At 40.6% G+C, this 144,179-nt stretch overlaps 2 protein-coding genes, 1 long non-coding RNA gene and 1 pseudogene across 6 annotated transcripts in view; 1 reads left to right on the top strand and 3 right to left on the bottom strand.

The window, feature by feature from the left end:
• The window catches only part of LOC138437849 (antigen WC1.1-like), a 56,218-nt gene extending 936 nt beyond the window's left edge, over positions 1-55,282 (bottom strand). The window contains exons 1-14 of the mRNA XM_069585820.1: positions 55,136-55,282; positions 42,035-42,349; positions 35,260-35,568; positions 34,863-35,171; positions 21,440-21,532; positions 21,049-21,363; positions 19,643-19,957; positions 4,863-4,904; positions 4,460-4,774; positions 4,174-4,206; positions 3,474-3,611; positions 2,992-3,084; positions 2,640-2,723; positions 1,985-2,119 (exon numbers count right to left, since the gene is read on the bottom strand). Of these exons, the coding sequence (XP_069441921.1) occupies positions 1,985-2,119; positions 2,640-2,723; positions 2,992-3,084; positions 3,474-3,611; positions 4,174-4,206; positions 4,460-4,774; positions 4,863-4,904; positions 19,643-19,957; positions 21,049-21,363; positions 21,440-21,532; positions 34,863-35,171; positions 35,260-35,568; positions 42,035-42,349; positions 55,136-55,202 (2,563 nt within the window). The 5' untranslated portion in view covers positions 55,203-55,282. The remainder of the gene's footprint in view (positions 1-1,984; positions 2,120-2,639; positions 2,724-2,991; positions 3,085-3,473; positions 3,612-4,173; positions 4,207-4,459; positions 4,775-4,862; positions 4,905-19,642; positions 19,958-21,048; positions 21,364-21,439; positions 21,533-34,862; positions 35,172-35,259; positions 35,569-42,034; positions 42,350-55,135) is intronic.
• A 19,578-nt stretch (positions 55,283-74,860) lies between these two features.
• On the top strand, positions 74,861-88,941 carry LOC138437853 (uncharacterized). The gene is made up of 3 exons (XR_011256185.1): positions 74,861-75,226; positions 77,614-77,703; positions 87,395-88,941. It is a non-coding gene; the product is annotated as an uncharacterized lncRNA (long non-coding RNA).
• On the bottom strand, positions 84,274-86,139 carry LOC138435237 (rho guanine nucleotide exchange factor 3-like; annotated as a pseudogene).
• A 2,312-nt stretch (positions 88,942-91,253) lies between the features above and the next one.
• Positions 91,254-129,710, bottom strand: LOC138437847 (scavenger receptor cysteine-rich type 1 protein M130). Of its 4 annotated transcripts, none has more exons than XM_069585813.1 (17): positions 129,456-129,710; positions 128,014-128,100; positions 126,439-126,756; positions 123,882-124,202; positions 120,921-121,241; positions 120,180-120,500; positions 107,495-107,809; positions 107,083-107,397; positions 105,549-105,641; positions 105,153-105,467; positions 101,671-101,991; positions 100,455-100,763; positions 99,930-99,965; positions 99,622-99,729; positions 98,118-98,213; positions 96,964-97,016; positions 91,254-93,019 (listed from the first exon to the last, which is right to left on the bottom strand). In XM_069585813.1, exons 1-16 carry the CDS (start codon positions 129,499-129,501, stop codon positions 96,994-96,996), a joined length of 3,345 nt encoding a protein of 1,114 aa, XP_069441914.1. In that variant the 5' UTR covers positions 129,502-129,710; the 3' UTR covers positions 91,254-93,019; positions 96,964-96,993. The 4 variants fall into 4 exon arrangements, with proteins under 4 accessions (XP_069441914.1, XP_069441917.1, XP_069441916.1 ...); XM_069585816.1 differs by having other exon boundaries at positions 96,964-97,013; positions 129,456-129,676; XM_069585815.1 differs by lacking the exon at positions 91,254-93,019 and adding an exon at positions 94,630-96,223 and having other exon boundaries at positions 129,456-129,659.
• Between the last annotated feature and the right edge of the window lie 14,469 nt (positions 129,711-144,179).

Below are 144,179 nucleotides of genomic sequence, written 5' to 3'. Positions count from 1 at the left end.
TGTGACCCCATGAATAGCAGCACGCCAGGCCTCCCTGTCCATCATCAACTCGCGGAGTTCACTCAAACTCATGTGCATTGAGTCAGTGATGCCATCCAGCCATCTCACCCTCTGTCATCCCCTTCTCCTCCTGCCCCCAATCCCTCCCAGCATCAGGGTCTTTTCCAATGAGTCAACTCTTCGCATGAGGCGGCCAAAGTATTGGAATTTCAGCCTCAGCATCAGTCCTTCCAATGAACACCCAGGACTGGTCTCCTTTAGGATGGACTGATTGGATCTCCTTGAAGTCCAAGGGACTCTCAAGAGTCTTCTCCAACACCATAGTTCAAAAGCATCAATTCTTCGGCGCTCAGCCTTCTTCACAATCCAACTCTCACATCCATACATGACTACTGGAAAAACCATAGCCTTAACTAGACGGACCTTTGTTGGCAAAGTACTGTCTCTGCTTTTTAATGTGTTATCTAGGTCGGTCATAAGTTTCCTTCCAAGGAGTAAAGAAAGAAAGGAAAGAAAGTGAAGTCGCTCAGTCGTGTCCCACTCTTTGCGACCTCATGGACTGTAGCCTATCAGGCTCCTCCATCCATGGGATTTTCCAGGCAAGAGTTCTGGAGTGGATTGCCATTTCCTTCTCCAGGGGATCTTCCTGACCCAGGAATCAAACCCAGGTCTCCCGCATTGCAGGCAGATGCTTTACCATCTGAGCCAAAGGAGTAAGGGTCTTTTAATTTCATGGCTGCAATCACCATCTGCGGTGATTTCTGGAGCCCAAAAAAATAAAGTCTGATACTGTTTCCACTGTTTCCTCATCTATTTCCCATGAAGTGATGGGACTGGATGCCATGATCTTAGTTTTCTGAATGTTAAGCTTTAAGCTAACTTTTTCACTCTCCTGTTTCACTTTCATCAAAAGGCTCTTTAGTTCTTCTTCACTTTCTACCATAAGGGTGGTGTCATCTGCATATCTGAGGTTATCGATATTCCCCCCAGCAATCTTGATTTCAGCTTGTGCTTCTTCCAGCCCAGTGAACTGATCACAAATGCGGAGTCTATGACCCACCACCATGGCTTAATGTTAAGGTCACCATGTATCATAGACTTTGTACTTGTTAATATTAACATATGAACAGAGCTCATCTTAGATTATAAAAATGTTTCACCCAATTCAATACTGCAATATATATTTTTAAATCTCTACCTTTCATGTATCAGTTCAGTTCAGCCACTCACTTGTGGCTGACTTTTTACCACTGAATGGACCGCAGCACTCCAGGCTTTCCTGTCCATCACCAACTCCCGGAGCTTACTTAAACTCAGCTCCATCGAGTTGGTGATGTCATCCAACCATCTCATCCTCTGTCATCCATCTCTTCCTGCCTTCAATCTTTTCCAGCGTCAGGTTCTTTTCCAATGAGTCAGTTCTTCACATCAGATGGCCAAAGTATTGAAGCTTCAGCTTCAACATCAGTCATTCCAATGAATATTCAGAACTGATTTCCATTAGGATTGACTGGTTTGATATCCTTGCAGTCCACACCACAGTTCCAAAGCATCAATTCTTTGGCACTTAGTTTTCTTTATAAATATGCTCAATTAATCAATAAATTTCTCTTTTGGCCATGACACAATGCTTGTGGGATCTTAGTTCCTTGACCAGAGTTGAACCTAAGCCCTAGCAGTAAAAGCACAGAGTCCTAACCACTGGACTACCAGGAAATTCCATAACCTATAAATCTTAATGCAAGCATATCACATATAAAATGATAAGTTTATGTCACATTATGGAGACATAAATGCCAAAAGTAGTGTGATTCCTCACTCCTTACAAGGAATCTAATGGCATTAAATATGGCATATGGTCAAGATGATGCTATCAAATGTATGAGATTACCTATATTTTGAATCTCTAAGAAGGCTGGGCATTGAGGAGCACAAATTCACCCTTTCCAGATTGAAAAATAGTAGATCAGCTGACCCCACTCACCTTTCTGGGGGGATCTCACCCCATTCTCCTCTGGGAACACTTTTTCCTCACTCCTCTGAGAGGCAGGAGGAGCCCCAGGCACTAACACCTCTTCAGCATCATCGTAATTTTCAGCAGAGACATCAGTCCTCTGATCTGGGGGTTCCAAGAGAGACAAGGGGATCTGATGAAACCACAGTAAGTGGGTTGGTCTGGGAAATATCTAAGATCCCTTATGATCAAGAGTTTCTGAATTGCTAAATAGAGGCACCAGTGACTTCTTGATTTAAAAGACTTCTTCTCTAAGACCATGTTTCATTTTGATGTACCCATAAACCAAAACATGATTCTATATATCTTAAGATTTCCTGAAGGAAACTACATATCACAAAGCTACTCTTATGCCACTGAACATTACTAAAGTACTTCAACAAATTGTGCTTTACAGATGTTATTTTTTAAAACATTGTGTGCCTGTTGTGATTCTGGACACAGAGAGACCAGCCCCAATGTGAGACACCACAGAACAGCCAGAGAAGGAGAAGGATGAATCCCATCTGGACACAAGGGATGCCTCTGGTCCATCAAAGGAAGACTGTCCCCCTTGCATCTCGTCACTATGAGGAGGGAAACTGTCCTCCCCAAAGCCCAGCCGAGGTGGGTTCACCTTCTTTACCTGGTGCAGATCTGTAGTCACTGTACTCCTCACCGTCCCTGGTGTAATACGGCAGTTTAATCACTGAGTCATCTGACAGGAGGCCTAATGTGGAGACAAACATCACAGAACACACAGAACGACCCTCCCCACACCCACGGGACCTGTGTTAAGACTGGGAAGGGACAAGCCTGGCTCCTGCCATGTAAATGGAGGCTGGGGGCTCACAGGGCTCGAGAGGCCATCCTGCCACTTTGGAGAGCCACCTCTGTGAGCCTGGGGCACATGCAGGGTCTGTGGATGCTGAGAAGACCCGCACACCCAGTAAGTGGTGACAACCAGAGGTCCCAGGAAGGCAGAGAGAGACATCTACCTGGACTACCAAGAAGACTCTCTTTCCGAGTCACAAAGTCATCGAGCTCCTCATACACGGCTTCAGCAAGAGCATCTTCATGGCTGGATAAGGCTGAGAGGTCCCCCAGCAGGTCAGAGAAGCCGCCCCAGACACCCCGATCCAGCCAGCCCACCTTCATCTCCCCAGTGCTCACACGGGGGCTGCCAAGGCCTCAGCTTAACCTCCCACCCTGTGCACCGTGTCGGCACCTTCTCCCCTCATCTGACCTGAATCCACAGCTCAGCCCCAACTTGTCTGGTCTCAAAGGAGAGTACATGACTTATGAGAGTTCACGCCCTAGTCCTAAGAACTTCTGTCTACTCAGCCCTTAGAGCTCAGCATGGAGCACATGGAGTCTTCAGACTAAGAACAGAGACCTGGCCCAGGTTCCCCTCCTAACATCTGCCCCATCTCCTGCCTCCACACACTCTCCCTGGTCCCCAGTTCCCCCTGCCGCCCACCTCTGCGCTCTGCTCTCCATCTGAGCAGCTGAGTCACCAGGATGACAAGGACCAGGAAGAGAAGTGCCCCCAGGATGAGGCAGAGGACCCCAGGCAGGGAGAAGACACCAGGGAGAGGATTTGAGGTTGTTCTTGTCCCTAAGGAAAACAAGGGAAGAAGGTTGGAGAAGGTCACACAGAGGCACAGAGAAACCCCTGCCAGCATTTCCAGGGAGCTCCAGATGATGGCGTCCCAGCCTCAGACACAAGTACACTAACAGACTGGCCTCCTCTGGGTCTCCTCCTGAGACAAGTCAACTCCACTCTGGCCAATGTGGCCCTGAGGCAGAGCCAGGGATTGCCAGGGAGCTGCCCTGCCGAGACAGCCTCTGAGGACCCAGCTCATCCCCTCTCCTTGGGCTTCAGGAGACAGAGCATCAAACAGTCCTGGGATCCGCACCTCACTGATGATGAACAACACACAGGGGCAAGTGGGAGTTCCTTAGATTCTACAACATGGGAACCAGACTTCCTTGGACCCCCAGGCATGAGAACATTTGACCTTGGGAACCAAGGCAGGGGATTTCCCCAAAGTAATGCCCTGGCTCCTCCCCAACAGCCACGGCTCCTCACTCTTTCCTCTTCTGAGCTGTCAGAGAGCCCACAGAACAGGTCCCCAGTATTTGAGTATTCTCCCCTGCCCGTGGATGGATCACAGTACCTGCTGTAGTCGCGGGCAATGCTGTCCTTGCACCTAAAGAGAAAAACAGCAGCTTGGAGCAGAGTGATATGCCAGAACACAGGGCAGCTCATTTTACCCTCCTGAGCCTGAAATCACCCCTCAGTCTCTGCAACATCAGTGTCCAGTCCTCCCAGCTCCCTGATCCTAGATCAGAGCCCCAGCACCAAGATGCTGTCAGGATACAAACTCCCAACCATACCCGGCTCAGCCTGCTACCCCATGCTGCCCCAGCTCACCCAGGGTGGACCCCAAGCCCCTCGCTCACCAGAGCACCTCACACCAGCATCCTCCTCATGCTTGCAGTCGCTCTGCCCCCAGGGCTCCGCAGCACAGTCCCACAGGGAGGACTCCCGGCCCCCACACCGCACCTCGTCCAGCCAGATGCTCCCATTTCCAGGGCCAAACGTCGCAGCCTGCAGGGCTTCCAGGGCCTGGCCACAGCCCAGCTGCTGACACACCACCTCGGCCTCTGCCAGGCTCCAGGAGTCATCGCACACGGTGCCCCAGGAGCCGCTGTGCCAGACCTCCACCCGCCCTGAGCACTCGCTGTCTCCTCCCCTGAGCCGGAGCTTCTCTCTGTCTGAAAAGGCAGCAGCCCCTCCTGTGACTCCCATGGTGGGAGGAAGGAGCCCCTGGGAGCCACAGGGGAGTGGGTGGAGCTGACGTACCTGTGCAGGGGGCAGCAGCTGGACAGCTCTTGGGTCTTCTTCCTACAAACAATGAACAAAAGACTGAAAATATGTATATAAAAGAATTGAAGCTGATAGAAATAAATACAAATTCAAAACAACACACACACACACACACACACAAAATAAGGATAAATAGTACCTGTCATAAAGTATCAAAATTTGAATATTCTTTCCAGATCATCCTATCAAACCTCCTACCCCCTCTATGCAGAGAACCTCTGTGAAAATGATGGCAGGACCTCTGTGAGGGGTTGCTCATTTTCATGGTCAAAGACTTTACCACCTCTCAGTTCACAGGGTTTAACTGTAGGGAAAACATCATCAATAAAAGGTCTAACAGTTTAATGCCTCTTTGGCCTTCAAATGGAAAAGACAAAGAGATGAAAAAAGAGAGGCAAGGAAGAGAGTGAGCCTCTGCTTTTGAAATATCTCTCATCACATTCTTAGCTGTGGGTTTGTGTATGTGGAGGGGGAAGGAAGGAAAAAGAGAAACAGAGAGAGAAATGTAGAAGGAATAAGGTGCTATGGTTTGACTATTTGTCGCCCTCCCCAACATTTATTTATTTCATTCAACATTTACTGTCAACATCTCAATTCCCAATGTAACAGTATTTATTGGTAGAGCTTTCTCAAACTCTTCCAAAAACAGAAGAAAGGAACACTTCCAAATTCACTTTATGAGGCCAACATTATTCTGATACCAAAGCCAGATAAGGACACCATGAGAAAAGAAAATTATGGGCTAATACTCTGATAAATATAAGTGCAAAAATCCTCAACAAAATATTAGAAAACTGAATTAACTTGACAATAACATTAAAAGAATCATACACCATGATCTAGTGATATTTGTTCTACAGATGCAAGGATAGTTCAACATTCACAATTAATCAATGTGATACACCAAATAAACAAAATGAAGATAAAAATTGTATCCTCAAAGGATGCAGAAAAAGTGACATATTTGACATCCATTTATGGTAAAAATTCTTTTACAAAGTAGGTATAGAAGGATTGCATCTCAACATAATTAAGGCCATGTGAGAAATTCACAGCTAACATCATACTTGACTATAAAAAAAAAAAAAGCTTTTCCTTTGAAATCAGACACAAGACAAAAATGTCTACTCTCACCACTTTTATTCAACTTAGCTTTGCTAGTCCTATCCAGGTCCATCAGGCAATAAAAAGAAAATCAAGGTATCCAAATCTGAAAGGAAGAGGAAAAATTGACACGTTTTCCAGATTGGAAAATGAAAGTATTAGTCGCTCCCTCATGTTTTGTCTCTTTGTGACCCCAAGGAATATAGCCCACCAGGATCCTCTGTCCATGGGTTTCTCCAGACAAGAATACTGGAGTGCGTTGCCATTTCCTCCTCCAGGGGATCTTCCCAACCCAGGAGTTGAACCCAGGTCTCTTGCATTGCAGACAGATTCTTTACCATCCAAATCATGAGGAAAGAAACTCCCTTACTTGATATTATATGTAGAAAACACTAAAGACTTCACCAAAAATATGAGAACTAATACAATCAGTAAAGTTGTAGAATGAAAAATCTATATACAAAAATCAGTTGCATTTCTATACACTAACAAGAAACTGCCGTAAGGAGAAAACAATTCTATTTACATTTGCAAGAAAAATGGATTAAAAACCTAGGAATAAATTTAACCAAGGAGGTGAAAGACCTGTACACTGAAAACTATAAGAGACTGATGAAAGATACTGAAGATGACTCGAATAAATGAAAAGATATTCTCTTCTCATGGACTGGAAGATCTAATATTATTAACATGCCCATACTATCCAAAGCAATCTACAGATTCACTGCAATCCATATCAAAATTCCAATAGAAATTTTCACAGATACAGAAGAAATAATCCTAAAATTTGCATGGAACCACAAAAGATGCTGAACATCAAAGCAATCTTGAGAGCGAATAACAAAGCTAGAGGTGTTGTGCTTCCTGATTTCACACTATATTACAAAGCTATACTAATCAAAACAGTATGTTGTTGGTATGAAAATGAACACAGAGATCAATGGAACAGAATAGAGAGCTCATAAGTAAACCCACATTTCTATGGTAAATTAACTTTTGACAAGGAAGCCAAGAATATACAGTGGGGAAAGGACAGCGTTTTCAGTAAATGGCATTGGGAATACTGGACAGTCACATGCAAAAAATGAAACTGGACCACTATCTTACACCATTCACAATAATTAACTCAAAATAAATTAAAGACTTGATCACAAGTCCTGAAGCCATAAAATTTCTACAGGAAAAAACAGAAAATAAAATCCTTGATGTCATTCTTTGTGATGATTTTTTTTGGATTTGACACCAAAAGCAAAGGGAACAAGAGTAAAAACAAGCGATTGTGATGACATAAGGCTAAAAAGCTTCTGCCCAGTTAAGGGAACCATCAACAAAATGAAAAAGCAACCTATGGAAGTAGAGAAAATATTTGCATATTATATTTCTGGTAAGGATTATTATGCAAAGTACACAAGGAGCTCAAACAACTCAGTAGCAAAAAGGAAATCTGATTTTTTTAAAATGGGCAGAGAACCTGAACAGACATTTTTTTAAAGAATACATACAACTTGCCAATAGGTACATGAAAGCGTGCTTAACACTACTAATCATCAGAAGATACAAATCAAAACCACAATGAGATATCACCTCATATCCTCTAGAAAGGCTTTTATCCAAAAGAAGAAATAACAGGAGTTGAGGAGAATGTGAAGAGACAGGAAAGCTTTTGCACAGTTAGAGGGAATGTAAATTGATGTAGCCCCTATGGAAACAGTTGAGGTGCATCAAAAATTAAAAATAGAACTGCTGAAAAAGATGGCGGAGGAATAGGACGGGAAGACCACTTTCTCCCTCACAAATTCCTCAAAAGAACATTTCAATGCTGAGCAAACTCCACAAAACAACTTCTGTAGGCTGGCAGAGGACATCAGGCAACCAGAAAAGCAGACCACTGTCTTCAAAAACAGGTAGGAAAAAATATAAAAGATGAGAAAGGAGACAAAGGAGGTGGGGAGGGAGCTCCGTCCCGGGAAGGGAAGCCCGTCCTGGGAAGGGAATTTTAAGAAGAGAGGTTTCCAAACACCAGGAAACACTCTCCCTGCCGAGTCTGTGGCGAGCCTTGGAAACACAGAGGGCAACATAACAGGAAGGAAAAATAGATAAATAATTAAAACCAACAGATTACAAGCCCACCAGTAACTCCCCCAGCAGAAAAGCAGCACAGACGCCTGCATCCGCCATTGGGAAGTGGGGGCAGGGCAGGGACGCGCAGGAGGGGCGGGCTGCAGTGCTTTGTAAGAATCGGGCAGGAACGCCCCACGCGCAACCAGAACGATCTAACTTGGGCTAGCAAACCAGACTGTGGGATAGCTACCACGCGAAAAGCTCGAACATAAGACACCGCCAGGACTGAGCACAGAACAAAGGATGGAACGGAAAAAGCCGGCTGCAGACCATCCCCCCCCGGGGACAGGCAGCCAGAGCTGTAAGGACTGGAAAGGGGCAATTGCAGACCTGGAGAGACTTCACTTACCTAACTGCAAGCAGGCTCCTTTGCTAAGACTTCTGGGGGTGCTGGACAGTCACAATCTGCCTCACGGGGGGCGCCAGCGGTCCACCCAGAAAGCTGAGCAGCAGCAGCAGAAAAGGAGACAAGCCTTGGCGATCGCGCTTGCCAAACTCCTGAGCTACTCGGACCTGGGAAGGGCACAAAGCGCAGTCCCAGCCAAATCTGTGCCTCTGAGGGCTGCCTGAGCGCCGAACCTGAGCGGCTTGGTCCGGGAAAGTGCACGCAGCCTAGGGCCGGCCCCAGACGGTTCCCGGCTGAGCATCGTAGAGCTGGAGCGGTTTGTGCGCCGCGAGAAGGGACAGGTCAAGCGGGGCTGAGACACTGTGTGCACACGACAGTGCTATTTGTTTGCAGCATCCCCCCTCCCCACAGCGCGACTGAACTAGTGAGCCTAAAAAACCAGCAAACAGAAGAAGTTAAACAGAGGGAACCACCTTGGAAGTGATCCCACACGGCCCATAACATCAGAGAAGGGCCAGATATGTTTTTAATATTTTTAAAATCATTTCTTTTTTGTTTGTTTTTTTGTTTTTTGTTTTTTTTCTTTTTTCTTTTTTTTCTAACTTTTTTTTAATTGTTAAGTCTTCTATTTCTCCTCTAATTTTTATTTCTATAACCTACTATTACTATTAAAAAAAAAAGACTTTTTTTTTTTAAGGCAAACACCATATATAGTCTTTGGATGGTTGTTGGTGGGGTTTTTTTTTGTTTGTTTGTTTGTTTGTTTTTTGTTTCTTTTTTTAAATAATTTTTTTTTCTTTCTTCCTTTTTCCTTCTGCTTTGCTTTAATATTGTATCTTTAAAAATCCAACCTCTACTCTAGATTTTTAATCTTTGCTCCTAGGTTTTTGTTGTCAATTTTGTACATTTAAAAACGCAAACTTCACTACCCAAGTTTACCTGAGAGCGAGATTACTGGCTTGACCACTCTCTCCTCCTTTGGACTCTCCTTTTTCTCCACCAGGTGGCCTCTGTCTCCCCTATCTCTTCTCTATCCAACTCTGTGAATCTCTGTGTGTTCCAGACGGTGGAGAACACCTAAGGAACTGGTTACTGGCAGGATTTGTCTCTCTCCTTCTCATTCCTCTCTCTTATCCTCCTGGTCACCTCTGTCTACTTCCTCCCTCTCCTCTTCCCCGTATAACTCTGTAAATACCTCTGAGTGGTCCAGACTATAGAGCGCACATAAGGAAGTGACTACTGGCTAGCTTGCTCTCTCCTCTTTTGATCTCACCACATCTCATTCCAGTTACCTCTAACTACCCCCTCCATCTTCTCTTCTCCTTGTAACTCAGTGAACCTCTCTGAGTGTCCCTCAATGTGGAGAAACTTTTCATCTTTAACCTAGATGTTTTATCATCGGTGCAGTATAGATGGAGAAGTCTAGAGGCTACTGTAAAAATAAAACTGAAAACCAGAAGCAGGAGGCTTAAATCCAAAGCCTGAAAACATTAGAGAACTCTTGAATTCAGGGAACATTAAGCAATAGGAGCTCATCAAATGCTTTCATACCTACACCGAAACCAAGCTCCACCCAAGGGCCAACAAGTTCCAAAACAAGACATACCACGCAAATTCTCCAGCCACACAGGAACACTCCCCTGAGCTTCAATATACAGGCAGCTCAAAATTATCCCAAAACCTTTGATGTCTCATAACCCATTACAGGTCACTCCACTGCACTCCAGAGAGAAGAAACCCAGCTCCACCCACCAGAACTCCAACACAAGCCTCCCTAACCAGGAAAACTTGACAAGCCACTGATAGAACCCCACCCACAGTGAGGAAGCTCCATAATAAAGAGAACTCCACAAATTACCAGAATATAAAAAAGCCACCCCAAACGCAGCAATATAACCAAGATGAAGAGACAGAGGAATACTCAGCAGGTAAAGGAACAGGAGCGTTGCCCACCAAACCAAACAAAAGAGGAAGAAGTAGGGAATCTACCTGAGAAGGAATTCCGAATATTGATAGTGAAAATGATCCAAAAACTTGAAATCAAAATGGAATCACAGATAAATAGCCTAGAGACAAGGATTGAGACGATGCAAGAAAGGTTTAACAAGGACCTAGAAGAAATAAAAAAGAGTCAATATATAATGAATAACACAATAAATGAGATCAGAAACACTCTGGAGGCAACAAATAGTAGAATAACAGAGGCAGAAGATAGGATTAGTGAAATAGAAGATAGAATGGTAGAAATAAATGAATCAGAGAGGAAACAAGAAAAACAAATTAAAAGAAATGAGGACAATCTCAGAGACCTCCAGGACAATATGAAACGCTCCAACATTCGAATTATAGGAGTCCCAGAAGAAGAAGACAGAAAGAAAGATCATGAGAAAATCCTTGAGGAGATAATAGCTGAAAACTTCCCTAAAATGGGGAAGGAAATAATCACCCAAGTCCAAGAAACACAGAGAGTTCCAAATAGGATAAACCCAAGGCGAAACACCCCAAGACACATATTAATCAAATTAACAAAGATCAAACACAAAGAGCAAATATTAAAAGCACCAAGGGAAAAACAACAAATAACACACAAGGGGATTCCCATAAGGATAACAGCTGATCTTTCAATAGAAACTCTTCAGGCCAGGAGGGAATGGCAAGACATACTTAAAGTGATGAAAGACAATAACCTACAGCCCAGATTACTGTACCCAGCAAGGATCTCATTCACATACGAAGGAGAAATCAAAAGCTTTACAGACAAGCAAAAGCTGAGAGAATTCAGCACCACCAAACCAGCTCGCCAACAAATTCTAAAGGATATTCTCTAGACAGGAAACACGAAAAGGGTGTATAAACCCGAACCCAAAACAATAAAGTAAATGGTAACGGGATCATACTTATCAATAATTACCTTAAACGTAAATGGGTTGAACGCCCCAACCAAAAGACAAAGACTGGCCGAATGGATACAAAAACAAGACCCCTCTATGTGCTGCTTACAAGAGACCCACCTCAAAACAAGGGACCCAGACTGAAAGTGAGGGGCTGGAAAAAGATATACCACGCAAATAGAGACCAAAAGAAAGCAGGAGTGGCAATACTCATATCCGATAAAATAGACTTTAAAACAAAGGCTGTGAAAAGAGACAAAGAAGGCCACTACATAATGATCAAAGGAACAATCCAAGAAGAAGATATAACAATTATAAATATATATGCACCCAATATAGGAGCACCGCAATATGTAAGACAAATGCTAACAAGTATGAAAGGGGAAATCAACAATAACACAATAATAGTGGGAGACTTCAATACCCCACTCACACCTATGGACAGATCAACTAAACAGAAAATTAACAAAGAAATGCAAACTTTAAATGATACATTAGATCAGTTAGACCTAATTGATATCTATAGGACATTTCACCCCAAAACAATGAATTTCACCTTTTTTTCAAGTGCTCATGGAACCTTCTCCAGGATAGATCACATCCTGGGCCATAAATCTAAACTTGATAAATTCAAAAAAAATCTAAATCATTCCAAGCATCTTTTCTGACCATAATGCATTAAGATTAGATCTCAATTACAGGAGAAAAACTATTAAAAATTCCAACATATGGAGGTTGAACAACACACTTCTGAATAACCAACAAATCACAGAAGAAATCAAAAAAGAAATCAAAATATGCATAGAAACTAATGAAAATGAAAACATAACAACCCAAAACCTGTGGGACACTATAAAAGCAGTGCTAGGAGGAAAGTTCATAGCAATACAGGCATACCTCAAGAAACAAAAAAAAAGTCAAATAAACAACCTAACTCTACAACTAAAGCAACTAGAAAAGGAAGAACTGGAGAACCCCAGAGTTAGTAGAAGGAAAGAAATCTTAAAAATTAGGGCAGAAATAAATGCAAAAGAAACAAAAGAGACCATAGCAAAAATCAACAAAGCCAAAAGCTGGTTCTTTGAAAGGATAAAAAAAATTGACAAACCATTAGCCAGACTCATCAAGAAGCAAAGAGAGAAAAATCAAATCAATAAAATTAGAAATGAAAATGGAGAGATCACAACAGACAACATAGACATACAAAGGATCATAAGAGACTACTATCAGCAGTTGTATGCCAATAAAATGGACAACGTGGAAGAAATGGACAAATTCTTAGAAAAGTACAATTTTCCAAAACTGAACCAGGAAGAAATAGAAAATCTTAACAGACCCATCACAAGCACGGAAATTGAAACTGTAATCAGAAATCTTCCAGCAAACAAAAGCCCAGGTCCAGACGGCTTCACAGTTGAATTCTACCAAAAATTTAGAGAAGAGCTAACACCTATCCTACTCAAACTCTTCCAGAAAATTGCAGAGGAAGGTAAACTTCCAAACTCATTCTATGAGGCCACCATCACCCTAATACCAAAACCTGACAAAGATGTCACAAAAAAAGAAAACTACAGGCCAATATCACTGATGAACATAGATGCAAAAATCCTCAACAAAATTCTAGCAATCAGAATGCAACAACACATTAAAAAGATCATACACCATGACCAAGTGGGCTTTATCCCAGGGATGCAAGGATTCTTCAATATCCACAAATCAATCAATGTAATTCACCACATTAACAAATTGAAAAATAAAAACCATATGATTATCTCAATAGATGCAGAGAAGGCCTTTGACAAAATTCAACATCCATTTATGATAAAAACTCTCCAGAAAGCAGGAATAGAAGGAACATACCTCAACATAATAAAAGCTATATATGACAAACCCACAGCAAACATTATCCTCAATGGTGAAAAATTGAAAGCATTTCCCCTAAAGTCAGGAACAAGACAAGGGTGTCCACTTTCACCGCTACTATTCAACATAGTTCTGGAAGTTTTGGCCACAGCAATCAGAGCAGAAAAAGAAATAAAAGGAATCCAAATTAGAAAAGAAGAAGTAAAACTCTCACTGTTTGCAGATGACATGATCCTCTACATGGAAAACACTAAAGACTCCACCAGAAAATTACTAGAGCTAATCAATGAATATAGTAAAGTTGCAGGATACAAAATCAACACACAGAAATCCCTTGCATTCCTATACACGAATAATGAGAAAGTAGAAAAAGAAATTAAGGAAACAATTCCATTCACCATTGCAATGAAAAGAATAAAATATTTAGGAATATATCTACCCAAAGAAACTAAAAACCTACATATAGAAAACTATAAAACACTGATGAAAGAAATCAAAGAGGACACTAATACATGGAGAAATATACCATGTTCACGGATCGGAAGAATCAATATAGTGAAAATGAGTACACTACCCAAAGCAATTTACAAATTCAATGCAATCCCTATCAAGCTACCAGCCACATTTTTCACAGAACTAGAACAAATAATTTCAAGATTTGTATGGAAATACAAAAAACCTCGAATAGCCAAAGCAATCTTGAGAAAGAAGAATGGAACTGGAGGAATCAACTTGCCTGACTTCAGGCTCTACTACAAAGCCACAGTCATCAAGACAGTGTGGTACTGGTACAAAGACAGACATATAGATCAATGGAACAAAATAGAAAGCCCAGAGATAAATCCACACACCTATGGACACCTTATCTTTGACAAAGGAGGCAAGAATATACAATGGAGTAAAGACAATCTCTTTAACAAGTGGTGCTGGGAAAACTGGTCAACCACTTGTAAAAGAATGAAACTAGATCACTTTCTAACACCGCACACAAAAATAAACTCAAAATGGATTAAAGATCTAAATGTAAGACCAGAAACTATAAAACTCCTAGAGGAGAACATAGGCAAAACACTCTCAGACATAAATCACAGCAGGATCCTCTATGATCCACCTCCAAGAATTCTGGAAATAAAAGCAAAAATAAACAAATGGGATCTAATTAAAATTAAAAGCTTCTGCACAACAAAGGAAAATATAAGCAAGGTGAAAAGACAGCCTTCTGAATGGGAGAAAATAATAGCAAATGAAGCAACTGACAAACAACTCATCTCAAAAATATACAAGCAACTTCTGCAGCTCAATTCCAGAAAAATAAACAACCCAATCAAAAAATGGGCCAAAGAACTAAATAGACATTTCTCCAAAGAAGACATACGGATGGCTAACAAACACATGAAAAGATGCTCAACATCACTCATTATTAGAGAAATGCAAATCAAAACCACAATGAGGTACCACTTCACACCAGTCAGAATGGCTGCGATCCAAAAATCTGCAAGCAATAAATGCTGGAGAGGGTGTGGAGAAAAGGGAACCCTCCTACGCTGTTGGTGGGAATGCAAACTAGTACAGCCACTATGGAGAACAGTGTGGAGATTCCTTAAAAAATTGCAAATAGAACTGCCTTATGACCCAGCAATCCCACTGCTGGGCATACACACCGAGGAAACCAGAATTGAAAGAGACACATGTACCCCAATGTTCATCACAGCACTGTTTATAATAGCCAGGACATGGAAACAACCTAGATGTCCATCAGCAGATGAATGGATAAGAAAGCTGTGGTACATATACACAATGGAGTATTACTCAGCCGTTAAAAAGAATTCATTTGAATCAGTTCTGATGAGATGGATGAAACTGGAGCCGATTATACAGAGTGAAGTAAGCCAGAAAGAAAAACACCAATACAGTATACTAACACATATATATGGAATTTAGAAAGATGGCAATGATGACCCTGTATGCAAGACAGCAAAAAAGACACAGATGTGTATAACGGACTTTTGGACTCAGAGGGAGAGGGAGAGGGTGGGATGATTTGGGAGAATGGCATTCTAACATGTATACTATCATGTAAGAATTGAATCGCCAGTCTATGTCTGACGCAGGATACAGCATGCTTGGGGCTGGTGCATGGGGATAACCCAGAGAGATGTTATGGGGAGTGAGGTGGGAGGGGGGGTTCATGTTTGGGAACGCATGTAAGAATTAAAGATTTTAAAATTTAAAAAATAAAAAACTAAAAAAAAAAAAGAAAAAAATAGAACTGCCATATGATTTAGGAATTTCACTTTGGAGTACTTATCTGAAGGAAACAAAAACACTAACTTGAAAACCCAATGTTCACTGCAGCAACATGTGTTCAGTTGCTAGAATGTGTCTGACTCTTTGCAACCCCATGGACTGCAGCATGCCAGGCTCCTCTGTCCTTCACTAACTCCCAAAGTTTGCTCAAATTCATGTCCACTGAACTGGTGATGCTATCTAACTATCCCATCCGCTGTGGCCCCCTTCTTCTTTTGCCTTCAATATTTTCCAGCATCAGGGTCTTTTCCAATGAGTCAGCTCTTCTCACCAAGTGGCGAAAGTACTGGAGCTTCAGCTTCAGCATCAGTCCTTCCAAAGAATATTCAAGGTTGATTTCCTTTAGGGTTGGTTGGTTTGATCTCCTTTCTGCCCAAAGGACTTTCAATTCAATTGTGGTGTTCAAGCATCACAATTCAAAATCATCAACTCTTTAGCATTCAGCTTCTTTATAATCCAACTCTCACATCCATACATGACTAATGGAAAAACCATAACTTTGACTATATGGACCTTTGTCAGCAGATTGATGTCTCTGCTTTTTAATACTCTGTCTAGGTTTGTCATAGCTTTCCTTCCAAGGAGCAAGCCTCTTTTAATCTCATGGCTGAAAACAGCATCGGCAGAGATTTTGGAGCCCACGAAAAGAAAATCTGTCACTGTTTCCACTTTTCCCTCTTTTATTTGCCATGAAGTGATGGGGCCAGATGCCATGATCTTAGTTTTTAGAATGTTGAGCTTTAAGCCAGCTTTTTCACTCTCCTCTTTCACCCTCAACAAGAGGCTCTTCAATTCGTCTTCACTTTCTGCCATTAGCTATGGTATCATCTGCCTATCTGAGGTTGTTGATATTTCTCACAGCAATCTTGATTTCAGCTTGTGATTCTTCCAGCCAGGCATTTCCCATGATGTACACTGCATATAAGTTAAATAAACAGAGTGACAATATACAGCCTTGACGAACTCTTTTCCCAATGTAGAACCAGTCGGTTGTTTCATGTCCAGTTCTAACTGCTGCTTTTTGACCTGCATACAGGTTTCTCAGGAGGTAGGTAAGGTGCTCTGCTATTCTCATCTCTTTAAGAATTTCCCATAGTTTGTTGAGATCCACATGGTCAAAGACTTTAGTGCAGTCAGTGAAGCAGATGTTTTTCTGGAATTCTCTGGCTTACTCTATGATCCAGCAAATGTTGGCAATTTGATCTCTGGTTCCTCTGCCTGTTCGAAACCCAGTTGTACATCTTGGAAGTTCCCAGTTCACTTCCTGCTGAAGCCTGGCTTGAAAGACTTTGAGCATAACCTTGCTAGCATGTGAAATGAGCACAATTGTGGGGTAGTTTGAACATGCTTTGATATTGCCTTTCTTTGAGATTGGGATGAAAACTGACCTTCTCTCGTCCTGTGGCCACGGCTGAATTTTCCAAATTTGCTGACATATTGGTCACAGCACTTTAACAACATCATCTTTTAGTATTTTATAGCAGTATTTACAAGAGCCAAACAATGTAAGTCTTCACTGATGGATGAATGAATAAAGAAAATGTAATGCAGATATATATCCACCAATAAAAAAGAAGAAAATCTTGCCAGTTTCAACAACATGGATGGACCTTGAGGGCATTATGCTAAGTGAAACAAATCAGAGAAAGAAAACAACATATGATCTCATTTATATATGTAATCTTAAAGCAAAAGGCAAGTTCAGAGATTCTGAGTAGTTCGTGGCTACCAGAGGTGGTGGATTTGGTGTGGGCAAAGGTAGTCAAAAGGTATAACCGCAAGTTATAAAATTAATAAGTGAAGAGAGCATGGTGACCATAATGATTACCATATTGTCTATTTGAAAGATGGTGAGAAAATACATCTTAAACATTCTTATCATATAGGAAAAATATTTAGCTACATATATGGTGATGGATATAACTAGACTTATTGTAGTGATCATTTATCAATATACAAAAATTCATAACTATTATGTTGCAATGGCAAACAATAGAGAGTTATGTCAATTATATAAAAAAATTTTAATAAAGCAAGTTTGAAACAGTGGATAAAATTAGCTCCATCCAAAATTCATTTTATATTAAGGAAACAATTCCATTCACCATTGCAACAAAAAGAATAAAATACTTAGGAATATATCTACCTAAAGAAACTAAAGACCTATATATAGAAAACTATAAAACACTGATGAAAGAAATCAAAGAGGACACTAATAGATGGAGAAATATACCATGTTCATGGATTGGAAGAATCAATATAGTGAAAATGAGTATACTACCCAAAGCAATTTACAAATTCAATGCAATCCCTATCAAGCTACCAGCCACATTTTTCACAGAACTAGAACAAATAATTTCAAGATTTGTATGGAAATACAAAAAACCTCGAATAGCCAAAGCAATCTTGAGAAAGAAGAATGGAACTGGAGGAATCAACTTGCCTGACTTCAGGCTCTACTACAAAGCCACAGTCATCAAGACAGTATGGTACTGGCACAAAGACAGACATATAGATCAATGGAACAAAATAGAAAGCCCAGAGATAAATCCACACACATATGGACACCTTATCTTTGACAAAGGAGGCAAGAATATACAATGGAGTAAAGACAATCTCTTTAACAAGTGGTGCTGGGAAAACTGGTCAACCACTTGTAAAAGAATGAAACTAGATCACTTTCTAACACCGCACACAAAAATAAACTCAAAATGGATTAAAGATCTAAATGTAAGATCAGAAACTATAAAACTCCTAGAGGAGAACATAGGCAAAACACTCTCAGACATAAATCACAGCAGGATCCTCTATGATCCACCTCCCAGAATTCTGGAAATAAAAGCAAAAATAAACAAATGGGATCTAATTAAAATTAAAAGCTTCTGCACAACAAAGGAAAATATAAGCAAGGTGAAAAGACAGCCTTCTGAATGGGAGAAAATAATAGCAAATGAAGCAACTGACAAACAACTCATCTCAAAAATATACAAGCAACTTCTGCAGCTCAACTCCAGAAAAATAAACGACCCAATCAAAAAATGGGCCAAAGAACTAAATAGACATTTCTCCAAAGAAGACATACGGATGGCTAACAAACACATGAAAAGATGCTCAACATCACTCATTATTAGAGAAATGCAAATCAAGACCACAATGAGGTACCACTTCACACCAGTCAGAATGGCTGCGATCCAAAAATCTGCAAGCAATAAATGCTGGAGAGGGTGTGGAGAAAAGGGAACCCTTCTACACTGTTGGTGGGAATGCAAACTAGTACAGCCACTATGGAGAACAGTGTGGAGATTCCTTAAAAAATTGCAAATAGAACTGCCTTATGACCCAGCAATCCCACTGCTGGGCATACACACCGAGGAAACCAGAATTGAAAGAGACACATGTACCCCAATGTTCATCGCAGCACTGTTTATAATAGCCAGGACATGGAAACAACCTAGATGTCCATCAGCAGATGAATGGATAAGAAAGCTGTGGTACATATACACAATGGAGTATTACTCAGCTGTTAAAAAGAATTCATTTGAATCAGTTCTGATGAGATGGATGAAACTGGAGCCGATTATACAGAGTGAAGTAAGCCAGAAAGAAAAACACCAATACAGTATACTAACACATATATATGGAATTTAGGAAGATGGCAATGACGACCCTGTATGCAAGACAGGGAAAGAGACACAGATGTGTATAACGGACTTTTGGACTCAGAGGGAGAGGGAGAGGGTGGGATGATTCGGGAGAATGACATTCTAACATGTATACTATCATGTGAATTGAATCGCCAGTCTATGTCTGACGCAGGATGCAGCATGCTTGGGGCTGGTGCATGGGGATGACCCAGAAAGATGTTATGGGGAGGGAGGTGGGAGGGGGGTTCATGTTTGGGAATGCATGTAAGAATTAAAGATTTTAAAATTTAAAAAAATTAAAAAAAAAAGATGAAATAATAAAATAAAATAAAATTTAAAAAAAATAAAAGGTTAACTTACTTAAAAAAAAAATTCATTTTATAAACTCAACTTAAACCCATCATTTAGATTTTAAAATATCAAATCTCACTAATAACTTCCTACAGGGTTGGGACAGACACAGAAACAGACATAAGTCACCTGCACATGAGATGTAGGCTTCCTCCTTTGGAGAGCATGAACTGTATTTCCATGGGTCAGAAGGACACTGCCAGAGAGAGGTGTCTGTTTTCCGACATTGGATTAAATCTACCCACCGGGGTCTAGAACCTTCCCTAAGAGCAACAGAAGAGCTGAGGGTTCCACTGTCCCCACAGCCAAGCTGACTGCAGATGATGGACACGGTGACATCGTCCATGGGGCTGCGGCAGATACTCCCCCAGGTCCCGTTGTAGAAAACTTCCAGCCACCCAGCACACTGCTGGTCCTCGCTGACCATCCTGAGGGCCAGGAACTCTAAGATTGAAAGGGAGGAGACAGGACACAGTGAGCACCCCACTCAGTGCTCTGGGTTTTCCTGTCTCCCCAAAATTGTGAACATTCGTCTGTGATCAGGCTGAGGAAGCAAATCCATTAGACGACCAGAGTGAAACTTGTCTCCTTTTCACCTGACTTTGTCCATTTGTGTCTGTCTTTCTAAATATTTCTACCACCATGATGTAGCGGATATGAACTGAGAGGAAGACCAACCTGGACACCTGCAGGGAGAGGGAGCTGACTCCTGCTTCCTGACAAAACATCCAAGAGAGGGTATGAAAGGGATGTGATGTGGACAGTGTGGAGGCAGATAGAATAATGGACCTGTGACTGTTTCCTTATCTGGCAAAAGGGACTTTTGATTAAGGTAAGGACCTTGGGAAGGTGAGATTAACCTAAAATATGGTGGATTAACCACCTGAGCACAGTCTAATCACATTCTTAGACTCACTATCCTTTAAAGGGGAATCCTTTTCCTCATTCTGGCTACAGGGAGATGTGAATATGTATAACGGTCAGAGAGGTGGAACGTTGCTGGTCTGATGATGAACAGAAGGGGGTTATGAGTGAAGGAAGGCAGGCGGCTTCTAGAAGCTTGAAAAGACAGGAAACAGATTCTTTCCCAGAGGCTCAGAAGTGTTGTGGCCCTGTTCATACCTTGATCCCAGTCCAGTGAGATCCCTGCTGGACATCTAAGCTAGAGACGTGTAAGGAAATAAATATGTTGTTTTAAACTATTGACTATGTGGCAATTTGTTACAGAACAAACAAAAACTAGCACAGTGGCTTTAAGACTTCTCTACCGTATGTACCAGAAGGGTGAGCCCTGATTTCAAGAAAAACTGTGAGAAAAGGCTCTGCCAGGGAGCACTATTGAGAAGAAAGCACCAGATTGTCAGCTGCTGCAGGAGGAAGTAAAAGCACCTCATCTTCTTGTCTGCTGGAAAGACAGGATCCATGGGAGGAAGCCTCCTTCTCTGGTCCTTTCAGCATCTCTCCCTTGGGGCTCAGACCCCCGTCCTCCAGGGCCCCACCCCTCCCCCAGCCTGTGGACAGTGTGGAGTGCTGACCTGAGCAGATGACCCCCGCGTCCTCCTTGTGTCTGCAGTCGTGCCGCCCCCAGCGCCGGGAAGGGCACCTCCACACATGGGACTCATTTCCAGCGCAGTTCAGGTCGTCCAGCCAGATGGGCCCTGATCCTGCCCCAAAGTGAGCAGACCCCGTGGCATTGAGGGCTTCTCCACAGCCCAGCTGCCTGCACACCACGCGGGCATCGTCCAGGTCCCAGCCGTCATCACAGATGGTGCCCCAGGAGCCCTGGTCAAGGATCTCCACTCTCCCGGCGCAGGGACCGCCCCCGTCCACCAGGCGGAGCTGTCTGCTGTCTGAGGAGAGAGAAATGGGGCAATGGGGAGTGGACTTGGGGAATGAGAAGGGTCTTCTTTCCTGTGGGACCCTCACCTGAGCAGTAGGGGGCGCTCTCCTCTGAGGTTGCAAACCCTGCTGGTTCAGACACGGAATCGTTGCACTGGGGCAGCGCCTGGGTCTGATTTCCTGAAGAAACAGCAATGATAAAAGGGTTGGGAGGGTTTAACAGGAAACTCAGTTAAACTAAGTAATTTTTAGGAGGCGAGGGGAATTTGGGGGGAAACGGATACATGTATATGTGTGGCCGAGTCCCTGGCTGTTCACCTGAGGCTATAGTAACACTGTTAATCGGCTATACCCTAATATAAAGTAAAAATTTCAAAAGAAAGAAAAAATGACCCTGTGATGGAGCTGAGATGAAAGCTGCAACATACCAGTAAAGTTATCATAATTTTAGTGCTTCCTTTCTCTATGAAGAGCCCTGATACTGCTGCTGCTGCTGCTAAGTCACTTCAGTCGTGTCCAACTCTGTGCGACCCCATAGACAGCAGCCCACCAGGCTCCACCATCCCTGGGATTCTCCAGGCAAGAACATTGGAGTGGGTTGTCATTTCCTTCTCCAAGGCATGGAAGGGAAAAGTGAAAGTGAAGTCGCTCAGTCGTGTCCGAGTCTCCGCGACCCCATGGACTGCAGCCTACCGGGCTCCTCCGTCCATGGGATTTTCCAGGCCTGGTACTGACAAGGCCACAAATCCTGTTTTAAGCCAAGCTTTGCATTAAGAATGGATTTAAATAAGTTGGTCTGTCCTTAAATCTATCCCTTAAATAGAAGAAGCAAAACAAGATCCTTTCTGAAGGATTTGTACAATTTTTTATCTACAATGTTTGTGTTTTAAAAAATACATACATAAAAGAGATCTCATGGAAAACTGAGAGGAAAAAGAAACATTAAAAAATTTCCCACGGTATTTGGCTCTTAGAGTTACCTAACAGGGAATTTATTTTATTTATTTTCATTAATTTTTATTTGAGTATAATTGCTTTACAATATTGTGGTAGCTTCTGCTGTACAGCAAATTTAGTAAGTTATACATATGGCCTCCCTAGGTGACTCAATGGTAAAGAATCGGCTTGCCAAACAGGAGACTGGAGTTCCATCCCTGGGTTGGGAAGATCCCCTGGAGAAAGAAATGGCAAGCCACTCCAGTATTCTTGCCTGGGAAATACTATGGACAAAGGAGCATGGCAGGCTGCAGTCCAAGAGGTCACAAAAGAGTTGGACACAACTCAGCAGCTAAACAATAACAATAACATACACACACACATATATACATACGTACATATATATATATGTATATGTATATCCCCTCTTTCTTGGATTTACTTCCTATTTAGGTCACCACAGAACCCTGAGTAGCATTCCCTGTGCTATACAATAGGTTATTATGTGTGAGTGCATGCTAAGTCACTTCAATTGTGTCTGACTCTGTGACACTATGGATTGTAGCCCATCAGGCTCCATGTCTATGAGATTCTCCAGGTGATATCTATTTTAGACTTAGTATCAATAGTGTAGGGCTTTTGAGTCTGGTGGCTCATATGGTAAAGAATCTGCCTGCAACGCAGGAGACCTGGGTTTGATCCTTCGGTTGGGAAGATCTCCTGGAGAAGGGCATGGCAACCCACTCCACTGTTCTATCCCAGAGAATCCCCATGGACAGAGGAGCCTGGTGGGCTACAGTCCATGGGGTCACAAAGAGTTGGACACGACTGAGGGACTAAGGACAAAGCACAGCACATCAACAGTATGTAAATGCCAATCTCCAATCCATCCCGCTCTTCATTTTCCCTCTTAGTATCCATATTTTTGTTATCTATGTGGTGTTTCTATTTCTGCTTTGCAGTAAGTTCATCTCTACCATTTTTCTAGATTCCACATGTAAGTGATGTTATACAATATTTGTTTTTCTCTTTCTGATTTACTTTACATGACAATCTCTAAGTCTATCCGTGTCTCTGCAAATGACACAACTTTTTTCCTCTTTATGGCTGAGTAATATTCCATTTTATATATGTATCACGTCTTCTCTACCCATTCCTCCTGTGAGGGACATTTAGGTTGCTTCTGTGTCCTGACTGTTGCAAATAGTGCTGCAGAGAACATCAGGAAGAATGCATCTTTTTTTAAAATAAATTTATTTATTTTAATTGCAGGTTAATTACTTTATAATATTGTATTGGTTTTCTCGTACATCACCATGTATCCGCCACAAGTATACACGTGTTCCCCATCCTGAACCCCCCTCCCTCCTCCCTCCCCATACCATCCCTCTGGGTCGTCCCAGTGCACCAGCCCCAAGCATCCAGTATCATGCATTGAACCTGGTCTGGCGACTCATTTCATATATGATATTATACATGTTTCAATGCAATTCTCCCAAATCATCCCACCCTCTCCCTCTCCCGCAGAGTCCAAAAGACTGTTCTATACATCTGTGTCCCATTTGAATGATGATTTTCTCCAGGTAAGTGCCCAGGAGTGGGATTGCTGAGTCCTACAATAGTTCTATTTTTAGTTTTTTGAGGAACCTCCATACTGCTCTCCATAGTAATTGTACCAATTTACATACCCATATGTAGGAGGATTCCCTTTTCTGTGCATTCTCTCCAGCATTTATTGTTTGTAGATTTTTTTAATGATAGACATTCTAACTGATGTGAAGTAATACCTGACTGTAGTTTTGATTTGCATTTCTCTAATAATTAGTGATGTTGAACATCTTTTCATGTATTTTTTAGCCATCTGTATATCTGGAAAAATGTCTATTTAGGTCTTTTTCCCATTTTTTCATTGAGTTGTTTGGTTTCTGATATTGAGTTGTTTGTGTATTTTGAAGATTAATCCCTTGTCAGTTGCTTCATTTGAAAATATTTTCTCCTATTCTGAGAGTTGTCTTTTTGTTCTGTTTATGGTTACCTTTGCTATGCAAAAGCTTTTAAGTTTAATTATCCCCTACTTGTTTATTTTTGTTTTTATTTTCCTTACTCTAGGACGTTAATCAAAAAAGATCTTGTTGCAATTAATGTCAAACAGTGTTCTACCTATGTTTCCCTCTAGGAGTTTTATAGTCTGACAGAGAATTTAAATAGCCATGATTAAAGTTCTCAAAGAATTAATTAACACAATGTGTATCTTGGCAGAGAAATGACAACAAAAACAAATGAAAATTCTACAGCTGTAAAAGTTAATAACTGAATTAAGAACTCGTGTATCAGCACATTAGATCAACATAAAATAGAAATAGTAAAATGCAAGATCAGAAGATAAATATTCCTCTATTTAGAAATGCTGGTCATATGGTAAGTGCCTGTTTAATAATACTGTATAACAAAATTTCCCCCAAACTTAGCAGTTGAAGAAATTTTTTTTTTCATTTTACTCACGATTTCCTGGGTCAGTAATTTGGGAACGATTCAACTTGGCAGTTCTATCTCTGGGGTTTCTTATGTGGTTACACTTACATGTCATCTGGAGCTGACATCTCTAAAGCTTTGACTGAACTGTGGTTATGTAAGGAAATTCCCTGAAGTATTTTGTTGTTGTTGTTGTTGTTGTTGGGAGGGAGAGATAAAGGAACATCATGTCTGCAACTTAATACCAAAAGATTTTACATACTCAGGGGAAAATGGGGCAAGAGGGGGACAAAGAAGGAGAGAGAGGGAAAGCTAGAGCGAGAGAGAAAGAGAGAGAAAACTACAGTGAGAGACAGAGAGGGAAGTAAGAAAGAAGGATTAAAGGAAAATATTCACCTAACATTTGGGGAATCCAGGTACAGTTCATAGAGAACTTATTCCTAGAAATCCTTCACCAAAGGAAACACGAATAACATCAATGACACACTAATACTAACTAAACTAATACTAACACTAATAACATACTCCCCAGGTCTGTAGGTGCCCAATAGGCTACTAGAGATCAATGGAGAAATAACTCCAGAAAGAATAAAGAGACGAAGCCAAAGTAAAAACAATACCCAGTAGTGGATGTGACTGGTGACGGAAGCAAGGTCTGATGCTGTGAATAACAATATTGCATAGGAACCTGGAATGTTAGGTCCATGAATCAGGCAAATTGGAAGTGGTCAAACAGGAGATGGCAAGAGTGAACGTCAACAGTTTAGGAATCAGTGAACTAAAATGGACTGGAATGGGTGAATGTAACTCTGATGATCATTATCTACTACTGTGGGCAAGAATCCCTCACAAGAAATGGAGGAGCCATCATAGGCAACAAAAAGAGTCTGAAATGTGGTACTTACTTGGATGCAATCTCAAAAACGACAGAATGATCTCTGTTCATTACAAGGCAAACCATTCAATATCACGGTAATCCCAGTCTATGCCCCAACCAGTAATGCTGAAGAAGCTGAAGTTGAATGGTTCTCTACAAGACCCTCTGGAACCAACATCCAAAAATGACATTCTTTTCATTATAGGAGACTGGAATGCAAAAGTAGGAGGTCAAGAAGCACCTGGAGTAACAGGCAAATTAGCCCTTGGAGTACAGAATGAAGCAGGACAAAGGCTAACACAGTTTTGCCAAGAGAATGCACTGGTCATAGCAAACACCCTCTTCCAACAACACAAGAGAAAACTCTACAAGGGGACATCACAAGATAGTCAATACTGAAATCAGATTTATTACATTCTTTGCAGCCAAAGATGGAGAAGCTCTATACAGTCAGCAAAAAAAAAAAAAAAAAAAAAAGACTGGGAGCTGACTGTGGCTCAGATCATGAACTCCTTATTGGCAATTCAGACACAGATTTAAATTGAAGAAAGTAGGAAAAAGCACTAGACCATTCAAGTATGACCTAGATAAAATCCCTTTTGATTACACAGTGGAAGTGAGAAATGGCTTTACGGGACTAAATCTGATAGACAGAGTGCCTGATGAACTATGGGTGGAGGTTTGTGACATTGTACAGAAGGCAGTGAGAAAGATGATTCCCAAAAAAAAAGAAATGCCAAAAAGCAAAATGGCTGTCTCAGGAGGCCTTACAAGTAGCTGTGAAAAGAAGAAAAGAAAAAGAAATAGGAAACATATACCCATTTGAATGCAGAGTTCCAAAGAATAGCAAGAAGAGATAAGAAAGCCTTCCTCAGTGATCAGTGCAAAGAAACAGAGGAAAACAATAGAATGAGAAAGACTAGAGATCTCTTCAAGAAAATGAGAGATCCCAAGGGAATATTTCATGCAATGATTGGCTCAATAAAGGACACAAATGGTAGGGACCTAACAGAAGCAGAAAATATTAAGAAGAGGTGGCACAAATACACAGAAGAATGGTACAAAAAAGATCTTCATGACCAAGATAATCACAATGGTGTGATCACTCACCTAGAGCCAGACATCCTGGAATGTGAAGTCAAGTGGACCTAAGAAGCATCACTATGAACAAAGATAGTGGAGGTGATGGAATTCCAGTTGAGTTCTTTCAAATCCTAAAAGATGATGCTGTGAAAGTGCTACACTCAATATGCCAGCAAATTTGGAAAACTCAGCAGTGCCCATAGCACAGGAAAAGGTCAGTTTTCATTCCAATCCCAAAGAAAGGCAATGCCAAAGAATGCTCATACTATTGCACAATTGCACTCATCTCAATGCTAGTAAAGTAATGCTCAAAATTCTCCAAACTGGGCTTCAACAAAACATGAACCATGAACTTTCAGATGTTCAAGCTGCATTTAGAAAAGGCAGAGGAACCAGAGATCAAATTGCCAACATCCACTGGGTCATCGAAAAAGCAAGAGAGTTCCAGAAACACATTTATTTCTGCTTTATTGACTATGCCAAAGCCTTTGACTGTGTGGATCACAACAAACTGTAGAAAATTCTTTAAGAGATGGGAATGCCAGATCACCTGACCTGCCTCTTGAGAAATCTGTCTGCAGGTCAGGAAGCAACAGTTAGAACTGGATGTGGAACAACAGACTGGTTCCAAATAGGAAAAGGAGTACGTCAAGGCTGTATAGTCACACCATGCTTATTTAACTTATATGCAGAGTACATCATGCAAAATGCTGGGTTGGGTGAAGCACAAGCTGGAATCAAGATTGCCATGAGAAATATTAATAACCTCAGATATGCAGATGACACCACCCTTATGGCAGAAAGTGAAGAAGAACTGAACAGCCTCTTGATGAAAGTGAAAAAGGAGAGTGAAAAGGTTGGCTTAAAGCTCAACATCTAGAAAACTAAGATCATGGAGTCTGGTCTCATCACTTCATGGCAAATAGATGGGGAAACACTGGAAACAGTGGCTGATTTTATTTTGGGGGCTCCAAAATCACTTAGATGGTGACTGCAGCCATGAAATTAAAAGACACTTATCCCTTGGATGGAAAGTTATGACCAACCTAGACAGCATATTAAAAAGCAGAGACATTATTTTGCCAACAAAAGTCCATCTGGTCAAGGCTATGATTTTTCCAGGGGTCATGTATGGATGTGAGAGTTGGACTATAAAGAAAGCTGAGCACCGAAGAATTGATGTTTTTGAACTGTGGTGTTGGGGAAGACTCTTGAAATTCCCTTGGACTGCAAGGAGATCCAACCAGTCCATCCTAGAGAAGATCAGTCCTGGGTGTTCATTGGAAGGACTGATGTTGATGCTGAAACTCCAATACTTTGGCCCCCTGATGTGACGAGCTGACTCATTTGAAAAGACCTTGATGCTGGGAAAGATTGAGGGCAGGAGGAGAAGGAGATGACATAGGATAGGATGGTTGTGTGGCATCACTGACTCGATGGACATGAGTTTGAGAGGAATCCAGGAATTGGTGATGGACAAGGAGGCCTGGTGTGCTGCAGTCCACGGGGTCGCAGAGAGTCAGACACGACTGAGTGACTGAAGTGACTGACTGAATAACATCAAACCCGTAAAATGCCTAGGAGAAAACCTAGTTAAAGATGTGCAAAACATTTGAGAGAAATTCAAGACCTAACAGAATGAAGGAATATATTTTTCCAATGAATTTGGAAACTCAGTGCTGTCAAAGTCAATAATTCTCAAATTTATATACAGATTAAATCTAACTGCAATCAAATTCCCTTATGCTTTTGCGTGTTTGAAACATGACAAGCTGATTCAAAATTTATGTTATTGTTCAGTCACTCAGTCATGTGCAACTCTGCAGCCCCATGGACTGCAACATATCAGGCCTCCCTGTCCATCACCAACTCCCAGAGTTCACTCAAACTCACGTCCATTGAGTCAGTGATGCGATCCAACCATCTCATCCTCTGTCATCTTCTCCTTCCAATTTCAATCTTTCCCAGCAACAAGGTCTTTTCAAATGAGTCAGCTCTTCACCCCAGGTGGCCAAAGTACTGGAGCTTCAGCTCAAAAATGTATACAAAATACATAACCCAAGAATGACCTAAACAGCTGGCAAGAGAAACAACAACATAACTTCTTTAAATTAAAGTTACTTAGGAATCAAGATTGCTGGGAGAAATATCAGTAACCTCAGAAATGCAGATGACACCACCCTTATGGCAGAAAGTGAAGAAGAACTAAAGAGACTCTTGATGAAAGTGAAAGAGGAGAGCGGAAAAAGTTGGCTTAAAACTCAACATTCAGAAAACTAAGATCATGGCATCCAGTCCCATCACTTCATGGCAAATAGATGGGGAAACAATGGAAACACTGAGAGACTTTACTTTTGGGGGCTCCAAAATCATTGCAGATGGTGACTGCAGCCATGCAATTAAAAGATTCTTACTCCTTGGAAGAAAAGTTATGACCAATTTAGACAGCATATTAAAAAGCAGAGACATTGCTTTGCCAACAAAAGTCTGTCTGGTCAAAGCAATGGTTTTTCCAGCCTATGTGGATGTGAGAGTTGGGCCAAGCTGAGCACTGAAAAATTGATGCTTTTGAACTGTAGTATTGGAGAAGACTCTTGAGAGTTCCTTGGACTGCAAGGAGATCCAACCAGTCAATCCTAAATGAAATCAGTCCTGAATATTCATTGGAAGGACTGATAATGAAGCTGAAACTTCCATACTTTGGCCACCTGATGCAAAGAACTGACTTATTGGGAAAGACTCTGATACTGGGAAAGATTGAAGGCAGGAGAAGGAGGGAACGACAGAGGATAAGGTAGTTGGATGCCATCATCGACTCGATGTACAGGAGTTTGAGTAAACACCGGGAGTTGGTGATGGACAGGGAGGCCTGGCATGCTGCAGTCCATGGGGTCGCAAAAGGTCAAACATGACTGAGTGACTGAACTGAACTCAGACTTGCTATGTGTGCTTAGTCACTCAGTCATGTCAAACTCTTTGTGACCAAACAGACTGAACCCCACCAGGCTCCTTTGTCCATGACGGTTCTCCAGGCAAGAATACTGAAGTGGGTTGCCATGGCCTTCTCGAGGGGATCTTCCCAACCTAGGGATCAAATCCAGGTCTCCCACATTGCAGGCAGATTCTTTACCATCTGAGTCACCAGAGAAGGTTCAAGACTTATTGAAGTTACAATAATTGAGAAAGTGTAGAACAGGTGCAAGGATAGACAAATGATATAGTGGGACAGAACAGACTCTAAAAGAAGTACCCAGACATATGTGCTCTTTCACTTATCACAAAGCTGACACTGCAGTGGGGAATAGTCTTTTCAGAAAAAAGATTCAGATTCAACTGGATGCCCATATGAAAACAGGACACTTGACCCTTATCCTACAGAGATATCAATCCTAGAAGCAATGTACAATTATATGCAAAGGAAAAATAATTACACTTCTGTGAGATATTCTCAGAGAACATTTTTGTGATTTTGGAGTAGACAAAGTTCTTTTCAGAAGAATAAAAGGAGCTCTGTGGACTGGAAAAATGGACTGGTTCAAAATTGAGAAAGGAGTACTTCAAGGCTGTATATTGTTACTCTACTTATTTAACTTATATGCAGAGTACATCATGCGAAATGCCAGGCTGGATGAAGTACAACCTGGAATCAAGATTGCTGACAGAAATATCAATAATCTCAGATATGCAGATGATGCCACCCTTATGGCAGAAACTGAAGAGGAATTAAAGGACTTCTTGATGTAAGTGAAAGAGGTGACTGAAAATGTTGGCTTAAAACGCAACATTCAAAAAACGAAGATCATGGCATTTGTTCCCATCACTTCATGCAAATATATGGGGAAACAGTGGTAACAGTGAGAGACGTTCTTTTCTTGGGCTCCAAAATCACTGCAGATTGTGACTGCAGCCATGAAATTAAAAGACTCTTGCTCCTTGTAAGAAAAGCTATGACCAACCTACATAGCATATTAAAAAGTAGAGACATTACTTTGCCAACGAAGGTCCAACAAAGCTTTGGTTTCTCCAGTAGTCATGTATGCATGTGAGAGTTGGACCATAAAGAAAGCTGAGCGCCGAAGAATTGATGCTTTTGAACTGTGGTGTTGGAGAAATGCTTGAGAGTCCCTTTGACCGCAAAGAGATCAGTCAATCCTAAAGGAAATCAATCCTGAATATTCATTGGAAAGACTGATACTGAAGCTGAAGCCCAATTCTTTGGCCACATGATAAGAAGAACTGACCCATTGGTAAAGACTCTGATGCTGAGAAAGATTGAAGGCAGGGGGAGAAGGGGATGACAAAGGATGAGATGATTGGATGTTATCAGTGACTCAATAGATATGAGATTGAGCAAGCTCCAGGAGATGGTGAAGGACAGGAAAGCTTGGCATGCTGCAGTCCATGGGGTTGCAAAGAGTCAGACATGGCTGAGCGATTGAACTGAACTGACTGACTGAGGACCACTACATGGACAGAAAAAAAGTTGATAAGTCAAACCTAAGATGAGTAACTTGGCTCATTGAAGTACAGCATACCATTAAGAAAATAAAAATATAAGACCAAGGATTAAACACACAAAAATCATAATAAATACTTTTGCTGAAAGTCAGCATCATGGTAATTTGCACCATTGCATTTGTAATAGTCAAGAACTGGAAATAAATTCAAATCTCTGCCATTACTTGAATGGATCATGTGGTTATTCAAAGGAATACTATATAATAATAAAAGTGAATAAAAATGTTGCCATAAACAACATCATGAGTGAATCTCAAACACAGTTTGGAGTCAAAGAAATTAGACTCAAAAGAAAACATACTGTATGGTTTTACATAAAGTTCACACACTGAGAAAATATTCTATGGCAGTACAAGTCTTAGGTAAGCAGTCTTCCCTGGAGAGGAGGAGGACACGGCTATTGGGAGGCAATAGTGATTCTGTGGTGCTGTGAATGTTCTCTTTGTAGATCTGGGTTGGGGAACATGACCTAGGTATACACTTATTGTTTGTACTTTGTTCTCTATTATTATCCTTAAATAATAATGTTTCATAAAAAAATAGTATTCATCTAGGCATTTCTTTCCCTGACATAGCACTTCTTAGCATTTCTTAACACTTTTTTCCCCTGAAAAAATGAGTGAACAATGAGAATGTTATGGAGCAGGACCTTACAGAGCCTTCTCAGGACAGACCACCCCCATGTCCTCCACCTGTCTCCGTTTGTAGAAAAACCTAATTAAAGAATAAATTTAATCACAGAAATGAACAAAAATCAGAAACAAAGGAAAACAGTCAAATAGGAAAAAATAAGAATAGTTTGAAAGTGAAAGTGACATCGCTCAGTCATGTCCGACTCTTGGCAACCCCACGGGCTGTAGCCTATCAGGCTCCTCCGTTCATGGGATTTTCCAGGCAAGAGTACTGGAGTGGGCTGTCATTTCCTTCTCCAGGGGATCTTCCTGACTCAGGGATGGAACCCAGGTCTCCTGCATTGCAGACAGATGCTTTACCATCTCAGCCACCAGAATTCCAGCTTGTGCTTGATTCAACCCTACGTTTAGCTTGACGTACTCTGTGTATAAGTTAAATAAGCAGGGTGACAATATACAGCCTTGACATACTCCTTTCCCTATTTGGAATCCATCTGTTGTTCCATGTCCAGCTCTAACTGTTGCTTCCTGACCTGCATACAGATTTCTCAAGAGGCAGATAAGGTGGTCCGGTATTCCTATCTCTTGAAGAATTTTCTACAGTTTGTTGTGATCCACGCAGTCAAAGGCTTTAGCATATTCAATAAAGCAGAAGTAGATGTTTTTCTGGAACTCTCTTGCTTTCTTGATGATCCAGTGAATGTAGCAATTTGATCTCTGTTTCCTCTGCCATTTCTAAATCCAGCTTGAACATCTGAAATTTCATGGTCCATGTACTGTTGAAGCCTGACTTGGAGAATTTTGAGCATTACTTTACTAGTGTGTGAGATGAGTACAACTGTGCTTTAATTTGAGTGTTCTTTGTCATTGCCTTTCTTTGGGACTGGAATGAAAAATGACATTTTCCAGTCCTGTGGCCACTGCTGAATTTTACAAATTTGCTGGCATATTGAGTGTAGCACTTTCACAGCATCACCTTTTAGAATTTGAAAGAGCTCAACCGGAATCCATCACCTCCACTAGCTTTATTCATAGTGATGCTTCTTAAGGCCCATTTGACTTCGCATTCCAGGATGTCTGGCTCTAGGTGAGTGAACACACCATATTGGTTATCTGGGTCATGAAGATCTTTTTGTATAGTTCTTCTGTGTATTCTTGCCACCTCTTCTTAATATCTTCTGCTTCTGGTAGACCCATAACATTTCTGTCATTTGTCGTGCCCATCTTTGAAAATTTTGCCTTGGTATCTCTAATTTCCTTGAAGAGATCTCTAGTCTTTCCCATTCTATTGCTTTCCTCTGTTTCTTTGCACTGATCACTGAGGAAGGCTTTCTTATCTCTCCTTGCTATTCTTTGGAACTCTGCATTCAGATCCTTATATCTTTCCTTTTCTCCTTTGCTTTTTGCTTCTCTGCTTTTCTCAGCTATTTGCAAGGCCTCCTGAGACAGCCATTTTGCTTTTTGGCATTTTTTTTCCCTTGGGGATGGTCTTTCTCACTGCCTCCTGTACAATGTCATGAACCTCCATCCATAGTTCATCAGGTACTCTATCAGATCTAGTCCCTTAAAGCTATTTCTCACTTCCGCTGTATAATCATAAGGGATTTGATTTAGGTCATACCTGAATGGTCTAGTGGTTTTGCCTACTTTCTTCACTTTAAGTCTAAATTTTCCAATAAGGAGTTCATGATCTGAGCCACAGTCGGCTCTCAGTCTTGTTTTTGCTGGCTATATAGAGCTTTTCCATCTTTGGATGCAAAGAATATAATCAATATGATTTCGGTGTTGACCATCTGGTGATGTCCATGTGTAGAGTCTTCTCTTGTGATGTTGGAAGAGGGTGTTTGCTATGACCAGTGTGTTCTCTTGGCAAAACTCTGTTAGCCTTTGTCCTGCTTCATTTTGCACTCCATTTTGTACTCCAAATTTACCTGCTATTCCACATGTCTCTTGACTTCCTACTTTTGCATTCCAGTCTCCTATAATGAAAAGGACATCTTTTTTGTTGTTGTTAGTTATAGAGGGTCTCATAGGTGCTTCATAGAACCTTTCAACGTCAGATTCTTCAGTGTTCCTGATTGGGGCATAGACTTGGATGACCGTGATATTAAATGGTTTGCCTTGGAAATGAACTGAGATCATTCTGTCATTTTTGAGATTGCATCCAAGTACTGTGTTTAGGACTCTTTTGTTGACCATGATGGCTACTCCATTTCTTCTGAGGGATTCCTGCCCACAGTAGTAGATACAATGGTCATCTGAGTTAAATTCACCCATTCCAGGCCATCTTAGTTCACTGATTCCTAGAATGTCGACGTTCACTCTTGCCATCTCCTGTTTGACTACTTCCAATTTGCCTTGATTCATGGACCTAACATTCCAGGTTCCTATGCAGTATTGCTCTTTACAGCATCAGACCTTGCTTCCATCACCAGTCACATCCACTACTGTGTGTTGTTTCTGCTTTGGCTCCATCTCTTCATTCTTTCTGGAGTTATTTCTCCACTGATCCCCAGTAGCATATTGGGCACCTGCCGACCTGGGGAGTTCATCTTTCAGTCTCCTATCTTTTTGCCTTTTCATACTGTTCATGGGGCTTTCAAGGCAAGAATACTGAAGTGGTTTGTGATTCCCTTCTGTAGTGGACCACATTTTGTCAGACCTGACAAAACCTCCACCTGTGCACTTGTGAAATTCCCATTTAAAAACTCCTGGCCCTGATCTGCAAGTAAGAGCTGGTTCTTGGTACATTAGCCTTCTGTCTCCCCAGAACTGCTGCTTTACTTAATAAAGCTGTCTTTAATTTTACCCCACACTTTTCTCTCAGTATTGGATTCTTGAGTAATGACCAGCTGAAACCTGAGTTCAGTAACAAGAATAAACATTTCACTACAGAATATCTTCCTTTTTAAGCCTGTTTTCCCTTACTCTCTGCTCTGGGGACATTTCACTCCAGGAGCATCCTAAGTATAGTAGCCCTTCCCTCTCTTACCTGAGCAGATCACAGACGCCGTGTTGCCACGGGAACAGTCAGGAACACCCAGGGCAGTCACAGGGCATTTCCACAGGAAGGACTCAGTCCCTGAGCAGTGAAATCGGGCTTTCCAGAGTTGATCACTTCCTTCTGCTCTGTTTGGGGTGGAGATGGCGACTCCACAGCCGAGCTGACGACAGACAGCATTGGCATTGGCCAGACTCCAGTGGGAGGCACAGAGCGCTCTCCATCGTCCAGAAATGTTCATCTCCACCTGCCCCTCACACTGAGAGGAGCCATTTTTCATAAGCCGGATGTCTGTGTACACTAATAGAAAAAGACAGGATTTCAGCAAAGTCTTTTTTTTTAGCTGAACTGATTGTACGTGGATGTTAAGTCTTGCCATGCATCTCACCTGAACAGGCAACCTGAACAGCTCCACTGTGGTGACAAGTGCCCCCTGGACAGGGCACTCTGGGGCAGACCCGGAGCTCAGGCTCCTCCCCCTCACACCTGAACTCTTCAGCCCAGACCCGGCCATTGGACTCTCTGAAGGGTAATTGTCCCAGGACAGACACAGCCTTGCCACACCCCAGCTCTGCACAGATGACTTGGGCAGTGGGGAGTGTGAAGTTTCCATCAGACACTGGGGTCCAGGCTTCTCCAGAATGCACTTCTACTCGCCCTGAGCAGGGTCCACCCCCTCCAGCCAGACGCACAAATCCTATGAGAAACAAAGAACAAACCCAGTGAGTGTTCATGAAACTGGCTTGACAATTGGAAACAACACCTCACAGGCAATGCTGGGAAAGCTTTTCTTTCCAGCAGCGGAATAACAGGGGATAAGAAGAGAGAATTTGACTGTCATTGTCAAATTGCATTTTCATGAGCAAGTTTCTGAAGAGATATCCAGAAGGATTGCAGGGTCAGTTCGAAATGGCTGAATCCTGAGAATATATATTGGTTAGGAATGTTAATTCCTATCTGGGGGGCTGGAAACTACAGTGCCCAAAGAAACTGCACAGTGGTAGTCATTCAAACATGGGTGCAGAGCTGAAGTGAGAGTGAAAAAGGTCCATGGGATTCAAGAGGTTAGAGGCCTAAGAGTCAGAGAAGTTTGGAAGGTCATCCTGATATTTCTGGGGCTAGAATTCTGGCCAGTTTTCTCTCGGAGCCAATATTCAAGTCACTGAGGACAGGGAACATCATGCAGGCTGGATCTGATACAGGCATTAGGTCACAATTAGGTAATTTAATTGTGAAAGAAATTGCTCACAGAAATGTATGGAAATGATGAAAGCTCAGAGAGTCATAGGAGAAGGAGGGAATGGTCCTAGCCATCTTTCTTAAAGACCTAGGATTTATGAACACAGCTGAAAGTGAAGTCTCAGTGGGATTATGCCAGACAACTGAGTTAGTTGATTATTTCATACTAGACATGAGATACTTAGCAAATGTAAAGAGTGATAAGAATTTGATGTATTCTTACCCTATCTATATGCCAACTGAACATGCCTTTCTTATTTGGATTTCTGAGATAAGAAGCCAGCAAGCTATAAAAACGTATAGTGAAAGGAAGAGAGCAGAGAGCAAACAAGCCATATATTTTTTAGTGATTTCTAAATTGCAAAAGACTCAATAGGGGTGAAACATAGGTTTGGAAATCAAATACCTGTTCAGCAAGATTTTAACACCTATTATCACCTGTGCTCCTCCCATTTTCCACCTAACAGTGCTACCCTTTCCCATTTCCCCCAATGCACAAAAGAAGAAACAATCTTAAGAGCTACAAATAGATGGAAAGGAGACTCTTGAAGGGAAGAACTTCTGTAGGGAGTGAGGTGGGATGAGTTAAACAGGGAGTGGATGGAGTATGAGAGAGACCAAATAAAAGACTCATGATCATGATTTCATCCTTCAGGGACCATATTTGGATACAGAAAAGGTAATCCAATGGGAAACAATCCCTGCACATCATAAAGAACTATTTTTTAAAATAATTCGCATGGTTTCTGGGTGTGCTCATGGTTATTTATGTCCATGGTGCAATTTGTCCTGGTCAAAGACTCTGATTGCATAAGTATATGAACTTTGAATTCTCAAAAAGAATGATGTAACAAAATAAAAATCTACTACAGAGAGCAGGAAAACACAGAAAAGACACAACATATATTAAAGAATTGAAGTATTAGCTTGACCACTGATATAAGAATGAATGATAAGAGAGAGGATGATCTGCTTGCCTTTTGTTATTTATCCATTTCCATCTCCCCAAAGAGGACCACAGTTTATTGTGATCCACACAGTCAAAGGCTTTGGCATAGTCAATAAAGCAGAAGTAGATGTTTTTCTGGAACTCTCTTGCTTTTTCCATGATCCAGCGGATGTTGGCAATTTGATCTCTGGTTCCTCTGCCTTTTCTAAAACCAGCTTGAACATCTGCAAGTTCACAGTTCATGTATTGCTGAAGCCTGGCTTGGAGAATTGTAAGCATTACTTTACTAGCGTGTGAGATGAGTGCAATTGTGCGGTAGTTTGAGCATTCTTTGGCATTGCCTTTCTTTGGGATTGGAATGAAAATTGACCTTTTCCAGTCCTGTGGCCACTGCTGAATTTTACAAATTTGCTGACATATTGAGTGCAGCACTTTCACAGCATCATCTTCCAGGATTTCAAATAGCTCAACTGGAATTCCATCACCTCTACTATCTTTGTTTGTAATGATACTTTCTAAGGCCCACTTGACTTCACATTCCAGGATGTCTGGCTCTAGGTGAATGATCACACCATCGTGATTATCTTGGTTGTGAAGATCTTTTTTGTAGAGTCCTTCTGTGTATTCTTGACACCTCTTCTTAATATCTTCTGCTTCTGTTAGGCCCCTACCATTTCTGTCCTTTATTGAGCCCATATTTGCATGAAATGTTCCCTTGATATCTCTAATTTTCTTGAAGAGATCTCTAGTCTTTCCCATGCTGTTGTTTTCTTCTATTTCTTTGCATTGATCGCTGACGTAGGCTTTCTTATCTCTCTTTGCTATTCTTTGGAACTCTGCATTCAGATGCTTATATCTTTCCTTTTCTCCTTTGCTTTTTACTTCTCTTCTTTTCACAGCTATTTGTAAGGCTTCCCCAAACAGCCATTTTGCTGTTTTGCATTTCTTTTCCATGGGGATGATCTTGATCCCTGTCTCCTGTACAATGTCACAAACCTCCGTTCGTAGTTCATCAGGCACTCTATCTATCAGATCTAGTCCCTTAAATCTATTTCTCACTTCCACTGTATAATCATAAGGAATTTGATTTAGGTCATACCTGAATGGTCTAGTGGTTTTCCCTACTTTCTTCACTTTAAGTCTGAATTTGGCAATAAAGAGCTCATGGTCTGAGCCACAGTCAGCTTCTGGTCTTGTTTTTGCTGACTGTATAGAGCTTCTCCATCTTTGGCTGCAAAGAATATAATCAGTCTGATTTTGGTGTTGACCATCTGGTGATGTCCATGTGTAGAGTCTTCTCTTGTGTTTTTAGAAGAGGGTGTTTGCTATAACTAGTGTGTTCTCTTGGCAAAACTCTATTAGCCTTTGCCCTGCTTCATTCCATATTCCAAAGCCAAATTTGCCTGTTCACCTAAGTGTTTCTTGACTTCCTACTTTTGCATTCCAGTCCCCTATAATGAAAAGGATATCCTTTTTGGCTATTAGTTCTAAAAGGTCTTGTAGGTCTTCATAGAACCGTTCAGCTTCAGCTTCTTCAGTGTTACTGGTTGGGGCATAGACATGAATTACCATGATATTGAATGGTTTGCCTTGGAAACGAACAGAGATCATTCTGTCATTTTTGAGATTGCATCCAAGTACTGCTTTTGAACTATGGTGTTGGAGAAGACTCTTGAGAGTCCCTTGGACTGCAAGGAGATCCAACCAGTCCATTCTGAAGGAGATCAGCCCTGGGATTTCTTTGGAAGGAATGATGCTAAAGCTGAAAGTCCAGTACTTTGGCCACCTCAGGCGAAGAGTTGACTCATTGGAAAAGACTCTGATGCTGGGAAGGATTGGGGGCAGGAGGAGAAGGGGATGACAGAGGATGAGATGGCTGGATGGCATCATGGACTCAATGGACATGAGTCTGAGTGAACTCCAGGATTTGGTGATGGACAGGGAGGCCTGGCTTTCTGCGATTCATGGGGTCACAAAGAGTTGGACACGACTGAGCGACTGAGCTGAACTGACTGCATTTCGGACTCTTATTGACCATGATGGCTATTCCAATTCTTCTAAGGGATTCCTGCCCACAGTAGTAGATATAATGGTCATCTGAGTTAAATTCACCCATTCCAGGCCATTTTAGTTCACTCATTCTTAGAATGTTGACGTTCACTCTTGCCATCTCCTGTTTGACCACTTCCAATTTGCCTTGATTCATGGACCTAACATTCCAGGTTCCTATGCAATATTGCTCTTTACAGCATGGGACCTTGCTTCCATCACCAGTCACATTCACAACTGGGTGTTGTTTTTGCTTTGGCTCCATCTCGTCATTCTTTCTGGAGTTATTTCTCCACTGATCTCCAGTAGCATATTGGGCACCTACCAACCTGGGGAGTTCCTCTTTCAGTATTCTATCATTTTGGCTTTTCATACTGTTCATGGGGTTCTCAAGGCAAGAATACTGAAGTGGTTTGCCATTCCCTTCTCCAGTGGACCACATTCTGTCAGGCCTCTCCACCGTGACCCGCCCGTCATGGGTAGCATGCCTTAGTTTCATTGAGTTAGACAAAGCTGTTGTGGTCCATGTGATTAGATTGACTAGTTTTCTGTGATTATGCTTAGTGTGTCTGCCCTCTGATGCCTCTCGCAACACCTACCGTCTTACTTGGGCTTCTCTTACCTTGGACACGGGGTATGGACATTGGTGATGGACAGGGAGGCCTGGCATGCTGCAATTCATGGGTTCACAAAGAGTCAGACACAACTTAGTGACTGAACTGAACAGAGAGGCCCAGGTTAGGACCCCTAGACTCCTCTGGCTGGGAGTTTGGTCACAGGCTACACATTCTAATTAAAGCATTTTTATTTAACTGGTTGTTTTTGTTGCTCAGTCACTCAGTTGTGTCTGACTCTTTGTGACCCCATGGACTGCAGCACACCAGGCTTCCCTGTTCTTCACTATCTCCCTGAGTTTACTCAAACTCATATCCATTGAGTCAGTGATGCCATCCAACCATCTCATCCTCTGTTGTCCCCCTCCATCTCCAACCTTTCCCACCCTCAGGGTCTTTTCCAATGGGTCAGTTCTTCTTGCAGAGGAACTTCTTGTGGCCAAAGTATTGGAGTTTCAGCTTTAGCATCCATTGCTCCAATGAATTATTCATGGTTGCTTTCCTTTAGGATTGATTGATTTGATCTCTTGCTGTCCATGGGACTCTCAAGAGTCTTCTCCAACACCACTATTCAAAAGCATCAATTCTTCAGCTCTCAGCCTTCTTTATGATCCAACTCTCATGTCCATACATAACTACTGGGAAAAAAAAACATAGCTTTGACTATATGGACCTTTGTCACAAATTAATGTCTCTGCTTTTAATATGCTATCTAGGTTTGTCATAACTTTCCTCCCAAGGAGCAAGCATCTTTTAATTTCATGACTGCAGTCATAATCTGCAGAGATTTTGGAGCCCAAGAAAATAAAGTCTATCTCTGTTTTCATTTTTTCCTCATCTCTTTGTCATGAAGTGATGGGACTGGATGCCATGATATTAGATTTTTGAATGTGGAGTTTCAAGCCAGCTTTTTCACTCTTCTCTTCCGCTGTCATCAAGAGGCTCTCCTCTGTTCCTCTTTACTTTCTTCCATTAGGGTGGTGTCATCAGCATATCTGAGGTTATTGATATTGTTATATTAATTCTATGAGATTAAAAATTTAGAAAGAACAAGAAAGAAGTATTTCTTGTATTCTGTTTTATATACCCTGATACATGTGAAATATTCAAATATATGCTGAATAATCAATAGTTTTGTACATATCAAGATAGAGACTTCTGAGATATAGTGCATCATTTTTATTTTCTACTTGATTTTAAAATTTACATGGAAGAATAAGTGTGGGAAAATTCCAAGAAAACTATTAAATAGAAATCTGATGTGAGTAAAGATACTAAATACAATAAAGATATATCCTTGTCTAGTCTCTTGCTGTGTACACATCCTGTGTCCTTAGGCACATGTAGCATCCTTCACACCAACACCTGGCCCCTCAGTGCTACTCAGAGAACCTCACAGTTACCTTCATCAGCTCCCATTGCCATTTGCCTTCCTCCCAGCTACTTTAAAACCTTTTCCACCTTCTTCAAAAATTATATTTGTCCACGTACTCCAAATAAGCCCCCAAATGCAATTCTCTTATATCACTGAAGTCATCAAGTATAAACTGTATAATCTGTTATCATAAAACACAGAAATTCAAGTTTTCTTACCTCCACCTTGACTTGTCAGTACATGGCTAAGTGTTCCTCCAAAGTTTCATTTATACAGATACTTTAAAGGAAAAATTTGAGCGAGAGACTTTTCTAGTAACAATGGAGGAATATATGAGTCAGAGCATTTCATCAACCGTTCTCTACCATCAAAGAACTATGAACATTTATGTCTAAACTTGCAAAGGAAACTTGAAATCTGGCACAAATCTATAAGAATCTCTGATCTGTTAAATGATATCCTCTGTAGGGATACCCTCTATATATAGTAGGAGTAGCTTCCACTCATACTAACTTAGTGCAAAATAATGTCTCACATTGTTTGTACAGAAAAAACATCACCCAGGAAAGTACATCCTCATTTTTATCCCTGCCTCTCATAGCCTTCGTGTGCAAAGGGAGTGTGTATGTGGCTGCTAGCAAATGTTTCACTCTTACAAAAAGTGAATTATAAAAAAAATTATGAAGATTTATTTTAACTGGGAGAATCAACAAAGCTATTTTAGTGTCAGGTAAGACCACTGGAGAAGAACAGAATAGCAGAGACTTGTAAGAGAAAAGTATATGAAGCTCATTGCTCACAGCTACACGGCACTCGGGGAGGATGGGTAGTTGTCTCAGTCCTCTCTAGCCCACCAGTCCCCTATTGTCCCTCCGATCAGACACCAGCTTTCTTGGAACTTCCATTCTCCCCGCTTCTGGGCAGGAACTGACCATACCTGAGCAGATGACTCCTGCATCCTCCCTATGATCGCAGTTGTGCTTCCCCCAGCCCCAGGAAGGGCACCTCCACACGTAGGACTCCTTTCCTGTGCACCTCACGTTGCCCAGCCAAATGGGCCCTGATCCCGCCCCAAAGGAAGAAGAGCGAGTGGCTTCGAGGGCTTTTCCACAGCCCAGCTGTCTGCATACCACGCGGGCATCGTCCAGGTCCCAGCCGTCATCACAGATGGTGCCCCAGGAGCCCTGGTCAAGGATCTCCACTCTCCCGGCGCAGGGACTGTCCCCGTCCACCAGGCGGAGCTGTCTGCTGCCTGAGGAGAGAGAAATGGGACAATAGGGCGTTGACCTGCGGAATGAGAAGGGTCTTCTGTCCTGTGGGACCTTCACCTGAGCAGTAAGGGGCGCTATCCTCTGAGGCTGCAGACTCTACTGATTCTGAACTGGAGTCATTGCACTGGGGCAGCAGCTGGGTCTGGTTTCTTATAGCAGTGGCAAGAGAATTAATAAGGTTGAAAAATAGGAGGAAAATAAAACAGGAAATATAAAGTTGAAAACACTCTACAGAGTAGTCTGAGACAGAAGGTGTTACAAGGTCATATCAGAGTTAACATTCTGATCTGTAGAGTTCTGCACAGCATCTGAGAAAGATTTACAGGAAATGTTGGTCTCTTTTCTCAGAGCAGTTAAATGAGATCAGAGTCACAGGAACAAGTTGGCAGCTGGATGGATTCCTTACAAACCACACACAGTTTGATGCCATTGACCTAAGAGATAAAGGGGTTGATTAAAGGGAGTGGAGTTAGGAACAGGCCTTATCAGATGCCTCAGATAGCAATCATGAATCATCTACCATTAGAATCCTTCTCCTTGGTACAGTCATTCAGAACTGAAAAACAAATGGGTTCTGAGATGTCTTGGTTTACTCCCAGAATATTTCACTTTCAGTTCTAAGCTTCAGACTTCAGATCTGGATACTTAGCTTTAAAAAATTGTGATCTTTTTGAGTGGATTGAACAATTTGCATGAGAGATGATGTCAGGTAACATTGATTGACATTGGCCAGATTCCATTGGGAATCAGAGAATGTTCTTCTGCTCCCCCAAACATACAACCCTTCCTTGGACTTTGTGTCAAGAATATCTGTTATTCAAATTTTGGAGTTATGTGATCTTGAGGGGGGAAATAGTGTGTATGTGTGCTTAGTCGCTTTAGTCATGTCCGACTCTTTAAGACCTTATGAACTGTAGCCCGCCAGGCTCCTCTGCCCATTGGATTCTCCAGGCAAGAATACCAGAGTGGGTTGCCATGCCCTCCTCCAGGGGATCATCCTGACCCAGCGACCTAACCAGTGTCTTTCATCCTAACCACTGAGCCACCGGTGAACCCTTCTAGTTCTATTACTGAGCAGAAATAAGTTATATTCCTGCTCTGAAAGCCCTTAAACAAATAATATTAACAGACTCAATGTATTCTTCTCTCCTTTTATACATAAAAGTGACATAAAGAAAGGTTAAATAGTGTCTATCAGTGCTGCACTTTAAGTAAATAATGAAGTAGAGAATTAAACCTAAAATTTTCCACTTCCAGGGAGAATGGAGGAGTTCACAGAAAGCCCATGTGTCTTTCTGGGTCTTGCTGGATACAACTTTAAAAGCTGGAAAATGTTTTTTAAGAAACAGTAAATGTATTCGACATTTGTTAACACAACATGGACTAAATATGCTGAAATTCTAAAGAGTGGCGATTATTTCAATGTTAGTCCAGGATCTATAGCTTCTTTTTCTCTGTGAGAATTTGCCAATTCATTGCATAATTTAATGATTCAGAATCTGGGCTTGGGCAAGCAGAGGACTACTGTTGTGACAGGAAGCCAGAATAATTTGGCGGTTACCTGGTGCTGGAGTGACAAAACTAGAGTCTTGAGAGCCTCTCACACAGCAGGTTTTCTCCTCAAATATCTGCCCAGTATATAAGCTGAGGAGGGCAGGAAGCTAAAGAACTACATAAAAAGACTTGGAAAGCAGAGTCTTTCTTATTCTTTTGGGTACTGAGCTACCAAAGAATCCAGGCTCTGAACTGAAATCTCTGAAAGTCCATGTCACAGGGACAGAAAAATCAGAGGTGGACTGAGTGCTACCAAAATGGAAACCCACACTTGTTATAGCTCAGTTTTAGGTTATATTTAGATGTTTGAGTGACATATACCCCTTCTCCCTACCTGTCTAGCAAAACAAAGGGTAAATCTTTATAAGTGTTAGAAAACGTATCAGGAATAGCTTACTTTTTCATATATAATTTATAGCACTCAATAAAAAATAACATGATATTTGACGAGATAGGATAACACGACAAATGGTCAAAGTGAAAAACAGAAGATAAGAGAATGCAAAGACACACATGATAGAAATGTTGGACTTGGCAGATAAGGATTTTAACTATGATCAATGTATTTAGGGGGGAAAAGAGAGAATAAAAAGATGAAAAAATACCAAATAATCATTAATAAATAAAAATATCAAAGAAACCATTGCCAACCTTAAAAAGTGAATGAATAAGTTAAAAGAATTTTAGATAGGACCCAGAATATAGTGACTTAGAAGAATCCTAATGTGTTCCCTGGCGGCTCAGATGGTAAAAGTGTCTGCCTGCAATGCAGGAGACCTGGGCCCGATTCTTGGGTCAGGAAGATCCCCTGGAGAAGGGAATGGCACCCCACTCCAGTACTCTTGCCTAGAAAATCCCATGGATGGAGAAGCCTGGTAGGCTACAATCCATGGGGTTGCAAAGAGTCAGATACGACTGAGTGACTTCACTTTCACCTCTTTCAGAGGAGTACTAAAGATGAGAGATGAGAAGCAGAAGAAAAAGGAGGAGGAGAGGGAGAAGAGATCTAGAGACAGAGAGACAGAACTACAGAAGTCATATTTGAAGATATAATGATAGATAATTTTTCAAAAAGATAAATAGAAGAGTATGAAAACCCCCACTCCTAGTAAAGCTGCTGAAAATCAAAGGAAAAAGGAAAATCTGAAATAATAACAGATTTTATTTAATACTAAAGGAAGAAAGAAAAGGCGAGAAAAGGGAACATAAAGCAGGTGGATCAATTAAGAAAACAGAAAGAGAAATTAAGGAAAAAATTCCATTCACTGTTGCAATGAAAAAAATAAAATACTTAGGAATAAATCTACCTAAAGAAACAAAAGACCTATATATAGAAAACTATAAAATACTGCTGAAAGAAATCAAAGATGACACAAATAGTTGGAGAAATATACCATGTTCATTAATCAGAAGAATCAATATAGTGAAAATGAGTATACTACCCAAAGCAATCTATATATTCAATGCAATCCCTATAAGGCTACCAATGGTATTGGTAGAACAAATAATTTCACAATTTATATGGAAATACAAAAAACCTTGAATAGGCAAAGCAATCTTGAGAAAGAAGAATGGAACTGGAGGAATCAACCTGCCTGACTTTAGACTATACCACAAAGCTACAGACAGAGGTTCGTGACACCATACAAGAGACAGGGATCAAGACCATCCCCAAGAAAAAGAAATGCAAAAAACCAAAATGGCTGTCTGAGAAGGCCTTACAAATAGCTGTGAAAAGAAGAGAAGCAAAAAGCAAAGGAGAAAAGGAATATATACCCATTTGAATGCAGAGTTCCAAAGAATAGTAAGGAGAGCTAAGAAAGCCTTCCTCAGTGATCAATGCAAAGAAATAGAGGAAACAATAGAATGGAAAAGACTAGAGATCTCTTCAAGAAAATTAGATGTAGCAAGGGAACATTTCATGCAAAGATGGGCTCGATAAAGGACAGAAATGGTAGGGACCTAAGAGAAGCAGAGGATATTAAGAAGAGGTGGCAAGAATACTCAGAAGAATGGTACAAAAAGATTTTCATGGCCCAAATAATCATGACAGCGTGATCACTCACCTACAGCCAGACATCCTGGAATGTGAAGTCAAGTGGGCCTTAGGAAGCATCACCTCCACTACAAACATAGCTAGTGGAGGTGATGGAATTCCACTCAGTATGTCAACAAATTTGGAAAACTCAGCAGTGGCCACAGGACTGGAAAGAGTCCATTTTCATTCCAATCCCAAAGAAAGGTAATGCCAAAGAATGCTCAAACTACCACACAACGGACTCATCTCACACACTAGTAAATTAATGCCCAAAATTCTCCAAGCCAGGCTTCAGCAATACGTGAATCGTTAACTTCCAGATGTTCAACCTGGATTTAGAAAAGGCAGAGGAACCAGAGATCAAATTGCCAGCATATATTGCATCATCAAAAAAGCAAGAGAGTTCCAGAAACATATCTATTTCTTCTTTATTGACTATGCCAAAGCCTTTGATTGTGTGGATCACAATAAACTGTGGAAAATTCTTCAAGAAATGGGAATACCAGACCACCTGACCTGCCTCTTGAGAAATCTGTATGCAGGTCAGGAAGCAATAGTCAGAACTGGACATGGAACAACAGACTGGTTCCAAATAGGAAAAGGAGTACGTCAGGGCTGTATATTCTCCTCCTGCTTATTTAACTTCTATGCAGAGTACATCATGAGGAACACTGGGCTGGAAGAAGCACAAGCTGGAATCAAGATTGCTCGGAGAAATATCAATAACCTCAGATATGCAGATGACACCATCCTTATGGCAGAAAGTGAAGAAGAACTAAAAAGCCTCTTGGTGAAAGTGAAAGAGGAGAGTGAAAAAGTTGGCTTAAAATTTAACATTCAGAAAACTAAGATCATGTTATCTGGTCCCATCACTTCATGGCAAATAGATAGGTAAACAGTGGAAACAGTGTCAGACTTTATTGGGGGAGGGCTCCAAAATCACTGCAGATGATGATTGCAGCCATGAAAAATTAAAGACACTTACTCCTTGGAAGGAAAGTTATGACCAACCTAGACAGCATACTAAAAAGCAGAGACATTACTTTGTCAACAAAGGTCTGTCTGGTCAAAGCTGTGGTTTTTCCAGTAGTCATGTATGGATGTGAGAGTTGGACTATAAAGAAAGCTGAGCGCTGAAGAATTGATGCTTTTGAACTAGTGGCATTGGCGAAGACTCTTGAGAGTCCCTTGGACTGCAAGGAGACCCAACCAGTCCATCCTAAAGGAGATCAGTCCTAGGTGTTCATTGGAAGGACTGATGTTGAAGCTGAAACTCCAATATCTAGCTACCTGATTCAAAGAACTGATTCATTTGAAAAGATCCTGATGCTGAGAAACATTGAGGGCAGGTGGAGAAGGAGATGACAGAGGATGAGATGGTTGGGTGGTATCACTGACTCAATGGACATGCGTTTGAGTAAAATCTGGGAGTTGGTGATGGACAGGGAGGCCTGGCGTGCTGTGGTTCATGGGGTCACAAAGTGTTGGACACGACTGAGTGACTGAACTGAACTGAATAAAGGTACAGTCATCAAGACAGTATGGTACTGGCACAAAGACAGAAATATAAATCAATGGAACAAAATAGAAAGCCCAGAGATAAATCCATGCACCTATGGACAACTTATCTTTGACAAAGGAGGCAAGAATATACAATGGATAAAAGACAATCTCTTCAACAAGTGGTGCTGGGAAAACTCATCAACCAACTCTAAAAAAATGAAACTAGAACACTTTCTAACACCATACACAAAAATAAACTCATGATGGATTAAAGATCTAAATGTAAGACCAGAAACTGTAAAACTCCTAGAGGAAAACATAGTCAAAACACTCTCCAACATAAATCACAGCAGGTTCCTCTATGACCCAGCTCCCTGAGTAATGGAAATAAAAGGAAAAGTAAACAAATGGGATATAATTAAACTTAAAAACTTTTGCACAACAAAGGAAATGATAAGCAAGGTGAAAAGACAGCCTTCAGAATGGGAGAAAATAATAGCAAATGAAGCAACTAACAAAGAATTAATCTCAAAAATATACAAGCAGCTCTTGCAGCTCAGTACCAGAAAAATAAACAACCCAATCAAAAAATGGACCAAAGAACTAAACAGACATTTCTCCAAAGAAGAGATATAGATGGCTAACAAACACATGAAAAGATGTTCAACATCACTCATTATCAGAGAAATGCAAATCAAATCCACAATAAGGTACCATCTCACACCAGTCAGAATGGCTGCTATCCAAAACTCTACAAACAATAAATGCTGGAGGTGTGGAGAAAAGGGAACCCTCTTACCCTGTTGATGGGAATGCAAATTTGTACAGCCACTATGGAGAACAGTGTGGAGATTCCTTAAAAAACTGGAAATAGAACTGCCATACGACCCAGCAATCCCACTGCTGGGCATACACACTGAGGAAACCAGAACTGAAAGAGACACATGTACCCCAGTGTTCATCATAGCACTGTTTACAATACCCAGGACATGGAAGTAACCTAGATGTCCACCGGCAGATGAATGGATAAGAAAGCTGTGGTACACATACACAATGGAATATTACTCAGCCATTAAAAAGAATACATTTGAATCAGTTCTAACTAGGTGGATGAAACTGGAGCCTATTATACAGAGTGAAGTAAGTCAGACAGAAAAACACCAATGCAGAAAGATGGTAATGATGACCCTATATGCAAGAAAGCAAAAGAGACACAGATATAAAGAACAGACTTTTGGACCCCTTGGGAGAAGGTGAGGGTTGGAGATTTAAGAGAATAGCAATGAAACATGTATATTATTGAATGTGAAATAGATCACCAGTTCAAGTATGATGCATGAAACAGGGCGTTCAAAGCTGGTGCACTGGGACAACCCTGAGGGAGGGGTTGGGGAGGGAGGTGGGAGGGGGGTTCAGGATGGGGACACATGTACACCCATGGATGATTCATGTCAATGTATGGCAAAATCGCTACAATATTATAAAGTAATTAGCCTCCAATTAAAATAAATAAATAATTTTTTAAAGCAAATGGTAGATATGAACACATCAATATCAGTAATTGTATTTACAGTAAATAGATTAAGATAAAACAAAGTTGACGCACATGTTACTTGCATAATGCTCACCTTATATTATGAAAGCAAAGAAAGGTTGAAAGTAAAATGATGGAAAAAATGTACTAACTGTAAGAAAACTGGAGTAGCTATATCAATGTCCCAGAAAGTAGACTCAAGTCAAGATATACTAATTGAATTAAAGAGGGAATTTTCATGATTATAATGAGATGCACCCTTAAAAAGGATATTATAGACAACAAAATTCAAGAAAGGTAACAGAACATAGCTTTGAAATATACTTGACAGATTGAAAAGAAGAAATAGACAAAATCACAATCAAAATTCGGGATTATTACTGTATCTTTTTCAGTAGCATACAGACCAGACATACAAAAAACAAAGAATACAGCAGATGTACAACAACATAATCAGCACATTTAACTAAGTAACACATAGAGCAATGCACCCAACAATGCAGGAGTTCACATTACTGTAAATGCACTAGGAACTTTTACCAAAATGACCATATAATAGGACAAAATCTTTCACTCTTTGAGTTCATACAGAGTATTTACTCTGACCTCAGTGGAATAGAATTAAAATGGGGAAATTCAGCAACACCCTTCCAAAAAAAAACCCTGAATCTGGGAATAAATTTAAAACTTACAAAATATTGTGAAATAATGATAATAAAGATTGATAATAATGATAATAAACACAAAATAATGATATGATAATAAATTCTTCTAATGAAATCCAGGTAGTGCCTAAGGGAAATTTATACCCCAGATTTAGAGAAGAGGAAAGACTGAAAGTGAAAAAAATGTAAGCTCCCAATTAAGAAACTAGGAGATGAGAAAGTCTAAAGGATGTAGAATGTTGGGGTTAATTTAAAAAGGAATAAAAATTAATGGAAAAGAAAGTAAGCATAAGGTAGAAAACATAGAAGAAAGCCCTTTAAACATGGTTCATTGAAAATTGATGAACACTGAGCAATGCTTACGAAAAGCAGAGAGAAAATAAAGTTAACAATTCCAAGAATGAAAAGGGACATCACTATGAATCATACAGATTTTCTGGTCATAGTTTTTGTGCTGTTGCTTGTTTGATTTTTGGCTGTGCTGTGGCTCGTAGTTCCCAGGTCAGGGCTGAATCTGGACTCATGACAGTGAAAACCCAGAGATTTAATCCCAGGATTGCATAGTTTTATTAATACAACTTATACATTTAGCATGGATAAGTACATAGAAAGTGTCAATTTCTCCACAATCTTGCCAACACTTAAGTGTCTTTAAAAAAAAAAAAAACAGTCATTCTGACACGCAGCTGCTGCTGCTAAGTCACTTCGGTCATGTCCGACTCTGTGCGACCCCATAGGTGGCAGCCCACCAGGCTCCTCCATCCCTGGAATTCTCCAGGCAAGAGTACTGGAGTGGGTTGCCATTTCCTTCCCCACATTCTGACATGTGTGAGATGATATCTCTTTGTGGTTTTGATTTACATTTCTCTGATGATTGACAATGTCAAGCATTTTTTCATATACCCATTGGCCATCTGTATATCTTTAGAGAAATGTCTAAATCAATGTAATTCACCACATTAACAAATTGAAAAATAAAAACCATATGATTATCTCAATAGATGCAGAGAAGGCCTTGGTCAATTTTTTAATTGAGTTATCAGGTTTGGGGTTTTTTTTCCCTTGAGTTGCAAGAGTTTCTTCATTTTTTGGAAATTAAAACCTTATATCATTTGTGCTAGCTTGCTTGTTCACTCTGTTGATGTTTCCTTTGGTTTGCGGAAGTTCTCAGTTTGATATATCCTCACTTGTCTATTTTTGCTTTGTTGCCTGTACTTTTGATATCATATCCATGAAATCATGAAACAATGCATTTTTATTTTGTGATGGGGCTAAGATATCATATATCTAAAATGTAATTCCTATCTGTATATTCACCATCATACATAGTAATACAAATTCAGATAAATAAATAAATTCAAAATAAGGTTTTGAATATTCTTTAGTGAAACTGCAAAATTATTTGCAGGAAATAAAACTTAATTCAATGTTGCTTTGAGATGAAGAATGGCATTTGAAACACTGCATTAGAGGCAGAAGTGAAAAAAGTAAAACATTATAGATTTGACCACATAACCCCCCATAAACATATGCAACCTTAAAAATATATGCAAAAACTGGGGAAAATATTTACAAAAATAAGTAAGAAAAATAAGAAGTGTTGTTTGTTTACAGAGAGTTCCTATAAATAAATAAGAAGTTTTAAAACATTCTAGAGAAAAAATATTGATATATAAGATATCTTAAAACAGTAATATAGGAAAGAAGATATCTTTTTGTATATAGTGTTTATGTGGATTAAAAAAATGATCAATGCTCTTATGTCAAGACTATGAAGAAAATAATACTCTTTTTTAAAATTAATTATTTATTTGATTGTGCTGAGTCTCAGTTGCAGCATGCAAATTCTTACTTGTGGGATCTAGTTGTCTGACCAGGATTGGAACCCAGGTCCCCTGCATTGGGAGCACAAAGTCTTAGCCACTGGACCACAAAGGAAGTCCCCAAAATAATACTCTTTTAATTCCATTAATATTGCTGAGAATATTGAAAACTACTGTGCTGGACAATTAGGCAATACATATAGAGGGAGGCCTTTAAATTGGCTATCTTGAGGAAAAACTAATGGCTTCTCTATTAAGTCAATGTAGATGTTCATAACAGCATTGTATTTGAAAATATTAATGTACAATAAATAGGATTAGATAAATAAGTTATGATTCATGGGATGACTGAAATATTGGCAACCATGTAAATGGCATAGAAGATATTTTCGTGAACAAAAAGAAATTTAAAATATATTATTTTGAAAGTGGATATAAAATGATACTGGAAGAAAAGCTATAACCAACCTAGAGAGCATATTAAAAAGCAGAGATGTTACTTTGCCAACAAAGGTCCGTCTAGTCAAGGCTATGGTTTTTCCAGTAGTCATGTATGGATGTGAGAGTTGGACTGTGAAGAAAGCTGAGTGCTGAAGAATTGATGCTTTTGAACTGTGGTGTTGGAGAAAACTCTTGAGAGTCCCTTGGACTGCAAGGAGATCCAATCAGTCCACCCTAAAGGAAATCAGTCCTGAATATTCACTGGAAGGACTAATGCTGATGCTGAAGCTGGAGCTCCAATACTTTGGCCACATGATAAGAAAACCTGACTCATCGGAAAAGACCCTGATGCTGGGAAAGATTGAAGGTGGGAGGAAAAGCGGATGACAGAGGATGAGATGGTTGGATAGCTTCACTGACGCTATGGACATGAGTTTGAGTAAGCTCCGGGAGCTGGTGATGGACAGGGAAGCTTGGCGTGCTGCAGTCCATGGGGTTGCAAAGATTCAGACATGACTGAGCGACTGAATTGAACTGATGATCCAGTCAAGTGTGTGTGTGTGTGTGTGTGTGTGTGTGTGTGTGTGTGTGTGTGTAGGGACTGAGATTTAATGCAGACATTGTGTTCAGAAAGAATATAAAGGGAGCTGGTATATCCTGCCTTGTACTTTAGAGACAAGTACAAGCTCAGAAAATATTTAATGCTCTTTGGAACGATCATACCAAAGCTGAAATTAACAAGTATATGAGGACAAACTCATGTGGACTGAGTTCCTTAGTGTGTGAATATGTGCTTTAATAATATGATGCTACAGAGCATTCTGAGGAAACCTGCTTGTTTGAGTGAACTGTGATTTCTCCTTAGCCTAATGAGAAATTCCTTCATTGTTCTTGTATCTGGAGAGGCCAAAGGGGAATCAGAGAGCCAATTTTATATTTCATTCAGAGAGTCTACCTCTATTCTTAACAGCCTGCAAAGCCTGAAAAAATGACAACCACCATTATAATATGTCCCAAACCCAAGGAACTGGAAGTTTCATTTTGTGGGTTTTTTAAGATTTTTTTTGATGTGGATCTATTACAATATTCCTGTTGTTATGTTCTGTGTTTTTGTTTGTTTGTTTGTTTTTATTTGGCTGTGAGGTATGTGAGATCTTAACTCCCCAACTGGGGATCGAACCTGCACCCCTTGCATTAGAAGATGAAATCTTAATCCCTGGGAAGATGAAATATTAATGCCAGGGAAGTCCCCAACTAGAAGTTGAAAGAAATATAACAAGGGAGTGAAGAGCAGAACTTCTTGCTTCTTTGGGGTGGAGTGGAGTTTCCCAAAGAAGAGAGACAGAGACTTCTGACGGGGTGGGGGGTGGGGGCTTGAAATAAGGAAGGAATATGGGATCAGAAAGGGATGGAGAGATGAGCTTTGCTAAAGCAGACAGGACCAAGGGCTAACCTGGAAAAGCTGACTTTCCAGGCATGTGACTAGCTCATTCTAATTTCAGGAACTCAAAGCAGGTATCTTGGACTCTCCTGATTTAATGGCACAGTGAAGACCAACTTTCATACAGCATCTGTGGGAATGACAAGTGAGAATATTCACCACAGGGACATTCACAAACACAGAGTTCTTGCTAAATATCTGACCCATTAATTAAGATGTCACAGAAAAAGCTTGTGCTCTCCACTGAGACAGGGGAAAACTGACCTGCCTCAGTGGGGAACATCATCAAGTCTCTAAGACTAAATCCCTCTTCTGCCTTCAATGCATCAGGCCATTGATGGCACCTGCATTTGGTGTTATTTTTTTTTCCTTTGCACAGTGGAGTTGGAGAACCACTGATCCAAGAGGTAGGAAGGGAAAATATTACAGGCAGGAAGACAGAGTCCTGGCAAATCCTATGCGAGGGAAAGACTACAGAAAAGCAGAAAAACATCTGAGCTGTGGGTTGTTGTGGGGAAGGAAAAGAAACTCAGAGTTCGAATGCAAATGCAGGGTTATCCAAAGGTGTGATTACAGTTTCTACTGAGAGGGCTTTCCTCATAGAAAGGAAGATTTCCATATTTGCCCTCACCATACATACATACACACATATCATCACCACCATTACCATTGCTACCACCAAATCCAGCAGCCTGGCTTAGAGAGTGTGAGTTCTATGGAAAGTGAAGTGAAAGTGTTAGTCATTTAATCATGTCCAACTCTTTGCAACCCCATGGACTGTAGCCCACCAGGTTCCTCTGTCCATGGAATTCTCCAGGCAAGAATATTGGAGCAGGTTGCCATTTCCTACTCCAGGGGATCTTCCCATCACAGGGATCAAACCCAGGTTTCCTGCACTGCGGGCAGAATGTTTACCATCTGTGCCACCAGGGAAGTTCTATGGACTCCTATCTAAAAAATCAACTTCCACTGGGCAGATTTATTTCTGTTCACACATTTAGCCTATAGATACTCTTTCAATTCACCTTATCCCACATTCCCTTATCTCACATATAAAGACAGACACACATGCACACACACATGTATGTTGTTGTTTAGTCATTAAGTCGTGTCTGACTCTTTGTTACCCCATGAACACCCACCAGGCTCCTCTATCCATGGCATTTCCTAGGCAAGAACACTAGAGTGAGTAGCCATCCCCTTCATTAGAGGATCTTACCTACCCAAGGATCAAACCTGCATCTCCTGCATTGGCAGGCAGATTCTTTATCACTGAGCCACCAGGAGGTCTGCACATATGTATGCATACACTTAAAGCATACATACATAAACACACATGTGCACACACACACACACATGTCCACAGTCTAAAAGATCCTAAATACTGAACTGGTGGGGAGAGATGTAATATAAATTATGAGAAGGACAGATCAGAGACCCAGACAGAGGCAGTCTCTCAGCCATAATCCATTAGAGGAAAAATGAGAAGTGGTCAGACATTTTCTGAGCTGTTAGGTGTACTTGGAGAGGGCTAAAAACGCAGAGTTAGATCTGTGAATAGAATTTATATCTCTGCAGCATATTACTGCTTAACTTGAATAACTGAGCCCCGAGGGAGAAAAATCAGCACTCACTGTCACTAAGGATCACATTTGGTCAAAACGAAATGGTCAACAAATAGAAAGGTATTGTCCTTACAGCTCCACAGATCATTCCCCTAGAATCTTATGGCTAATCCAGTGTGTCTGCTGAATTTGAGAACACTTACCTTGAGCACGCGATAGGACGCTAAAGAGCAGACAGACAAGTCCCTGGAGAAAGCAGTGTCCGTTCATGGTTCTCTGATCCTCTTGTCTTTGGGTAACAGCTTCAGTTTCCCCAAACTACATGAGGAGTTCTCTGGGCCCTTAATGGAGGCTCTTACAGCAGGAAGGGGTTCATATAATCCCATCCCCTGACACTGCCATCTTCCGAGCCAATAGAAACGCTTTTTAACATCTTCTCTGCCATCAGACGCTATATAAAAGGAAACTTTCTGAAGTTCAAACACCAATTAGATGCTGAATCTTGAATATCTCCTTATATGAGATGCAAGGTTATCTGACGTCAGGTGTCATTCTGTCCGTTAAGCTGATGCAGAAAAGCTATGTTAAAGAATATATATATATATATATATATATATATATATATATATATATATGGCTTTCTTTTTCTCCATGCCAGGCGTCCGGTTCAAGGGCTGGTTCAGCTCAGCTGGTGGGATCAGCCAGAAACACTTTCTGGGTCAGTTCTACCTCCTCTGCCTCCTCACAACCCTGGGAAAGATGAGTTTTGTTTCATTGGGCGGAGGGCTGCAGTGTCATGTGACTGACATATTGTGGCTGCAAAGAAACTAAGTAATTAATGGAGAGAACAAAAGGTCATGTGAGCACAAAATCAGGATAAGAAAGGTGAAAAATTCTTAAGTAAATGGAAAAAAAATGGTGAGATGAACCTCAAGGGGACCAGCTTACTGGCTTCATCGGGTGAGTCTTCCCTCGCTTCCATTTCTCCTTGGTGAGTGGAAGCCTTGTAAAGATCCAGGGCTCCAGAGACTCCTGAGCAGGCCTGCCCTTTTCCTGAAAACCAGTATGCCTTTCCTATTCTCCATCTAAAGCACAGTCTTCTCTTCTCTGCATTGAATCAGTTGTGACCTCATTTCATCCTAAAGAATCTTCAGCCCCGATTTTTCCCAAAAGGCCTGCTTATAACTATCTTCTTAGAGCCTGACAAAGCTTGCCCTGCTCCTAAGACAAAATTTCTTCAATAAATGTAGGGCTGTTTTTCTTCTTGATTTTGTTTTGATATTGTGTTTTTTTTTTAAGAAACTTATCCACTTTATCTAAACTGTTAAGTTTATTAGCATATAATTGTTCATAGTATATGAACAATTCATTGTAGTTATAAGGTCTGTTGTATCTGAACGATTACTTTTACTTTTGATATTGATCTTTTGTTTCCTTTTTAAAAGTTATTTTTCCTATGATTTGGTCAATTTTACTAATTTTTGAAAACCCAACTTTTACTTTGCTAATGTTTGCTTTTATTTTTCTAGACATTTACCTTATTTTTTTTATTTCTTTCTACTTGTTTTGGTTTCAGTTTGCTTAACCATGGTGCTGGAGAGGACTCCTAACAGTTCCTTGGACTGCAAAATCAAACTAGTCAATCCTAAAGGAAATGAACCCTGAATATCCATTGGAAGGACTGATGCTGAAGCTGAAACTCCAGTACTTTGACCACCTGATGCAAAGAGCTGATCATTGGAAAAGACCCTGATGCTGGGAAAGATCGAAGGCAGAAGGAGAAGGGTGCAACAGAGGATGAGATGGTTGGATGGCATCACCAACTCGATGGACATGAGTTTGAACAAGCTCCGGGAGATGGTGATGGACAGGGAAGCCTGGTGTGCTGCAGTCCATAGGTTCGTAAAAAGTCGGACACGACTGAGTGACTGAAGAACAACAGCTTCCTGAGGTTAACCGTTAATATTTTAATCTTTTCTTATTTCTTTTTTTGGGCAGTGCCATGCAGCATACAGGGTTTTGGTTCCCTTACCAGGGATCAAATTCATGTCCTCTGCAGTGAAAGCATGGGGTCTTAACCACTGGACAGCCATGGAAGTCATTCTTTTCTTATTTTCAATATAGGTATTTAAAACTAGGCAATTTCCTCTAAGCAAAGCTTTAGCAGGCTATCACAATTTTTAATATATTTTCTTTTCGCCATCACTTAATTCAAGATATTTCCTAAAAATGCTTGTGATATATTCTCTACTTTTGGATAATTTTTAAAGTATTTTAAAATTTCCTACTATTTATGGAATTTATAAGTATATAATTTTTTAAACTTGTTTTTTATTGATCAAAAATGCAAGAAGTAGCAAGCATTGGTGAGGATGTGGAGAAAACACAATCCTCATACATTGTTGGAGGGATTGTAAATTGGTGCAGCCACTTTGGAAAACAGAATGAAGATTCTTCAGAATTTGCTATACTGTCAGAGTGATGGAGAAACCAGCTTGGACATGATACTCTGCAAAGATGAGACTTCCCTTCCATGGCAAAATACATATACCCTAAATCAATCACACAAATCAATTATCATTGTATGGTTACCCATGATATACTCAACAGTAAGAATACACAGATCCAAGAATCAGTGGAAATTAGAATGATTATGCTTTTATTCTCAAGGTCCACTTGAGGAATTTGGGCTTCCCATATTCCAAGTCTAGGCTTTATGGATTTAGCTCTGGTTCACAGAAGGAAAAGTGATTTCACCAGGGGACACACACAGTAAGTGTCACCTTAAACTTTAAGCCATGACTGCTTCCCAGTTATCCTAGGATCTTCATGGCAAATTATCAACAAGCAAGTAAACAATAAGCTTTTTTCAATGCTAGAATACCCTAAGCATCAGAAAGAGAATTGCTGCATAACAGGTGTAGGCAAAAACCCATCTAAAACCCAGGCAATCTATTTGGGATCTCTTGGCACTCCCTTGCTCCATTTTGATAATAAATATAAAAGTGCACCAGCCACAGCCTGAGAAGTGTATAGTGGCCAGGGTTTCAGATCTCCCAGGGTGAGGGTGTAGACCACTCCACCAAGTAAGCTGCCTAGACCAGCAGAGGTGCTAATAGATAGTGAAGGAAATCTAGAATGTGGTAAATGAGGGAAATGATGATTTATAGCTGTGGACGCAACACCCAACTGCAGTGGTGGGGTCTGTATCTTGTCTTAACTAAACTTCCTCTTGCAAGTTACCCTGGAAAAAGAAGAAACATATAAAACTCCAACAAGAATAAACTCTCAAAATTTACTGTAAAATATATACTTAACTTGGGCTTCCCCGGTGGTGCAGTGGTAAAGAATCCACCTGCCGATGCAGGAGATGCAGATTGGATCGCTGGGTTGGGAAGATCCCCCGGAGGAAATGACAACCCACTCCAGTATTCTTGCTTGGGAAATTCCATGGACAGAGGAACCTGGAGGCTACAGTCCAGGGGGTTGCAGAGAGTCGGATTCTACTGAGTACACCCACACAACGTACTTAAGTTAAACAATGAAGTAAATGAATTATAGATACAAAAATGAATGAGCAATAGGAAAGGATGGATGCCATGGTATGACCCTCTGTCTGGCTGAAGTGTTTGCTTCCCAGGAGCTATGGGTGATGATGGCTGTTCCTTTCTTGGAGAGCATCTTCATCCAGTGGCTCTTTAGTACACAAATACATAAATTCAATCCCTTTCCCTCCACTTAGGACAAATATAAAGGACCACTCCAGCTCACCATGGGGTTAACTGAGCCTTTGTGTGACTGCAGGATAGTTCAACCTCTCCCTCTGTCCAGTCTGCCTCATTTGGTTTCTGTGCCAGGGCAGAGAATCCTCCTCAGAGGCCAGCACTTGTTACTGTAAGAATATAACAAAGGAGAAAAGGATGCTGAAGTGAAGTGGGGTGGAGAGGCCTGAGCTCTGGCTTGAAGCTCTGCACAGGAGAATTCGTTTTGAAAGCTTGGAGGATGAGGTATGTACTGGGTTGAATAGTGCTCCCCCATCCCCATTCATGTCCAATCAGAACTTTTGAATGTGACCTTATTTAGAAATAGTGTCTTTGTAGATATAATCACAAAGGAGATCAAGCCAGTCAATCCTAAAGGAAATCAACCCTGAACATTCATTGGAAGGTCTGATGCTGAAGCTCTAGTACTTTGACCACCTGATTTGAAGAGCCAGCTCATTGGAAAAGACCCTGATGCTGGGAAAGATTGAGGGTAGGAAGAGAAGGGAGTGACAGAGGATGAGATGGTTGGATGGCATCATCGACTCAATGGACATGCATTTGAGCAAACTCCAGGAGATGGTGAAGGACAGGGAAGCCTGGTATGCTGTAGCCCAAGGGGTCACAAAGAGTCGGACACAACTTAGAGACTGAACAACAAGATGAAATCAAGTTCAGATGAGGTTTTACTGGATTAGTGTGGGTCTTAACCCAATGGCTAATGTCCTTACAATAAAAGGGACATTTAGACACAGACATAGAGAGAAGACACCATGTGAAAACAAGAGACACAGGAGAACATTCCATGTGATGGTGGAGGCAGAGATTGAAGTGGAGCATCTGTAAATGAAGGAATGTCAAGGATTGTTGATAAAAGGATTGTTGTCAAGGATTGTTGACCAAGACTAGAAGAGGCAAGGAAGGACCCTCCCCTAAAAGCTCCAGAAGTAGCACAACCCTGTTTACATCCTGACTTTGGTTTTCTAGCCTCCAAATCTGTGAGAAAATAAGTTTCTTTTAAAAATTAATTTCTCATAGTAGCTTTAAGAAACAGGGTAGCAATGTAAGAAGTGTTTCGTTTTTTGTTTTGTTTTTTTCAAGAACTGTTTCAGGGGCTTCCCTGGTGTCGCAGTGGTAAAAGAAATTCACCTTCCAATGCAGGAGACATGGGTTCAGTCCCTGGTCTGGGAAGATCCCACCTGCAATGGAGCAACTAAGCCCATGTACCACGACTGCTGAGCCTGCACTCTAGAGTCTGGGAGCTGAAACTACTGAAGCCTGAGCACCCTAGAGCCTGTGCTCGGCAACAAGAGAAGCCACCTCAAAGAGAAGCCCGCACACCGCAACAAAGAATAGACACCGAACTCCACAACTAGAGAAATGCCCAAGCAGCAATGTAGACCCAAGACAGCCAAAATTTTTTTTAAAAAACTTAACTAAGAAGTATTTCTGTGGACTGTAAATGTTCTTACACTAGGTGGGACTATGGCCTGAACTGCTGGGATTCTCCAGCCACTTTTGGAGGGGCACCTAGAGTCTCCGAGGAATACTGAGTGAGGGAGTCAGGGTGCATATCCTGGTGATGTCTGGACATTCTGAGGTTCTTTGATGTCCAGACCATAGGAAAAATTTGCCTGGTGGTATTTTAACAGATACAGTGTTCCATTTCTTCTGTCTTATGTGACAGGAGAGTTAGTTATGATTTTTCTGGTGCACACATTTCAGAGGAGACTGAATATGCCCTGAGGGGACATTCAGAAAGGGATCAAGAGTCTCTGCTTAGGGAAATTTTCCCTCCTTTGGTTTCACTTGGGGCAGAAAAGTTGGGGAAACAGATCCCTCGTCAGATACATGGATGCCTCTCCCTTTAGGATGTCCTTATCCTGAAGAGGAGTGCCCTGAACTTTCTCTCTCTCTCTGCTCTGATATAGGCAAGCTGTCTCCCTGGAAAGGAACTGGATGTGATGCTTCTGAACTATGAGTCTGTGGCTGTCACAAAGCATCCTGATATTTCTTAGCACTCTCTCATTTTAAAAATCTTTTATTGGATATAGTTGCTTTACTCTGCTGTACAGCAAAGTGAACCAGCCATCAGTTCAGTTCAGTAACTCAGTTGTGTCTGACTCTTTGCGACCCCATTAATTGCAGCACACCAGGCCTCCCTGTCCATCACCAACTCCCGGAGTTCACCCAAACTCATGTCCATCGAGTCGGTGATGCCATCCAGCCATCTTATCCTCTGTTGTCCCCTTCTCCGCCTGTCCCCAATCCCTCCCAGCATCAGAGTCTTTTCCAATGAGTCAACTCTTTGCATGAGGTGGCCAAAGTATTGGAGTTTCAGCTTTAGCATCAGTCCTTCCAATGAACACCCAGGACTGATCTCCTTTAGAGTGAACTGGTTGGATCTCCTTGCAGTCCAAGGGACTCTCAAGAGTCTTCTCCAATACCACAGCTCAAAAACATCAATTCTTCAGTGCTCAGCTTTCTTCACAGTCCAACTCTCACATCCATACATGACCACAGGAAAAACCATAGCCTTGACTAGACGGACCTTTGTTGGCAAAGTAATGTCTCTGCTTTTTAATATGCTATCTAGGTTGGTCATAACTCTCCTTCAAAGGAGTAAGCGCCTTTTAATTTCATGGCTGAAATCACCATCTACAGTGATCTTGGAGCCCAAAAGAATAAAGTCTGACAGTGTTTCCACTGTTTCCCCATCTATTTCCCATGAAGTGATGGGACCAGATGCCATGATCTTCATTTTCTGAATGTTGAGCTTTAAGCCAATTTTTTCACTCTCCTCTTTCACTTTCATCAAGAGGCTTTTTAGTTCCTCTTCACTTTCTGCCATAAGGGTGGTGTTATCTGCATATCTGAGGTTATTGATATTTCTCCCAGCAATCTTGATTCCAGCTGTGCTTCTTCCAGCCCAGCATTGGCATATACATATATCCCCTCTATTTTGGATTTCCTTCCCATTTAGGTCACCACAGAGAGCTGAATACTATCTGCTGTGCTACCCAGTAGGTTCTCATTAGTTATCTGTTTGCCACACTGTTTACAACATCCAGGACATGGAAGAAACCTAAATGTTCATCAGCAGAGAAACAGATAGAGAAGATGTGGCACATATACACGATGGAATATTACTCAGCCATGAAAAGGGATGAAACTGTGCCATTTGCAGAGACACGGATGGACAGAGTGTCACACAGAGTGAAGTAAATTGGAAAGAGAAAAACGGATATCATATATTAATACACATACATTGAATCTAGAAAAATGGTGCAGATAAACCTATTTGCAAAGCAGAAATAGAGACCGATATAGAGAACAAATATGAACACCAAGGAGGAAAAGGGGGTGGGATGAATTGGCTGGGTTGGAACTGACGTCCTCAGTATTCTCTTGTGTAACTCCTCAGAATAGTATAGGATGGGGCTGAGATCCCCAGAGGACAGAGCCTGGGTCAGTCTCTACCAGGCTCTCACAATCTCCCATTGTGTCTGAAGCTGTGACTTCATCACCCTGAGCACTCAGCAGGCACCAGTGAGGGGCAGGATTCTCCCATATCCCTTCCCACCCTGAGAACATGTTTTTTTTAGGGAACCACTCAAGCTCCCACCCTGGCCCTGGGATCTTCTTCGTGACAGGCATCCTTGGTTGCGTCTTGGGACCCTGCATGTTCCTTTTTATTGTTTTCCTGGTGGTTCAAAAGTGCATACAGAAAGTAAAGTGCGAAGGTAGGCTCTAAAATGGAGACGATGATGAGGAGAGCTTGTGGGCGGTGGGTGAGAAGGGAAACACTGTGATGCGGGACACTGAATCTGCATCTTGTTCTCATTACGTTTTCTTGGAAATGATATTTGTGTTTCTCTGGACTCAGCCTCAGTGAACTTCAACTAGGCATGCCAAGGAAGCATGATGTTGTACATCACAGCAGTAAGTTTAGTATCAAGTACAGGGACAGAGGTTGGGACTGGGCCAGGAATTCTGGGTATGCCCTGAAGACTTGAGGTTAATGGTTCTGATGAGCTGAGTGCAGTCTCAGAGATGTCAAAGGTAGGTGTTTCGAGATGTGAATTTCTGACTCAGAATCTTTGTATCAATCTTGTCCTCATGTAAATATTATCTATGGGAGGCTGCCTGTGAGCACACCAGTGAGCCTGAGCCTGGGGAGGAAAGACAGATGGAGTCAGGTAGAGAAGGCCCTCGTGTATTCTTCTAGGCATAAACTATCATCTGAGGTGATTCATAGCATCACCTGTGGTCACGGCATCCACATACAAGATTCCTGTGTCCCAGTTTGGACCTATAGCTCTCTCCATGCTCTGAAGATACCACCAGTTATCTCCCATCCCCAGTGAATAGTATCGTCTCTCTGGGATGAAAATAAGTCAAGCCTGAGGGTCTATTCTGACCCCTTATCTAGTTTTTACACTCGTGGATTTTTCTTTTCATGTCTATTCATTCTTGGATTACTTCTTACCTGTTCGATGATTCTGTGGCAGAGCTGCTGAGGAATGAAAGCAAAGTTGATTCTGGACTTGTCCTACACAAGGCAGGGCTTTCTGCTCTTGAAAATGGGGATTAGGTTAGGAAAGTCTTGTGTGGAAGAGATGCTGAAAAGAGTTTTGGGAGATGGCAACCTCAGTCCTCTAGAGGGAGGGTCTGTCTTCCTGAGGACCATGCTCTGAGGAAAGGAATGACCGTTTCTCCAGCAGGTTTAAACTCTTCTCTCTTTTTTTTTTTTTGACACCTCAGTTACTGTTTCATGACCTCAGAGAGGAAGAAATAGACTGAGTTCTCTGTCTGTATAGCTGCTTTAAGAGTTTCCAATATGTTGGGACTTCCCTGAAGATCCAGTGCTTAAGATTTCGCTTTTCAATGCAGGGAGTGTGGTCTTGATTCCTGATTGGGTAGCTAAGATCCCACGTGCCTTGCAGCCAAAAAGCCAAACCGTGAAACAGAAGCCATATTGTAACAAATTCATTAAAGGTTTTAAAAATGGTCCACGTAAAAAAAAATCTTTAAAAAAATAATTTCTGATGTGTGGACATGTATGGATAATGTGAATGCATTTCCCAAACCAAGATGTCTGGTTTGATAAAACATCATAAAAGTTCAGAGCAAGAGAGAATTGAAAAACATTATTGAAAGATATCGCATTTGGTGAACATTTTGATGTTTTATGGGGAAAATGCTAACAGGGTTTTGAAGCTGATATATCCACCAGTTATCCAGAATGCTTTTAATTGTAGATTCTGGGATTATCAATTCTTGAAGAGATCATAAGGATTGTATAGTCAAACACTACTCCACAGATAAACTAACAAAGTAGATAATGTGTGACTTCTCAAGGTTACATAAGGAGTCAGATCCAGGATGACACTATCCTGATTCCTAGGGATGGGTTCACTCCACCTACATTTGTTGTTCAGTCACTAAGTCATGTCTGACTCCTTGTGACCCCATGGACTATAGCCTGCCAGGCTCCTCTGTCCTCCAGTGTCTCCTGGAGTTTTCTCAAACTCATCTCCATCAAGTTGGTGATACTATCTAACCATCACATCTTCTGCTGCATGTGTGAGTGCTTAGTTGCTTCAGTCATGTCTGACTCTTTGAACCCCATAGACTGTAGCCCACCAAGCTTCTCTGTCCATGAGGATTATCCCAGGCAAGAATACTGGAATGGGTTGCCATGCCCTGCTCCAGGGGATCTTCCCAACCCAGGGATCGAACCCAGATCTCCCGCATTGCAGGCAGATTCTTTACCATCTGAGTCACCAAGGAAGCCCCATCATCTGCTCCGCCCTTCTCCTTTGCCTTCAGTATTTCCCAGCATCAGAATCTTTTCCAATGAGTGAGCTCTACACATCAGGTGGCAAAAGTGGGGCTTCAGTTTCAGCATCAGTCCTTCCAATGAATATTCAGGGTTGATTTCCTTTAGAATTAACCAGTTTGACCTCCTGGCAGTCCCAGGGACTCTCAAGACTCCACTTGCATGCTTTCCACCAAAGATTCTTGACTGCTATTCAAGGACAGAGAGAAGTGGTCTAAAATTCAATGACAAAAGTAAAGGGCTTCTGTGCCTGAAATTCTTCCTGAGATCTATTTATGTGAAATGAATGAGATGACCATCCCAGTGTCCACCTTCATGTGATCTCTGCAATGGCACAGGCTGCCACATTAGGAATGACCTTGTACTTGGTTTATCACTTTCCTGTGGCCATCTTGAAATGTTTAATAGTTTTTGTATAAGGAGGTCTGCATTTTGGATAATAAGGTCCCCAAAATTCTATTTCCCAGAAAATATTCCCTGAGAAACAAGTAAAAGAGAAGTCTGATCTCTTATAGTTATAGTCTTATTTCCTGGGAAGGTGCGCTTGAATCCTTAAAAGCCAATCCTTCCTAGAAAGACAAAATTTGAGTGAGCCCATATTCAGTTATTTCTGTGTATTGCTAGGAAGGATGGAATTAAATCAGGTTTCACAGTGGGTACCTTCCTGCAGTTACAACTAGGCATGTATTTTTTGATGCTATGACCTTATTTTCTTAATCACAACAATCTCATGAATTATCAAAAGATTTAGGTGGTTAATCCAAGATGTGACAAAGTGAGAAATACAGTTAAAATGGCAAAACGTTGATGTTAAGATATATTTTGATACTCTATAGCTGCTAAAATGTCAAGATTACTCTGATAACTGTGTTTCATGGGGGCGGTTTTGGATGAAAAGTGAGAATCCCTTCATCTTTCTTTAAGACTCATGGTAGGATTAATTTCACAATTTTCAGATTCCAACACAAAATGAAAGTGTGGATTTCCATGTTCAAAAATTATTAAGACATTGAAGCTAGTGACAGTAGAGCTTTAAACCAAGCCCAGGGCCCTTCTGAGCATAGGTTGCAAGATTGTGAGTTTGCCCAGATTCACAGAATTTCAGAGCTGGAAGGCCGAATAAACCATCTTTACCATAGCAGTGTGAGGGCGGTGGGGTTCCTTGGGAGAAGAAAAACTGTGGAAGCTGAAGCAGCTTTAGCCATTGAAGACTTTCAGAAAAGGCTGGGGTTATCCTTGTAGACCATTGGGAAGTTGGGATCTGGTCCCTAAGTGTCCTCATGGGATAGATAATAATAGAGTTGTACCTTCTTCTTACCAGTTTCTCAGATTTAGTTCTGAGAAAAGTCGAATGCTCAAAATTCCTTTCAGGTCCCTACCATCTGTATAGACTGAAAATTAGAGTTCACAGAAGTTTTTAAGTCTCTGTTACAGATACTTCTTGGACATGGTCTGAGATCAACAGTCTGTATCTAAAACGCTTTTCCTGATGTGTTTTATATCATGCAGAAATGATCTCAGTCTGAGTCACTAGGAATGCTGTGTGTTCACTTTGTCCTCCATTCTGATCCCTCTAGAGGGCTCTGTTTCATCTGGTTACGTAAACATAACCAGGCCCTAAATTTGCTATTGCAGGCTGGTTTTCACGTTCCTCAAAGAAACAAGATCTGGGAGAGGAGAAACTCCTGACCGAAGAGTGTGAGTTTGGAAATGAGGATGCTGCACTTGGAAGCAGTGGAATTCCGTTTGAAGAACAGATATGTGTCTATTGAAACTCCTCTTACGTTTTGATCCAAACTAGAGGTACAGAAAATATCACTTCATATGTCAAAAAAAGGGTAACACTGACTTGTGTCCCATTTTTACATACATTCTCCAATAATAAATACTTTGGTCCTTTCATATCAGTTCCATTATTGAGAAATTTTTGTGAACATCTAGAGACTTTAACACTAACAGCTTTTACAATATTCACCCCCTCGCCATTTTCATCCAAATATATATTTTCTTTTCTAGAGTTAAGCCCTAGGTGAGTGATCCATGGTCAGACTGCGAGAGATGCTGAATCCAGATCCAGAGTCAGGGTTCTTCTTCTCCTGAGATGACCTCATAGTAACAGCACTTGAATATTCCGGAAATGCTCTATCCTAATTACATCATTTCTTCTTACATAAGTTGGGTCCCCTCCCCACATAGACTCTGGAAAATTGATTTCATGGAGGTAGATGTAGGTTTGGCAGAATCTTCTTGGTAAAACTAAATCTAAAAACTTCTCAGAAACGTAATTGAAATAGGAAAGTACAGAAGTCATTTAGAAGTAGAATGTTTTTATGTTAACTTCATAATTTTGGTTGTGAAGATTCTTAGGCTTCAGCTTTATTTTTCAAACACAATTTTGTCTTTTTATGATTGAGTTACTAGGTATAGGACATAATGTGTGCTACCTGGTTAATTTAAATGAAGAGTATTTCTTTTTTGGCATTTTTAAAATTTATTTTTAGTTGGTTAATTGCCATACAAGACAGCATATTAAAAACCAGAGACATTACTTTGTCCACAAAGGTCCGTCTAGTCAAGGCTATGGTTTTTCCAGTGGTCATGTATGGATGTGAGAGTTGGACTATAAAGAAAGCTGAGCTCAGAAGAATTGATGCGTTTGAACTGTGGTGTTAGAAAAGACTCTAGAGAGTCCCTTGGACTGTAAGGAGATCCATTCTAAAGGAGATCAGTCCTGGGTGTCCATTGGCAGGACTAATGTTGAAGCTGAAACTCCAATACTTCGGCCAACTGATGTGAAGAGCTGACTCATTTGAAAAGACCCTGATGCTGGGAAAGATTGAGGGCAGGAGGAGAGGGGGACAACAGAGGATGACAGGATTGGATGGCATCACTGACTCAATGGACATGGGTTTGGGTGATGGACAGGGAGGCCTGGTGTGCTGTGGTTCATGGGGTCACAAAGAGTAGGACATGACTGAGAGACTGAACTGAACTGAACTGAACTGAACTGTACAATGCTGTGCTGGTTTCTGTGGTTTGACAGCGTGAATCAGCTATATGTATACATATATCCCCTCCCGGTCAAGTCTTCCTCCCACCCCCTCCTCCCATCCCTCCAGGTCATCACAGAGCTGAGCTCCCTGTACTATACACAGCTTCCCACTGTCTATCTGTTTTACACATGTAGTGTATTTATGTCAATTACACTCTCTCAGTGCATCCCACCCTCCCCATCCCTGCTGTGTTCACAAGTCCGTCCTGTACAGCTGCACTTCTATTCCTGCCCTGAATAGAGGTGCATCTGCACCATGTTTTTTAGATTCCATATGTATGTATCAATAAATGATTTAAATGAAGATTATTTTCTCATGTCCTCAAGTATAGTGACCCTTTACAATGTAAATCAATTCAAGTTACCCCAGAGTACGGTTAGATTTTAGCTGGGAAAACAACTTTCAGTTCCTTGTTCTCACTTCCTCTAGCTAAAGAAAAAGATCAGAAATGACGAGTCTCTTGGTGGATAAGAAGAGAGCTGGGAGCTGGATTACCATCAGATTTAGTGATGATTCATTAGGAAAGGGACCATTCTTGTTCCCTCAGAATGTTATGGTCATAGTGAACATGGATAGTCTTTTCAGCTCTCAGCTCACATCCTAGAAGATACTGGTACATGATACTTTGGGAAATAGTCTTGTTATAAGTAGCTGTACTCTCTCTATGGGCTTCCCAGGTGGCGCTAGTGGTAAAGAACCCATCTGCCAGTGCAGGAGACATAAGATAAGGGTTCAATCCCTGGGTCAGGAAGATTCCCTGGAGGAGGGCATGGCAACCCACTCCAGTATTCTTGCCTGGAGAATCCCAAGGACAGAGGAGACTGGTGGGCTACACAGTCCATGGGGTCACAAAGAGTCAGACACAACTGAGTGACTAATATTTTAGATTCAAGCTGTTGTTCAGTCACTCAGTTGTGCCTGACTCTTTGCGACTCCATGGACTACAGCATGCCAGACTTCCCTCTCCTTCACTAACTCACAGAGCTTGCTCAAACTCATGTCCATCAAGTCAGTGATGCCATCCAACCATCTCATCCTCTGTTACCCCTTCTCCTCCTGCTTTCAATCTTTCCCAGCATCAGGGTCAGCTCTTCTCATCAAGAGGCCTAAGTATTGCATCTTCAGCCTTAGCATCAGTCCCTCAAGCTAGGAGTACAGAAGTCAAAAGATAAGCTCTTACAAGAAAAAAGTACCTGCTTTCATCCCCAAATTCCATTCTAATGTGTACTTATCAGTGGAAAGTGGAGAGAATAAGGTCCTTAATTTCTCACTTGCTGTAGAATATGTAGTCCTATACAGAATAGGGTCAGACTTGCTCATCTTCTGAGTTTCCTGGAAAAATCATTAGAGTTCACACATCTGCTGAGGACAAATATACCATCTACATAAAATGCGTTCAAGTTCTCAAGTCCTTTCACTAATAAGAAATAAAGTGGTTTGAATCATTAACTTTGTATACCATACATAATACTTCTTAAAAAAAAAAAAAAGAAAGAAAACCTTTTTGTACTGGGATATAGCCAATTAATAAACAATGCTGTGATAGTTTCAAGTGAACAGTGAAGGGACACAGCCATACATATATGTGTATCCATTCTCCCCAAAACTTTCCTCCCACTCAGGCTGCCGCATAACATTGAGCAGAATTCCCCATGCTGTACAGCAAGCAGATCCTTGTTGATTATCCATTTTTTAAAAAGCAGTGTTGTACTAGTATTTTCAATAGCACTTGAGTGTCTTTGGGCTATCATACTTCTAACCATGACTTCCTGAAAGTGTTTCTGTTAAAATATAAATCTTTTTTTTTCTTCTTCTTCTTTTTTTCCTTCTATGCCTCCAATCTTCTCTCTTCCCCATTTCACATAATGTGTAGACATTTTGCTTCTTCTTTCTCATCCAAAACATTGGTATGAAAAGCTTATTTTAGAGTTCCCTGGTTGCCTAGTGGTTAGGATTCTGGACTTTCACCACTGTGGCCCGGGTTCTATCTCTGGTGGAAAACTGAGATCCTGCAAGTCATAAGGTGTGGCCAAAAAAGAATTAAAAAAAAAAAAAAGAAGAAGCTTACTTTATGTGGTCAACGTCTACTAAAGTTTAATGTTAAAGGAGGGAGAGTAGGGGACATAGCCTGGGGCAAAATGTAAATAAGTAACAAATTTGACCTAATCTTAACATCCCAACATTGTTCTCCCCCATTCTCTCTGCTCGGGGATTTCTCTTTATTTTTGTTTCCTTTTTTTTTTTTTTTTTGGCACTAGTGGTAAAAGAACCTGCCTGCCTGCCAGTGCATGAGACATAAAAGACATGGGTTCAATCCCTGAGTTGGGAAGATCCCCTGGAAGAGGGCATGGCAACCCACTCCAGTATTCTTGCCTGGAGAATCCCATGGACAAAGGAGCCTGGGAGACTGCAGTCCAATGGGTAGCAAAGAGCCAGACACTACTGAAGCAACTTAGCACCCTTACTTAGTACAGGCTCTCTCTTTTATTGACTTTTCCTAATTTCTTTTTCCTTCATGTTTTGAAATGCTTCCCAGAAGTGTTTTGAAAATTGACCTCCTGCCTCAGGTAAACAGAGGTACTAGGAAATTTGACCCCAAAAGTCCTCCTTCCAACAAAGACAAAGAAGAATTATGTCCACTTCAGACTGTATACTTGCTTCCTGGACAGGAGATCAGAGAATTGGTTTATCCTTTCAGCTGTCACTGTCTGGCCAGCTTTTGGTTCCCTGATTCTCATATTTAAGGTATCTTTGAGCACAGTTTCATTCCACTAAATAGCATTTGCACATTCTGCCTATCTGGCGGTTAGGCAAGCTCTGTGTTTTGGTCTGGCAGGACTGTCTGCCTTTCTGTAAAGGAAGCTGGCAGAATTTAATTGATAGCATAGAAACATATTAGTTAGGAGGTACACCCAGGAACCTTGTCCATGGAGCAGACTTGCTATAAGGAATGGACTTTCAATTATAGTATTTGGATATTGACACCAATGTACAAATAAATGGCCAATAAAATACACACATAAAGTGTTAGCGTTACCTATTACCAGGTTGCATACTGGTAAAAAATCCACCTGCCAATGCAAGAGGTGCAAGAGACACACATTTGATCCCTGAGTTGGAAAGATCTCCTGCACAAGGAAATGGCTACCCACTCCAGTATCCTTGCCGGGGAAATCTCATGAACAGAAGAGCCTGGCAGGCTATAGTCCCTGGGGTTACAGAGTCGTATGCTACTGAGTTCACACACATACTGTTACCCACAACCCACCTCCTACTCCTGAATGCAAAAGCAACAGCTATTCTTTCTTTTGATACAGCAAACTTTCCTTCCTGTTAAATACCACTGTGGTTACAATCACAAATTGGCCTAATGATGAACAGAAAAACATCCTGCACCTTTAGTAATATCTGATTAACGGCAGTGTGAGAGGCCCTGCTGGTCTCTACTTGGCAGACATGTGAGGCGCACTCTCTGTATGTCTACCATTGCTCTGAAAGAGCTACAGTATCTACAGAATCTCCTAAACCGGCAGCCTTACCATGGATCATTCATAGAGATAAACAGGTAATTATGATTTTATAATTGAACTCTACACCTTACTGATCATATTCCATTTAGTTTGGCTCAAAAAAAAGACACACGTGCATTGTGTTCTCAAATATTTCTTCTTCAATGGCATCATTTCTTTTACAGGCCACAGTGCCCTATTCCTGCCAAAATGTTCAACTAACAGAGGCTGCTAACTTCCCAAATCAACTCTGATTTCCAAAATCAATTCTGGAGAAATGACAGAGATAAACAGGAAATAAGTATCCAAAGAAATGACCACATCAGGGACTTCCCTGGGGGTCCAGTGGTTGAGAATCTGCCTTCCAATCAGGGGACAGAGGTTCAATCACCTGTCAGGGAACTAAGATCCCATAAGCTGTGGAGATAATTAAGCCTGGTGACTGCAACTACTGAGCCCACATACCCACGCTTCAACAAAGACTCAGTGAGCAAAAAAAAAAAAAAGAAAAAAAGAAGAAGAAACATCCCCTGTGTACACTGAACTCAGACTGAACTGGTGAGTGGAGAGAGGTGGACCAGGCAAAGGCTGGTGGGTGGCTGCAGCATGGAAAGAAAGCTGTATGTAGAGACCAGAGGAAAGCTCTGATCTTGCATTTCCCCCAGTTCATTTTATCACTTGTTTTATAGCCACAGAAATCTGTAGTAGCAACTGAAGCTACTCACTGCATCCATGATGAATATCGGGCAAGCACAAAAGTGCTACTCAGCTGGAAAGTTAAAATATACAATTAGGAAATAAGTAGGATGAACCTGGATGAAGAACAAGTGTGTAAGTTAGAATATCAGTTTGAGTGATTTTCCAAGAAGACAAGAGAAAAAAATAAAGAGGTAGAAAATAAAACAAAAACTGTAAGTGATCCAGAGGATAGGAGTAAAGCATCACCATATAGTTAAGGAGGGCTTCACAATGGGCAACAGTGATATAGAACCTGCCTGCCAATGCAGGAGACAAAGAGATGCAGGTTCAGTCCCTGAGTGGGGAAGGTCCCCTGGAGGAAGGCATGGCAACCTACTCCAGTATTCTTTCCTGGAGAATCCCGTGGACAGAGGGGCCTGGCAGGCTACAGTCCATGGGGCTACAAAGAGTCAGATGTGACTGAAGAGACAGCATACATACTTAAGAGGATTCCAGAAAAAATAAAAAATTAAAAAAACATAAAACTAGAGAGAAGAAAGGAATTTGAAAAACTAATAGATATAAATTGTACAGAATTTTGAAAAATAAGTAAGGTCTCATTTTGAAAGGATTTGTAGATTACCAGTGAAATAAGGAAAATATTCACACCCACACTACATAGAAACTTTTTTAAGTGGCAAAGTAAAATTTCCAGAAAAAAACGGTACATCATCTGCCCAGAAGTGAGAATCAGATTGACTCTGAAGTTATCAGTAGCAACATCACTACAAGACAATAAAGCAATATCTTTAAAAGGATAAAAACATTGAATCTGAAATTGTATGTACAGCTAAAAGTATCAATCCTAAGTGAGAGAGAAATATGTAAGTCCACAATCGTATCAAATACATACATGTATATAATTCTGCTATTAACACAAGAAGAAACAGTGAAACTGAATTCAATATAAATATAATGGAACTGAAATGCTCTTCAAAGATCAGTTTTCTCAACAAAACTTACAGGATTAGATGGTTTTACTAGTACATTTCATCAAACTTTCAAACAATAATTATTATTTAAATTTTAAAAACAGAAGTACCAGAAAATAGAGGGGAAAACCCAGCTCCTTTAAAAAGCCTTGAACAATATTAATTTTCTTTTTTATGGAGTTAACTTATATAAAGCAAAATTCACAAATAATAAGTATATAACTAAAGAACTGATACATAACTATACCTGTACATTTATTTAGTAAAGAATATTTTCGCAGGGAAGACACTCTCTTGTCTACTTTCCCTGCCCACCACCATACTGACCTCTTATCACTAATTTGTTTTTTCTGCAGTTGAGCCATTTGAACAGTGAAAATTTCTTTTGGCCTGCCTTTTCCTGCAAGATAGTATGTCTGTGAAATTCAAATATGTTACTACATTTAGCAGTATTTTTTAATTGCTATTATTATAATGCAAGTCTCTATCAGAATTTATTAGTGTTTTCAATACTGAATTACTCTAGTCTTTGGCTATTATAAATAAATCTGATATGAGAGTTGTATAATACGGAAGCAAAAAATGAGTTAATCTCTCTACCAAAACACATATATAAGTATATTCATGTCAGCCACTATTACTCAAAATTGTTGAAAGCTTTGTTTAGGAATATACTCAGAAAAGAAACAGCAGGGTTATAGGGTACAGTAGGTGTATAGTTTGCAAATCTCAGCAAGTGATTTTTTAAAGTGGCTTACAAATTTCTACACCTACTGGCAAGCTATTGTTGGGCCATTTATGTTCATTCTATTAGAAATATGTTTCCTTATAAGTGTTCAGCTAATCTTCAACAACGGTACTATGAACACACAATTAGGAAGCAATTGTCTATTCAATAAATGGTGTTGGTGGGACTTCTCTGGTGGTCCAGTGGTTAATGCAGGGGTACAGGTTCAATCCCTGGTCATGGAACTAAGATCTCACATGCCTCTAGGCCAAAAAAAAAAGAAAACAAAAAAACAGAAAAGCATTGCAATAAATTCAATAAATATTTTTTAAATGGTCCACATCAAAAAAATCTTTTAAAAAATGGTGGTGGTAAAATGATATTCACAAGCAAATGAATAGAACAAGATCCCTTTACTATACATCTATAAATTAACTAAAAATAGATTAAAGGCTCAAATGTATGACTTGAAACTTGATGACTTTTATAACTAAAAATCATAAACTTTTTTTAGACTTTTATGACTAAAAATCCTTGAGGAGAACATGTATATATATATATATAATGATCATAGACTTTGGCCTTGACCTTATACAATAAATAAATGTATTTTTTTAACTATATATATATATATATGTACCAAAGCATCATGTTGTATATCTTAAACTTACACAATGCCATATGTTAATTATGTCTCAACAAATATTGGGGGGAAATTTCTGAAGAAAATAAAACATGAAGATATTTTAGTGAGCCAATTTTTGGTTCTATTCCATTTTCCTATACAATTTCAACATCTTTGTTCCTATATTGTTCTCCTTTAATTACTTATATTTATATTTTGAATCATTAAATAAAACATCAGATTTACAAACCTCTCTTTGTAAAAAGGATAAGGCAAATGCTATATTGTTCTTTAAAAAGCCTCCTCATTTATGACAATTTAAATTGTCTTCTTCCTGATTTTTTTCCTACACAAGGGGCTGTAAACAGACTTTATATGAAAAATGATGAAAAACTGCAGAGTGGCGCATAAGGAGGAAAGAGCTTTATTGGGAGGAGAAAGCTGTGCTTGAGTCAATAAGTGTTATTTTAGCCTAAATCGTTAATCTTTCTGTGTGAAGATGTCAACACAACACAACACAACCATGTAGACTTTGTCCTAGTGCGGTTCTTAGGAATTATGAGAGTGAAAAAACATGAACAAATATTGTTTCAGATTTTAAACAAATTATCTTGATAAGATTTTTTAAAAACTTAGGTTGGAGAATTTTAATATCTGATACTCAGCCAAAAATTAAGCCGATAAAGGCACAAAGGCATTTTGGTTTCCTGTTTACATGCCTCAGAATCAGGAAGTCGATATGACTTTCAATAGCTAATTTCCTTTCAACTGCATTTGCTTGTTATTTTTTTCTCTCTAATGTTTCATAAAGTACTTCCTGACTATCATAGTCCATAATGACCCTTGCCTTTTCTGTCTGGGTTTCATTTCCTCAGTTGGATGGGAAGCAAATTTTATTTTTTTTAATTTAAATTTATTTTAATTGGAGGCTAATTACTTTACAATATTGCATTGGTTTTGATTTTAGAACTCATTTTTCTTGTCCAATCCAACACTGGCCACATATTTTGTTTTTGTATTCTTAGGTGGTTGATGTCTTTTCTGTTCTGGTTGAGAAATAAGGATTTGTGGACCTTGAGAGAAAACATACATTCATGGCAGATGGAGGTGAGGCGTGAAGACTCCTGGAGGTGGTATGTTACAGTCTTGGGAGCTGGCAAAGACTGAACCACATTAACATCTTGCCAGTGGATCTGCACTGGTTGGTCACCCTAGAGAAGTCTGAGTTCAGACCAGGAATTGAGATCATTGTGTGTATGGGGGAGCAGGGGGAGGGAGCAGTGGTGGGACAATGTTCCCTGTGGCAGGGAAAACCTGTCTTTTATTTGGTCTTTTAAGTTAGACATTATTCTGCTGAACAAGACTGGCTCTAGGGCTGCAAAGTCTAAAGAAATTAGTTTCTTCATTTTGTGATTGGATATGTCTCCAATGCTGTGAGAGGCACATTCTGAATATGAGTGATGAAAATCTACCTTCTCACTGGTCTAACCTGATCATCTAGTATTTTTGATTCACTGGAAGTGATGGAAGTTGCCGGGGTCCAGCCCCAGAGGATCCAGGGAATTCGAAGGGTGGATGGCATTGACATGGAAAGACTTGTTTATTTATTAATGTAAGATTAGATTAAGAAACTATAGTGTAGTAAGAAGATTAAGTGGAGGAAGAGGGCTGAATAGCTTGGTTTACGCGGAAGGCCAATAAAATTCCAGACAAGGAATTTGCACCATCTACGTTGGGCCACCGGCGCCCGCTTGAATATCTAAGGGTGCCTCGCCTTAAGCTCCCTTTCGTGCGAGTCTTAACAGCCAGGGCAAGTAAGTAGACCTGGCGAGCCTCCGCGCCCCAGGTGGAGATTCAGCCTGAAGTTAAAGTAAAGAGCAGAGAGAAGGAAAGGGAGAGAAGAAGAAAGAGAGAGAAAGACATGGGGGGAGCCAGAGTCCCAAGAAACCAGGCCGGGAGACTAGTTCGAGAAACTGGTCCGAGAAGCTGGCCCGAGAAGCTAGCCCCCCCCCTTTATTGTTCAGAAGGCCTTTTATACTTTTGATAAAACACGGAGATCAATGGGTAACACAAAATTATGTAGCGTTCGCAGCTCAGACTCTTTCTATACATCATTTTGTATACAAAAGGTCTCAGGTGATTTACATTATCTTCTGGCCAAGAGGCTTGTTAACACTTTTTGGCTCTCTTCCTTAATGAATGTTAATTTTGTTTCCCCTGAAGTGTTTTTCTTTAATCTACATCTCCTTAAAGCATTAAAGTTATATCTCTATAGAACAAAGGTGCAGTGGGATATAACAAAGAAGGTACTTAACTCAAAGATCTAATGTTGCTAATACCAGGTCTACTACTTGCATTTCTATATACCAACTATATCTAAAAATAAAGGATGCGAAAATTTGGCAGCAAGTATTGACTCAACAAATGAAACCTTTAATCAGTCCTATTCTAAAGATTTTGACTCCTCGGAAGCCCCTACATTCCTAGGATATTTTAAGCTTCCTGTGCCTCCTGCGGTCAGGAGGCCTCAAACAATCACAAGCGCAGCTCTACGAGTGCTGCAGGCAGGCTAGAAAGCCATCAGAGGAGTATTTGGATTGAAACACTCTTTCAAATGCGGAAGACTAAAGCCCTGAATTGACTTTTTCCAGAAAATGTCAGAAGAGTAGAAAAGCAGAGCACAAAAGCCGGCAGATTTTTGTTGGGGTACATGCTTAGGAATTTCCAGAGGGGCCCCTGAAGTCTGAGCACGCCTTGCGTATGTCAGCTTCCTTCCTCATGACCTTGTCACGGGCGGGATTCCTCACACTGGCTCCCGGCAGGAAGTGAAGCTCCCTAAGGTTGCCTGCTTCTTTCTAGCAGCTATGGGATGAGGCTTGGCCAATCCCCATCTATGTCTCCATCTCCCATTGTGCCTGAAGCTGTGACATCATCACCTTCGTCACCTAGGAGGCGAGAGAGCTGAGGCACAGGATTCTGTGTCCTCAGACCTCGATGGAGGAAGTTGTACCAGAGGCCAGTTTATCCCCAAATGGTGTTCCTTGGCTCTATGCCCTGTTTTCTATGCTCTTTATCTTTTTTCTCTTTGTCATGTTTTCTCCCTTTTTACTTGAGATAGACCAACATGTAAAGAAATGTAAGTGCCACAGTGGGCTTTAGGGCACAGGAAAATTATAGTGAGAGAATGTGTGTATGGAGAGAGGAGAAGTTATATATTATAATGTGGGGAACATGAGGGGAAATATCTACTCTTCTCTAATCTCCAAGGCCTCAATGACCCTGAGCTAAAGATCTTAGAATTACAATCTTCTATGTGATAGAAGTACTTGCAGAACGTCCATTCCTGATGTACCTGTGAAAGATGAGGAAGTATCTGGGGCCGTGCCTGAGCTTATATGATGCCCAGGTTTAAGGATACAAGGAACCCTGTGGAACTGGGAATATATGATGGAATTTCCAGATGATGTTGTCTGACCCAGCATGCTTTGTCTTAGTCTTGCTCAAATGCAGGTTTACTCTGCACAATATTGTCCATAAGGATAAAGAAAATGATGACATGAAGATAGACGATCTAGGAAGACCAGGTGAGAATCCTTTGCCCTTCACCTTTGGGTTCATATGGCCCTAGGCTGGCAGTCTAGTTACTCCCATGGTCCATGTGCTAGACAGCTGAGAACACCAAACTCTGGCCTCAGTGAGACAGCTGCCTCAAGTTCAAAATAAGCTTGTTATTTAGGAGCTCCTGTAGGTGAAAAGATTTCTCTTTTCTCATCTACATTTGGGATGTTCCTCATCTTATCAAGGTTCCCTCTCAAGTGACTCGGTGACTAAGCTACCTTTGTTTGTTTGTTTTTTATGCTAGACAATGAAAAACAAAGTGCCTCATCTCCAGGCACTTCCTATAAAGTTGTCTTTGTGGTAATAATAAGGGATAAGATAGATCATAATACGAACACACCTGGAAGACTGAAAGTCCATTTTTCTAGGAGACATTCTGACCACCTGTTGACCATAAATCCTGCAGCCTGTGAATGTCAAATGACCTGCCTCTCCAGAAAAGGGTGGTTTCTGTTTTATGGCTCCCTTGTGACATCATTGAAAGATGACATCCAGGATTCTTGGGTTCCCTGAATCCATTATGTCACTCCCTCAATATTAATGTCACATGTCCTAAAAATACTCTGACCAGGTTTCCCTCACACAATATTTAAATGCCTAGTCTGTAAAAGGCTATTGAGTTGCCTTGAGGTAACATAAAGTAGATCACTGTTTTTAATTATCAACAACCAAAATGTCTAGCCTAACACTGGCATTACATAACTTGAGAATATATAATTAGTTATTGTAGTTGGACATGTTTGGGCTTCCCAAGGTGGTGCAGGGTAAAGAATCCACCTGCCAACGCAGGAGACACAAGAGAAGTGGGTTTGATCCTTGGGTTGGGAAGCTCCCCTGAAGAAGGAAATGGCAACTCACTCCAGTACTCTTGCCTGGAAAATTCCATAGACAGATGAGCCTGGCAGGCTACAGTCCATGAGGTCCCAAAGAGTTAGACATGAATGAGCCATACTGAGCACACACACAGTTGGAAAAATTAAAGTGAATTGCCCCAAACTTCACATGAAGTCACTGTAACACAGTCATGTGTACAAATGTCTCCACTTCCCCACTACTGCCACTGTCCTTGAGACCTTTGTCTGCCCTTAGAGTCCAAAGTCAGCACACAAAATTCCCTAAGTGATGTCGAATGAGCAGCTTTTTCTGACAGGGTTCCTTTTCCTTCGCTGAGTGAAGAAGTGTCTCTGGGAGGGGTACAGGTTTGTCAGCTAAGGCTCTCTAAGGGACTGAGGAAAATACAGCTATCTTTTCTGATGTTAGAAAATCTGAGTGGGCTCCTATCTCTCTCATACATCAAGCCTGCCCTTTTCAAGACATTTCTGTCATTTCTGTGTCCTCATAGAGGCTGGGTAGATCTTGTGTTCTGTGGTTACACCCTGCTTCCGTCTCCATTCTCAGTAACTGATGCTGTGCTTTTATGTGCTTTTATGACCATATTTCTCAGACGTGAATATTTGTTTCATGGACTATCCATTGATTTTTGCATCAAATCTGCATGGAAAATCGGTGAGATGCCACAATATGAACATTTTTGTGACATTTCTTACCTTATGATAACCATTGCCTCTAATACACTAGGTTGACCTCCCTTACGAATATATAGTTTCTTGGATTAGATGGGGCAGAAATTAATGCAGCTTTCTTTGCTGCTGCTACTAAGTCACTTCAGTCGCGTCCGACTCTGTGCGACCCCATAGACAGTAGCCCACCAGGCTCCCCCGTCCCTGGGATTCTCTGGGCAAGAACACTGGAGTGGATTGCCATTGCCTTCTCCAATGCATGAAAGTGAAAAGTGAAAGGGAAGTCTCTCATTCATGTCCCACTCTTCGCGACCTTATGGACTGCAGCCTACCAGGCTCCTCCGTCCATGGGATTTTCCAGGCAATAGTGCTGGAGTGGGTTGCCATTGCCTTCTCCAGCAGATTTCCTTAGATGCTCATAGAACCTTATGAGAACTGAGGTAGCAAATATCACCTATAGTTAGTTCAGTCGCTCAGTCGTGTCTGACTCTTTGCGACCCCATGAATCGCAGCACGCCAGGCCTCCCTGTCTATCACCAACCCGAGTTCACTCAGACTCACGTCCATCGAGTCCATGATGCCATCCAGCCATCTCATCCTCCGTCGTCCCCTTCTTCTCCTGCCCGGAATCTCTCCCAGCATCAGATTCTTTTCCAATGAGTCAACTCTTCGCATGAGGTGTCCAAAGTACTGGAGCTTCAGCTTTAGCATCATTCCTTCCAAAGAAATCCCAGGGTTGATCTCCTTCAGAATGGACTGGTTGGATCTCCTTGCAGTCCAAGGGACTCTCAAGAGTCTTCTCCAACACCACAGTTCAAAAGCATCAATTCTTCGGCGCTCAGCCTTCTTCACAGTCCAACTCTCACATCCATACACAGCCACAGGAAAAACCGTAGCCTTGACTAGATGGACCTTTGCTGGCAAAGAAATGTCTCTGCTTTTGAATATGCTATCTAGGTTGGTCATAACTTTTCTTCCAAGGAGTAACCATCTTTTAATTTCATGGCTGCAGTCACCATCTGCAGTGATTTTGGAGCCCAAAAAAATAAAGTCTGACACTGTTTCTACTGTTTCCCCATCTATTTCCCATGAAGTGATGGGACCAGATGCCATGATCTTCGTTTTCTGAATGTTGAGCTTTAAGCCAACTTTTTCACTCTCCTCTTTCACTTTCATCAAGAGGCTTTTTAGTTCCTCTTCACTTTCTGCCATAAGGGTGGTGTCATCTGCATATCTGAGGTTATTGATATTTCTCCCGGCAATCTTGATTCCAGCTTGTATTTCTTCCAGCCCAGCGTTTCTCATGATGTACTCTGCATAGAAGTTATATAAGCAGGGTGACAATATACAGCCTTGATGTACTCCTTTTCCTATTTGGAACCAGTCTGTTGTTCCATGTCCAGTTCTAACTGTTGCTTCCTGACCTGCATACCGGTTTCTCAAGAGGCAGGTTAGGTGGTCTGGTGTTCCCATCTCTTTCAGAATTTTCCACAGTTTATTGTGATCCACACAGTCAAAGGCTTTGGCATAGTCAATAAAGCAGAAATAGATGTTTTTCTGGAACTCTCTTGCTTTTTCCATGATCCAGTAGATGTTGGCAATTTGATCTCTGGTTCCTCTGCCTTTTCTAAAATCAGCTTGAACATCAGGGAGTTCACGGTTCATGTATTGCTGAAGTCTGGCTTGGAGAATTTTGAGCATTACTTTACTAGCATGTGAGATGAGTGCAATTGTGCGGTAGTATGAGCATTCTTTGGCATTGCCTTTCTTTGGGATTGGAATGAAAACTGACCTTTTCCAGTCCTGTGGCCACTGCTGAGTTTTTTAAGCTTGCTGGCATATTGAGTGCAGCACTTTCACAGCATCATCTTCCAGGATTTGAAACAGCTCAACTGGAATTCCATCACCTCCACTAGCTTTGTTCACAGTGATGCTTTCTAAGGCCCACTGACTTCACTTTCCAAGATGTCTGGCTCTAGATTAGTGATCACATCATCATGATTATCTAGGTCATGAAGATCTTTTTTGTATAGTTCTTCCGTGTATTCTTGCCACCTCTTCTTAATATCTTCTGCTTCTCTTAGGTCCCTACCATTTCTGTCCTTTATTGAGCCCATCTTTCCATGAAATGTTCCCTTGGTATCTCTAATTTTCTTGAAGAGATCTCTAGTCTTTCCCAGTCTGTTGTTTTCCTCTATTTCTTTGCACTGATCGCTGAAGAAGGCTTTCTTATCTCTTCTTGCTATTCTTTGGAACTCTACATTCAGATGCTTATATCTTTCCTTTTCTCCTTTGCTTTTTGCCTCTCTTCTTTTCACAGCTATTTGTAAGGCTTCCCCAGATAGCCATTTTGCTTTTTTGCATTTCTTTTCCATGGGGATGGTCTTGATCCCTGTCTCCTGTACAATGTCACAAACCTCATTCCATAGTTCATCAGGCACTCTATCTATCAGATCTAGCCCCTTAAATCTATTTCTCACTTCCACTGTATAATCATAAGGAATTTGATTTAGGTCATACCTGAGTGGTCTAGCAGTTTTCCCTACTTTCTTCAATTTAAGTCTGAATTTGGCAATAAGGAGTTCATGATCTGAGCCACAGTCAGCTCCCAGTCTTGTTTTTGTTGACTATATAGAGCTTCTCCATCTTTGGCTGCAAAGAATATAATCAATCTGATTTTGCTATTGACCATCTGGTGATGTCCATGTGTAGAGTCTTCTCTTGTGTTGTTGGAAGAGGGTGTTTGCTATGACCAGTGCATTTTCTTGGCAAAACTCTATTAATCTTTGCCCTGCTTCATTCCGCACTCCAAGGCCAAATTTGACTGTTACTCCAGGTGTTTCTTGACTTCCTACTTTTGCATTCCAGTCCCCTATAATGAAAAGGACATCTTTTTGGGGTGTTAGTTCTAAAAGATCTTGTAGGTCCTCATAAAACCATTCAACTTCAGTTTCTTCAGCATTACTGGTTGGGGCATAGACTTGGATAACTGTGATATTGAATGGTTTGCCTTGGAGAAGAACAGAGATCATTCTGTCGTTTTTGAGATTGCATCCAAGTACTGCCATTTTGGACTCTTTTGTTGACCATGATGGCTACTCCATTTCTTCTAAGGGATTCCTGCCCAAAGTAGTAGATGTAATGGTCATCTGAGTTAAATTCACCCATTCCAGTCCATTTTAGTTCGCTGATTCCTAGAATGTCGACGTTCACCCTTGCCATCTCTTGTTTGACCACTTCCAATTTGTCTTGATTAATGGACCTGACATTCCAGGTTCCTATATCAGCTATAATGTCTTTTTTTTTTTTTTGACATTTTTAATGTAATTTATTTGAAACGCTTCCAGAAAAGTTTAAGGCCATTATACAAATTATTCATTTCATGAAAACATTCATTGACTTTCTTCTCATAGGCCAGTCCTTGACAGATCTCTTTTCTCAACATGTTGCCCAAAGTGGCCGATGGCTCCTTCAAAGAATGATTCATTCTTTTCTTCACCATCAAACAACTATTCTTGGCTTTTCTCTGCTTCTGTCTGCAGCAGATTCAGTCAGTCAGTTGGTATATCAATCTCAACTTAAGAAAAAAGTAGCTTTAAATAAACTTGTAATAGAAATAAAAATTCACTAAGTTTGAAATCTATAAATACAGAAATATGTTTTACAAGGTAAAACTGATGGCTTCTTTTATTTTTGAAAAATAAGTACTATACCTTGTTTTTACATTGATAAATCTCATTACACAGCTTTCTGAATGCACATGATAGATGTACATACTAAAATGACAACATAGTATTTACTGCTCTCCTTTGTGTAAACTTGAAAGACACAGATTAAAAAAAAAAACTTTTTGGCAATAATTTAGAATCATTACTACTAGTGCTGGTGTGGGTACAATTTTGCACAAGTCATCTTTAACACTTACACTCACACAGAGCTTTTCTGTGTATTCAGTTAACTTTTTTTCAAAGGTCTGGGGCTCACCCTACCTTGTAAATCAAGGCTGGATAAAAAGTTACTCGTTTGGCCAACTGATGCTGATTGATGATGGAGTTAATTAAGTCAGCCTCTGGAGAATGTAATTATGATTCTGATCCCAGCACAAAGCCAGTGATGGCAAATGATGACTCGAAAATGGAGCAGGAAAACCCCAGGCTCTGATCTTTCCCAGAAGGACACTGGACTTTGCTTTTCTTTTTTAATGCTTCCGACACAAGGTCATGATGGAGGACTTCTTCCAAATTCTTCTTCTCACATGTTTCTGTAAACAGAGTCACTGACACAGCCACAGCCACTCCATCATCTGTTCATTCAATGCTCTAAAATATGAGTGGGCTGAGGCAGGTGAAACAAAGTGAAGAGGGCCTTTCTGCTATTCCTGCCAGGTTTTCCCAGGCCCAGTGAGTTCTGTTCTGATGTTTTAGGCTAGAAATAACTATCTAAGGCCAGCCAGCATCTATGGCAGAGACCTCCTGAAACAATATACACTTTAGTTCAAGATTCAGAGCTGACAGCCACTTTTGTGCTGATCCTTTTAAGGTCAGACTCTATTTCATGTCCTAGTAAATTATTGCATTAGATTTGTACCGGATGAAATTGTAAGGTTAAGAGAGTGCTTCTTCCTTTGTGAAATTAAACCTTCAGAATCCCCAGGGATGTTTTCCTGCTTTTTGGTTGGATGATATCGGACCAATTTAACTTGAAACGATGATCTTTCCCAGTTTCCTTCAAATACCATAACCATTACACAGGTAACTTCCTCATGCCCTATTTGCAAGGCCCTTGAAAAGTAATCTATATGAAACAGCAGATTAGAGGTTATTTTCTATTTTTTGAAATCCAGCAGGACCAGTGAAAATATTGATAACTTGTTCAAGTACATATCCACCCATCCAGACACTTGGGGAAAACAATGCAGGGTAACAGTTGCCAAAGATTCCAGCTGACACAAGTTGGCAGTTACAGTACTAGAGACAAAAAAGTACAGACAGAAGAGACTGGGTCAACACGGTCACAAAAGTGTGAAAAAGTGCTTCTCCAAACTGTTCCACATGTGGAATGCAAACACTGTACAGGTAAGACACAGAGCGAGTTCCAGGAAGCACACGCTTCTGTCAGATGTTGCTTTCAACATGCCTGCTGTTCCCACAGGAAGACTCTGTCTGTTCCATGTGCTCACAGTCGAGGCTGACCTCATTCATGTCCATGCTACAATCCGATTCACTGTCTGATTGGTCCATCTGCTCAAGTTTTTTTTCTCCCCGTGGCTCCCTGCTCCCGGTGGCGGGATCTAGGAATGGTCCCTCAGAATCAAGGACCGCAGCCTGCCCCGTGGCACACAGAACTGTTTGTTTGACTTGGCGAATACAGTTGAGCCACTGCTGTTTGTTGAATGTGTCATTGGCTTGTAATGAGTGGGTCTGACTTTGGTATCCATTTTTGAAACTCACTCTGAAGAAGTTTTTAATTCTCTCATTGTTGCTGAACACCCCACGGAGGGAGCCGCCCAGCCTCACTTCCCCATCCTGCAAGTCTTCCAGCAGGTCGTTCATGGGGATAGGCTGCCAGTACAGCTGGTAGCAGAGCTACTCATTGTGGGTAACGGCGCGGGGATAACAAGCACTTCTTGGAAGAGGAAGACATGTAGTTTCACACCCCAGTTGTTCTTCAGTTCACCATGACAACACAGCACCTTTGAGTTGTCAATTAGGGAGTCTTTCTGGCCTTCCTCCAAGTAAAGAAGTCGCTCTTTATAATAGCGGCATTCAGATTCTCCACTCTTGGTGTTGATTTCTGCCACAGTTCCCTGAGTGATGTTTATAGCTTCTTCCAGGTGCCGCTGATCTGGATTATCATTTGGTGTGTGTCATTTCTCAAAGAAGCAGAGGGTATTTCACCAGATGGCTTCTTCGAATATCCAGGAAATTCCAGAGATCTAGTTTTCAGCTAAAGGGGGATTCTAAACATCGCTGCAGGAAATCTTGGACTGGGTGATCTTGTTTTTTGTGGTCCAGCAGAGCTTTGGCAGCTACTTGATTGCTGCAGTAGCTGTCATAGGAGCTGAGACAAGGTGGCCAGCCCACGAGGATGGGACCGACATGCTCAGTCGAGCCATCAGGCTTGCGGACATTTCGAAGCTGACTAAGGAGGTCTTCATGGAGAGGAATCAGGGAGTCCAGTGTTCCAAAAATTTGATTCAACTCCTGTTCTGTCATTATGGAGAGTTTCAGCATAGGGTCGTGATAGGCCTTTTTTGCCAATTTCAAGTCCTCTATTAAATCTTCTCCTTGAGAAAGCTCAAAGATCGCCTCCTGCCCTTTTATTTCCTTGGACATGAGCATCTGATTGACGCACACATCGAAGGTCTCACTCCACAGCTTGCTGTCTCTTCGCTTTGTGCTCGAGGGGGCAGCATTCCTAGACCAGGGTCGGGGGCCCAGGAGTTCGGGACGGCTCTCACTGCGGAAGCTGATGGACCACTGCAGGGTTTGGCTGAAGCGCTTTAACAGCGTGGCCTTCACAGGTGGGATGAGGTTGGCGAGGGATGTGACTCCCTCTGAGATTCCAGGCTTTAGGAGATGGAAACATGGGAAAGTTGTTCTGCCACTGCCGTTTAGGCCTTTTACAGGCTCTGTTGGGTCCTGTGAGGAAGGTCACGCTTGTCTGAGCCGAAGTCAGCAATGGCTGAACAAGTTTGGCAACAGGCCCCTTTTCCCCTTCGGTGCTTATTAATGTTTGGAGGCAATCATGCTCTGAGGAGCAAACTGTGAGAGATGCTGACAGAAACTCCAAGAAGACACCTTGGAGAGGTGAAGTGCCTTGCTCAAGGTCACAGGGCTGCTGAGTTTGAGACTGAAGGCTAGTGTTTCTGGTCAGGAGGGGTTACTCTCCCTTTTGCTGGGTCTCCAGCTTCTCAGGGGCTTCCAAGGTGGTGCAAGTGGTAAAGAATCCATCAGCCAATACAGGAGATGCAAGAGACACAGGTTTGATTCCTGGGTCAGGACCTACATCCCCTGAAGGAGGAAATGGCGACTCACTCCAGTATGCTTGCCTGGAGAATCCCATGGACTGAGGAGCCTGGCGGGCTACAGTCCATAGGGTCGCAGAGAGTCAGACACGACTTAGCAACTGAGCATGCACACTGCAGATGCCAGCTGCTCAAGGTCAGCAGTTGAACCTATAATGTCTTTAATTAACAGATTAAAAAGTTGTTGCTTTTGTTGTATAAGGTGAAAAGTTGTGAGCCTTCTGGTGAAGAGTGACTTTTCTATAGCTCACATGGCAACTCCTATTATTATAAAGTTTGGGATTATGTGCACAGATATTTTAGGAATCAGGACAAGTCACAAGGAAATGGTCAGTCTGTCACTTTGGAATGACAATAACAGTTTTAGAGCTATGCTTTCCTCTCTCCCATTTCTGGTTATATTCACCTTGGGAAATAGTCCTTTCTTGTGACAACTTTTCCTCAGACTCTGGGCCAAGAGTCATAAAGTCCTGTCCTGATATTAATTTCTCAGTTGAATGCTTTCTTCTCTGCAGTCACCCTCTGTGTTTTTTCAGTCCTTTAACTTTAGTGAGGGTTTCAGTGGCTAAATCAAAGATTTCTCTTGGTAAATATCACATTGCACTTAAAAATATGTGGGCTACTTTCAATACCTTTTGATAACTGATTTCTAACATAATTCCACAGTGATAAGAGAACAGGTTCTGTATGATTTCAATACCTTTAGATCATAAAATTTTTACATCTTGTTTTCTGTCCCTGGATGTGTTTCCAGTATCTCTTAGTTTATAGTCTATGGGAATTGGATAGAATTTATATCCTTCTGTTGTGTGAAAATTGTATAAATCTTAACTATGTTGAATTGTTCATAGTGCTTTTCAGGTCTACTATATCTTTCTATTTCTCTGTATATTCATTCTATTAGCTTTTGAGAGTTTGATATTGAAACTCCAACTAAAAAATCTTAATTTATCTACTTAAAGTTATGTCCTGACAGAATGGTTCTGAGTGTTTGATGATGTACAGAAATTTTTACAGTCTGTATCTCTCCCAACATTCCTGCTCTCTAAAATGGATGTTATCATTCTTCTGGGTCACAGGCATCATCAAGCAATTTTCTTCTTGTTTCAGGCTGTCCCCTGGAGTCACCAAGGACAGAAGTTCTTGGAGGGAAGGAAGATGAGATGAGAGGAGATCCCCCACTGTTTGTGAGGATAGCAAAAGAGCCCAGGGATTCCGAGACCGAGATCTGTTCCCCTGGACCATACGTTTGATGAGAGTGGCTAAGGCTGTAAGGAGTCCTGTGACATCATATCAGATGGGAGAGATCTTCAGAGACCCTCATTGCCTGTGTTTATACTGGGGAAAAAAGATAATAAATATTGTGAGACTCTCAGAAAAGTTCTGTGCTACCAGGAATTTCTTGTTGAACTTATTCCTTCTTGTACTCAACCACTTTTATTCAACTTAAATCTCAAGCAAATTTCCTGTTTCCAGGTAAAAATCCTAGGTGGATTACTTATGCTATCTTATTCTCCTAAAGCAACATATACAGTAGTTCTTACAGGGGCAGAAAAGCTCGCGGTCCCTGTGAGACTCAGCAGTCACTTCATCCAGGAGCACAGCTGAGACTTTTCTCACTCCGTCTAAGATGATCACACTGCAAACTTATGTGAACTTCCTGAAATGTTCTGTCCATGTTGCATTTTTTTCTTGTATCACTGGTATGCTCCTCACCCATCTGAGCATGGAACACAGTTTCACTGAGATGCAGAGAAGGAATTTCTATAGATTTTCTTTTTCTACCGGAAGCTTTATGACCCCCAAACATTTTTTCATTATTATCAAGTGAAACTAATTTTTTTCTCTCCTCTCCCACATCAGGTTTTTTTTTTCATGTAAGTTCCTACACATAATTTTCCTCATCTTTACATATCATGTTTACCCCTCTGTTCTTAACCAAATGCAATATGTTTGTTCTAATGAGTCATTAAGGCATCCACTAGGAATCTCGAGTTGGAAAACCATATAAGGAACTGGAAGAGGGTGGGGACAAGAGGGGTGGAGAGAGACAGAGACAGACAGACATGGAAGGAGGGAAAGGATGAGGGAGAGGGGGACTAAAGGAAGAGGAGGAGGAAGAGATGGAGGAAGGAGACAGAGAAAGAGGGAGGAGTTGAAGGGAGAAGAGGAGAGAGATATCTGAACTAAAGACATGGAAAAGGTTGTTCTGAGATGAAAGAAACAAGAGATGTTGTTCATGAGATGAAATAAGTAGAAATGTTAAAGAAAAATCTGGTGCTGCCTTTCAGAACAGTTAGGTGAGAAATTTCTACATTGAATGGAAAGCTAAAATAGTCTGGAAAAGTACCTTCATTGTCTAATAATTACAATAATTTGTGATAAGGGGTTGCTGAAATCACTTCACTTTGGTGTTTGTAGAACTGTATGGATGTCTATTAAGATGACATTCAAAATGTCCATGGGATGTCAGTCTTTTCTGTCTGCATCTGTATTTTGGGGGGGGGGGGGTGTCACTTCCTATGTCTGAATATTCTTTCTCTTCATAGGTGCTTCTGCAGTTTCTGGGAACACATTTCTTCTTTTTTATCTTCCATTTTATTTTTATTGTTTTCTTTTTAATAAGTTATTTATTAAATTTGATTGATTTTTCTTAATAGCTTGTTTTTTAAAGTTTTAAATCATTTTTGTTTTCTTGATCTCTAGGCCTGTGCATGTCTTTTCTAGTTCTGTTTCCAAAGTTTCTGATAATTTCTTAGAATAATTTCTTTTGGGCTTTCCTCGTGGGTCAGTGGTAAAGAACCCATCTGCCAATTCAGGAGACAAAGATTCTTTGCGGGTCCCATGGACTGTAGCCTATCAGGCTCCTCCATCCATGGGATTTTCCAGGCAAGAGTGCTGGAGTGGATTGCCATTTCCTTCTCCAGGGGATCTTCCCGACCCAGGAATCGAACTCGGGTCTCCCTCATTGCAAGCAGACGCTTTACTGTCTGAGCCACCAGGGAAGCCTGATAATTTCTTAGAATAATTTCTTTTGGGCTTTCCTCATGGGTCAGTGGTAAAGAACCCATCTGCCAATTCAGGAGACAAAGGTTCGGTCCCTGGGTTTGGAAGATCCCCTGGAGTAGGAAATGGCAACCCACTCTAGCATTCTTGCCTGGGAAATCCTGTAGACAGAAGAGCCTGGTGGGCTACAGTTCATGCAGTCACAAGAGAGTCATACATGACACATCAACTAAACAGTAGGTTAATTTCGTTCTCTCTCTCTTTCTCATTGAACTATATGCCCAACAAATTCCTTCCAAATGTTTTATTTTATTCCTTGTTTTATTATTCATGTTTCAACATTTTGGAATGAGAGGATGCAACTCTAAAACCTGGTTGCCTGCTCCTGAAATGTAATTCTTCTAAGAGTTAAGTGAATTCAAGGAGACCTAGGGTTCTAAAATCAGATAGCCCTGTAAGTATTTAGTGCAGGAAGTGGTTTACTACAGGAAATCATGTGCTTACAAAATCCTCATCAGGAAGCTTCAAAAATCCCCAGGAAACCACTTCTAAAAGATGCTGCAACACGAAGGCTAGCAATTTTCAGGCAAATGCAAACACTCCTGCAAAACTAAATCTCTCCTAAATGGGAGAATCTATCATCGCTGGAATTTAGCTCAGCTTCCTCCTGCAAGGGTTTATGGGAAATGTAGTTCTCAGTCTTCCAGCCCCGGCCATTTAGAGCATCTAAAGACCCAAAAACAGTAAGCAATTGATAAGAGGAAATGCAACTCTGATGCCTATATAGTGCAAGGGGGGGGCTCTCTGCTTACCTTCAGCAGAAAATCTAGTCATCACAGCACAGGATGTCTCTAGCTACTTCTATTTCTTTTCTTCACAGGGATTCTTCAGAGTGCTGGGGCAAGAGGGCTAAGCACATCACATACTATGCTGAGAGTTCATTCTTTTAGAAGATAATTCCAATGGAAACCAGCCTCTTATCTTTCTAAAACATACTACAATTGCAATAGTTTTCCATTTGTTTTCTCCAAATTTTGGTTACTTAAAATCCCACATCTTCATGTGTGGGGCACCAACATTCTCGACTTAATTTTATTCCCAGGAAGTTATTACTTTTCAAAGATGCTCCCTGGCAAGGAATATGCCTGATATATTTATTTAAAAATACACATTTTTACCCAGTCTCTGGGACCTAAATTTCGGGTCCACAATCCCTGCCTTAGATAGTTTAAAACATCAAACATCATGCACAAAGGTAACCCCAGCGGGACAACTGTCTCATGTTATGCATGGGACTTTCTGTTCTTCTCAGCTAAGCCTGAGCCTTCTCTTTGGGAAGAACATTTATCAAGTTTATGGTTCATTCTGAGCTCTCATGAGTTCCTGTAAGTGGAACTGTTTCTCCTTTTTGCTGTTTCTGTGATGTTCCTCTTTCTATTAAAAGTGCCTTTCAACTGACTCTTATAAAAATCTTCATATTACATGCTAAACAGTAAAAGGAAAGGGACCATGAATCTTTTCCGGTCAGTGGTTGTGAATTTGATTTTGAAATAGGAATATGGATGAAAGGGCCCAAGCATTTGTAGAGATGAGATAAGCAATACACGTCTAGTAGAAACTACTTCCAATTTGGGGTTTTGATTTTTTCCTGGGCTGGTGATATGCTGTCAGTTACTCTTATTGTGCTGGGCAGTGGCAAGAATGAGACACATCCTCCAGTCAGTCACACCACCACAAAGGTGGACAACCATTCTGCACCCAGCCAACCACTCCAATTTTTTGTTCTCAAGTGCAGCATTCAATGAATTATATGAGATATTCAACACTATTAAACAGACTTTGTGTTAGATGATTTGACCTAACTGTAGGCTAATGTAAGTGTTCTGAGAACATTTAAAGAAAGCTAGGCTAAACCACCATGTTCAGAGGTCAGGAGTATTAAATACATTTCTATCCAGGACAATTTCAATTTACCGATAGGTTTATCAAGAGGTTAAGACATTGAAGGGCTTCCCAGGTGGCTCAGTGGTACAGAATCCACCTGCCAATGCAGGAGATACAGGAAACAAAGGCTCGATCACTCAGTTTGGAAGATCCCCTGGATAAGGAAATGGCAACCCACTCCAGTATTCTTGCCTGGAAAATCCCACGTACAGGGGAGCCTGGTGAGCTGCAGTCCATGGGTTCACAGAATCAGACACTACTGATCAACTGAGCACACGTGCACAAACACACACACACTCTCAAGGCCATTGAAAGCTGAGGAAGATCTGCCATTGAAATTGACAAGAGATACAAAAGAAATTGAAAATGAGCCAAATGTCATGATTCTACAAGATAGTTGCTTTGAAGCCCTAAGCACTAGAAAAGGGTGCATGCAGTACTCAAATGAAATCAAATTGGATCTAACGCTTGGATATTCAACAAGTTAATAGACTCTAAACAGCCTTCAATCACTAACAGTTCAGTTCAGTTCACTCAGTCATGTCCAACTCTTTGTGACCCCATAGACTGCAGCATGCCAGGCTTCCCTGTCCATCACCAACTTCTGGAGCTTGCTCAAACTCATGTCCATCGAGTCAGTGATGCCATCCAACCATCTTATCCTCTGTCGTCCCCTTCTCTTCCTGCCTTCAATCTTTCCCAGCATCAGGGTCTTTCCAATAAGTCAGTTCTTCACATCAGGTGACCAAAGTATTGGAGTTTCAGTTTCAGCATCAGTCCTTCCAGTGAATATTCAGGACTGATTTCCTTTAGGATTGACTGGTTGGATCTCCTTGCAGTCCAAGGGACTCTCAAGAGTCTTCTCCAACACCACAGTTCAAAAGCATCAATTCGCTCTCAGTCTTTCTTTACATGTTATCCTTTCCTTATGTTAACATGTTACATCAGTAAGTGATTTTTAGTAAAATATAAACTTTCATTATAAGGTGTGTATATATATATATATGACATAATTGATGCATTCATTTCAGCTTAGTTATGCTGCCTAAAACATGAGATTTTTGTACCCCTACCAGGATTTCCTGTGCAATTTTTGTAACCAGAATTACAGTGACAGAAAGCAATGAAAGAACTCAGGAGAGGCATGTATTGTAAACAGAACCATATGTTATTACAAACCCTTCAATAATCATTCTCTTTCCTTTCCCTGGAAAGTTTCCCAGGTGGCTCAGTGGTAAAGAATCTGCCTGCAGTGCAGGAGACACAGGAGACGGGTTCAATCCCTGGGCCAGGAAGATCCCCTGGAGAAGGAAATGGCAACCCACTCCAGTATTCTTGCCTGGAGAATCCCAGAGACAGAGAGCCTGGTGGGCTTACAGTCATAGGGTCACAGAGTCGAACACAACTGAAACAATTTAGCACACAGCACAGTAAGAAGAAAATTACTTTTTAAACCAAACTAGAAAAAGATAAATGTAAAATAGAACACTGTCAGATGAAAAAAACATCATATTGTATTTATGAAACTCTAAAAGTCAGAAAGCTCATTCAGAAATTCTTAGAATCAAAAATAAGGAGTTAAGACAAATTCAAATCGGCAATATTCTTTTTCACTTAATACCCTTGAAAATCTTATCTACTACTTTTTAGGCATCACATTCACCAAATTAATTTTTTAAAATTCAGCAGCAGTCTTTTGAATACCAGGAGACAAAGGACTGTATTGTGATCTTCAGTGTTGATCCTTGCTCACTCAATAGTCCAGGTCTTCTCAAGCTGGCTGAACTAAAGACACAAATAAAATAATGTTACTTTTCTCTTCATATGCACGTGCACACATGTAGAGGACTTACATTATAATTTAATATAATGTATTCTATTACCTCTGTCTCTCACATACGCACACTCATTTGCTCACTTACTCACATATATTAAAAGCCATACTACTTTCCTAAACAGAAAACTTAAAGGCAATGATCTTCAAACTTCAGTGTGCTTAAGCATTATTTCTACTCCAGAGAATTACAGTACAGAAAGGCCATTTTGAAATGCACCCTAGTGTGATTCTGAAGCAGTGACTTAGTAGTGATTACTCTTTAAGGAAAAAGTAGTTTGTTATTTATTTATTATTTGTTATTATTTATTTATGAGATCAATATCATTTATCAGAATAATACTCATAGGTTTGACGTTACTAACCAAAAGTCATTCATAGTCCTCAGTTTACAATCTGTTAGAATTTTTAATTGTTTCTTTACTTGTACACACATGACAGTTTTATAAATGCAAAGACTATGTTTAGTTGTATTCAGTAATGTGAACACAAAAGTGGAATGATGTTATTAAATTTTAAGCACAATTTTTTCTTTTTTAGCTGGCTGCACCATAATTTTTCCAGCCACTGCTACCCCACTGATTGGCATTCATTTTGTTTCTAGCTTTGGGGCAGTACTAAAAAGGCTGTTAAAAGGAATTCTTGTATATTTGTTCTTATATATTAATAGCTTTATCTGTATGAAAGAAATTTTTAGGGGTAGATTGTTGGGTCAAAAGATCTGGGAAGCATTTTTTTTTCAAATTAATAAAAGTTTCTAAGTTTCTCTCTCATAAGGCTACTACACCTCTTGTTTCCAACAGCAACATTTGAAATTACATTTTTCTCTGTATTCCCACCAACAAGAAACATTGGTGCTGCTTTAAGTATTTGTTGGTCTGATTTATATAAAGAACAGCTCATTGTTAATCATACTTTGAATTGCCAAGACATACTGTGAGCATTTTAAAATTATTTAATAGTGATTTATAATTCACTTTGTGAGAATTGCTTTTTTCAATTCTTTGCCCAATGATTTATTACATGCTTTGTCTTAACAATTGCTTTTTATATAGCTGCTGCTTAGTTGCTAAGTTGTGTCCGACTCTTCACAACCACATGGACTGTAGCCTGCCATGCTCCTCTGTCCATGGGATTTCCCAGGCAAGAATACTGGAGTGGGTTGCCATTTCCTTCTCCAGGGGATCTTCCCAACCCAGAGATTAACTCGAGTCTCCTGCTTAGCCGGTGGATTCTCTACTACTGAGCCACCTGAGAAGCCTTTTATATATATAGTATGATACTATATATGTATATGGTATACATATATTAACACTTTACCTTGTATACAGTTTATGACAACTCTATGTTTATGTGTCTATAAGCATGATATTAACATTTTACATTTACATACTTTTAAGAAGTCTAACTTTTATTCTTTGTCTCACTCCGTATTTCTCATACGCCATATAAAATATCTCTACAAAAACCCATACTTCTGCTATATATCATTCCAGAGGAATAGTCCTCCCAAAACTGTTTAACAAAATAGAAAATGTACCCACTAATTCATTTCACCATCTTTTCTTTTTTATGTATAACAAAAAATTTCTTGCCTTATTCACTCTTTTCTTTGGTTCCATTTTTCTTATGAAAACAAATTATAAAAGCAAATCTGATTATATCTTGCCTAAACTTAATCTTTCAAAGCCCACCATCTCCCCAACAGTCACTGAAATAAAATATGAACAGGAAACACAACAGATAAGACCATTTGTTATTGGGCTCTATGCAGCCTTTCCTGTCTAGACACTCATCACATCCCTCCCCTGACACGGCCTCTCCGTACACCCACACAGAAACTGTGAGATCTTTCATCAAATAGCCATGTCTTTGTCAATAGTATATTTTATCTCTGCATCTTCAGTGCTCAGGACACCACTTGTCACCAAACATACTTTCAATATGTTTTGAATGAAAAGCTTACCACTCCCCAAATGTGTGATTCTCTTTTATGCCACATTTTAAAATTTATTTTTATTGGAGTATAGTTGTTTTACAATGTTGTGATTGTTTCTATCATACAGTGAATCAGCTTTATGTAGACACATATCCCTCCCCCTTTTTTTTTATTTCCTTCCCATTTAGGTCACCACAGAGCACTGAGCAGAGTTCCCTGGGCTATACAGTCAGTTCTCATTATTCACTTTATACATGGCATCAATAGTGTATATAGGTCAATCCCAATTTCCCAATTCATCCCACCCTCCTTTCCTTGCTCCCCCCGACATGCCACACTTTGTACATGCCATATCCTTTCCCTAGAATGGCCCATCTTTCAGTCACCAGATGTTAAACTTGATCATCACATCTTTGCAATCTCTCCAAACTCTTAGGCAAGCTTTCCATATGCATGTAGTATCTTTGGGGGAAAAATATCAATAACCTCAGATATGCAGATGACACCACCCTTATGGCAGAAAGTGAAGAAGAACTAAAAAGCCTCTTGATGAAAGTGAAAGAGGAGAGTGGAAAAGTTGGCTTAAAGCTCAACATTCAGAAAATGAAGATCATGGCATCCAGTCTCATCACTTCATGGGAAATAGATGGGAAAACAGTGGAAACAGTGTCAGACTTTATTATGGCGGGCTCCAAAATCACTGCAGATGGTGACTGCAGCCATGAAATTAAAAGATGCTTACTCCTTGGAAGAAAAGTTATGACCAAACTAGACAGTATATTCAAAAGCAAAGATATTACTTTGCCAACTAAGGTCCATCTAGTCAATGCTATGGTTTTTCCAGTAGTCATGTATGGTTGTGAGAGTTGGACTGTGAAGAAGGCTGAGCGCCGAAGAATTGATGCTTTTGAACTGTGGTGTTGGAGAAGACTCTTGAGAGTCCCTTGGACTGCAAGGAGATCCAACCAGTCCATTCTGAAGGAGATCAGCCCTGGGATTTCTTTGGAAGGAGTGATGCTAAAGCTGAAACTCCAGTACTTTGGCCACCTCATGCGAAGAGTTGACTCATTGGAAAAGACTCTGATGCTGGAAGGGATTGGGGTCAGGAGGAGAAGGGGACGACCGAGGATGAGATGGCTGGATGGCATCGCTGACTTGATGGACGTGAGTCTGAGTAAACTCCAGGAGATGGTGATGGACAGGGAGGCGTGGCATGCTGCGATTCATGGGGTCGCAAAGGGTCGGACACGACTGAGCGACTGAACTGAACTGATAGTATCTTTTACTATCTTTATCCTAGCATGCATTATACACCTGTAGACATGTCTTGTCTCTTTTCTGAAATGACTCCTACAATATCTTTAGAAGAGTTATTCTTATTTACTTCCCCAGCTTCTCCTTAGCAACGTAATAAACCACTGTTATTGCTTAAGATATCTGTAACTAAGGGACGGACAAGAGTCATTTATAAAAATTTGTTGCAGGGACTTCCATGGTGGCATCATGGATAAGAATCCGCCTGTCCATGCAGGGGACATGGGTTCCATCCCTGATCTGGGAAGATCCCACATCCTATGGAGCAGCTAAGCCCACTTGCCACAACCACTGAGCCCACATGCTGCAACTACTGAAGCCTGCGCTTCCTAGAGCCTGAGCTCTGCAACAAGAGAAGCCCCCACAGTGAGAAGCTGTGTACTGCAATGAAGAGTAGCCCCCACTTCCGGCAACTAGAGAAAGCCTGCGCAAAGCAACGAAGACTCAACACAGCCAAAAATACATCAATAAATAAAATTAATTTCTTTAAAAACTGTTGCATATTCTGAATATGGATATACATACAACATAAACATACACGGACATACATATGTATATACATTCTTTCTTTCTTCTTAATACCAGAGGCATTCTCAAAAGGAACACAACTGCTTTGAACAACGATGAATAAATTCTTCTTACCTCACCAGGTTACAATTCCCTTTCTCTTGTTCATTGTACGTCAAAGTGATCTTCTTTTTCATCCAAAAATAGAAAGAGATTTAGACACAGAAATTAGTCCAGCATCATTAAAACCATCTTACCCATTGGAATTTTCTGAAAGGAAGAAAATAATTACTGGGAAATAAATCAGACCTCCCCTCATGTGCCTCAGAAGCTCTTTGAACATTTAAAAACACTGTTCACAATTAAGAAGGCAAACAATGTCAATTAAGAGGCACGGAAAGTCTTTCCCCTGTCTTATATATATTCCTTTGAGTTAGTTTTGGAAAATACCAATTCCTTTTCACTAAAGAAGTGAGGCAGATCCCTCTCAGATGGTAAGGAATACTGAGAAGGCATTGAGTCTTCATAAAGTGGATATTGGGGTTTTTAAAGATGTTTATTATTATTGTATTGTATTGTATTGCATTGTATTTTTTAGCCACAGGGCATGCAGGATATTAGTTCTGGGATCAAATACATGCCCCCTGCTGTGGAAGCACAGAGTCTTAACCACTGGACAACCAGGGAAGTCCTTGGGATATTTTTTGCAACCCAGCAGAGTTATGCCTCCTAGAGGCAGAATTGGTGCTCTGGTGCTAAACAGAAGTCAGAGAATAAGGAAAGAAGCTTAATGTAATGGGAAATAAGGCTAGTCCCATGAATAGGAATGGCTTCTGATGGGATAAAGACACAGAAAGCTTAAACTTTCAGAAAAATGTAAGTTAGAGAAAGGAACATAGCAGAAAGGGGAAATGGAAGAAATTATGAAAGAGGTATGAAATGTTTAATCTTTCAAAGGTTAGTTTCTATTTTAATATAAAGATGTGCAAGTCACAATATCCTACAATGCAGTTCCTCTGTCAGAAATTATCATGGACCTCTTAATTACAATCTTCATGATTGTAATTTCTATGAATAATGAATACTTATTCATTATTAAATATTCAATAATGAAAATTTCTAAGAAAAATGCTTAGTTCATTCCTGCTTTTCTTCCTTTTGTGCATCACAGGCTTCTTATTTTGTTTGAGATTTCTTGCCACTACTATGTGAAGTAGAATGCCTCTCAGCCTCAGCTGCAGTTACCGGTCTGAACCCCAGAGCTATGGACCCTCTAAGAATCCACAGACCTGAGGAATTATGTAGGTCCAGATCATCTGCTTTCAGGCAAGAATTCATCTCCCGGTATTGAATTTCGTGGACAGAGTTCTCTCCTCTTGAGGAAACTGACAAAAGAGGTGGTAGGTTAGGAGTCAGGGGGGCATAATAAAACTTTCCCTCCCTATGTGTTCTTGTTCTCAGCAGTGTAAACACACCCAATCATCACCTAAGCCCTTGTCTTGTTTTCATTCTGTTCTACTACCAAGCTTCATGAAACTAACCCAGGTGTCCAACTGCCATCTTATTACTACCCAGTTTCTTCTCCCAAGGCAGCCAGCATTCTTCCATAATTCACTGGAGATTTGTCTAAAATCTTTATAAAACCTATCCTTTCCTGTTCATTCTCACTATAAAGTCTTTTTCATCTTTCATCTCAACTATTTCAAAATCCTATCTTAGTCAATAACGTGTCAGATGTCCAAACAGAACTTTCTAAGAGCCTGCCTGAATACTCTGTCCACTATACCATACTTTTTAATGACTGTTAATCTTCTTACTGGGAAATACAGAACTTCACTGCTTGTTTCTTCCCCTTTCTTCAGCCTCATCAGGAACTTCTGTCCTTGAACTCACGTTTTACTTACCCCCACCAAATCACCAAATGTGCCATCTTTTAAGCTTCTCTACAGTTGTAAATATTTTTTTTCTCTCCCTGAAATGCACTCCTAAGTTCTTTGCTCTATATCTTCAAAATTTGTCTCAAAATCTCCTAGAAGCCTCCGATACTCCCTTTTCAGTTAATTAATGTATTTTCTGGGCCCCCTTTGTTCTTTATTCATGTTACTATATAATAATACATTGCAACGTATTTGTTTACATATATCTCTCTTTCACTAGACTGGAAATTACATAAAGACAGAACATTGGGTTATCCATGTCTGAGTCATCTTCAGAACCTAGCATGTTGCTTAACAGAACAGTAAATTTAGTAATAAGTATAGAGTAAGAGCAAATAATGTTTGGGCAATAAAGGATTCATGTATCACACAAGCATACACATTCTAAACGACCGATTCTGTAACATCCAATTAAAGATGTAGATAGACTATTTGCTGTTGTTTTTAGTTGCTAAGTCATACCTGACTCTTGCAACTCCATGGACTATAGCTTGCTGGGCTCCTCTGTCCATTGAATTTTCCAGGCAAGAATATTGGAGTGGATTGCGTTTCCCTCTCCAGGGGATCTTCCTGACCCAGGGACTGAACCCTAGTCTCCTGCATTGGCAGGCAGATTCTTTACCACTGAGCCACCAGGGAAGCCCATAGCTACATTATAATAATCATCAATACAAGCAGTATCCCTTTTCTTCTCTAAATTTTTGTTTCTTCTTTTGGGGAAACTGTTTAAATCTCTTCTAGGTTTCCTCTTTGTGGCCATTTGATACTTGAATCTAATTTTGTTGTTGCTGTTGTATTATTCCAAGAAATTTCTTATGCCATAGAAATGTTAGAGACACGATAATTTGGCTCAGACCTGCAAGTCGCTGTCTCTGTCTTCGCTTCTGAATCCACAAGAGGGCTGCGATGAGAAAGGCCAACAGAATGACCCCAAGGACTCCGAGTACAACAGTGGATGAGTGACCTGAGCACAGGGAAGCACAAGAGGTAATAACATCTTAGTTACAAGACCTAGGTCCCCAGTTACTATCCTTTTCTAGGTCAACTACAGGATTGCTGAAGTGAATTTCAGCTTCTTAGAGCTTCTGACCCAGAACATCTTAATAAGAGGGTTTCTAAATAATGCAGACAATCGGTCCCATGCTCAGAAACCCCTTGATATACCTGCAGCCTTTAGTGATCCTTTGCTTTCTGCAATTTCTGTAGGAGGAAAGAGGAGAGACTCAATTCTGGGAGTTACATACACAACAGTCATGTCTGTTTCCTGTCTGGGGATTTAGCCTCTCAATCAAGTAAACTACTTCTTCCCACCCAAAACTAGAGACCCCTACTTTTTCCTCCCTCTGCACACGGACACATGCAAGCTAAATGCTTTTCCTCAGTGAAAGTCACTCAGGCGTGTCTGACTCTTTGCGATCCCAAGGACTGTAGATCGCCAGGCTCCTCTGTCCAAGGAATTCTCCAGGCAAGAATACTGGAGTGGGTTGCTCTTCCCAACCCGGGGTTCAAATCCAGGTGTCCTACATTGCAGGCGGATTCTTTACCATCTGAAGACCAATGTATAACAACACGCAGGATTCTCTCCCCACCAGGTCGCTGGGTTGGTACTTCCGGTCCTTACACAATGCACTTCCCCGCCCATCCTCTCCTCGCTGCCTCCGCTGGAGATTCCAGACCCCTTGAGCTCACCTGAGCACTTCACAGAGGCATCCTCCTTGTGCCCGCAGTCACTGTGTCCCCAGTATCTGGCAGGACAATCCCACAGGGAAGACTCATTGCCCTTGCACTTCACTTCATTGAGCCATATGGGCCCAGTTCCCTGGCCGAACGCTGCCTCTTTTCCTGCCTCCAGAGCTAAGCCACAGCCCAGCTGGCGACACACCACCTGGGCATCTTTAAGGTCCCAGGAGTCGTCACACACTGTGCCCCAGGAGCCTCCGTGCCAGACCTCCACGCGTCCAGAACAATTAGTGGTTCCTTCCTGAAGCCTTATTTTATCTGAAAAATCAGAGACATCTTGATCATTTCTGAGACAATAAAAGCTCCCAGGAGGTCACAGGAGAAAAGAAAATTTTGAAATTCTTTTTTAAAAATCTGTTTTAAAAGATTTTTAAAAAATCTGTTTGGGGAACAAGTGTATACCTGTGGTGGATTCATGTTGATGTATGGCAAAACCAATACAATATTGTAAAGTAATTAACCTCCAATTAAAATAAATAAATTTATATAAAAAATAAATAAAGAGAGAAAAAAATTCTGCTTGCTTATTGAATGTGCATTTGGAATTTTACAACATTTATCTCATGGAAGTGCATGTCCTTCCAACAAACTGGGTGTATTAAATATTTCATCCTGGACATTAGAACGTTAGTGTAACTTAGTAAATGTCAATGAGATAAAGTTAGCATTGTAAATGTATTAGGTTGGTCAAAAATTTTGTTCCATAGTTATAGACAAATGAACTTTTTGGCCAACTCAGTATAAATCCTCTCAAACAACCAGATAAATAGAAATCTTTCAGCTTAAGAATGTGTAGAATAGGGAAATAACTCAGGATTGATCTTTCTGACTGCCTCTCTCCTTGTATTGAGTGTAACAAGATATTATTTGAAAGAAAAATGGAGCAACTCAATAGTCAAATACTTAATTATATATTCTCTGATCCTAATTTGTTCACAGAGAAAGCACAACTGAGTAAAACTTTTGAGAAGGCCATCAGAGTATGATCATCTTTGAGAAAATGGTCACTGATCCTGAGTATCCAAAGGACAAATTAAATAAAATCAGTTACATCACCCAGGTAGAATAAGGGTTAACCAAACCTTACTCATTCTCACTGAGTTAGATCAGGAGATGAGAGTGGGGCAACAGAATGAGATTGTCATACAGGCCCACAGATACTCACCAGCACATGTGATCCAGGTCTCCTCTGAGGGGCTGGCCAGTCTCCTCTTCCACGGAGATGATGGGCACTGCCATAAGGTTTCCGGTCCCTTAGGACACTGGACATTGTCCACCCATATGTACCTGTGCTCCACCTTGTCTGAAGGTGCTGGTCTGATACTCCCTTTGTCCGCACAGCCAAGCTGTCTGCATACCACCCCCACTGTGGTGGCAGACATGTCACTCTTGCCCACGCTGCCCCAAGCTCCACTGTAAAAGACTTCCAGGCGCCCTGCACAGGTCTCGCTGCTGGTGTCACTGACGAGTCTGAGAGACATGAACTCTGGGGTGAAATAAATAGTTAGTAGTTTTGCCTCTTTCCTGAACATCCAGAGGACTCTCTTCATTTACTCTGATATGTGCACGTTTTTAAAAATAGGTCAGTGTGCTTCCCTGGTGGCTCAGATGGTAAAGAATCTGCTTGTAGTGCAGGAGACTGGGGTTCAATCCCTGGGTTGGGAAGACCCCCTGGAGAAGGCAATGGCTACCTATTCTAATATTCTTGCCTGAGAATTTTATGGACAGAGGAGCCTGGCTGGGTACAGCCCATGGGGTTGCAAAGAGGTGGGCATGACTGAGCAAGTAACACTAACATGATCTAACAGGATATGCCATTATTAGAAATTCTTTGGTAACTTCTTGATGATTTGGCACAGTCAGCAAAAACAAGACCAGGAACTGACTGTGGCTCAGATCATGAACTACTGATTGCCAAATTCAGACTGAAATTGAAGAAAGTAGGGAAAACCGCTAGACCATTCAGGTATGACCTAAATCAAATCCTTTATGATTATACAGTGGAAGTAAGAAATAGATTTAAGGGACTAGATCTGATACAGTGGCTGATGAACTATGGACAGAAGTTTGTGACATTGTACAGGAGACAGGGATCAAGATCATCCCCATGGAAAAGAAATGTGAAAAGGTAAAATGGCTGTCTGAGGAGGCCTTACAAATAGCTGTGAAAAGAAGAGAAGCGAAAAGCAAAGGAGAAAAGGAAAGATATAAGCATCTGAATGCAGAGTTCCAAAGAATAGCAAGAAGAGATAAGAAAGCCTTCCTCAGTGATCAATGCAAAGAAATAGAGGAAAACAACCGACCGGGAAAGACTAGAGATCTCTTCAAGAAAATTAGAGATACCAAGGGAACATTTCATGCAAAGATGGGCTCAATAAAGGACAGAAATGGTAGGGACCTAACAGAAGCAGAAGATAATAAGAAGAGGTGGCAAGAATACACGGAAGAACTGTACAAAAAAGATCTTCATGACCCAGATAATCATGATGATGTGATCACTAATCTAGAGCCAGACATCTCGGAATGTGAAGTCAAGTGGGACTTAGAAAGCATCACTACGAACAAAGCTAGTGGAGGTGATGGAATTCCAGTTGAGCTTTTTCAAATCCTGAAAGATGATGCTATGAAAGTGCTGCACTCAATATGCCAGCAAGTTTAAAAAACTCAGCAGTGGCCACAGGACTGGAAAAGGTCAGTTTTCATTCCAATCCCAAAGAAAGGCAATGCCAAACAATGCTCAAACTACCGCACAATTGCACTCATCTCACATGCTAGTAAAGTAATGTTCAAAATTCTCCAAGCCAGACTTCAGCAATACGTGAACCGTGAACTCCCTGTTGTTCAAGTTGGTTTTAGAAAAGGCAGAGGAACCAGAGATCAAATTGCCAACATCCACTGGATCATGGAAAAAGCAAGAGAGTTCCAGAAAAACATCTATTTCTGCTTTATTGACTATGCCAAAGCCTTTGACTGTGTGGATCACAAGAAACTGTGGAAAATTCTGAAAGAGATGGGAACACCAGACCACCTAACCTGCCTCTTGAGAAACCGGTCAGGAAGCAACAGTTAGAACTGGACATGGAACAACAGATTGGTTCCAAATAGGAAAAGGAGTACATCAAGGCTGTATATTGTCACCCTGCTTATATAACTTCTATGCAGTGTACATCATGAGAAACGCTGGACTGGAAGAAATACAAGCTGGAATCAAGATTGCCAGGAGAAATATCAATAACCTCAGATATGCAGATGACACCACCCTTATGGCAGAAAGTGAAGAGGAGCTAAAAAGCCTCTTAATGAAAGTGAAAGAGGAGAGTGAAAAAGTTGTCTTAAAGCTCAACATTCAGAAAATGAAGATCATGGCATCTGGTCCCATCACTTCATGGGAAATAGATGGGGAAACAGTGGAAACAGTGTCAGACTTTATTTTGGGGGGGCTCCAAAATCACTGCAGATGATGACTGCAGCCTTGAAATTAAAAGATGGTTACTCCTTGGAAGAAAAGTTATGACCAACCTAGATAGTATATTCAAAAGCAGAGACATTACTTTGCCGACTAAGGTCTGTCTAGTTAAGGCTATGGTTTTTCCTGTGGTAGTGTATGGATGTGAGAGTTGGACTGTGAAGAAGGCTGAGCGCCGAAGAATTGATGCTTTTGAACTGTGGTATTGGAGAAGACTCCTGAGAGTCTCTTGGACTGCAAGTAGATCCAACCAGTCCATTCTGAAGGAGATCAACCCTGGGATTTCTTTGGAAGGAATAATGCTAAAGCTGAAGCTCCAGTACTTTGGCCACTTCATGTGAAAAGTTGACTCATTGGAAAAGACTCTGATGCTGGGAGAGATTGGGGGCAGGAGGAGAAAGGGACGACCCAGGATGAGATGGCTGGATGGCATCACGGACTCGATGGACGTGAGTCTGAGTGAACTCCGGGAGATGGTGATGGACGGGGAGGCCTGGCGTGCTGTGATTTATGGGGTCGCAAAGAGTCGGACACAACTGAGCAACTGAACTGAACTGAACTGAATCATCGTGTGGTACACTGAATCCTTAACCAACATCCAGCACCCTATATGTTTATAAAAGAATTTCTCATTGTTAGTTTTACTGTCATTTTCATGACATGCAAACTCACTTCTGAATTTTCCTCTTTCTGATATCATACTACATACTACCTTGCACGTGTGTGTCTGTGTGCTTAGTTGCTTGGTCATGTCTGACTCTGCAACTCATGGACTGCAACTCATGCAACTCTGCACCTCTGTCCATGAGATTCTTCAGGCAAGAATATTGGAATGGGTAGACATTCCCTTCTCCAGGGAAACTTCCCACCCAGGGATCAAACCCAGGTCTCCAGCATCTTTACTGTCTGAGCCGCCTGAGAAGCCCACGTTGCACATGAGGTAGCACTAACGCATCAGATCCACACTTCCGGCAGCCTGAATGCCACAGCTGTTCCCTCTGAACCTGTAGTTCAAGGAGACTAATGCATCAGATCCACACTTCTGGCAGCCTGAATCTCACAACTGTTCCCTCTGAACCTGTAGTTCAAGGAGTTTGCTCAGGTCAATACCCTCCCTACCACCACCCCACCTCAGCCATTTCTTCCAAAACTGTAACCAGTTGTCATTTTGCAGAACTCACCTGAGCAGATAACTCCTGCATCCTCCTTATGCCTGCAGTTCTGCCGCCCCCAGCCATGGGAATGGCACTGAGAAATGCGAGATTCTTTTCCATTACAGTTCACCTCATCCAGCCAGATGGGCCCTGATCCTTCCCCAAAATGAGCAGAACCCGTGGCATTAATGGCCACACCGCAGCCCAGCTGCCTGCACACCACGTGGGCATCATCCAGGTCCCAGCTGTCATCACAGATGGTGCCCCAGGAGCCCTCATGATAGACCTCTATTCTCCCGGCACAACGCCCACCTCCATTTACCAGGCGAAGCTGTCCACTCCCTGAAAGAGCAAATGAAATAGTGATAAATGCATTTCTGAGGATTTGGAAATTATTCTCATAGATGGGTCACCGATTCTCACCTATGCAAGGAACACCATTTTCTTCCAAAACAACGGAGCTTTTCGGATCTGAAGAAGATGAATTGCATGGATATAGTGTCTGACTCCAATTTCCTGCAAGCACCAAACATTATCCATCACAAGAGATGCAAAAGGATGGAATGAAGTGAAAGTGAAGTCACTCAGTCATGTCCGACTCTTTGCGACCCCATGGACACCAGGCTCCTCCGTCCATGGGATTTTCTAGGCAAGAATACTGGAGTGGGTTGCCTTTCCTTCTCCAGGGAACTTCTCGACCCAGGGATCGAACCCAGGTCTCCTGCATTGTATACAGACACTTTACCGTCTGAGCCACCAGGGAAGCATGGAATGAAGAGAGGAGGTCAATTGGTATGCTAGATGTATGAACTCAGGACAAACATAGCTTTAGAGAAAGGTGTCTGGGTCAACCAGGCTAAGAATGAATCTGATCCTCTGAGAAGGCACATGCGTGCCTGTGCTAAGTTACTCCAGTCGTGACTGACTCTCTGCAACCCCATGGGCTGTGCCCACTAGGCTTCTCATCCGTGGGATTCTCTAGGCAAGAATAGTGGAGTGGATTGCCATGCCTTCCTCCAGGGGATCTCCCTGACCCAGGGAAAACCTGTGTCTCTTATGTCTCCTGCAGCTGGGTTCTTCACCTCTGGCACCCCCTGGGAAGCCTGAGAAGTTACATGGTAAGTCCTAAATGGGATTCTCTGATGGCTCAGATGGTAATGAACCTGTCTGCAAGGGAGGAGACCTGGGTTCAATCCCTGGGTCAGGAATATCCTCTGGGGAAGGGAATGGCTACCCACTCCAGTATTCTTGTCTGGAGATTCTCACGGACAAAGGAGCCTGGTGGGCACAGTCAACGGAGTTGCAAAGAGTCAGACATGACTGAGCGACTGACCCACACACATAAGCTCTATGTAACTATGAGGTCCATGAAAATCAAGTTTACTTTCCACTAAAAAGACAAATGAAGTTAATATTCTGGTACACTTCTCATTATCTCTCAAAGTAGATCATTTCCTTTTATTCCCATTCTTTGCCATAGGTATACCCGCTCCTTTTTGGAAGTATAGTTGATTAATAATGTTGTTAATTCCTGTTAATTCAGCAGTGATTTGGTTATACATATATACATACATACATACATATATACATATATTTTTTAATACTCTTTGGTTTATCATAGAATATTTTTTACTGGATTATAATTGTTTTTTTAATGTTGTGTTAGTTTCTGCTGTACAATAACATGAATCAGCTGCAAGTATACATATATGCCTTCTCTCTTGAGTCTCCCTCCCACACCCCCCATCCCACCCCTCTAGGTCACCACAGAGCAATGAGCTGAGCTCTCTGTGTTAAACAGTATCTTCCCACTAGCTATCTCTTTCACATGTGGTAGTGTATATACATCAATGCTGCTCTCTCAGTTCGTCCCACTCTCTCTTTCCCCGCTTATACCCACTCTTAAGGCACACCACCATGGGAGAGGCTCCTCACTGGCTGCCCTTTATTCTCTTACCTGAGCAGATTACAGAGGCCACTTGCCCTTCAGAACACAGCGATGCACCCAGAGCAGTTACAGGACAATCACCCATGTGCTGTTCTGTCCCAGTGCAGTGGAACATGTGTCTCCAGAGCTGCCCACTGCCTTTCCCAAAAGGTGCTCTTCCTGGGATAGAAGCAGCAACTCCACATTTAAGCTGCTGGCACAAAACGTGAGCATCTTCCATGTCCCAGTGAGAGTTGCAAAGACGTCCCCAGGTCCCAAGAATCTTGACCTCCACTCTTCCTTCACACGGGGTATTTCCACCCACCAAGCGAACTTCTGTGTATCCTGGAAGGAGACAGGGCTTTAACAAGATGTCTGTGACTATCTAACCCTACCCTCTTCACAATGTGGGGACAAAACGAACATGTTGTCTGGGTCTCACTTGAGCAGACTACTCCAACGTCCTTGCTGTGGCTACACGTCCCATCAGGGCGGGGTGCAACAGGGCAGAGTGAAAGATGGGACTCATTGCCCTCACACTGGAATTCTTCAGCCCAGATCTGTCCATTTCCTTCTCCAAAGTGAGCTCCCCCCAGGATGGAAACAACGCTGCCACACTCTAATTCCCTGCACAGCACGTTGGCCGATTCCAGAGAGAAGTCAGAATCACAGATGGTGCCCCAAGTGTCGCCATGCTTCACTTCAACACGACCAGAGCAGGGAATGTCCCCTCCGACTAGTCTGGGTTCCCTGTGGGCTGAAAAATAATATTTTGGTGAGAGAGAACACGATTCCAAGATCTTCTCTCCTGATGGGAGTGAGGCAGGGAGTCAAAAGTGAGAAAGGGAAGCCATTCATTCCTCTTGGATTTTCTGCCTAGAGTTGGGCTTAACAATTTCCAGACCTTCCCATCCTTCACTGGACTACCCTATCAGATAATTATGGAAATTTGATTCATAGAACCCATAATTTCTGGAGCATGATTACTCTATCCATTCAGTATTTTGCCTGTACTATCCATCACTTTGGAGCCCACAGATAATGTGTGTTCATTCTCTCTACATTTTATCTCTATATGCAGCCACTGCAATCTGGAGTCTGCCCCAACCGTTTCAAGTGGTTCTAGGTAAAGACTTTTAATATATCTACTTCCTATTTCCAAAATGAAAAACAGACCTATTCTTTGATATCTGTCACACTTGATACATGAGATACTATTTTTCCCCTGTTTTCTCCTCCTTCCTGCCTGACAGTGCTTTATCAGAACCTGTCACGTGTTCCCCAATCAAAGTTCTGTCCTCAGCTTTCTCATCTCCTCAGTGGACATTTTCTCTCAGCTGCCAGTAAATATGTTTTCATCTATACATTTCTCTTTAAATTTATACTCATAAGCAGATCTATTTGAACATCTGGAATTTAAGGTGTTCCAAATTGAATGAATTACGCACTGATTAGGCCACCGTAGTCTTTATTCAATTAATGGTATCCAGGACCAAATTAGAACCACCTGAAATTGAACCCCTGTGTTTATCTCCTCAGAAATAATGATAATAATGATAGCAATGAAGATTAAGTGAACACCTACTATATATGTATATTTGTATGTGGCATTTTGGGCTTCCCTGGAAGCTCAGTGGTAAAGAATCTGCCTGGAGACTCAGCAGCAGACCCAGGTTCAATCCCTGGGTTGGGAAGATTTCCCGGAGAAGGAAATGGCAAGCCACTCCAGTATTCTGCCTGAGAAATCCCATGGACAGAGGAGTCTAGCAGGCTACAGTCCCTAGGGTCGTAAAGAGTTAGATACAACTTAGCAACTAAACAACAACAACAAATATGGCATCTTAGTATTTACTTAGCAATCATTATTTCATCCTTATTATTGCCTTAGGGTATAATTATTACAGACAAGGAAACTAAAATGCACAGAAGTGAAGCAATTTGCTAAGGTCACACAGCAGGTTAATGAAGGGACAGGGTTTGGAGCCAGGCAGTATACTATAGAGCCTAGACTCTTGACCCTCGCAACACACTGCACATGTGAAAGCCACCTGTACCAGTTGACTGACTCTCCAGCATATTTTTTCTCCATACTTACTGCCACTACTTTGATGTAATTTGTCACCATACATCATGTGGACTTCTGCAATAACTTCCAAAGTGGTCTCCTTGCTTTTAAGTCCTCTTTCCAATAAATTTATGTCACAACCACAAATATTAAATTTCAAATATTTTCACATAATTTCTGTCTTCAAGAGAAGTCAATGTTTCTTTACTGTGTATACAATAACTCATCTTTTCAACAAATGTTATTAAGCACTTACAATGTTTTAGGCATTTGGATGGGCTAAAAAATCTATCACAGAGTTCAGTCTATCAGCAAGGATAGATAATTCTAATACTACTAATAATAATCATAACCACAGTAGCTAACGTACATTGATCACTTGCTGTGCAATTCCCATGAAGGAGTAGATATTACTACCACCGGTTTTTTTTTTTCTTTTTGAGGAAATTGTAGCAGAAAACTTTGGCAGCTTCCCCAATAGCACTCATCTATCCAAATTAAGGAGACATAATAAGCATTATTTTAGCATACTCGAAAAAACTCTATGATGTCACTTTAAAAGCCTTAACATCTATTACTCTGACAATCATACCTGTTACCCCAGTCTAAAGATGTTTTTCAAGCTTCTGTGTCTCTGCAGACACTTTTTGCTCGACTTATATTTCCCAAACTTATGTCTGGGGGACAAAGTTACTTCTTTTCAAGGATGCTCAATTTTTCACTGATTTCTCTCTCCTTCAAGAACACATAATTTGGTAGAAGATATACATGTTCATATAGTGAGTCCAAAACTAGATACATGTTTTAGATGCAAAACTAAGGAAAGAGTTATCAGTTCTATTTGGGCCTTTGTAAGAAAACTATAAAGAGTACTATAAATCTGAACTGAGCTTTGAAAAAAAGATGAGAAGTTTGCCAAGTAAATGATATGTGATATGGCATTTAAAGAATACAGTCATGAGACAGGATGATCTAATTGAGGGATTATGAATAATTTAGTATGGCTGGATTTTAAAAGATAAAGAAAAGACACACCAGCTATATAGCTGAAGAAATGGAGCACAGGCTTTAAGGGCATGCTTTACTAGGTTGAGAGCCACTCATCAAGGTAAGTAAGAGCTTCTTTTAACATTTGTTGTTCAGTCTCTAAGTTGTGTCCAATTCTCAGCAACTCGGAGGTAATTCAAGTTATGCAGAAGATACAACGTATTTCCTTTCATTCATCTTAAAAGAGAGGAAAGAAAGAAGAGGCATATGGAATTGGGCTTTCCAAAAGGCTTAAGTCTTTTAGAGATGCCTGGAGAAGGCAATGGCACCCCACTCCAGTACTCTTGCCTGGAAAATCCCATGGACGGAAGAGCCTGGTGGGCTGCAGTCCATGGGGTCACTAAGAGTCGGACACGACAGCAAGTTCACTTTCACTTTTCAGTTTCCTGCATTGGAGAAGGAAATGGCAACCCACTCCAGTGTTCTTGCCTGGAGAATCCCAGGGACGGGAGAGCCTGGTGGGCTGCCATCTATGGGGTCGCACAGAGTCGGACATGACTGAAGCGACGTAGCAGCAGCAGCAGCAGCTGTCAAATATGACTAATCCTTTTTTTAAATATCACTAATTCTTAAGATCCCTTGACATTACTATCAGCATGACACAGATATACCATCAGCCCTTGCCAATTTCCTAAAATGTTCTAGATCTGATGATATTCTCTATCATAGCAGTATAGAATAACTCAGCCGTGCAAAAATTTCACCACTTATCCATTCAATATGTTTGAAGCAAGTTCCATCCAAATTTGAGTTGAATAACAAACATGTTGCTTTTTAAACAGAGCTAAGACTTTACAGCAAATAATGCCTCTACAACACAGTGACTGGAGTTGAGTTTGATCTTGTTGAATCATTATTTGAGAATGAAATTACTCTAAGATATCATTAACTCTTATTCATATGATCCTATTCCACTTTTCGACAGACCTAAGACTTTGGATAAAAACAGTTTCTTAGATTTTTTCTTTTAACCTCTTGCTCTCTCCAGACTGATCTCAAGCAAATAAAACACAACCAGTGAAAAACAACTTCCCCCTCAAAAAAGCAAAACAAATAGATATCCTCCTATTTCCTTAGTCCTAAAATAGTTGAGACCAAGGCAAAAGAGAAATCCTTCTTCCAGAAATGACTTGGAGACTCCATTCTCAGCTTTATTTCATAAGTCTGCTAGTAACACATTAGTCTATACCACAGAATGGCTTCCTTATACCATTTACTCTGAGTACATGATTAGAATATTGATAATTTACTCCTTTAAGGGATTTTTTTTTCCTGTTAAGCCTGCTGCTGCTGCTGCTGCTGCTGCTGCTAAGTCATTTCAGTCGTGTCCAACTCTGTGCGACCCCATAGACGGCAGTACACCAGGCTCCCCCGTCCCTGGGATTCTCCAGGCAAGAACACTGGAGTGGGTTTCCATTTCCTTCTCCAATGCATGAAAGTGAACAGTGAAAGGGAAGTCGCTCAGTCATGTCTGACTCAGCGACCCCATGAACTGCAGCCTACCAGGCTTCTCCGTCCATGGGATTTTCCAGGCCAGAGTACTGGAGTGGGGTGCCATTGCCTTCTCCACCTGTTAAGCCTATGACTGCATTTTTTAATGTATTTTTTAATTGGAGTATAATTGCTTTACAATGCTGTGTTAGTTTCTGCTGTATGCAACATGAATCAGATATATATATATATATATATATATATATATATATATATATATATATATATATATATATCTCCCCTCCCTCTTGAACTTTCCTCCCACCCCAACCCCCATCCCACCCCTCCAGGTCAACACAGAGCACTGGGCTGAGCTCCCTGCACTATATAGAAGCTTCCCACTAGCTATCTATTTCATACATGGTAGTGTGCAATGGCACCCCACTCCAGTACTCTTGCCTGAAGAATCCCAGGGACGTGGGAGCCTGATGGGCTGCCGTCTCTGGGGGTGCACAGAGTCAGACACGACTGAAGCAACTTGGCAGCAGCAGCAGTGTATACATGTTAATGCTACTCTCTCAATTTATCCCACCCTCTCCTTCACACCCTGTGTCCACATGTCCAGTCTCCACATCTGTGCTATGACTGCATTTTAACATAAAAGCCATTAACTGAATTTCTGTGCCTGGATTTAGCCCTTTTAATCAATAAATTAAACTTTCCCTGACATCAGTAACTAAATCTATATTTATTTCTTTCTGAAGAAATGAAGGACAAATATAAGAAATAATTAGAGTTATTTCCTTTTGTTTGGTAATAGATACAATACAGCTTAAAGAAGCACTAATGGGTTTTCATCATTTATTCCTTTCCAGACTCCGAAAAAGTATAGCTCATTCTAATCTCAAAATTACCTTTCAGATTTTAGTAAAATACAACAAAATTCAAATGAACAAGTTATTACATTCAAAAGTCCTCTGCAGCACCTATACAGTCATCACAAACAAAATGTCTGGGATTCAAACCAATTTTGTGCCCAAAACTCTCAGACATCTTTGTAGCTAGCTTGTCTAAACTACAAGTCGGGGTAAACGGTTGCTTTGTCTTTCTAGTCTTCCTGCTTTACTGAATTTTGCTGGCCCTATCAGCCACAATGCCTTATGCTTTATAAAAGTCTAAGAATTTAAACAGACTATGGAATTCATAGTTTGAACTTGACAGACACAGAGATGGTATTTCCATAATTTTTTTCCTGAAAATCTTCTGAAAGAATCAAGTAAATCAAGAAATAAAATTACAAACTCTATTTCTAGAAAAACAAGGACAGAGCTAAAGTCTTAGCCCAAAAATTAGTAGAAGGGTTTCCAAATGCTACAGAAATATAACAAGGGAGTTTACAAAAGAAAGCAAAGTGCACATATGGCAGATAGCAAACAAAAATATGATTTTGTAAAGGGAGGGAACCCATCTTAATTTGCAAATTTATGCTATTTGGGATTTTTATTATATGCAGCTAAATGGAATCCCGGGCTTCCCTGGTGGCTCAGACAGTAAAGAATCTCCCTGTAATGCAGGAGACCTAGGTTTGATCCCTGGATCAAGAAGATCTGCCAGAGAAGGAAATGGCAACCCACTGCAGTATTCTTGCCCAGGAAAGCTCACGGACAGAGAAGCCTGACAAGCTACAGTCCATTGAGTCACAAGAGTCAGACATGACCTAGCAGCTAAACCACCAATAGAATCCTGTATAATTCAGAATGGGTTATCACAAATTAGGTACTCTGGTAATAAAACCTAAATTTTGGATGTGGTTGAAAGGAATTCATGGCTATAATATACTAATGACATAGATATTGTAGGGTGGAAAGCTAATAAGTATTGTTATCCATGGTAAAATATCTGGACAGATGTCACACTGAAAAGAAAATTATATGCTCACTAAAGATGAAAAATGAATAACATATTGGGAAAAGTGTAAAAAAGGGAAAGTACATAAAAAAAGAAAAAAAAATCAGAGGGTTGACATGGCATGAATCCTCCTTGCCACTTTTAACATTTAAGAGAGAGATGGGCTTAGACTAGAAGCCAGTAGACTACAAGAAGAAATGGAAGGAAAAATGCTAATTTTGTGAGGGAGACATCCTCTGCCTGCAGCTACTGCGTGCATGCTAAGTCACATCAGTTGTGTCTGACTCCATGACCCCATGGACATATCCTCCCCCACCCCAAGCTTCTCTGTCCATGGGATTCTCCAGGCAAGAATACTGGAGACGGTTGCCGTGCCCTCCTCCAGGGGCTCTTCTGGATCCAGGGATAGAACCTGAGTTTCTTGCATCTCCTGCATTGCAAGCTGATTATTCACTACTGAGCCACCAGGAAAGCTGCCTGCAGCTATTAGATATAGTTAATTGAGAGTCCTTTAATTTGAAACTTACAGAATTAAAAAAAAAACTCACCTTAAGTATCCTGTCCCCTAAATTAAGGTGATGATAAAACTTCAGATTTAGCAGAAAATAAAACTGATGCTCTGCATATAAAGACAATGAGCCTACCAGCAAAGAGAAGATTTACGTGTTGCCTTCCCTCTCAAACCCATGGTTTCAAAGACCTTAGGGCAGTGGCTAATAAATTGAGAGGAAGGGTCTGATCACAGGATAGATCAAAATATGTAATTTATTCTTTGATGATGGTTATTTTCACATGACATTGGGTTAAAGCAAATAGGCTAGAAATCTACTAAGTTTGAAGAGAATATTTTGCTGAATTTGAGGGTGACTAATATCAGTTAGGAGAAGGCAATGGCACCCCACTCCAGTACTCTTGCCTGGAAAATCCCATGGATGGAGGAGCCTGGTGGGCTGCAATCCATGGGGTCACTAAGAGTCGGACACGACTGAGTGACTTCCCTTTCACTTTTCACTTTCCTGCATTGGAGAAGGAAATGGCAACCCACTCCAGTGTTCTTGCCTGGAGAATCCCAGGGATGGGGGAGCCTGGTGGGCTGCCATCTATGGGTCACACAGAGTTGGACACGACTGAAGTGACTTAGCAGCAACAGATATCAGTTAATGAATACTCAACCCTAAAGCAACCCAAGGGTCCCTAAATCAGCATCAGCATGAAGTGGGTTGTGAAAGGTGTGCAGCCTCTGGATGGATTATACTCTCGAAACTGAACACAGAACTGATGATAACAACGCACTAGGAAGTACTGCTCTGAGAAGAACACCTGGGCACATGAAGGACAGAGCACAGAGAGCAGCTTCTCAGAGGGCGGAACCTGGTCCATCAGATTGCTCACCACACTCCCTCACCTGCAGGGCAACTCATTGTTCTTGTCCAGTTGTTGTTTACTTAAGACATGTCCGATTCTTTGCAACCCCATGGACAGTAGCCACCAGACTCCTCTGTCCATGAGATTTCTCTGGCAAGAATAGTAGAGCGGGTTGCGATTTCCTTCTCTGGGGGATCGTCCCAACCCAGGGATTGAACCTCTATGTCCTGCATTGGTAGGCAGATTCTTTACCTACCACTGAGCCACCAGGAAAGCCCTCTTGTCCAGCAGAATATGATAATTACTTTGGAAGAACAGCTCTAAGTGTATCTTGGTGAACACCTTGTTGTTAAAAAGGCATCACTCATCAACAAGTGATTAATATAAAATGCTAGGGATTGTCCACAAGACCAGCCAATCACAGACCACTTTTGAGTTTTTTAAAGAAGTTGCATGAAATACATAACAATGTTCAGAGGGCATAGCCAAGATAACAGAGGAGGAAGATCCTGAGTCATCTCTTCAAGTAAGTCTACAAAAGTAAAAACTGCTTATGAGAAAGACCAAAGTCTAGCAAAGAAGATCTTCTACAACTAAAGGTATAAAGAAAGAATCACATGACAAGCAGGAGGGGCAGGGCACAGTATAGTCAAGACCCATAGACCCAGGTATGCGACCACCAAATAAGAAGATAATTACAGTTGCAGAGGTTCTCCCCAAGGATCAAGGAATTCCCCAACCAGTGGTCCTGCACCAGGAAGATAAGCTCCCAGGACATTTGACTTTGAAAGCCAGCAGGGCTTACTTTTGGGAGAGCCAGAGGGCTGTGGGAAATAGAGACTCCACTCTTAAAGGACACACACAAAATCCCACACACTCTGGGACCCAGGGCAGAAGCAGTCAATTTGAAAGAAGCCTGGGCCAGACCCACCTGCTAATCTTGGAAAGCCTTCTGGAGAGGCGGGATGTGACGGAACTCACCCTGGGGACCCAGATGCTGACAGCAGCCATTTTGGGGAGCTCCTTCTACCACAAGGACACTGATATTAGAAAAAGTCATTTTGGAATCCTCCCTTCAGCTTATTAGCACCAAGACCCAGACCCAGTCACTAGCCTGTCAGTACAGAAGTGGGACACCTGAGGCCAAGAAACTAAACAGGCAGGGATGCACACCCCTACTGCTGTCCCCTTAGCTGCCTTGAGACTCCCCGAGCCCACAGACACCCTGGGACATGGCCCTGCCCACTAGAGGGCCAGGACTCAGCCCCACATACCAGGAAACCAGCACTAGCACACGGATCCCCCGGGACCTGCAGCCAGAGCCCCAGTTTCACCACCCCCATACCCAGTGAGCTGACACTAGACTAGGGACACCTTGGGCATTGGCCCTGCCCACCAGCTAACAATTTTAAGCTCCAGGACCCTGGGCTCTGCAGCCAGAGATCCCAGGACCCAGCTCTACCCAACAGAGGGCTAGTGCTAGCCTTGGGACAAGTCTTATCCCCCAGAGATCCCAGCCCCAGGACCAATGCAACCCTACAACCAGCATTCCCTGGGCCCTGGCCCTGTCCACCAGCAGACCAACACCAACTCTGGGATTCCTGGGTCTTGCAGCAGGGGACCCCAGGAGCTGACTCTGTCTGCTGCCCCAGGACTTGACTTCATGCACCAGTAGGTGAACATCAACCCTAAGATCCCTTGGGCGTTGGCCTTACCAACAAGCAGGTGGACACCAACTCCGAGACAGGTTGGACCTCTCAGCCAGCTGCCCCAGGAACCAGCCCTGCTCACCAGCAGGCTTTCACTAGATCTGGGAACACTGGCTCTCCCACACTTACTGTAAAACCTGGTTCAAACCACAAGTAGAACAGCACTAGCTCTGAAACACCCCTGGTCTCTGCAATCAGCTACCCCATGACCCAGTCCCACCAAGCAGTGACTTGCAGCTTTTGCACAAGGCCGAGTCTAGCAAACAACCAGACTAGGGGCCAGCCATGCCTACCAGACCACTGACAGTAGTCAGCCAACCACAATAGAAGGACTTGTGTTGTCAACATATGGGGCAAACTAGAGCACAAAGCTCTGGTAACCAGAGGGGAGAATGCTGCTGGGATCATAGAACATTTCCCATAGAAGGTAATTTCTCCAAAGTTGGGAAATGTCACCAACCTACCACCTACATAGAACTGAAAACAGCAAATCAGGCAAAATGAGACAACAGAGGAACATGTTCCAAACAAGGAACAAGACAAAACCCCAGAATAAGAACAGTGAAGTGCAGATAGGCAATCTCAGTTCAGTTCAGTTCAGCCACTGAGTCATGTCTGACTCTGCAAACCCATGGACTACAGCACATCAAGCTTCCTTGACAATCACCAACTCCTGGAGCTTACTCAAACTCACGTGCATTCAGTCGGTGATGCCATCCAACTAGCTCATCCTCTGTCATCCTCTTCTCCTCCTGTCTTCAATCTTTGCCAGCATCAGGGTCTTTCAAATGAGTCAGCTCTTTGCATCAGGTGGCCAAGATATTGGAGTTTCAGCTTCAGCATCAGTCTTTCCAATGAATATTCAGGACCGATTTGTTTTAGGATGAACTGGTTGGATCTCCTTGCAGTCCAAGGGACTCTCAAGAGTCTTCTCCCAACACCACAGTTGAAAAGCATCAATTCTTTGGTGCTCAGCTTTCTTTATAGTCCAACTCTCACATCCACACATGACTACTGGAAAAACCATAGCCTTGACCAGACGGACCTTTGTTGACAAAGTAATGTCTATGCTTTTGAATATGCTGTCTAAGTTGGTCATAACTTTTCTTCCAAGGAGCAAGCATCTTTTAATTTCATGGCTGCAGTCACCATCTGCAATGATTTTGGAGCCCAAGAAAAGAAAGTTTCTCACTGTTTCCATTGTTTCCCCATCTATTTGCCATGAAGTGGTGGGACTGGATGCCATGGTATTAGTTTTTTGAATGTTGAGTTTTAAGCCAGCCTTTTCACTCTCCTCTTTCATCAAAAGGCTCTTTAGTTCCTCTTCACTTTCTGCCATAAGGGTGGTGTCATCTGTGTATCTGAGGTTATTGATATTTCTCCCAGCAATCTTGGTTCCAGCTTGTGCTTCATCCAGCCCAGCATTTTGCATGATGTACTCTGCATACAAGTTAAATAAGCAGGTGACAATATACAGCCTTGATGTACTCCTTTCCCAATTTGGAACCAGTCTGTTGTTCCATGTCCAGCTCTAACTGTTGCTTCTTGACCTGCATACAGATTTCTCAGGAGTCAGATAAGATGCTCTGGTATTCCCATCTCTTGAAGAATTTTCTACTGTTTGTTGTGATCCACACAGTCAAAGGCTTTGGCATAATCAACAAAGCAGGTGTAGATACTTTTCTGGAATTCTCTTGCTTTTTCTATGATCCAGCAGATGTTGGCAATTTGATCTCTGACTACCTTTTCTAAATCCAGCTTGAACATCTGCAAGTTCGTGGTTCACGTACTGTTGAAGCCTGGCTTGGAAAATTTTGAGCATTACTTTGCTAGTGTGTGAGAGGAGTGCAACTGTGTGGTAGTTTGAACATTCTTGGGCATTGCCCTTCTGTGCAATCAGAATGAAAACTGACCTTTTCCAGTCCTGTGGCCACTGCTGAGTTTTCCAAATTTGCTGTCATACTGAGTGCAGCACTTTCACCACATCTCTCTTTTAGGATTTGAAATAGCTTCACTGGAATTCCATCACCTCCACTAGCTTTGTTCATAGTGATGCTTCCTAAGGCCCACTTGACTTCACATTCCAGGATGTCTGGCTCTAGGTGAACGATCACACCATCATGGTTAACTGGACCATGAACATCTTTTTTTGTATATTTTTTCTGTGTATTCTTGCCACCTCTACTTAATATCTTCTGCTTCTGTTAGGTCCATACCATTTCTGTCTTTATTGAGCCCATCTTTGCATGAAATGTTCCATTGGTATCTCTAGTTTTCTTGAAGAGATCTCTAGTCCTTCCCATTCTATTGTTTATATAGATTTTGTAATATCTTTATATAGACAGATAGATAGATAGATAGATAGATAGATTGTATATAGGCAATTTACCTGATATCATATGCAATGTTGAAAAAGCTCAATGCATTTTCTCTAAGATCAGGAACAAGGCAAGGATGCCCACTCTTGCCATTTTTATTTGACATAATATCTAAAGTTCTATCCACAGCAATTTAGACAAGGGGAATAGAAGGAATCCAAACTAGAAAGGAAGAAGTAATGCTGTCACTGTTTGCAGACAAGATGACACTGCATAGAAAATCCTAAAGTCACTACCAAAAAATTACTAGAGTTCATCAGTGAATTCAGCGAAGTTGCAGGATACAGAATGAATATACAGAAATCTGTTGCCTTTCTATACACTAACAATGAGCTATCAGAAAGAGAAATTAAGGAAACAGTTCCATTTACCATCACATCAAAAGGGCTTCCCAGGTGGCGTTAGTCGAAAAGAATCAACCTGCCAATGCAGGAGACACAAGAGGCACAGTTTTGATCTTGGATCAGGAAGATCCCCTGGAGTAGGGAATGACAACCCACTCCAGTATTATTGCCTGGAAAATTGCATGGACATAGGAGCATGGCAGGGTACAGTCCATGGGCCTGCAAAGAATCAGACATGACTGAACAACTGAGCATATACATACATACATACATGCATACATACAAAAAGAATAGCATACCTAGGAATAAACCTACCTAAGGAGGCAAGAGTCCTGTACTCTGAAAACTACAAGACACTGATGAAAGAAATTGAAGATGACTCAAACAAATGGAAAGATATACTTTGTTCTTAGACTGGAAGAATCAATTTGGTTAAATATGGTTAAAATGACCATACTCCCAAGGCAATCTACAGATTCAATGCAATCCCTATCAAATTACTGATGGCATATTTTACAGAATTAAGCAATAAATTTTAAATTTGTATGGAAGCACAACAGATCCTGAATAGCCAAAACAATCTTGAGAAAGAAGAATAGAACTGGAAGAATCAGGCTAACTTCAGACTATACTACAAAGTTACAGTCATCAAAACAGCATGGTACTGAGACAAAAGCAGACAGAGATTAATGGAACAAGATAGAAAGCCCAGAAATAAACCCACGCATTTATTGCCAATTAATCTATCACAAAGGAGACAACAATATACACTGGAGAAAAGATAGTCTCTTAAATAAGTAGTGCTGGGAAAACTAGACAGCTCCATGTAGAAGAATGAAATTGGAATGCAACTTCTTTACAAGTTGATTGAAAGTCTTACCTGAGCAAGTAACTTTGGCTTCATCATAGTGTTCACAACTAAGCCCACCCCATTGCCAGTTCTTGCAGTCCCAGATAGAAGTTTCATTTCCTTTGCAGTTGCTTAAAAACAGCCATGTGTTTGTTGCCGGAACTTTGGAATAAACTTGATAGGATGTTTTGAGTGCAGATCCACATCCCAGTTGCTTGCAAACCACATCAGCTTCTTTCAGTCCCCAGCCTCTGTCACACACTTTCCCTGTCAATTTCTGAATTTCCACCTCCACTGTCCCAGCACAGCGGCTACCTCCACCTTTGAGTCTCAGCTCGAGATCTGATCCATCTGCAAAAGAAACATAAACTTAGGCCATAGATACATATGGCGGTTAACTACCATAGGGTGCTTTTTTCAATCTTATTCCTTCTCAGATACTGAGACACTGGAAATTCTGGCTTACCTACTTCCTGGCTTTTAAAAGAGCAGCATAAACCATGAATTTGCTTAGAAATGGGGCTATAGTTTCAAAACTTGTAGATTTAGAATTTGAAGTGTGGTCTCTAATAGCAGTTGAAACAATTTTTATAGAAAATAGAGACTGACCTCCAAACTAGTCAAATAAAGAATGTGTTAAAGATTCCTCATACCTGAAAAGAATTCCTAACAAGGAAATCATTAGCTAGTTCTCTCTCTCTCACCTCTTACACCTATTCCTACTCCTAAAGAACACAGACCCTTCCTTCTGTTTTTCTTGTTTTAACTTACCAGAACAGGTCACACCAGCGTCTTCGTTATGATTGCAGTAATGCTTTCCCCATTCGTGATGTCTGCACTGCCAGATAGCAGATTCATGTCCTTGGCAGGAAACACTGTCAAGCCAAATGTGTCCAGTTCCCTCACTGGCATTGACTCTACCGATGGCAGTGATGGCAGTCGGACATCCCAATTGCTGACATGCTACAGCAGCATCATCACTGTCCCAGCCATCATCACACACTGTCCCCCATTCTCCTTGGAATCTCACTTCTAATCTTCCTGAACACTTGGTGACTCCATCTACCACTCTCAGGCTCAGGTCAGCTCCCTCTGTAAGAGGGAAACAAAGCCAGTCAGTGATAAAGAAACAAGCATGAGGATGCTCTAAACAGCTCTACCTGAGATGAGATAAGAAAAAGGTGGGGAAGCGGGGGAACATAAGCAGATACAGAGAAAATAATGATATATTCCCACTGAAAATCATTAAATATGGAAGTAGGAGCAGATCAGACAAGAAGACAGTATTAGTGGGAACCTGGGGTACAGCACAGGAACTCCAATCGGTGCTCTGCGATGACCTAGAGGGCTAGGATGAAGATGAGAGTGGGAGAGAGGCTCAAGAGGGAGGGGATATATGTATACATACAGCTGATTCACTTTGCTGTGCAGCAGAAACTAGCACAAGATTGTAAAACAATCATACTCCAATTTAAAAATAAGAAGACAGGATTTTTTATGAATTAGGAGTTTGGGACTAACAGATGCAAACCATTTTATATCAAATGGATAAATAGCAAGGTCTTATTGTACAGCACAGAGGACTATATTCAGTATCCTATAATAAATCATAATGGAAAAGATCAATCAATTAAGAAAAAAGAAGACACTGTGGAGAGCATGCATTACAGGAAGAGTTTCTAACAGGAGGCCAAGGAACTGAAATTTATCTAGAGATGTGCTTGTTTAAACACCACAGATGATTTGTTGGAATTGTTTTTTCTTCTGTTAAATATGTACTTACAGATGCCTAGGTGCATATATATATATATATATATATATATATATATATATATATTTGTTGCAATATTTAACACTCACTTTTGGCTCTGACTGCATTACCTACCCAGACTATTTGGCTTGTATTACCATGCCTGACCCCTTTCTGACCATGTCCATGGTTTAAAAGCAACGCAAAGAGAGAAGGGACTTCATCATTACTCCTTTCACTTTCCCCCAGTCAACACTCCTCAAAGACTAGCACTTGATTCTGAGTAATATCCTACAATAGATAAATTGGGTTTTTCCTCTGGCACTTTTAGTTTGCTGTTTTGTTTTGTTTTGTTTTTTGTCACAGGGCTATTTATTGTGATTCCTCAGCATGTATCAGACACACTGAGAAGAAACATGCTGATTAGAGACGTGAGTAAAGGAAACCAGAAGATACATACCGTATTTTTTCTACCCCAAATCCCTTTCACTTTCTTCAGCTAAAAAAAAAAACACATCTTTTCTGTAGGAATCCCATTCTTTGTGGTTCAGACTGTACATGATCACATTGTTCAACAAGAAAAAAGCCAACTTGGGAATTCCCTGGTAGTCCAGTGGTTAGGACTGTGAGCTTCCACTGCACCGGGCCTAGGTTTTATCCTTGGTCAGAGAACTAAGATCCCCACAAGACACACAGGATGGTTTAAAAAAAAATAAAAAAGCAATTCAAGAAATAAGAGAAGAGCCAGAACCTTGAAGATATTGTTTAAATGCTGAATCCAGTCATGGATGGAGCCAACTCCTGGATTTCCCAGTTTTCTGAGTCAGTATTCTCTTATTTTAAAGCTAGTTTGAATTGAATTTCCTTCATTTGAAAAGAAAAACAAAACCTGGTGAATACAAGAACATTTTTACCCTGGTTATAATTTCCTAAATATCCCCTGGGGTTCAAGACTTACTAGGTCTTCAAATGAGGCATTCAATTGAAGAAAGGAGAGTGACATTTTTGTACACACAAAACCATGTCCCAGACCTTAATTAAGGATGGAACATGAAAGTCCCTAGACAGACACAATGCCTGCTCACAGTGTCATATTAGCGTAAATGAGGTTTTAATAGACAACCAGTTTTTTAAATCATTTGATTCTGTGAATTTGAACTAATAGTTTGGCGAAGGGTGGGTCAATGTGGCTAAAGAGGAGGCTTTTATACATAGAGGATAATAATAGGGGTGACTTTCTTCTAAAACCTCCAGAAAGTAACATTTTCTAGTTAACCTGGTTTCTTTTCCTGTCTTTTTTTGGAGGGGTGAGAGAATAGACTATTCTCTGAATACTTCCTTCTATCCTCATAACTTGGATCTCAATTTCATGGCTCATCCTCCCTCCCTAAACTATTTATACTAGTTTCAGTGAATGGTTAAAAAAAAAAAAATTCTCACAGGCTTCCCCATGGCTCAGCGGTAAAGAATTTGCGGGAGACTCAGGTTCCATCTCTGGGTTTGAAGATCCCCTGGAGATGGAAATGGCAACCCACTCCAGTATTCTTGCCTAAAGAATTCCATAGACAGAGGAGCCTGGTGGGCTACAGTCCATGGAGGTACAAAAGAGTCAGACACAGTTAAGTGACTGAACAATAACAACAACAAAACAAAAAAACCCACAAGTATCAGAACTGCATCCTGAAATTGGTAATAATGAGGCAATAAAAGAAGCAGACTTTGCTCATTGTAGTTTTCATTTGCATTTCTCTAATAATTAGTGATATTGAGCATCTTTTCATGTACTTCTTGATCATCTGCATGTTGTACAGGGGAAAATAACAACATTGTAAAGCAACTATACTCTAATAAAAAATTTTTTTTAATAGTAAGAGAAAAAAGAAGCATATTTCATTATGTTTTTAAGAGTTCAAGCCTTTGAGACTTTTACCCCCATTTTTGTCCTCTCAGAGAGAACGGAACAAACCCAGAGCAGTCCTTACCTAAGCAAATCACTCCAGCATCTTCAGCGTGATCACAGTTGTGCTTTCCCCATCCTTCGTGTCTGCAGTTCCAGAGAGCTGACTCATTTCCATGGCAAACCAGATCATCAAACCAGATTGGCCCAGACCCTTCTCCAAAATTAGCTGAGCCAGAGAAACTGATAGCACTTCCACATCCAAGCTGTTTACAAACCACAGAAGCATGATTCAAGTTGAAGTTATCATCACACACTGTTCCCCACTGGCCCTGGAATTTGATCTCGATTCTTCCTGAGCACCGGTTTCCTCCATTCATCAGCCTCATCTCCAAATCAGATCCATCTAGAGCAGAGAAAAGGCCAGAATTCAGAAGTGATATTTATTCTGAAGTGATCTTAGAGAATAGTATTCCTCTGGTCTCTTGAGACTTGCTGCTGTCCTTAAAACGATGTCTCGTTGTGGATGCTGCTCCAGTTCACATATTGAAGGATTTTGATCTTTGAAAACTAATTAACAATTAGGACTTTCATCTGTATCAACTGACCAAAAAAAAATCTTTTATGGATTAAAATTTACTTTTTGTTTTGTTTCCCTCTATTACTAAGACATAGTTCTATGTAGAAATGAAGGAAATAATAGAAGGAGAATGTAAAGAAAAAAGTCTAGTATCAAAGTCTACCCTCTTTACTATTATGCATGTGATCATAATAGAATTTCCAAAAAGTAGATGCTCTGAGAATTGAGCATTGATCAGGGTGGAGAATCTCAGAAATATGGACTCTGAAACCTTAGAAGTATGAACTTGGAAATCTCATGAAACTCATGAGTCCCTGACTAGTCATCCCTTTCTATTATTATGCACCAGTTGAAGCTTTAGGTGTATAAAGTTCAAAAACTAAATTTGATTGACATCATCCTTATACAAAGGATCCTTATGCAAAGGTATGAAAAACAGAAGACAGGAGATAAAAGCTACGCTGGGGTCTTAGCTTAAATAGTCAACACCATCAACAGCAATAATTATAGTAAGAGCCTGGCAAGATTCATTCTGATTTTTAACTTCACTGTAGATGCTTGATGTCGCTCTTACAATTATTATTTTTATCTTTCCCTGCAAAATGATAACAATGAAAGACAACAAGAACAGAAAGGAAGAGGAAGAGAACAGAGAAAGAGAAGGAAGAAGAAAGAGAAATGAGTTGTCTAGGTAATGAGAAGCAGTGAGCCATGAGGAAACTAATGCTAATTTTTAGCACCTATGACCTACCTGTCAGTGTACCGGTAGCTTTACATGTGTTATATTATTGACTATTCAGAAGCTGAAGTTTAGAAAGATTTACAGCTTACTCAAAATAATAGCATGAAGGAGTAGTTGAGGAGTTTTCTAGATACTAGTTACTCCCATGACACCACAGCGCCTGGGTAAAGATTGTGGTTGTTGTTTAATCACTAGGTTGTGTCTGACTATTTGTAACCCCATGGACTGTAGCCCACTAGATTTCTCTGTCCCTGGGATTTCCCAGGCAAGAATACTGTAGTGGGTTGCCATTTCCTTCTCCAGGGGAACTTCCCAAGGGATCAAATCCATGTCTCTTGCATTGGCAGGCAGCTTCTTTACCACTAAGCCACCAGGGAAGCCTGGATAGAGATTAATCATTTCTGAAATCAGTCCTATGGAGGAGACGGTCTCTAACAGAACAGCTGGGCAGTGAGAGGGTTGTCTAAAGTTCAATGACATGAGCAAAGAGAAATTGGAAGCCCAGGAATCTGAACTGGATCAGGAACATGACCTTGGATTTTGTCTGCAGAAAGGTCTGGGTTATCATAACAGCAAGTGAGATGAAACTTATGAAATATTTTATAAATTAAAACTACCATGTAAATGAAATGAATAGCATTGCACAGTGGAGAAAGCAATTCTACTTTGCAAAATATCCTTCCTCCAATAAAACAGATTAGTGCTAGGAGTATTTACTTCTTGACTAGGTAAATTAATTATCAGTTCTTGCCTGGAGAATCCCAGGGACAGGGGAGCCTGATGGGCTGCCGTCGACGGGATCGCACAGAGTCAGACACGACTGAAGTGACTTAGCTTAGCAGCAATGAGCAAAAGGGTCATGATTTATGAGCCAATACACAAAAGCAGCATTTTATGGGGAAAGGGGACAAGGAATCAAGTTAGATATGATTTAGGAAATGACAACCCACTCCAGTATTCTTTCCTAGAAAATTCCATGGGCAGAGGAGCCTGGCAGGTTGCAGTCCATGGGGTCACAAAGAGTCAGACATGATTAAGCAACTGAGCACAGAATGTTACAGTAGGATTACTTAATATAAAATTGAAGCTAATCACTTCCTCATTGACTGTAGTATTCAGAATCTCTTTTGATCTTTTTTTTTTAATATAGGTCTTGTCATACATTTTCTGGTCTTTAACAATGAATTGGGTCCTTTTCATACCTGGATCATTCTATCCCTAGATTACTTACAGAAAACTGCCCTTTTCATTTTTAACCCATCCGTAAGATTTTTTCCCACCGAGCATTTCATGTCAAGGTTTGACTTACACAAGTCTTACCTGAGCAGGTGACTCCTACATCCTGTTGGTGAGTACAGTTATGCTTTCCCCACCCTTCATGTTTGCAGTCCCAGAGAGCTGATTCATTGCCTCGACAAGAAACATGATCCATCCAAATGCGCCCAGTGCCTGCACTGGAATTGGTCCATCCTGTGGCTGTGATGACAGTCGGACACCCCAGCTGCTTACAAACGACGGAGACGGCCGCCAAGTCCCAGCCGTTGTTGCACACAGTTCCCCACTCTTCCTGGACTTTCACCTCCACTCTCCCAGAGCACTTTTTACCAGCCGCCAGCCTCAGCTCCTTGTTTGTTCCCCCTGGAACAGGTAAAGGTAGCAGTTGGTCAAGATCCAAAAGCAAGTAAAACAATTATTCCTTAGATTACTTATTTATTTTTCAAAGCCAGTTTTGAGAAACATTTCTGAACCTATCTATGGTACAGTCGGAGACTACCATTTCATAGGAATTCAAAACCAAACAGCAGTGTCACAGGCTTCAAGGGAAGCAATGACACAGAAGCAGTAAAGCTGGGTAGTTCAATACCATATGGTGTCTTTATTTTATGGCTGAGATTCTTTATAACATCAATGTATATAATCCTATGGATAGTTTACTATAAAAATAAGATATTACAAATTTTATAGAGATAAGCTATGTAAGTTTCTCCAAAATCCTAAGATCAGTGGAAAGAAGGCTAATAGTGAAAATGAAAGACTGATTATTGGGAATTCAGTAACTATTTCACACATGTATGCAAAATACCGTGAATTTTTTTTAATTAATCTTTAAATTTTAATTGGAGGCTAATTACTTTACACTATTGTGGTCGTTTTTGCCATACATCAATATGAATCAGCCATGGGTGTACCTGTGTCCCCCCATCCTGAAACCCCTTCCCACCTCCCTCCCCACCCCATCCCTCTGGGTTGTCCCTGAGCACTGGTTTTGAGTGCCCTGCTTCACACATCTAACTTGCTCTGGTCATCTATTTTTCATGTGGAAATATCATAAATTCTTAAAATGCTGGTTGACATCTACTGAACTTAGCTACCCAAATGGAAACTGAAATGGAGATATTTTCCTATTATCGTCTACCATAAAAAATCCCCTCTCCCCTACTCCTTCCAAGGGTCTTAGCTACTGCTTTGTGATTATTTTAGCTAACATAGGAAACTGTGGTTCTTGATATATATCTGGCTTCCCTGAACACATTTTAAGATAAATTTTGGCATTTGAATTTTCAAAATGTTCCTAAAATTCTCTCATCCCAACAGTTCTGACATTTCTCCTCCTCTGCATTGTTCCCTTTTTTTTAGTTAGACATTACTTCAGATCTTTAAGGAATATGCATTTTTCCAGTGAGCATTTATTTTAAAAAAAAAAAGCTGTACTAACGTTTTGGGCAAGCAGGGTCACATCATTAAGTACTCATTTTGTGCTTTTAATATCCTGATCCTTCAAAACACCATGAAGCTTGCTTTAGATGCTATTTAGCCTTCAGGAGAATGATTTGCTTGTCAGTGATTCTCATCACAGTGGGCAAAGATTATGAGTAAATTTGACAAAGTACTCACCAAGAGCACTGGTGACCAAACAGGCACAGAGAACTGAGACCACAGCAAGAGTGAAGGGACCGAAGTGGACAGAACACCTTTTAAAGCCTGTGGAAAGAAATAAAAGAAGGTAAAATATAGTCTTTCCAACCAAAGAGGCTTTAGAGCAGGTAGGTGGTTCCAGAGGTTTAAAATTAACAAAGAAAGTCAAACCAAGGCAGAAAACCCTCCTCCTAAATGGCAAGGCAGGCAGGCAGGAAAATTTTATATCCAGGATCATACAGCAGCAGTGAAGTAGCTTTGAAACTGTCCATGGTTACAGGCAACCTAGAAGTGAGGGATTAGAAGAGAGTTGGAGATGCAAAAAGAATTGCAAGAGTGAGTCTTAGCCCCTGGAAGACTGAAAAGACGCTGATGAAACTTAGAAGTGGGCACTTCTCCCATTGGGCACAGCACAATATTCAACCTCTGATATTCTCATCTCCAAGCCTACCTGATCCACATTATTCAATGGGAAGTTCCATGAGGAAATAAATTATACCTATAATGTTCACCAGCTTCACCAGTACCTGGCACAGTGCCTGCTAAATTCTGATTGAACACTACAACTGGAGGAAACAGTGACAAACATTATATTTGAAAGTCCCCATTATTGGACCTTGTGGGCTTTCCACGTGACGCAGTTATAAAGGATCCACCTGCCGGTGCAGAAGACACAGGTTTGATCCCTGGGTCAGGAAGATCCCCTGGAGGAGGAAATGGCAACCCACTCCAGTATTCCTGCCTGGAAAATCCCATGGACAGAGAAGCCTGGAGGGCTACAGTCCATGGGGTTGCAAAGAGTCAGACACCACTAAGCGACCAAGCATGCACACACACACGCCACTGGATCTTATCTCCAAAAATAGCCTAAAATCCTCAATCACTCTCACTTCTCCTTCTTACTCTCATCCTACAGTAATTTTAAAGTAAAAATGCTATGACACAGAACTGTGAGTTTATTACCTATGCTTTCGTGTGGTAAGGTTTCAAGTTTAAAAGCTTGGAAAAAAAGTAAGAATGCTAAAGAAATTTAATGCATCCACATAAATCATGAAGTAGATTTTAACATTCGGAGGTGTCATTCTAAATGCCCTCTAGGGAATCAACTTTTCATCAATATGCATTCCTACTTGTCCTATCCTTTCTAACAACTATTCGTTTTATACTCAATACAATTCAGTTAATTTTGGTTCCTTATGTAGTTGTTCCTCAGTGGTTTTACAGAGTTGATGCCAAATCTAATCCTTATTTCATACCTTCAATTTCGAACCTATGGAAGATACAGGTACTTCTTAATAGGCTTCTTGCTCTTTCCAATAACTTACCCTCCTGATGCCCATCATTATTAAATCTGATCCACTGACTGTCAGAATATTACTATACTCCATTAAAGAGTAGACAGAACAAATGATAAGCTTTACCAGCAGATCCAGAGCTGTCATGTAGCACCATTCTGAGTTTGTCCATTCCAAAATTTTATGATGCTTCAATCTTCTTGTATTATTCCGTTGGAATGGTCCCTTGAAGAAGAGGACCACTAGGAATTCTAAAAATCATTTCACTTCCACACACACACACACAAAAAGAAGGCTTTCATAATGGAGGTGGAGTCAACCAGAAAAGGGAAGTAATTAAAAGAGACAGGTTCCTTTTTATCCTCATGTTTTCTTCCATTTGGGACATGAAACAAAGAAAACTGAGAAACATTCACTACAGATTTACAAAAATTAAAGGGGAAATACTAGCTCAAATATGGTTGTCCTTGAACATAAAATTTTTGCACTCTGTTTTCGATGAATATATTTGAAACAAAAGTAATAATTGTTTTGAGATGAAATTATGTCAGAAAAACTAAGGTAAGGGACTTCCGTGGTGGTCCAGTGGTTAAGAGTCTGCTTGTCAATGCAGGCGTCATAGGTTCAATCCCTGGTCAGGGAAGATACCACATGCCTCGGAGCAATGAAGCCCGTGTACCCCAGCTACTGAGCCAGAGCTCTAGAGCCCACGAGCCATACCTCCTGAAGCCTGTGCTCCACAACAAGAGAAGCCACCATAATGAGAAACCGGTGCATCACAACAGAGTAGCCTCCTCTTGCTGCAACCAGAGAAAGCCCACAAGGAGCAATGAAGACTCAGCGAAGCCAAAAATAAATAAATAAGAATAAAACACTTAGAAATGAATTTTTTAAAAAAACCAAAGTAAAATGGGCAAAACATAATTAAATCACTAAAGCTTGATTGTATAGCCATTTTTATTATTATTTCTATAATTAAAAGTGTCTCATGAATAATTTTGTGCAGATTATCCATAGACAGCACTTGAATTTCTTTTCTTTTTTAAAAAAAGTTTTTGGAGCATAGTTTACTTGAATTTGTTTTCTTGTTTAAAAATTTTTATTGAAGTACAGATTTATAATGTTAAGTTCTTCTGTACAGCAAAGTGAATCAGTTGTACACACACACATATATATATGCCCACTCTTTTTTAGATTCTTTTCTCATGTAAGTCATTGGAGAGTATTGAGAAAAGTTCCCTGTGTTATACAGCAGGTCCTAATTATTATCTGTTCTATATATAGTAATGCGTATATGTCAACACAAATTTACCAATTTATCTCACCCCACACCTCCTTTTTCTACCCTGCTAACCATAAGTTAGTTTTCTACATCTGGGACTATTTCTGTTTTGTAAGGAAGTTCACTTCTACAATTTTTTATAGAGTTCACATATAAGTGATATCATGTATTTGTCTTTTTGTGTCTGACTTAACTTCACTCAATATGGCAATATATACATGCATTAAACTTCCTAAAAATCTTTCCACAATGAATATTCTTTTTTTTAATAAATTTTTATTTTTACTTTATTTTACTTTACAATACTGTATTGATTTTGCCATACATTGACATGAATCCACCACGGGTGTACACGAGTTCCCAAACATGAACCCCCCTCCCACCTCCCACCCCATATCATCTCTCTGGATCAACCCCATGCACCAGCCCCAAGCATCCTATATCCTGCATTGAACATAGACTGGCGATTCCTTTCTTACATGATAATATACATGTTTCAATGCCATTCTCCCAAATCATCCCACCCTCTCCCTCTCTGTTAGAGTCCGAAAGTCCGCTCTACACATCTGTGTCTCTTTTGCTGTCTTGCATACAGGGTCATCATCACCATCTTTCTAAATTCCATATATATGTGTTAGTATACTGTATTGGTGTTTTTCTTTCTGGCTTACTTCACTCTGTATAATCGGCTCCAGTGTCATCCATCTCATTAGAACTGATTCAAATGTATTCTTTTTAATGGCTAAGTAATACTCCACACAATGAATATTCTAAGCCTCTTTGGCTTCACTGGGAAATTCTAACAAATATTTAAGGGAAAAAAATAATACCAATTCTAAACAAACACTTCCAGAAAACAAAGAGTAGTGACTACTTTCCAACATGTTCTATGAGGCCAATGTAACTTCATATCAAAACCAGAAAAAGACATTATAAGGAAGGAAAATTACATAGGAATATCTCTCACAGACATATATGCAAAACTCTGGACAAAATATTAGCAAATAATATCTAGAAATATATAAAATAATATATCATGACCAAGCAGGATTCATCCCAAAAATATAACATTAGTTTAACATTCAAAAATTAAAATTGTATATAACTCATTATATAAGACTCTTAACAGAAAAATCACTCAATTAACTTGCCTTTCACAAAATATAACATCAGTTTCCAATAAAAACTTAGTGAACTAGGTGTGTAAAAGGCATCCATGAAAAGCCTACAGCTAAAATCATATTTAATGCTCAAAGACTGAATGCTTTCTCCTTAAGATCAAAAGACCAAAATGTTAATTTTAATCATTTCTATTTGACATGGTACTGGAGACACTATCCAGGACAATCAGGCAAGATAGAGAAATAAAAAACATTCATGTTGAAAAGGAAGTAAAACAGTCTTTTTCTTGGCAGATGACATGATCATCTGTGTAGGGCATATAATAAAATCTACAAAAAACTACTAGAATTAATAATTGATTAAGCAAGGTTTCAGGATACATGATCAATATACAAAAATCACATAACAAAAAAAATCAGAAGTTAAAATTTAGAAGTAAATTCTATTTGTAGTAATATCAAAATTATACAAAATATTGAGTAAACTTGACCAAAAATGTGAAAGTCCTATATACTCCGAACCACACAATATTCTTGAAAGAAATTAAAGAAGATTTAAATAATTGGATTAATTTAAATAATTCTTGGGTTAGAAGACTTTATTGTTAAGATTTCAGTGCTTCACAATTTGAATTCTAAATTCAGTATAACCAAAATCAATATCCTAGTGGGCATTTTTTCATAAAAACTGGCAAATTGATTTTAAATTTTATTTAGAAATGCAAGAGGTCTAAAACAGACATAACAAATTTGGAAGTGATGAACATGTTGGAAGATTAACACTAGCCTATTTTGAGATTTTTTTTTTTTATAAAACTGCCATAATGAAGACAGTGTTGTATTAACATAATCAACACATATATGAATTATTGATTTTTGACAAAGTATAATATTTTCAACAAATAGTGCTGAACAGTTGGTTATTCATATTGCAGCAAGATGAATTTCAATCCTTACATCATATACAAAAAGGGATCATAGACATAAATATAAAACCTAAAATTTTTTTAATATTAAACATCTCAAAGGTTTTAGTTAAGAGAACTGGTAACACGTTCATTTAGTGACTCGTACATGAATGTTTACGTGAGTTTTACTTGTAATGGACAAAAACTAGAAACAAACAAACAAACAAATGTCCTTCAACTGGTGAATGGGAAAGCGAGCAGTGGAATTAATACTCAGCATCACAAAGGAAGGGACTGCTGACACGTGTGACACCAGGAATCAGTCTTCTACTTTGTGAACTCATTTAGAATTCTGGGAAATGCAAACTGATCTTTTGTGACTGGAAGGAGTGGTTGCTTCAGTCATTTTTATACTGGGGGTAAAAATGATGAAACTCTCGAAGGGTAATTGATATGTTCATTGTCTTGATTGCTTTGATGGTTTCACAGGTACACACCTGTTTATCAAAACTGAAAAACTGATCACTTTAAGTATGTGAGCTTAGTATCTATCAATTATACCTCAATAAAGCTGTTTAGAAAATCTCGATGAACACTTTTTGCTGTAAGATAAAGAAAAGGAAAAAGTCTGACATTAGCCCATCTTTCAGGTTTACAACAATACATGGTGCAAGGCGAATCCTTGATAGCAACCAGGTTTGAGGAAAACTGAAGATGTGAAAAACTTTGAATGGACCTGAAAGTTAGAAAATAATGTCATAGGAAAACTTTGATATTCTATATGAGCTTCTGCATGGCAAACAGAAGAAGGGAGAGGAATAGAGACAGAAGTAGTACCAGATTTTGGAACTCATTTTGGATTTTGGAAAAGATTTGGAGCTTGTTAGCAAAGTTTTTGTGTATTTGAGAAATACATATTCTCATTGTATTCCTTCTCTAAATGGAGTCATTAGCTTTGTTACAACCACTTAGTGTTTCTATAACTAAATAAACTTCTGTATTGTTCTTTTAAAAAATCTCTACATGTAAATGGCAGATAGTATTATTATATAAGTCATGGAACAAACCCATGCTTTACTCAGCCTTTACCACCCAGCTGAGAATATCTGTGTTCTCTTCCTAATTTGCCTAAGTTACAGTTTCTTTGCAATGCTGAGCAAGGTCAAATTTTTCTTTTTTTATGTTCTACCAATCACTGAGTAAACAGTCCATTGATTATCTAGTCTTTGTTTGCAGTTCATGGTGAATGATTATCCAGACCTTATTATCCTTTGTGATAGAGTGCCAGGACTCTCTTCAACTGCTATTTTTCAGTTTTTCTGAAAAGTTCTTTGTCCCACATATCTAATTTTTCCCTCAAAACCCCAGACTGTAATGTCTTCTGACCTCATTGTGCTCTGTACCTTAATTAACTCAATACTGTCCTTTATTGTCCAAAAGATTGCTTTTCTTAATATTCTGACATGTTGAGCACAAATTTAAGCTTTATGCTAGCAAACTCATCATTTACATTAAACATATAAAATGTGGCTGTTGGTATAATGTGATGCTTGCTGTGTACAAATATTAATAGTTCATTGCAGGCTGCATATTGACCAACAGTCAGCTTTGATTCCATCATACTCTGAGATTTTTTTCTTAACTCTAGTAGTTGGACTTCTGCTTTTGTTCATGCCTTGTGAAAGATTTTGTCTTGCACCAATTCCAGTAATTTGTACCGGATGATCCACTTATGCTTCACTTTCTATCTTAGCTTCTTCTCCAAATCACCAAGTGCTTCAGAACTGGGGGTCCTGTCCTTCAACAGATATTTCTGAGACTGAAGCAAGATGTTGTTTTTGTACCATTTGATTACCAGCCAGAGACTGGATATCTTTCTCTTTATTCCATCCAACAATTGCTATGGCTAACCTACATAAGTGGAGAAGGAAATGGCTACCCACTCCAGTATTCTTGCCTGGAGAATCCCATGGACGGAGGAGCCTGGCGGGCTACAGTCCATGGGGCCACAAGAGTCGGACATGACTTAGTGATTAAACTACCACCACAACCTACATAAAAATCACAATTTTATGGTTTACAATTAGCCTAGATTACTCCTGTGTTGAATATAAATTGTTTTCCTCTACTGAGTAACATTATGGGTGCCTGTACATTTTATGGTCCCCCTGAAAATTGTCATTTGTTTAGCCTTTCATTTGCTCTTTTTAAATTTAAATTTATTTATTTTAATTGGGGGCTAATTACTTTACAACATTGTATTGGTTTTGCCATACATCAACATGAATCCGTCACAGGTGTACACGTGTTCCCCATCCTGAACCCCCCTCCCACCTCCCTCCCCATATCATCCCTCTGGGTCATCCCAGTGCACCAGCCCCAAGCATCCTGTATCCTGCATCAAACCTAGACTGGCGATTCGTTTCTTATATGATATTACACGTGTTTCAATGCCATTCTCCCAAATCGTCCCACCCTCATCCTCTCCCACAGAGTCCAAAAGACTGTTCTATACATCTGTGTCTCTTTGGCTATCTCGCATACAGGGTTATTGTTCCTATCTTTCTAAATTCCATATATATATGTTAGTATACTGTATTGGTGTTTTTCTTTCTGGCTTACTTCACTCTGTGTAATAGGCTCCAATTTCATCCACCTCATTAGAACTGATTCAACTGTATTCTTTTTAATGGCTAAGTAATACTCCATTGTGTATATGTACCACAGCTTTCTTATCCATTCATCTGCTGATGGACATCTGGGTTGCTTCCATGTACTGACTACTATAAACAGTGCTGTGATGAACATTGGGGTACATGTGTCTCTTTCAATTCTGGTTTCCTTGGTGTGTATGCCCAGCAGTGGTATTGCTGGGTCATAAGGCAGTTTTGTTTGCTCTTTTTAAGCTAGTCAACACAGCTACACTCTTTGTACACAGATATTGAATACAATATGGATAATTCAACACTAATCTTTCTTCTTGTTCTCAATCGTTTCTTGCTCTTTCTCCAAATTTCCAGTAATATAAGCTCTTTGCTTTAACTCTAGACTCTAATCTATTCCTGGTAGCTGAGATTTCATGTTAGTGCTTGACATCCTCAACATTTGATATTGGAGTTTCCCAATATTTTTCAGCAAAGACTTGTAATTCCAACTTTTTCCTGTTAAGAGTTTTTTGTGAAAATGCAATTTTTGTTCACAATTTGCTTTTCCTTTCACTCAACTAAACTCAATACAATATGGTTTCCACTCCATATTTTATATTTTTGCACTTACTAAGTAAGTATATTTAAATGTCTACTTGTATTAAATATTCTGTTAGTTTCTTAGGATACATTAGGAGTTAATTCATTCCAGGCATCTAATTTCATTGAGCATATATTCCAGTAGGAATAATAGACATAAACATAAGCAAATTAAGTGTTCTATGTGATACAGAGGGCAAGAACAGAGCAAGTGAACTTAATCTCTTACAACCAAGTCTAGAGGGTTTGTATTACATCCAGGCAAAAGCATCCTATGAACTGAGCTCTGAAGGATAAGTTAGCTAGCTATGGTAAGAGAGTCAAAGATTCCCCAGGCAGAAGGGAAAGTGTGTTTCTAGTTCATCAGGTAAGAAATAGAGTGTGACACTGAAAGAGTCACAAATCCAGTATCATTACAACACAGAAACTGAGGATGAAATTGGCATTTGATGAGCTTAGAGGCAGGGCAGGAAGAGATCTCACAGAACACTCAAAGCCATGATAAAAATTTTTTCTTAAGGGCATGTAGAAGATCCTGAGGGGTAGCCAACAAGACAGTAAAATGGCAAAATTTCTCTTTTCAACAATTATTCTATTGTTATTCATTCGCTAAGCCATCTCCAAATCTTTGCCACCCATTGGACTGCAGCACGCCAGCCTCCTCTGTTCTTCACTATCTCCCAGTGGATGTGTGTTAAATCACTTCAGTTTTGTCTGACTCTTTGCAACCTCATGGACCATAGCCCGACAGGCTCCCCTGTCCAAGGGATTCTCCAGGCAAGAATACTGGAGTGGGTTGCCATGTCCTCTTCCAGGGGATCTTCCTGACACAGGGATCAAACCTGGGTCTCTTATGTCTCCTGCATTGGCAAGCAGGTTGTTTACCACTAGCACCACCTGGGAAGCCCCTTCACTATCTCCTAGAGTTTGCTCAAACTCATGTCCATTGAGTCAGTAATGCTATCTAACCATCTCATCCTCTGCCACCGGCTTTTCTTTCGCCTACAAAAGCTTTTCCAGCATCAGGGGCTTTTCCAATGAGCAGCTCTTTGCATCAGGTGGACAAAGTATTGGAGCTTCAACTTCGGTATCACTCCTTCTAATGAGTATTTAGGGTTGACTTCCTTTAGGATTGACTGGCTTGATCTCTTTGCAGTCCAAGGGACTCTCAAGAATCATCACCAGTGCCACAATTCAAAAGCATCAGTTCCTCACCTCTCAGCCTTCTTTATAGTCCTTTATAGACTGAAGCAACTACACTGCAATCCTACCAAGAAAGGGGCCACTTCTCATTATTTCCATCCTACTTTTTAACTAGATTATTGTGTAAATGATTTCTTCTATACCCTTGAAAATATTCTAAACAAACATGATAGATGATAATTCACTTAATCTTCAACCAGCCACTGCACTTCATGGGAACAGATACAGTAAAAATTTGACTGAAAAGTAAGTTAAGGGTGAGTGGTTTCAGAAAGAGGTATAATATGTATCTTAAAGGAACATCAAAAAGTTCAACTTGTGTTGCCTTAGAAATTAAACAAGGAAGACAATTTTTTACTTAACTTGACACCAGACAAGTGAAGAGAAAAATAGCAACATAGAACAGATGGAAGCTCCTACATGATAGCGTTAATGTCAGTACTCTATTGACATAATGTATATATTATATATAACTAATATAATTATTATATATATATATATATGTATGTATCTCCAAGAAACAGGAAAGGATGTATGGATTTAACCAATGTCCTTTTCTAAGAAGTAAATGGAATCACCATGAACATGACTTTGAATTTTGGACCTTCTTGGTTAAACTGCTAAAAGGAGGGAAAAGAAATATGAGCCTTGCTATTCTGCTACAGTACTTGAAAGCTCATTCAAGTTTTTTGCATCCTAAAAAAACACCTTTTAAAATCTTTATGCATATTTGAGGCTTATACGTGGCACCACAACACTCTAAATCTTAGTTCTCAGTATGTGAGAAATACAGTTTAGAAAGTTTTGACTATTTACTTTTATTTTTTAAACCATTTATTTAGGAAATGGTTCCACAGATTTTTATTTGCTTTTTCTTTTATTTCAGCCCCTTTCACAAGTGCTCAAATCAAACATGAACTTTTACCTTCTAATCACTTTTGCCAAAGCATTTCCTGCAAATTATGACTATGTAAAAATAAATTTCACCTATTTTCCTAGAATTAGTTTCAGGCACTGAAAATTTCACCTTTGGGTGAGAAGACATTTATGAAATTTAACCATCTGTATCAAATGATTATTGAAATTCGTGTCAAACTTTACTTCTTCATACATAAGAGTAAAATATACATGCAGAGAAAGCAACTTGACCTAGGGAAAAATTATTAATATATCTGAATTAAAGAACCTGCCTGCCACTGCAGGAGACTGTAAGAGATGCAGGCTCACTTCCTGGGTCGGAAAGATCCCCTGGAGGAGTGTATGACAACCCACTCCAGTATTCTTGCCTAGAAAATCCCATGGACAGAGGAGCCTGGTGGGCTACGGTCCATAGAGTCACAAAAAGTGTAGACATGACCAAAGGAACTTAGCACGCATGCATGCACACATTATTATGTTAGAAGTTGCTCCCAGAGACCCTACCAGAGGGTAGAATTTCACTGCATTTCTAAAGGTGTCTTTTGAGCTAAATACCTTGGCTTTCACACCTGGATTATTTCATGGCCAAGTTGTTCATGATAATAAATTCACTTTTCAATCCATTTTATATGATTTATAATTAAAAGAATTTAAAAGCAGGATATAAAAGTAGATCACCTTAAAATTAAGCCCCAAAAATAGCATTGTCTAATGACTGACCAAACAAGAGAGGATTCGGACATATGACCTAGCAAGCGATCCTTGAGTAGTAAAAACAGAAACATAGGCTATGGGGCTGAAGTAGAGCCCGTTGTAGCCATTAGGCAAGAATGCAGGAGGGAGGGTACTTACTTTGGTTTTTCAAGAATTGCTGGTACACAAAATAGCAGGAGTGCCAGTGTGAGAAGTTTCCAGGCTAAGACATCCAGAAGAGAAAACATATTTCCTTTCCACAGAATCATACGGTCTAGGAAATGGGTATTAACATTGGAAAGAATTAAACATTTTTTTGGTGAGATGAACTGGGAGATTAGGACTGACATATATACACTAATATGTGTAACATAGATAGCTAATTGGAATCTGCTATAAAGCCCAGGGAGCTCAACTGGGTGCTCTGTGATGACCTAGAGGGTGGGATTGGAGGTGGAGGTGGGGGTGGGGGGGAGGCTCAAGAGGGAGAGGATATATGTAATGCATATGGTTGATTCACTTCATTGTACAGCAGAGACCAACACAAGGTTGTAAAGCAATTATACTCCAATAAAAATTAACAAAATTAAGGAAAAGTTACTCTAAACATCAGATATTGAACATGAGGAAGGAAAACGTGTTCCCAGGGACAAAGTGGAATAGTAAATACTGAATTCTGACATGGAAAGAACAAAGAAGGAAACCAAGGCTTTTGAGAAAGGCAAGCCAATCTCATCTCCTAACAACTGCGGATGACTCGTTCCTTCAGTTCAGTTCATTTCGGTCACTCAGTCGTAGCCAACTCTGCAACCCCATGGACTGCAACACACCAAGCTTCCCTGTCCTTCACCAACTCCCAGAGTTCACTCAAACTCATGTTCATTGAATCAGTAATGCCATTCAACCAGCTCATCCTCTGTCATCCCCTTCTCCTCCTGCCTTCAATCTTTCCCACCATCAGGGTCTTTTCAAATGAATCAGTTTTTCACATCAGGTGGCCAAAGTATTGGAGTTTCAGCTTCAGCATCAGTCCTTCCAATGAATATTCAGGTTTCCTTTAGAATTGACTGGTTTGATCTCCTTGTAGTCCAAGGGACTCTCAAGAGTCTTCTCCAACACCACAGCTCAAAAGCATCAATTCTTTGGTGCTCAGCTTTCTTTATGGTCCAACTCTCACATCCATACATGACTACCGGAAATACCATAGCTTTGACTAGACAGACCTTTGATGGAAAAGTAATGTCTCTGCTTTTTAATATGCTGTTTAGGTTGGTCATAGCTTTTCTTCCAAGGAGCAAGTGTCTTTTAATATCATGGCTGCAGTCACCATCTGCAGTGATCTTGGAACTCAAGAAAATAAAGTCTCATACTGTTTCCATTGTTTCCCCATCTATTTACCATGAAGTGATAGGACCAGATGCCATGATCTTCGTTTCCTGAATGTTGAGCTTTAAGCCAACTTTTTCACTCTCCTCTTTCACTTTCATCAAGAGGCTCTTTAGTTCCTTTTCTCTTTCTGCCATAAGGATGGTGTCACCTGCATATCTGAGGTTATTGATATTTCTCCTGGAAATCTTGATTCCAGCTTGTGTTTCATCCAGCCCGGCATTTCGCATGATGTACTCTGCATGTAAGTTAAATAAGCAGGGTGACAATATACAGCCCTGATGTACTCCTTTCCCTATTCAGAACCAGTCTGTTGGTCCATGTCAGTTCTAACTGTTGCTTCTTGACTTGCATACAGATTTCTCAAGAGGCAGGTAAAGAGGCTGGTATTCCCATCTCTTTAAGACTTTTACACAGCTTGTTGTGATCCACACAGTCAAAGGCTTTGGTGTAGTCAATAAAGCCACAGTCAAAAATTCATTCTTTACTCAAGTAATGTGCTGCATTTTTCATTTTCTCTTGCCTGCTACCTTGTGAAATAATGAATAATTTTTTATTTTGCAGATGAGAATGCCAAGGCTTAAATAAGTTAAATGGTTTACCCAACATGGTTTATTATGAAGAAGAGCAAAGGTCAACACTGTGACATTCTGGATGCATGCCCATTTTCCTTTCCATTTAAGTATATCTAGAGTTAGAAAGAGATTACAGAAGTTAAGGGAAAGCAAATTACACAATGCCTTTCTATCATGAAGAACATAATCCCAGGCACCAGAAACATGCATTCCAGATGAAGAAATTGGAAAGAAAGGAACATTTGAACTTCAACAAAAGCTTAAATCCTTAGAAAAGTGCTGATACAAATGGGCAAATCCAATTTGGTGAACTTCTTAGATATTTGTATATTTTCATGTTGTTAATGCTCCCTGTGTAAGGATTTTGTCATTTACAGTAAAAAAAGAATCATTTATCTTATTCTTTCTAGAAAAAAGAAAAGTAGTAAGAATTAGGTGACTACCAAACAGATTCTTCCTATTGGCTTCCAAAAGTGGTGTGTGAACTCTTTGTTCATTCTTGTGAAATTACTTTATATACTGTCAGCAGAGAGATGAATGCTTTCATAAAAGGATTCTTCTCAGAAAAATGCTATGTTCTTCCCTTTTTGATCGCAGCTGTTTGTGAAAACCAGGAACATCACACCCAGTTACTTGCGGAAAACCTCAGTCTTTTACATTCGTAAGAAGGGTACAAAATGTACAGAGTACAGTCTTTCCTCTTTTGTTTAGTATTAAACCCCTAAGTCCATGATATTTGAGAATTGATTCATAGGCATAGAACCAGAAGAAACAAATGGACAAGTATGCAAATATGCACAGTTATTTAGAATAGTGAAAGTTTTTAAATAAATGTATGTCTAATAAGAGACAAACGTCAATAAAATTTAGAACATGCATTCAACGGAATAGTATTTAACTGCTCAAAATAATAATGTCACTTTCTGTGTACTGACTGGAAACATCCAAGCTATAAGTGAGAAGCAGGAATATTGCATACAATATGATAACATTTTATAAATATCTGCAAATATGTGTGTTTGTATATGTATATCTATGCATATACTTAAAATTCTGAATCAATAAAACTGAATTGTCTTTAACTTATGACTGATTGACACAAAATATTTTCTTTTCATATTAAAAGAAGAGGAGTAGGGACTTCCGTGGTGGTCCAGTGGCTGAAACTCAGTGGTCCCAACACAAGGGACCCAGGTTCGATCCCCAGTCAGGAAACTAGATCCTACATGCTGCAGCTACAAGAGACAAGCTGCAACTAAGACCTGGCACAGCCAAATAAGTTTAAATTCTTTAAGTAAAGGAGTATTCTTATAATGTTATGTGAATCCCAACCATTACAGTTTATTTTTTTTTGATTACTTAGGAAATATTTACTGAACACACAGTAGAAGCATTCATAGATGAACACCATAAATAAGAAGATCAACAGCTAAAACAATCTGGCATGGATTTTATGGCAGTGTACGTGAGCACTTTGAGACCATGGATAGGTGTTGTTCAGTCACTCAATCATGTCTGACTTTTTATGACCCCATGAACTGCAGCACGCCAGGCTTCCCTGTCCTTCACCATCTCCCAGCACTTGCTCTAACTCATGTCCTTTGAGTTGGGGATGCAATCTAACCAGTTCATCCTCTGTCATCCTCTTATCCTCCTGCCTTCTATCTTTCCCAGCATCAGGGTCTTTTCCAGTGAGTCAGCTTTTTGTGTCAGGTGGCCAAAGTATTGGAGCTTCAGCTTTAGCATCAGTCCTTCTAATGAATATTCAGAATTGATTTTCTTTAGGAATGACTGGTTTTGATCTCCTTGCTGTCAAAGGGACTCTTAAGAGTCTTCATCAACACCAGCTTCAAAAGCATCAATCCTTTGGCACTCAGCCTTCTTTATGGTCCAACTCTCATGGATAAGTATGTCCTAACTTGACATAAAGTGGGTCAAAAAAGCTCTTTATTAGGCTAAATCTGAAACTGCATCAATAATCATTTAGAAAAGGGAGGAAATACTTGCATAATAGATATAATTAGTGCAAAGGCTTTGAGTCATGTGCAAAATGACACTAAGGAACCTGGAAGTTGGATCAATAAAATGCAAGTTATCTAAAGGTGTGGAAGGAGTTACATCTGGAAGCTAAGGAGAAAAGGACAAGCAAGCAGTTTTGACTTTGCATGGAAGAAAGTGGGGATTTAATGAAAGAGTTTAGTCAGGGAAATACGGCTTTATATGAACGACAGAATGATCACACAGAAAGAGAATGAAGAACAATATTGAAAGCAGGTTGTGTATTCCAAGTGAGCACAAAATACACATCTAAAGTCAACTTTCCTTTCCATACTCAATGTACTAAATTGCTTCAGTCGTGTCTGACTCTTTGTGACCCCATGGACTGTAGCCCGAAAACTCCTCTGTCCATAGGATTTTCCAGGCGTCTTTACCATCAGCACCACCCGGGAAGCACCCTTTCATACTCACTATACTCAAACGTCTATAATTTGAGCCTCTACCTCGTGATCCATCTAGGAATTCAGTCTAGGAATTTCTCAAACTCTTCGATGGATGTTTACATGTTTTGATTACTTCTCAATCTACCTCTCCTTCTTCTATACCTCTGTTCTCTTGTGCATGTTTCTTCCTAATATTACTGTTAATTGTTCTTAACAAAGATTTCAAGAAATCATTAGGAAAATGAAACTGAAAACTTAAAATTGAGTATCAGATGCTTTCCTTTGTGTTTATTAAGCTTGTCCTGTCCCAGGGCTTCTCCTAACATCCTGCCAGGGTTCTCTGTCTATGGGATTCTTCAGGAAAGAATACTGGAGTGGGTTTTCATGCCCCTCTCTAGAGGATCTTCCCGACCCAGGGATCAAACCCTGGTCTCCTGCATTGTAGGCAGATTCTTTACCAATTGAGCTACATGGGAGTCCTAACATCCTGTCATGTTTCTGCAACTTGTTTCTACTCAAATCAGAGATGTGTATCTAATACCACTTCTTTACCAGGTCCTGGGGCTTCTAAGAGTAAGAAAAATAAAAATAGTGATAATCCATCTTTATTTAACCAAAATAACCTTGACACACATTGAGGATAATTATTTTGCTTTATTTGTAGAGCTTTTCCTACTAGTTTCAGCTATGTCTTTAGTTTTTAAAATCAGAGGTTTGTTGATAGGTTTTGTCAAAAATATGAGCCCCTACAGATGACTTCTGCAATTCCTAGAATGTTGAAGAAACTATAGACATCTTTGCAATCAGTAAATTTTGCTGTATTTGCTGCACATGTAATTTGAGAAAGAAATGCTAAGAGAGAGTTAAAGCAGAAGTGGTGCACAATGAGAGGACACTGTAGCTAACATATATTAAAACAAAGAAGAAAATAGATTTGGTGATGGATGAGGGTGCTAACAGACTTCCCAGGTGGAACTAGTGTTAAAGAACCCACCTGCCAATGCAGGAGACATAAGGTTTGATCCCTGGGTAGGGAAGAGCCCTTGGAAGAGAGTGTGGCAACCCACTCCAGTATTCT

This window comes from Ovis canadensis, chromosome 3, assembly GCF_042477335.2.
Source record: "Ovis canadensis isolate MfBH-ARS-UI-01 breed Bighorn chromosome 3, ARS-UI_OviCan_v2, whole genome shotgun sequence".
Lineage (NCBI taxonomy): Eukaryota > Metazoa > Chordata > Mammalia > Artiodactyla > Bovidae > Ovis > Ovis canadensis.
Note: the sequence above shows the minus strand (reverse complement) of the source record. Positions and strands in the feature narration are given on the sequence as shown.

Excerpts from the sequence above, each read along its gene's own strand:
- LOC138437847 (XM_069585813.1), bottom strand. The coding sequence starts at position 129,501 with ATGGACAAACTCAGAATGGTGCTACATGACAGCTCTGGATCTGCTG. Across the intron at positions 121,242-123,881 it reads TGCTGGAGTGATTTGCTTAG|AGGGAGCTGACCTGAGCCTG; the intron begins GTAAGGACTGCT and ends TCCCTCTTACAG. Across the intron at positions 97,017-98,117 it reads GGACCTACATAATTCCTCAG|AAGATCACTTTGACGTACAA; the intron begins GTCTGTGGATTC and ends TGGATGAAAAAG.